At 42.6% G+C, this 131,009-nt stretch overlaps 1 protein-coding gene and 2 long non-coding RNA genes across 6 annotated transcripts in view; 1 reads left to right on the top strand and 2 right to left on the bottom strand.

The window, feature by feature from the left end:
* The first annotated feature begins 893 nt into the window (after nt 1-893).
* On the top strand, nt 894-3,821 carry LOC142010303 (uncharacterized). Its single transcript, XR_012644762.1, has 3 exons — nt 894-999; nt 2,489-2,625; nt 3,759-3,821. It is a non-coding gene; the product is annotated as an uncharacterized LOC142010303 (long non-coding RNA).
* Nucleotides 3,822-32,592: 28,771 nt separating this feature from the next.
* LOC142010304 (uncharacterized) lies at nt 32,593-75,565 on the bottom strand. 2 transcript variants are annotated; one of them, XR_012644763.1, is made up of 4 exons: nt 75,375-75,565; nt 74,569-74,684; nt 33,513-33,548; nt 32,593-33,396 (listed from the first exon to the last, which is right to left on the bottom strand). It is a non-coding gene; the product is annotated as an uncharacterized LOC142010304 (long non-coding RNA). The 2 variants fall into 2 exon arrangements; XR_012644764.1 differs by lacking the exons at nt 32,593-33,396; nt 33,513-33,548 and adding an exon at nt 57,687-58,916.
* Nucleotides 75,566-123,272: 47,707 nt separating this feature from the next.
* The window catches only part of PROX1 (prospero homeobox 1), a 55,532-nt gene continuing 47,795 nt past the window's right edge, over nt 123,273-131,009 (bottom strand). For all 3 annotated transcript variants that reach the window (XM_074989986.1, XM_074989984.1, XM_074989985.1), the window contains one exon: nt 123,273-129,274. In XM_074989986.1, the coding sequence (XP_074846087.1) occupies nt 129,089-129,274 (186 nt within the window). In that variant the 3' untranslated portion in view covers nt 123,273-129,088. The remainder of the gene's footprint in view (nt 129,275-131,009) is intronic.

Genomic DNA, 131,009 nt, shown 5'->3' on the forward strand with positions numbered 1-131,009 from the left:
TTTTTTGTTTTGTGAAGATACAGACTAACACAGCGACCTTTCTGTGACCATTCAGTTTACAGTAAGAGGCAAACTTTGAGACGCATTCCTGTTTGTCAACTCTTGGTTAGTGAATCCAGTGACACCATAACATAGTTTATCAGTGGCTTTTAGACCCCAAAGTTCCATTTAAATTTAGCCTTTTTTTCTGCTGTGTGACTGTAGGATTTTTTGGTCTGATACTAATCTAAGACAATAATTAGAGCTATACCGTAGGTTTGTTCACACTATGGTACTGCTTATTTAACAAAAAAGATTAAAACAATGTTGTGGAATCATTGTATCCTTATCTCATTAGGGCCTGGCCTTTTGTGTTGAAATAATAATGGTAAAGTAATCAGTATAACATGAAATAATATCAAGTTACTAACTTCAAAGAAAAGTAGAGCAACTGCTGACCTAATTCAATTCTTTACAGAAGGGGAGAAATTTATTTTTGTTGTTGATTATTCTCTCTTCTCCAGGTTTGGTTTCATGGCCATATTTGAGTTTAGGCCCATCATGCTGGCAAGCATCTGCATGCCAGTTGCTTAAGTGTGTCATCTCCCGTATCTATAATATTGTCCTATTCATTATTTTTAAGCTTAATGCTGGTGGAAACTGAAGTCTTTTTATCTACAAATCAGGACCACGGTGAATATCTATTCGTTCATACTGTGTGGGCACCTGACCTCTGTTAATATCTGCATTCCTCGCTCTGACTTTCTAGGAGCACGGCAATACCTTCTGAGCTCCCAGAGAGGGCGTTACATCATGTGCAGATATGACAAATGTCTTGCCTGACACTGACGTGCCTGCAGTCTTCCTGAGATGTCAGGCATTCAGCTGGGTCAGCAACTAGTGGTCAATGACACCACAGGGTACTCTTATTCTGCTGGACCATAAAGAGGAAAGAACAGCCAGAAAGGGTAATCATGTAGTGCTGACCGAAGCAGCTGCAAGCAGAGGTGAAGGTGGAAGGTGAGTGAACCAGTACTGGCCCTAGGCTGTCTGTCCAGCTTTACCTCCATAAACTCAGCTTCTCTTATCCTTCAGCTGCCATCCTCTCTTTCCTCCTAAAAAGCATCTTTACAGTTAGTCTCATCTACTGGCCAGTTACCTCTGGACAAACCCACAAACCCAGCTTTCCCCAGGTAAACCTTAACAAGCTACCTAGCTATCCCTGAAGACGTCCAGAAAGCCACCCACCTAGCCTACAGTGATCTTCCGACAAAACTTCTATTGACAGATTGGGCCAGACTGCAAAGCAGATCAAAAGAGCGATCCACTCTGTCAACAGAGAGCGGCCAGACTGTCTGGCCACTCTCTCGACAAAATGGCCAACGGTAAGCACAGCAGACAGGGCTGCCCAGTGTTGACAGAAGGCCCCCTGGAACATCCAGACTGGCTTTCTGTTGACAGAGGTGTTCTGTCTCATGGGGAAGTGGCTGAACGCCTTTGACAAGAGGGCTGTGTTCTGTTGACTTAGTGTCGACAGAACGCTTTGGCTGGGTCTACACGTGCCCCTTCCTTTTGAAAGGGGCATGTTAATGAGCAGGTTTGAAAGATGTTAATGAGGAGCTGCAATGAATATGCATCACCTCATTAGCATTATGGCGGCTGCGGCGATTCAAAAGTGCGGCTTTTCGAATCACATGCCGCCCATGGAGACAGGACCTTCTGAAAGGACCCCACCCCCAGTTTTCAAAAGCTCTTCCAATCACCAGATAGCATCTTTCGAACCCGCTCATTAACATGCCCCTTTCAAAAGGAAGGGACATGTGTGGACACAGGTTTGTGAATGTGGACGCCCTGTGGGTTTTTTCATCAAAATGCTAATTTTGTTGACAAAATGCCAGTTTTGTCAACAAAACTCTCCAGTGTAGACATAGTTCTAAATATCAGAAAATGGCTCTTATAAAAAAAGAGCTATATAACTTAATTGTCTTGAGGATTCTATAAAAATGTAATAGGGGGTCTACAGAAATGATCCTAATACTTATATAGAACTATATTCTTTATAGCCTTTTTTGTACTATTGCAGTGAATTCTTTTGCAGCAATATCACTGTAATAGTATGGTTCAAAAAACCCATAGAAAGCTTACGATTTTGTATTAAATTCTATAGGAGTGTTTCATAAGAGTTGGCAGTTTCTGAGATACTTCCTGCGTGCGGATTTTGTAACTCCTGTGGCTAGCTGAACTTTAGATTTGGACTGTAGCACAAGCGAAGATATGTGCCATCTTTTGCGAGTTAAAAAAAAGATACTTCTCTGCCCGATTAATCTACAGTTTCATGTGCAAGTGTGTGCTGCCTTAAACTTCACTGGTATGTCAGCACTCAGCTGCAGGGCCATTGTGTTTGATATCTAAATGGAATGTACAATAGGCACTGTGCCTTCTGGAGTAAAACATACACAGAAAATCACATGCCATCTGCAAAAGTAACTGACATTTTGTATTATTTCAGTGATCTGAGGCTTTTTCAATTCATCAAAGAGATAAGAAGGTATCTGCCAATAATTCTATAATAGCGTCCTTTCCTTGACCTGGTAGAAATGAACACAGATGGCATTGACAAGAAATGGAACTATTTAAATTCGGCAGGTAAGTTTATGTGTGAGCCAGGCACAAAGACTTAATCTTAGATTGGGAACATTCATTTCAAGAAAGCCATAGCAGCTCAGACATTGAAAGCTATTGGTCACGCAGTTAAAAATATAAATTGGGAAGATTCATGCCGAAGACAATGACAGCAGAGATTAGAAATGACAGCAGGGGGAAAGTCCAGCCTAACTTAGGAAAGAGGAAAAATGTCAAAACAGTTATAAACTATAGCAAGGCCAACAGGTCAACCCACATGAGAAAACCAATAGGTAACAGAAGGGCCTCTGAAACTTCTGAAGAATAGAAGATCAGTAGGACAGCATTTTTATGAGAAATAAAATGCGCCTTCCTGTCAGGGAGGAAGGGAGTTGCAGAGTGCTTGAGAAATGGAAAAAAATGCAATTAAAACCAGATATGAATAAAGATCAGGTGAGAGAGGATGTCACCTTATGTCCTTTGGAACCATATTTCTGCTGCCTCCTGAAATCATGTTTTCCTGAAACAAAGGAACAATGTTATGGAAAAGTGGGTGCCAGGTACTTTAGGAAAATGAGACACAGCGAAGCGGATAAAAGAGACAAAGACAATAGCAATCATATGCAATAAACTGAAGGCAGCTGAGGTCTGAGACAAAGGTGAAAATTCTGAGCCAGCAAGATGACTGAAGCAGGGGAAGGAAGGAGGGAAAGGTGATTCACAATAACGTTTGAAAGACATTGGCTTGAATATTCATCAATGTCACAGCAAACTTAGCTTGGCGGCCTTGGTGACTGACTTTGTTCAGTTAGCAATTTCCCATTTTTAAGATGATAAACAGGAAAGTGGCTTGAAATACAGCTTTTTAATGTAAGCTGAATGCAATAAACCTAAGCTCAGGTTTTCATGCCAACTAGATAGACATTGGCGCACAATTTGATTGTTTTTATATCAGCAGGATTGAAGTATTTGTTTCTGTTGGTACCCACTCCAAAATGAGACAGTGTAGAGGCCTGGATACAACTATACCTTTCGACACGCCGGCAGCCTGGGTACACCACACAATGGACATGTGGAGGCTGTGCTTTCCATTAATTCATTCAAATGAAAACCTAGTTCCCATGCTCTGGTCAATGACTTTATTTCTTTTACTTTAGAAATCGCTGAAAGGATTGTGAAGTGATTCATGCAACTTGATGAAGAAGCTGAAGGCACGTAAGGTAAAATATTTTAGTTGACAGTGGTGCAGAGTATTTTGTGCTGCTTTTGTGAGTGCTATGTCCATATATTGCACAATGGTGTTCTGAAGTGAAATGACATATTGTATAAATACACAAGGACCAAATTTTGTTCTTAAACCTGGATAAATATTTCCTCCTGATGTTAGAGTTTTGAAACCCAGAGCAGAATTTGGCTCCTCATTTGAAGCTGGTGCCTAGTGCTATTCATACACACCTGCTGTAAATAAGCAAGGGTCATATATTACTGGAAACAGAAAATTCAGAAGTCAGTTGTACACAGATGTCTACACTAGAAGCGTAAGTTGGACTATGTCAGGTTGACCTATGGCCACTGCAGTAATTATTGCTGTGGTGCATGTCCAAGCCACTGTCACTAGGAGGGCTTCCACCCACCTAAGAAGGGCAGTGTGGGGAGCGAAAAGCCTGGTCTCTCAGATCTGTTGGCAGCTCTCTGCCAGGAGCCAGGCTGCCCCATAGGCTCCTGGACTTATGGAAGGCTTCTCCTCTTCCATTCCTTCCCGAAGTGGGGGAAGCTGCACAGAGCTTCTCTCCTTCCTGTTCCCCTCAGGGAGCCCAGGGAAGCTACCATGGGCTTCTCACTCCTACTGAGTGGTTTTATCTGGCCTGTATTCTCAGACTCCCCTCCTGCTCCCCCTCCAACACGCTTTCCACAGGGAGTGGCAGGGAGCCTTGCCAGTTGCTGTGAAATTGACAAGACAGCCAACCGCCAATGCGAGGGTGCAGTATCAACAAAGATACAGCATCACCCTCACTCCACCGACACAGCCTTATGCATATCATGGAGGTTGTCGTATGATGTCGGTGTAGTAGGGAATTTATAGCAGTGGGAGGAAGGCTGTAGTGTAGATACTGACATAATTACATTGACAGCCTAATTATGATGTGATTGTACAGTGTAGACCAGGCCGAAACGTGGGCCCACTGCGTGCTGATGCAGAGACTGAAAATAGCTCTAGTGAGTGCCAAACAATACCAGGAAAGTGCTATTTCTGTGTGCCAGCCAATAAAGGTGTTACACATCCCCCGTTGCCACCATGTCTTTCAGCAGTTAAATATTTCTAAATGGATGCTCTCCCTTTTCCCAACCCGTGTCTGAAGTGACCAAAATCTAGATGCCTAGAAAAGGGTAATGCATACAGCCCCAGGCCTTGCAGCAGAGGAGAAAAGCAACTCTTTCCTGACCAGGGACTTGAACCCTGGACAAAATAAAGATGTTTTACACTGAGGTCCCTCTGCACAGGAGCTGTTTCTCAAACTGTTAGCAGTCCAAAGCCAGCTGCCTCAGGCCTGGTCTACACTAGGCGACTAAGTCAAGTTTAAGGGTCTAAGGTCGATTTTATAAATTATTTGTCTACACCCCAGTGCTCAACAGGTCAATTTTAAGGGGCTATAATGTGAGCTTTTGTAATGCTGACTTCCCCCTGTAGTAACATGAGAGGTTGAATTTTCAAGCTGAATTATACAGGTGGAGACTGCAGCTTTATTAAGATCAATTTTATTAGCCTTTAAACTATCCCACAAAGCCCCTCCAGGTGTCCTTTCTGGTTATCGCTCCATCTCCACTGCTCTCCAGGGCTGTGTCTACACTATCATGCATTCGTCTTCTGAAATATGCATGCAAATGAGGAAAATAAAAATGCAAATGAGGTGCAGATTTACATATCTGGTTCCTAATTTGAATGTCCTTCTTTCAGAAGAAGAAAAGCAGTGTAGACCTGGCTCTTTCGAAAATAAACCCTATCTTCAAAATAACCCTTCTCCCTTAAAAAAAAACAGGAAGAAGGGTTCTTTCGAAGAGGGGGATTGCTTTCTAAAGAGTTGCATCTACGATGATTTTCTTCTTTCGGAAGAAGCTCTTTTGAAAGAAGAATATGCAAATGAAGTGCTAGATATGTAAATCTGCACCTCATTTGCATGTTCAGTTTCCCTCATTTGCATGCCTCTTTCGAAAGAGGGATGCTAGTGTAGACATAGCCCAGGTGTGCAAGAAGTAGGAAACAGGAACCCTGGCATTTTGAATTCATTTTTTTATGGTCAGTGTGTCGATCACATCCAGCCACTTTAGGCAGCCCCAGCATGGAACCATCAGGAAAGCTGGCGGGGGGGGTCTCAGTTTGGCTGGTGGGCTAGCCCCCACCCCAACCCACCATGTGGTGCCTGAGCTGTGAGGACCAGACAGTGGCACATGAGACAGTGGGGGTAGAACATCCTGCTTAGGGTGGAGGCTTCTTACCTGCACAGGATATAGCAGAAAAGACCAAGATACTTTTTTTTCTGCACTTCACATTTATATGTGGCAGCCTCCATTCCCCACAGGGGACATGCAGTCACCACAGGGCTAGCCCCACCACAAGCATCATGTGGCTGGCAGGCTAGCCTCCACCCACTACACCGCTTGGAGGCTAGGCTGTGGGGGTCTTGCTTGTAAGAGAGGTCAAGAAACTTCTTTTCTGTATTTCAAATGTCTACAGGCCAGTCCCCCTCCCCCACTGGCACCATGCAGTCAGGGCTCCAGCCCCACCCCACCACACCATGTACCAATGGTGCAGGGTGGACCATCCCTTCCAGACAGCAGTATGTCCTGGCCTGCATGGGGTGAATGCTCCCCCCGCTGCAAAGATATCGGGGGACCATCGCCTGGAGGAAGGTTCCCCCCGCAGTAAAGGTTTTTGGGGGCTGGCGGGCTCCTGTATGGCTACATGCGAGGGGGTGAAGGCTCTCCCAGTGAGGCTGCATCTATACTCTGTAGACTGTACCATGTTAACATGTGCCTCAGCTGGCCCCTGCCGGCTGAGCTTTGGAGGGGCCGGCCCCAGGCACATCTATGTGGGTTGGCCCCTTTGTCTAGAGAGGACAGACAGCACCATTTTAACAGGTGCTTGCTGAGCTTTCAGGGGCCGGCCCCCAGCCTCATCTATGTCGGCTGACTCCCCAGTCGAGACACACTGCTACAGTACTCTCACGTCCCAAAACAGATGGCTCGGGGGAGCTGGACAGTGTCCTCTTTGCTACCTTTTTCTTCTGGGGGGAAACAGCTCCCTGATGTGCTGCTGGCACCATGAAAGGTGTTCTTTCACCAATGGAAAACTGAAGGTCCTGTTAACATGGTACAGTCAGTTGGAGCACAGATGCCCTAATATGTGGGACTGACGACACTCTCAAGGGTTGCACGTTCCTCAACTTTACTATCCTGTGCTACTTCCTCAACTTTGCCCATCTACTGTGCTCCGGGCAGGTTGGCACATAAATAGCCAGCTCTGATGGTGGCCGTCATCACAGCATCCTGATTCAGGGGCAGGCTTTGGAAAAATGGGCATTTGTTTTCAACAGCGGGGGGAGCGAGGGAAATGCACTCTGGGATGATGATATCACACACCCACAAGCACTTGCGGTGCATTTTTTCCCAAAGCACACTGACAAAAAAAACCAAAATGCAACAGGGCTGCAAGAAGTGGGGGACAGGTGCTCACAATGCAATGCTGCAACAGTTGAACTTAGGCAATGTAGTGGGGACACACTACATTGACTTTGTGAGCAGGTGTGGACACTCAACTCTGACTTTATAAAATCTAGTGCTATAAAGTTGACTTTAATAATTTTGACTTAATTTCCTTGTGTAGACATACCCTCAGTTTGCTCCTCTTGCTGCCATAGGTTCATAGGTACAGAGACAAAGGGTCTAGGCTAGCATAAAGTAGGAATAATAGGATTTTCTGCCAAAAGGGAATGCAAGATAGGAACTTCAACCGGCAAGCAAGCAAAGAATGAGTTTTTAGCCTGAGACATATCAGTGTGTTAGCAACAGACAAGCAGTCCTGGAACAAGTATAGCCTAGAATCTCCGTGTGAAGTAATTGTGTAGCTTGCGTTGCAAAAAAGGTTGGCAATGCATATGGATATACATGTGCATATCTATTGCCCCACATCAAATATGCAGCTGTGATAACCACAGAATAAATTACAGACACGTATGATAAACTGCATACAACTTTGACTTAAACCTTGCCACCTAATCCATCTCCACTGGAATTTATTCTAGTGTTCCAAGGCAAGACTGAAATCCTGCAAGCACTTATGTACATACAAAGAATTCCATTTAAGTCAAGTTTGGCTGCATTTAGTTTCGGTGCACATGAGCTCATGGTCTTCTCTCTTCCATTTATTATTAGCAGTGAACGTCTCCAGTTTGTGATTTATTTCATGCAGTATAACAACTGCTGCAGTATGAGTGGGGGTTGATTACCGGTTCGCTGTAATTATCAGTCTTGTAACATGGGTTGTTTGGGGTAGATGGTTTGCCTGGTTTTGATTTTCAGTCCAGGACAAGTAGCTTAGAATCTCATCTCATCCCCTTACCAGCATGCAACCAAATGTCAATTTTGCAGCATCATGAAATGATCTCAGGCAGATTATGGACACGTAGGAGAAAGTGCTTTAACAAACAACATTACATTACAAATTTGCATATAGAACAATAGATTATAAAATATAGCTGTTAGTGGCAAAATGCCAATTAAAGATAAACATATCAAAGCAGATCTTTGCCCACGAAAGCTTATGCTCCAAAATATCTGTTTTTCTATAAGGTGCCATGGGACTTCTTGTTGTTTTTGAAGATACAGACTAACTTGGCTACCCCTCTGATATATATATATCCATAATTATTAGTCCAGATTCTCTTTCGTGTGAATCTGTTCCTTTGACTTCAGTTTGCTCTAGATGAAGATCAGGCCTTTTATTTCTGGGCATTCACGACCATCATTGCCTTGTTCTGCAGACACCTACTGGGAGAACTCACAAATATGAAATAATGGTGGGCTGCATAACAGACTTCACGTTTTCATGAGTTGGGAATGCTTGACGTCGGTGTCTCCCCATTCCACAGCTCCTTAACTCATGAAAATAGCGGTGTTCTTACAGTAGCTTCTGTCACTTCCCTCTCATTGCTCACTCCTACCTGCTTCTGTGCACTCTCTCTCTGTCCCCCTCCATCTACTGTACAGAGAGAACAAAATGAAAAGAGGGAGAAGCAGAAGAGTGTAATTATATAATGGAAAGTAGCATTCAAAAATCTCACAAACGCTAAATCCTGCATATAATGCATCTGTCCTTTAGGGACAATAATTTCCATGTCATTGTCTGGTACTTATGTTGTTGTTCATCTAGCTAATTGCTGCTTTGAAAGGTATACTCCTGCTGTCATGCCTAGATTAGCAGCAAGTGTTTGGCCAGCTACTTTCTTGTCAGAGCTGATAATTATTTAATGAGTTCCGTTCTTCCCTAGGAAAGCAAGATTGGGATAGAATTGGACCTATTTTTATCACAGTAACATTGCTGCCCCAGTTGGCAGGTGTGACAGCAGCAGTGCTGGATTCCAGTAAAATGGGAAAAGTAGAATTTCAATAAGTAGTTTCTGAAGCATTGAGAAGCAGTGGGGGAAATTAGTACTGATTAGCAAATCTCAATGGAAACAGGCTCATTGCTATGTTAGCCACCAATCTTTTCCTATAGAGGTAACTTTTCCTATAGAGGTAACTTTACCTATAGAGGTAACATGGGAGATGTTGGCAGGTCCTCCTTAGCTAAAAGAAAAGCCAACACAGGAAAGTACTTTGTGCTGCTAAGCTGGGAGGCCTGACTTCCAATCTTCAGGCATATCTTTGTTACACTGGGATCCTTGAAGCAGCACTGTTCATTTCTGATGGTCAAGGTAAGTCAGAACAACCTCTTGGAGGAAACAAGAATGGTGTCAACAGGACTTTATGACTACGTCTACATGTGCAGCCAACATCGAAATAGTCTATTTCGATGAATAACGTCTACACGTCCTCCAGGGCCGGCAACGTCGATGTTCAACTTCGACGTTTCTCAGCCCAACATCGAAATAGGCGCAGCGAGGGAACGTCTACACGTCAAAGTAGCACACATCAAAATAGGGATGCCAGGCACAGCTGCAGACAGGGTCACAGGGCGGACTCAACAGCAAGCCGCTCCCTTAAAGGGCCCCTCCCAGACACAGTTGCACTAAACAACACAAGATACACAGAGCTGACAACTGGTTGCAGACCCTGTGCCTGCAGCATAGATCCCCAGCTGCCGCAGCAGCAGCCAGAAGCCCTGGGCTAAGGGCTGCTGCCCACGGTGACCATAGAGCCCCGCAGGGGCTGGAGAGAGAGCATCTCGCAACCCCCCAGCTGATGGCTGCCATGGAGGACCCAGCAATTTCGACGTTGCGGGACGCGGATCGTCTACACAGTCCCTACTTCGACGTTGAACGTCGAAGTAGGGCACTATTCCTATCTCCTCATGAGGTTAGCGACTTCGACGTCTCGCCGCCTAATGTCGAAGTTAACTTCGAAATAGCGCCCGACGCATGTAGACGCGACGGGCGCTATTTCGAAGTTGGTGCCGCTACTTCGAAGTAGCGTGCACGTGTAGACGCAGCTTATGTGTGCTCCCTCTATGGAAGAGTGTCAGTTCTTCTGTATCTGAACAGGTGCAACCTGGGAGGGTCCGGAGAGCCCACATCCTCAAGGGTATTTAGGTTCCTAGTATCTATGAAGGGACTGACCTGATGCAACACTCAACAGCATGACAGCGCCTCATTTTTTAGGCCCGTAAATAATCACAGAAACAACATTGTGATCTACAGAGCCAGAGCTAGGTGCCTGAGCTTTCTTGCCTGCCATTTCTCCCTTGAGCAAAATGGTACCAAACATGATAAACCTCAAACAACTGTGTAGCGATGCATTCAAGAAATTTTTTATAAGCTTTTTACAACTATTTCTCAACACAGGGATGCATTGCTTGCATAAAAAAGCCATGGATCTTAGGTAAACATATATGGATGTTAACCTTGTTGTGTTGGACTGAAAAAATTTATCAGTCATCCTTAGCATCACCTTTATTTAGAGTGCCACTACTTGACTCATTGTCACACTGATCCTTGTCCATGACACACTCGTGTGTCTCTGTACAAGAGAAGCAGCTGACCAAACAGTTGCAGGGTCTGGTCTTTGCATATGAGCATTTCATCAGCTGAAGGATTGGTTCAGGACAGCATGGTATTTCAAGCCTAACTGGTATGATCAGTCTGTCCTCTGAGACCACCCATGCTTGAGGGGAAGGATATTTTGCATGTGCTTGATAATGCTGGAGCCTTTCCATTGCTTGATAAGTTGCCCTCTTGATAGCTGTATAAATGCATCCATTGTTGGTAGCAATTTTTCTCTGTTATCTGCTTCTTGGAAAACATCCACCAACTGAATTCTGTAAGTGTTGTAACGTTGGTCTTCAAGTAGTAATTGTGGCATTTGAATGTTTCCAGTGCATTTGTGACCTCATCAGTGACTGTCTCAGGCTTCTCCAGCACCTTCAGAAGAGAGAAGAAGAAGCCTTTGGACGCTGGCTTAAATGTCTCCCAGTAAGATGATTTGGTTTTTCCAGACAACTTGCCTGTAGCATTACATTCTGAAAGGGCACAGAAATCTGGCAGCGTCCAGGTTGAATGTCCCCAGTCTGGCACTTTCTGGTCAACAATATCCATGGTCTGGCATGATTGAATTAGCTGGATGCCACCTTATTGTTTCCCCCGGTGACATAAAGTTTGTTTATAGCCACCCATCCTGGCTCTGAGTGTTCTGTGATGGTATTTTTAGCCCTAATTTACCCCTAAATGTCTTCTAAGAGCTCGGTAAGCAGTGGATGTGTTGGTAATGCTGCTAGACGATATTGACCTCATGATTTGGCACCGGTCAGGTCCTGAGGGTGCTGGACTAGAGAGGTTCAACCTGCAGAAACTTTTACTTGTCTGAGAGACAGAAACATCCTAATTTCCTTTTCAAAATCCTCCCCATCTCCCAGGGAGGTACCAGGGAATCATCACAAAATAGTTGGTTAATTCTAAAGCACTGAAGGATTTCACAAGTCTGCTAGTGCTGCAAGGTTCAGATTCCAATCACCAATCCTAACAGATTAAATAAAGAGCAGCAAAGATGCAAACTTCTGAATGTCTTGCCACATCTTCCTGAAAGTTGGCTTTGCCTCTGGTTTAACTCCATCGGATTGCTTGACCTGTTCAGTGAGACTGCGGTTCTCCACCATAGAATCGTATGGAAGAGACCTCAGGGGGTCATCGAGTTCATCCCCCTGCCCAGAGCAATCAGGTGCAATAGGTCTCTGAGAGACACTCGACACTGGAGGCGTGGAAGTGGTCTCACAAGAGACCAAATTGTTTTTAGTTAGGATGTTATATACCAGTTTCTATGTATCTTTTTCCTTTGCTAACTAACATGACTGATTATACCGCACATTGATTTATTTAATGGATTTTTCTGCAAACCCATGATTAAAATGTCCACTTTGGTTGTTGACTCTGCCTTAGAATGTGCTAAGATTTTTACTGGGACAGACCCGGTCTTTGCTATGGATGCCCGTGCCACTCTAGTGAGGCACAGCTCTAATGTTTGTTGTAACTGTCGTATTTCTCTAGCATAGAGGAATCACTAACTTGAGTTCTATGCCACATCTCCTGCCTCCCTGACCCCTGGAGTAGGGACTATGTCTGGACAGAGTGGAGCATGACTGTGACATATCTGGTGAGGTCAGCTGCAGCCAAGCATATGTTGAATCAGCTCCGAACCAAATATGTGCCTGGCTGGCTCCAGTAAGTGGGGGAGTCAAAATGGTAGTGTGAAGTCTGGTTTGGCCTCCTGTGCTGTCACCTGGTTGAGTTGCACTAACTGCTGCCAGGATAATCCGATGTCCTCTGACTTTGGGTAGTTCAGACCTGAATTTGAATCAGATATTTGAAGCCAATTTCAAATGCATACACATCCCTATGATAATAACCTACCATTGCGTGTTTTCCACATTCCTACCATGTGTACCTGCACACTGTTTTCTATGATAGGCATGTCAGTATATCTGTATCCAGTAAGTGGACAACAATTATCTGTATTCTAACTATAGTGCCTTGTAAATATTTCTGCCCATCATAATTGTTTTGCTTGAGTTAGAAATGAGAGTAAACAAAAACCCCAGATCCAAATACCCATAAACTTTGGAAATCCAGATCTACATTTGCATTTGACTTTGACTTTGGAATTGAGCCCATCTCTAGAACATTACAGAATATGGCCTAAAATTAAGATGTAGTTCATCAATGTGCACTATTGGTCTCATCGTGCAATGTACAGCTCCTCTGCATGTTCTGCAACTGTCCATGGATGTGATGGTTGGGGTTCACACAAGTTTCTCCCAAGCTGTTAGAAAGAGCCTCTAATCTACTCTTATCAATGCGAAACACTCAGGACAGTATTAGATGGCTAGCCATGTTAGTCTGTATCTGCAAAAACAACAAGAAGTCCCGTGGCACCTTACAGAAGCACAGATCTTTGCCCATGAAAGCTTATGTTCCAATTTATCTGTTAGTCTATAAAGTACTATAGGACTTCTTGTTGTTTATTCAGGACAGTACATTTCTTGGCAATTTAATTTCAGTGGAAGTTCTGCACAGAGAACAAATGCAGGATGATAATAAGTAATAGGTCATTGCTGTGTGGATAAAATAATCCACGGTGCAAACAGGGGTAATTTATTATTGCATTCAAGGTATTCCTGAACTTAACTAAGCAAATGTTGATAGTGTTTTAAAGCAGTGACACTTGACTGGGTGACACAGAAGGCAACATCTAGTGATCAACAGGGAAAAAAGAGAAATGAAAAACTCACACTATTTTGATGTTATCTCCATTGTTATTGTTTATGGTAGTAAGATCATAAATCTCAATATTCAGCATTGTCTGTGTCTGAGATCAAGGTCCTTGTTGTTGATTGATTCATGCATTTTTTTCATTGGTCTGGGTAATATGCTTTAATGGAACAGGCACTTAGGTATGGAAACTGTAGCTATTTGCCTCCCCTTCTACTGGAGGATTTAGTTTATAAATTGTTCAATTTTTCAGATCCCATAAAATATCATGGAAAATGAATTTTATTAATCACAAAACAATAAAAATTGTTTTTCTACTCAGTGAGCTCAGTCCTGAAAAGCGTTGAGCGTACTCAACTCTTAGGGCCTTCCTCATGGTGAGCACGAACTTATGGCTCGAGTTATCCAATTAAAATCAGTGCCCTCACTCAAGCAGTAAGGTACTACTCAACCTAACTGAAGACGCATCCACACTGGCAAGTTCTTTCAAAATATTTTTCAAAAGAAGGGGGCTCTTTCGAAAGATCCCGCGGAAAGTCTACACACAAAAAGCTTTCTTTCGCAATTAAACTGAAAGAATGTGGTGCTCCTTTCGAAAGCCCTCTTCCACTCTCATTTCAGAAAGAGACCTTTTTAAAGCGTCTTTCAAAAGAAAATGTGTTTAGACACTCCACAGACCCTTTTTTTTTTTGAAAGAGCAGTCCTCATGGTGCCAGATTTTTCAATTCCTGCCCCATTCTTCCAAAAGAGCAGGGGCTGTGTTGGCACTGTCTTTCAAAAGAGCAGATCACTCTTTTGATCCACTTTTTTGTGTGTGGATGCACTCTTTCAAAAGAAGTTCTTTCTGAAGAGACCTTCCAGAAGGACTTCTTTCAAAAGATTGCTGTACTGTCGACATAGCCTGAGAGTATTGTACTCTAACCTTCAGTAAAGTCAGCAGGAGCTGAAGATGTTTCTCACCAGAATTGGTCCATTATCCATATTTTTCTTTTTTGCAAGATACCTTTTACTTTGTTTATGTTCTTTAGCTGACCATACAGTGGATGTATATCAAATACTATGGGCCTGATTTATTATACTCTATGAAGTTTTTTAAATTAAGCTAATTATATGACACAATTTCAAAATGACCATGTTTTTGATAGAAAATTTACCTTCTTTTCAAAACTGAATGTTTCACTTTTCACTAAAGTGTGCCTGTGACTGGGTGAACTAGGCCTGGAGGCCTCTAAGTCCAAAAATACCTCATCCCAGAGAGGAGGAGAAGAAATATTCTCCAAGGGGCCTAGAGTAGTTGTAGGAATGCATCCAATGAAGGTGGCACCAGAGAGCAAGCAATCAGGGCTGAGCAGACTCACAAAAAATGCTGCAGGTCTAGGGTCAGCCAGCTGCTGCCTAGAACTGGAGGAGAGAGGATGGTGTTCCTGGCAGGGGTCAGGTGGGCAGGAGAGAAGGCTTTCCCCCGAGAAGGCTGCTGGGATTGAGCTCACAATAGTCTGCTGGCAGGGGATAGGGGAGCAAAGAAAGAACTTCTGTCTGGCTGCTGGAACGGATTAAGGACTGAACTCAGGGAAGACCCCAGGAAGAGTGTCTCCAGAGACAAAGCTCTGAAAGTATGGCCCTATACTAGGCCTGGGAAAACTTAACAACCATATCTCCTGGAAGGCATGTGCTCTGTTCCATGTGTAACTTGGCCAGAGGGATGAGTCACTGGAACCCCACCTGAGAAACCACGGATGGGAGTCACCACAAACTGAGAAAGTACAGGCACACATACTCTACCAAGGGCTGCAAGTGAGAAGTGGATACCACCCCATCACAATGTTTTTTTGATATTTTTATTTGTTAATAGAAAGCATTTGTCAAAAGTTTCATTTATCAAAACAACAGCACCTAGAGGCTTTACCTAAGATGATGTTAGACGCTGTTCAAACACCGAGTAAAAGACAAAGTGCTCCCCATCTAAGCAGAAAAGACTTTTTATAGCTCAGGTGCAGAGAGAGAGTAAATGACTTGCCCAATATACCACAGGAAGTTGTGGTGGAGTTGAGAGCTGAATCCATATTTCTTGAGTCCTAGTTGATTGCTTTAGCCACATTAAGAATTGGACTAATGATTGATTGAAGGCTCAGGATATGGCCTTACTGGTCAGTCAATCAGATGAAGAATTTTGGAACTGTAACTCTTCTGCTGGTAGCAGTTGGCAGCAGCCAGGGCCGGGTTCCCTATCTAGGGGTTCCTTTTCGTTCATCTCACACAGAACTGCCTCTAGCCCCCAGCCAGTAGCCTGGGAAATTCATGCACCCCTGGGCACCTTGGAGAGGCAATGCATCCCCACTCGCAAGCACAGAGTCTGAGTGTAGAAAAGAAACTTTTAATGAAAGAGGCAGAGAAGTCACATGGCATTTGCTTGGGAAAATACCACAATCAGAGTTCATAACCAACCCCCAAGTAACTGTTCCAGCTCAAATGGATCGAGCAATGTCCTTTGTCTCTTTGGCTCACCAGTCCATCAATGTAAGGGTCCCATTCACATACCTAAACTTTCTCCACACCCCACTGCAAATGCCCCAGTTACAGCTCTGTCCAGTCAGTGCAGACCCTGATACGTCACCCTAATGACTTCCCCCATTGAGCCTGAGGCAATGCCACCTTTGTGCTGGTCTTGCAGTCTGCTTGCTCCTGCCAGCCGCCTGCTGCTTCTCCTACTGGCCGTCCACTGGTCGCTCCTACCAGTTGTCCTTCGGCTGCCTGTCCACTGCATTGTGAGTTTTGCTCTGGGCAAAATCTGGTGATTCCAGCTCTCTGTGGCTTCAGCTGATAGTGATTTCAGCTCTCTGTGGCGTCAGGTCTGGGCCTAACCACAAGTGATTTCAGCTCTCAATCTCGGTATCCACTAGGGTGGATTCTCACACAAAAGAATACAGACTCCAGCATCCAGCTTTTAGTTCTATCTTTAAACAGTGGGGGAAAGGACTAGTGAAACCAGGGTTACGGCTATCTGGCCAAAGGCTCAGTTTGGCCAAAGACTCCCAGCGGTTCAACCAATAACTCCTCCCCCCAGCTGCCCCTCAATGCTCAGACGTGGGAATCCCTGTGTGATGATGGCCACCCTGTACCCCCACAACTTCAAGCATTGGTGAGACTCCTCAGTTCTTACACTGGGTGATAGCAAAACGTGTTGTTGTAAAGTCATAATTTGTTTACAATTGATGAAATCCCACTGCTTCATCTGCTACCCATCAGGCTTTGTTTGCAAGGCATTATAGATGTATACCTTTGCATTTTCATGCAAATTGTCCCTAAAGGACACATTTCTCAAATTCCTCAGCAGAATAGAGCTCCTGCTGACCTGTTCCTTACACAAACAACAAGAAGCCCTGTGGCACCTTCTAGACTAACCGATATTTTGGAGCATAAGCTTCCATGTGCAAAGACCCGCTTCGTCAGATGCAACACTTACACAACAAAGCTTGATTTTTCTGTGTCCTATGGCACAATCCAAAATCATTCCAGATTGAAGAAAAAGCTGTAATTCCCTCCTTCCATTTTTATTCTTGGATTTGCTTGTGTTACTAGTGTGTGCTTCCCCTGCAAAAACAGACAGGTATAAACAAACTGCTCTATAAATAGTTGATAAATTACAGCACTGAGTGCTGTGTGTGCAATACTGTGAAAATCAATGACATTGTGCCCGCCTGGGCCCTTGGTTGCTTTTAGCTGCTGAATAATGTTTCTTGCAGACAGAGGATTTCATCATTCAATGTTTTGCAGAAACTTCTGCCATTTCCCAGTCAAGGAGAGATGATTGCTTCAGCTAATACATAGGTTTCGGCCAGTGGTGCAGGGGAAATAGATTCTACGTGTCTCTCTAGATATTTAGTGAGTCCCAGATTATATACATGCCTTTTCATAATTCATAACTATGCCTGCCTGTCTAATAGTACATAGCTACAGGCCAGACTGCAACCTGTCTTGTGTGCAGGTGTGGGCAGGTAAGGGGCTATAAGTCACCCCTTTGCTCCTCTGCATTAATTACCCATACTGTCAATAGCTGTGCAGACAGGACAGCAGCCATCACAGAGATACTGCCTGACCTCCCATCACCCACACCTGAGGGCAGAAGGAGGAGGGCAATGTGTGGTGACTTGGTCCTGCCTTATTAAAATGCCAGTCAGCGTTCACTAGGCAATGACTATGGAGTCAGCAGGGTGAATCTCTTCTGAAGCAAAGGAAAATTTACTCAAATTCACAGTCTGCTGGTCCTGTGACATCTTCAAAATGTACATTTCAACACAGTTTTGTGCAAAGCTGTTAAGAACAGAAACATACAGGGCTGTGGCTGTGGCACTCGTACTTGGTTTCACACAGCCCTTACTGAAATGAAATGAATGCCAGTGGAGCTCAGCACCTTTGGAACTGTACAAGGGCTCCATTTCAGGAGAGCAAGTAGGTGGCGGCAGCAGCCGTGCATACCAGGATGTTGCAACTATGTTCATCCAACTATTAGGGAGCGAGGGGAATGTACACAGATTGTGTGAATTACTCCTTCGTCCCCTCTCAGCACTGGGCAGGAGTGAGAGGCATGCACGCAAGCCATGTGTTTTCCCCTCACTCCCTGACAGTCAGGAGAATGGGGAGGAGGGCAAGCAGCATCCCAGCATCCCAGCATGCATGGCTGCTGCCTCTGCTGCCCTTTCAAAATGATGCCCTTGGTAGTGTATCAAAATGTAAAACCACTCTTCTCCATCATTCTACTTCAACCCAGCCAGACTGTGTTGCTAAGTTAGCAATACAAACTACTTTTCTTTCTTGAAAACGGCTCACTGCATTATGACATCAGACGTTCCTGGGTATTGCCTCTAAAATAGGTCCCTGAGATCATTTTGCTCAGTGTGCTTTTACAGTACTATACACTAGATAATAAAATAAATCCAAGCAAACTGTTCAGGTTGCACTCTAACACAGGCTATACCTAAAGGGCAAAATCTAAGAACACGTAAGCTAGGAGATCAAAACAGAAATTCTAGTAGAAAACTTCAGTCCTTTCAGTGGTGCCCAATACTTTTTCCTGCATCCACAAGAAAAGCTATGCAGCAATGGATGGTACACGCTACAAGTTAAGATGACATACTAAATAGCTCCTTGGCAGTTATGTTTTTGGAGGGATCCCAAATCCCTTTTCCTTTTCAACCTGTTAATATTTCAGGCATCATGTTGCACTCACAGGTCAAAAGTCAAAATAACACTTTTGGATTCCTGGGGAAACTGCATTCCTCTCTCTCTCTCTCTCTCTCTCTCTCTCTTGCTATCAGGAAAACTGAGACTGTGAGAAGTGAAAACAGCCAAGAGAAGTTTCCATTGATGTGAATGTAGGCATCAAAAGAAAAGCCTGACAACACAAAGGAAATAGCAGTAAAAGATCTAAATTGTATGAATAGAGAATAATAAGGTAAAATTAAAGTGTTGTAAAATGTGCTGGGTTTGGTGCCTCTAGAGAACAATACTGCAGTTCTGCCTGCCACTTGTCAGCAAACATCTAACTAACAAGAAAAGTGAAAAAGTGGGATGTGGGGAGTGGGGGAGAATAACTGATTGTTTGGAGTTATGGCTTAATGTAACTTGGATTTAAAGGGGGAAACCACGTCTGCTATTTAAACTGAGGCAGGACACTGAGAATTAATATCCTGAGCAGGATGATGGATGGATTGCAGAGTGATCCCAGGAAATAGTGGCGGGCAGAGTTGTCGAATGAAGTAGCTTTATCTCCATACGTTAGAGGAAAAACAGCAGTGAAACAAGGCAAATCGTCACTCAGAGTTCCTCTAGACGGTGCTGGGTTTTCCATGTGGAAAGAGAGTGAGATGATCAGGCCGGCTTCCTGCTGAGCTGCAGAGGTGATTTCCTGTTTTGTCAGTATACTGCCTGTGACACGGAGCTGTGCTGCTGTGTTGGTAGAGACTATTACTCAAATGGTCACTGGCAAGGGCTATAAAATCTTCTGGAAACATAGGATGAAAGTGGTAAAAGTAGAGCATTAGGAAAAAACTTTAGGGGCTTTTTAGCTTCCTTTTAAATGGGGAGATAGCAGGTAGGATTTGCTCACCTCAACTTCATATATACATTTTAAGCTTAATCTACAGACTGTTACTGCATGCGGAGAGAACCTTCATCTTTTCCAGGCCTCTGTTCTGTAAAGCACTTAATGGATATGTTTAAGTCCACCCCATTCAACAAAGCACTTAAAAACATGCGTAAGTCCGATAAGCACACTCCTACATTTAAGCTGAATAAAGATGGACTACAGGTTCAGGACCAAAGAACTTAATTCAAAGCCACTGAAGTTAGTGGAAAGGCTTGCACTGATTCCATTAAGAGAACAGGCCCTAGCAGGAACTGCACTAATAACTACGTCAACAATGCAGCATTCAGGAACAAAGACCCTACCAAAACAAATCAGTTTGTGTTTATGTGCATGTTTGGTTTCAAGCTTTTATGGGCTTACTCCAAGAAAAAAAACATGAAGTGTTGTTTAAACTTCATATAATTTCCCTATTGATTTTCACCTTTGCTTTTCATAAATATATTCACTTAAATATCCAGTGTCCTGCTCCTGAGGTTTTACGCCTCAGTGAAACATCTTAATACTGACTGTCACCTTAATCATTTCAATGGACCCTTTTTCATTTTTAGCGTCATGCACATTAACAGATGACCCATTTGACCACATTTCTAATTCCCTTTTCTTGTTCCATACATTGTTTTAAACTATTTAATTTCTCCCAGAGCTTCCTGACTTCACTTATGAATTTTAACATCCTTCTTCTCACCCATTTTGACTCTTGTCATTGGTTCCAGCAGGGACTGAATGTGCCAGAGTTGAGCTTCCACAGCACAGTTGGACAAATTTCTGGGAAGACTAGAGCTGGTTAAAAGACATTAGTGTGACTTCCCTTTTTTAGGAGCTTGAATCTCCCATGGGCATTCCTTTGCAGCAGTAATTTTCCATGCTCGGCTTAAGCCCAGAGGTGAATTATTAGAACGAAATTGGCTCAAGTATTTTGGAGATTTTAGAGCATGACAAAAACATTTCCTCATGACTTCCAGTCATGCTGGGATCACTCCAAAGTGACTAAAACCAAAGCCTCAAATATGAGGCTCAATATGGCCCATCTCATTCAGAATTTTGTCATAAAAATTAATGGGATAGAGGAAGGCAATCAGGTTAGACCTCTCTGCTGCTATTTGCGACTTGACCCTCAAATCCATTTGGAAGATGACTTCAACGGTTTTTAAGGTTTTAGAGCAAATCCTGTGCACGGGGCTAGAGTGCAGCAGGCCCTGATGTAAACTGATAGGGAGAGATGCAAAGATCTTTCTTCAGCCCCTTCACAAATCCCAGCCACATTCACGTTCCTGCATTCTCCCTTCCTTTGCTCTCCTTCTGTATGTATCAATGCTTCAGCCATGGGGGGGTCAATGCAGCTTGTGTAGACACACTTCTGGAAACTTCTTTTAATCCAGCTCACTCAGGTAACAGGGGCAGAAGGGGCAGAAGGGGCAGAAGGTCCGGGGCAGAAGGGGCAGAAGGTCCAGGGCAGGCTGGAAGATGGCTAGATTAAATCTAGCTTGGGCATGTCTATGTGAGCTGCACAGGGTATGGCTACACTGAAGTAAAAGACATGGCTACAGCTGGCTCCGTTCATCTGACTCCAGCTCGCAGAGATCAGGCTGAGGAGCTAAAAATTGCAGTACAGGTATCTGGGCTCAGGCTGGAGCTTGGTCTCTGAGTCCCTATGATCAGGGAGAGTCTCTGAGCCTGGGCTACAGCCTGAGCCCAAAGGCTATTTTCAGTCCTGCAGCCTTAGCCCTGTGAGCCTGAGTCAATTTACCTGTGCTCTGAGTTTTTATTTCAGCATAGAGGTACCCTTAATGACCCCGAGGTGGACAGGCCGGGGACCTTTGGCCCTTTGCCATACAAAGAACACACTCTTGCATGCTTGGGAACTGTGGGAGGCATTGTGCATGGAGGCACCCACTTCATAATAATCCCTGCCCAACCCAGTCAAAAGGCTAGAGCCCTAGACAGCCAGTGTCAAAAGCACAGGCCTGTCCCCCTGAGCTAGAGACATAATATGGAAAGTAACACTGACAGGAGTAGTACAGGTTGCACTTCTTTTGTCTGGCACCCTTGGGATGTGACCAGTGCTGAATGAGAGAATTTGCCAGACCATGGGAGCTCAATATTGTCTAGCACTTTACCAACACTTCCACTGCTTATGGGAAGATATTTATGGGGTAAGTTACAGCTAAATAGCAGCACAGAAAACAGAGCCAAGACAGGTGGCTGTGAACAAACTATAGGGGACCATGGAAAACTTGGCCACGCCCATGATGAGTGGTCATCCGTCTAACTAAAATCATGCTGGAATATGGACGTTGCTGGATGACAGAGTTCTGGATTAGAGAGGTTCAAGCTGCAGCAAGCATTCTCCTGTACTGGGGGCACCCATGCCAGTGTGTTGCACATCCAGCCTACTTACATGTGAGGAAAGTGGTAGAAGGGAGGTGCAGAAAATCCTGTTAGTGTGCTTTAAAGTGGGCTTAAGAAGTGTTTCAAGAGTTGTGCTCTAGACTGTGGGTCTAATTCACTGCAACATTATGCCAGATTTCAACTCTGTTGAAGTTAATGGAGCTACACTGGAAAATGGCCCTACTGCTGGAGTGGACAGGAAAAAAATGGTTAGGGCAAAGCACACTTGATTTTTTTTTCACTTTAAAGCCTTTGTTTCCATTTTAAAATTGTCCTTGATTGTGTATTAGTCAGGTGCCATCCTACTGTAAGTACAGGAAATCAAATAATTCATAATGACAATGTTACCTATGGCCCCAAGTGAGATAAATAGATTTTTTTCCCAATGGGCTATAGGGGACAGTTAAAAAAAGTTAAACACTGGCTTTTTTGTTCCGGTTGACCTGCCTGTCTCCAGGAGGCCTCTGCTCTGATTTTGCTTTAAAGTTCAGCTGCAGGCACCAGGCCACGGGAATTTATTCTGCTTTGCTGGAGGCCTGTAGAGCTCTGTGTAGACACAGACAGTTCAAAGCTCAGTCATGAGCCTTTTGTTCTAAATTCCTAACAACAGCATAGTAACTTTCCATAGGCCTGTCAACACTTGCACTGGTTTGATATCATCAGTGATTGGGGAGGCTTTTATCCAGAAGAGAATGAAACACGTCACTAACTTTTCCTGCTTCTCTCCTGCCGTACTAGTCAGACTGGAAGGGGGATTACCTGGGAGGCAAGGGAAATATTTTCCTGGGATCTCATTCATGTTTACTAGCCATGGTATTAGTTGCAAAGCTGCATTAAGGACTTGTGTACACACAGTTTTTGTACCATTATGACAATGTCGGTTTACAAATTTATGGGACTAAATGGTACAAATATAAGTATCTCTACACTGATCTAGCTGCATCCACACTACAGGGTTTGTACCATTTGAATTATATTTATTTCCTCATCCCCATCATAAACTAAATCATAATAAATGATTTCTACACCAGTCTGATTATAGCGGTACAAAAAGTGGGTGTATCTAGGGGAGTTCTAGGAATTAGAACTAAAAGAAAATTTGCAGAGAAATCAGAATCTGATCCATGTTACTGTGAGATAAATACTTGTGTGTTTTGATTTAGTAAGAGACTCAGGATCAGGACCTGAGTTTTTGACCTTTTGTTTCCTGGTGACAACATCCCCAGTCACGTTCCTGAGATCCTGTTTGGAAAGGGATCCTCATGAATGGATTGGCCACTCCTGGACAGAAAGGGACCTCAGTGCCTCTTGTTTGCATGCACCTACAGAGGGAAGGCCTGGGGGAGGAGCGAGGAGGCCCATGGTAAGGAGATACATATTATCATGCCAGTTACAGGTCAGGTTCCACTGCTAGCCATGATGGTTTCCCTTTCAGGCATAGCTCCAGGAATATGTGCCAAAGCCATGATGACTCCACTCCAGCCCCTGTTCCAAGCGGAATGGGTGGGGCGGGATGCCAGGGACCCAGCTGTGTTGCCAGCAACACCTCCTTGAATAGCTGCATGAGATGGGGCATGGACATCGCTCTGCCTTTCTGCAGAGCGGATGGCAGCAGGAGGGAGGTGTGTGCACGCGCAAGTGCATGCTAGTGCTCTGATGTGTTTGACAGACTGCTGCTTAGAGCACTTCCCCAATGCACCTGGAGGTGTTATACTTATTTCTGGCTCCTGGGAGCCAAAGCCCTTCTGACACCATTGCGGTCGGGTGTCTATCCCTCCCACCCTGGCTTCTGCAGCCTTACTCTGGCTTTCAGACAGGCCTCTCCTTGGCTTTCTCCTTGGCCTGTGAGAGCTTCCCAGAGCAGGAAGTACTTTGCACATTTGACATTGTGTTTGCAGACGATGGCAGGACAGAGCTATGCCATCTGTGTGTTTATCTCACATGCAAGATGGGTGTTCAGTTCAAACAGAAACAAACCCCGATTTAGTGGCAGTTCATTAACACGTGGGAAAGCGATGCAGCCTCTACATAGGCTGGGGTCCAGTGGAAGTGAAACTTACAGCAGGGCTGTGTAGCATTCCGTACAAACTGCTGTTTTATTATCACCTAGTGACATCTACAGGCTATAGCATGAATTATGTCTGGAGGCTTTGGTGAGTAGGGTCTTACTGCTAGAAAAGATGAGCGTGGCATTGCTGCCATTGAAGTCATTGGGAGGTCTGAGTGCTCAGTGCCTCACAATATCAGGCCCTAAATTAAAGGGGACTTGGGCGTCTTTTGCCTGGAAGATGGAAGTGGCAGCAACACTCAGTGTGTCAATTGGAGCACCAAGGTAGCCATACCCAGCGAACACAGCTGCCAGGGTCTTTGTGTGTCATGGTCCATTTGTGCTGAGGCTGTGGAATTAAAAGCCAAGTGCCCATGTGTGTGTCTGGGAGGTTGCTATAAAAATCAGGCATATTCTCAAACTCCCCTCTCTTGCACCATTCTTAATTTCCTGTGGAAAAAAAAAATAATTTTTTGTAGGCGTACATCCAGCTCCCAGGTTGCTTATCCAGATTGGGTACAGGGGCTATACCTAGGGGTGAAGAGGAAACTGTCACAAGCAGCATGGAAGCTCTGCATTGCCCTTCAGAGATTACTTTGGCTCACAGATGGAAATGACTTTATGTGGTTCCCCAGTAGATTCAGAAAATGAGTATCCAGGATGGTTCATCAGCCCCGCCATCCCTCCCAGGTCCCACCCACTTATGGTTACCCCCATGTGCACAGGAGCACTCCATAGAGCAGGGCTCCTCACCATGAAGAGAGCTGATACCCCACATGACACCCATGTCCAATACCTCCCATAGTAAATGTCACTTTGAATATCTCACAGTGGCTTAGAAACACTTGAGGAAAGTAAGTGACTTGAGCAGAGCTATGCAGTGAGTCAGTGGCAGAGCTGGGGACTGACTCCAAGATTTTAAATGTCCTGCTCCAGCCTCAAAAAAACAGGCCAATGGAGTTTACTAGCATCAGCAAACGGTGAGGCAAGGGAGTCAGTGTTATTATTCCCATTTTACAGATGTGTCAGCTGATGCAAAAGAGGCGCTGACTCACCCAAGACCACACACCGAATTAACACCAGATCCAGGATTACAGTTCGGGATCTCTGTGTCCCAGGTTTGTGCTCAGCCTACTGGGCCAGGCCAATGGCTTTTCAAGTGATTTCTAGTTCAAACTATTTGGGAACAATATCTATGGGAAAAGGGAATGGAATTAAGTGGCACTTTAGTCTTAATCTCTGAAGCTACACTGTAGTTGTAACCTGAAATAATTTATGTAATTTGCACAATGCAAATTGTGTAAGATATTTCGAGTTACCTTATTTCAAACTCAATTTCCTCCCAACAGCACTGAAGTTTGAAATAAGGGGCTATTTCAAGGTTTCTGCTCCTCTTCTCTGTTTAGCCCCGGAGTTGCTATTTTGGGATACAGTTGTATTCCAAAATAGCCACAATAGTCTAGCAGTAGTCTAACAATAGTCTAGCCAAAGCCTGAATGTCTGATTTCTGTGCACAGCACTGAAATTGTCCCCCTTCATTTCAGCTATGTATCATACAAGCCACTCTGGCTGATTCCTCTAACGCTGGGAGCTCTCCTGTCTTTTTGCTTAAGAGCTAGGAATTATTATTGTTACCTGGCAAACAAAGACAAACTGGTATCTATTTCAAATGGAGAAGAAGATACTCTGTACCTCCCTCGGGGCAATGTAAACAACTTCTCATGGCGTAACAGCCAACAGAAGCAATACCTGAATTTACCAACTATCTTACTTTCTGTGTGATAACTCACATGCAACTCCTGGAATTGAGTATTCAGTTTGTTGGTGCGTGGGCTGACCATAGATCTGTCATATTAAAAATTTGAGTGTGCCCCCCTCCACCCACACAAAATGGAAACCTTGGGTGGGAGAGGCAAAATCCAAAGGTCTGCACCAATGACAAATATGGATGAAACATATGTGAATAAGCAGACAATGTGGATAGGTGAATATGTACATCTGGTCATTCCTGTCAAAAAATGATGCACAAGTGCGATTCACCAAGCCAAGCCAAAAGATAACACAATCATGTGACTTATGCAGAGGAAGCTTTTAGTGTTCTCAGGAGTCAGGAAGGCATCTTTTGTTTATGTACATTTGAATCATGATGATTGCCTTTCCCAGAAAGAATACACTGAGGCATAACACCAGGAAAAGGACATGAGACAATCTTTCCTCAGAGAAAGTACTGGGGAGCCAGATCTGAAACGCTTGCTTAAACAAAGAAACGTTGCAGGATCAAGTCCAAAAGACTATGCTAGAAGGATGAACATGCATGTATTCAGTTTAATTCACTCTGCCTTAAAACACCACTAAAATATATATATTCAAAGTGGCTTTAAAATAGGAAAAACAAGGTACTGTAGTTAATCCAATATGGGCCTATTTTTCAGAAGTATTGAGTCCCCCGCTCTCTGATTTCAGCTAAAGTTATGGATGTTCAGCATCCCTGAAAATCAGATCTTGAAAATGGTAGCAAAACACATGATATCCTGAGGCACAATGGGGGACATTCTGTATCAAGCGGGGGCTCCTTAACAAAAAATGTAAGGCTATTTTTTGTGTGCTATTGTCTGCATACGACAACGTAAATTAAATGTCGAAACACAACTTTAGCCAAACTGCAGTTTCCCTAGCACTATAATGGTTAAGGAATGTACTGCTAAGGTTCCCACCGAAGCTTTAACCCACCCTGTTATGACTGTGCACTTCTCTAAGGTCTTTGCAGTTAGACTTACAAATTACCCACTTCTGAAGGGGAGAAAAGTTGTAGATTCTAACCAGAGCCAGTCCTAGGAGCAGGTGAGCTGGGTGGTTGCCTGGGGCTGCCGAAATGGACTGGCCCGTGTGGGGCCAGAGCCAGTGGGAGCTTGCCTCACAGGGACGGGGGAGGGGCAGGGCCACAGCTGACTCACCTGGTGGCTTGGGTGCACCATGGGCAGTCAGGGGTGCAGCAGAGCCTGGTGGGAAGGTACAGCAGCGGGGAGGGCACACTTGCCTGTGATCCCCTTCTTCCCCCAACCTGGGGCCACCGATTGGTTAGGACCAGCCCTGATTCTAACCTCTGTGACGCCTGACGTCATGATAGGCAATCTTCTGGTCTGTATTCTGCTGTCGCCTCTCCCATGTATTCTCTAAAACTGCTTGTTCAGAAATGATTAAAGTTCAGTAAAATCCTTGTAGGTGGAATAATGGCACAGAGAGAGGAAAAGTCGACTCATTGTTTCCGTCAGAGAATAATTTGTAATGGTATTCTTGCCTTGGTTGATCACTGCTCAAGTGACAGCCCGTGTGAGTAACACATAGAAAGGTCTGCCCTGGCAGGAGCTACCTGTGCTTGCTGTTACTTGTACCATGATGAGAATCCACACAGAAATCCAATTTCTAGGCTCACGAACCATTTTGATACAGTACTAATTCCCCTAATAGTTTACTGTTATAGACCTTTCAGCATTTTCCTTGTTCTTGTCCCATACGGAGACATGTATGTTTTAGAGGAACCGTTTTCACTGATCGTTATATGCCGCTGGCTGTTACATCCCACTTTCTGTCACTTTTTCAATTGTGATGAGGAACAAAAACCCCACATAAGCGTGGGAAACCAGGAGTTAATTAAACCCCTGCCCCAATCCAGCCAGAGGCTGTACAGCTGGTGGTGGCAGCCAAGAAGCTAGGCTTGTCAACATCCCTCAAATAAACTCCTGCTGCATATCAAATCCTATTGTTACCTGGTCCCCCAGAGCCTGGGGAGGTTATAATATCAGGACTGCAGGCTGAAAAGAACTCTGTCTGTTTTCTTTTTGCTTGATCCAAAACTCACTTTTCTGTTTTGAACTATGGGTGAAGAAAGCCTTTAGGGAAGATCAACGCTCCATGTATTTTACTGGCTACTAACTCTGCAGCCTTCTGTGTGGGAGGAAGAGACTAACACCACCACAGCAGAGCGCTCTGTGTGATAGGACCTCTTCAGCAACCTCTTCCCCTCCCCAATTTTGAGTTGGCCACTCTCTGTTTGAGTGTCTGGGAGCTGAATCTTCATTCCTTTGGGAGCCCAGACTGCCTGAAGACAGGAAATGCTGGGCAGGAGAGGCCTCAGACTTATCCCTGGAGTGGACTAGGTACACAGCATGGAACAATCTGCTCCATTGTCTTGTGATGAAGTGGATTGCTTACATCCTGGGCACACCCTGAGACATCCCAGGAGAGATTCCCCTACGCCAGGAGGTGGTACAAATGCTGTAGTTCTAGCTTAAAGGGGCATTTTTAGACCTTGGCTGTGCAATAATTTTTTGTTCATTCCAGTGTTTTCTGTCTTTTTATTCTGTTTCTTTTAAATTACGTTGTTATGCTTAAATCTAAGCAAACAGACTGAAAAACTGTGGGATGAATGAACAAATCAGATGAAGAATATTTAAGATTCCCTTTTGGGTAATTATATTCCATCCATACATAATCTTGCCATCTTCAACTACACTGGCCTGAACTGCAGTGTAGCATTTTTGTGTAGTGCGTTCTGTTAAACAGCATCTGCTTTCTACCCCAGAGGTTTCTGCATTTCATTGGCGGATAAAGGGATTCCTAAATGTATAATTTAAAAATAGGTTTGGGATACAAAGAACTACAGATAATATTAATTGCCACATGTTTTTAGTTTCCGAACAAGAAAAAATATCCTGGAAATGCTGGGGCTACTTTGAAACACTCTCTTGAAGTCTTTGGGTTGCATTTTAAAGAGGGCTTTTGGTGTAGGTTTCACTTTGACTCAAAATGTTAAATCAGTGTTTTGATAAGGCCTTAAAATTAGCTTTGGTCAAACAATTTCAATTATCTTTTTCAGGAATATTTTTTAAAAAAAAATCATGTGATGGTTTTTAAACAAAACCCCACTTTTCAGTTAAAATATTTAACATATGGTAGCATTAGTTATGTCAAATAATCAAAACCAGCTTATACAGTAAGCTAAGAAATGTCAAAAAATCAATTTGCAGTTCCAAAGTTTCTATCTGACCAACATTTCTGTGCAAATTTTCATTTTACTCAAAAGGTTGTTTTTGATCAAAAATGGGGTTGTACATAAAAATTCCGATCAACTAATCAAAATAGAGAGAAGGCATGCGAATGACAGAGAAGCTGTACTCTATATAATATAAAAATAGTGGAGGGCACAAAGTTACTCTCAATATACATTTGGTAAATTTTGATTCACGAGGATAAGCTATACAGACATATGCATACTGCTGCCACGTTTGCATGGGAATGGAGAGGTGGTAATACCACTTTAATGTAGAAGCTGTGATTTATTTATTTTCATTTTATCACGATGATCTCCAATGTTTAATTTTCTTTCTGCATATGAGCAATGATAATATAATCAAGGCCAATGCTGAAACGCAAAGTCATTTCTTTCCCCCCCACACCAAATGGTTTCAGTTACTTGAAAATATAACAATAACAAAAATCCAGCCATCTATTATTCAGTCTCTCTTGCTTTCCCAGTTTTATTTTGTGCCCCTTATCAATAGTCCTCAGACCTAAGGGCTGAAACTGTATAATGGGAGCCTGGAAACATTGTCTGCATCTCAACTAGGGGTTTGGCATTTGGTAACAAAACCAGGATGTCTTTTTTTTTTCTCCAGAGCAAAACAGCTTGGGAGTATTTCAGCATGAAGTGATGTCACAGAACTTGTAGTTGAGCTGGCCGGGCCCCTTGCTACTTAATTACAAGTACTGGGGAGTCCAAAGATCTAGATGCAAGGTGAAGAAAAACTAAATGAAGAGCAAAAATAAAAGGAAAATATGCTTAATATTCTGTCAGCTACTACCTGAATGTAACTCTAAATGCTACATATGTTAATTATTACACTGTTGCTACATAATGCTGAGATAGCTTTCTTTGATATTATGTTTATGGTCTGCATGGCTGTACAAAATCCTCCTCATATTCTGCAAGCTTCTCTGATGTAAGACTCATGAGACACCTCAGTATCACAGTGAGGTGAATGATTAATGATGAAATTAGCTCAGATACCAAGAATGGCTTTTTATTTGGTTTATACTGCTGAGGTGGGGCTATGGGTGGGGAGAACTGTGTTTGGTTTTGAATCCTGAAAATGTATAATTCTTGACAGAAAAGAATCTCTGTAGAAGAGATTGTTTACACCAGGATTGGCAGATGCACATTAATAAATGTGCCCATTGAATGCACATTATACATTAACTATTCACTGAGTCATTCAGATGGGTGGACACATTTATCTAATACACAAACATGTTATGATCTAGAACAGGGGTCGGCAACCAAAATAGCAAGAAAAGCCATTTTTTTCAGTTTGGTTAAAACTCAATAATTCAAGAGCCGCAATACATGTGAATATGAGATGGTCCTTAATAAAGAACATAAACCATACTTTTAGTGTCCCCTATTTTAAGAAGAGTGCATGCAAAATGATTTGTAATGTGATACACATTTACTACAGGGCGTTCATAAACTTTTTACATATTCTATTTCGTCACACTTTACATGTGTGTTTGTACGACTGTCTTCCTGACTTTCACTCCCAAACCTTCTCTCTCTCTGGAGGATGCTAAGCGGGAGTTATTCAATGTTCCGAGACCACGTATCATTTGCTATTTAGGTAGGAGTTGTTCATTTTTGGGCTTTTAGACCTTCACCATTTATCAAAAATAATCAGGAGGTTTTGTTTTATTTTATTTTGCAAGTATAGCAAAGGGAGCCACAAAGAAGTGCTGAAAGAGCTGCAGATTGCAGACCCTAGTCTAGAACACTAGTAGCAGCATTAATGGAAGTTTGCAAAGATTTAAAATCTTCCATCTCTGTCCTTTATATTCCCCTCCAAAAATGTAAACACTGTGATTTGCTATGTAAAAATGGTTTCATCACTTAGTCACAAAAGGCAGACTGCCAGTGATGTGACTACTGGTGATAGCAGATAAATTACTAGGTCTGAGATAAAAATGGAAAATATGGTCAAAATTCACAAACTTATACTCTGCAATCTGTATAAACACACCTAAATATAAAGCTTGATTTTGAAGGTACTGTCATTGGCTTCAATGGGCACTATAGGAAGCCAAGTTTGAAACAACCATGCATGGTCTTTATGAAATCAAAGTAGTACTTTATTTAAAAATAACTCTAAAATATGACTAAAATATGCCAAATGGCAATTTCCCCACTCTTAACATTAATATTTTTTTCCTCAAAGCATGTGTATTCTGTATGGCTAAACTGGTAACTCAGTTAAAATGATTTAAATCCAGAGCAACGCCACTGAAGTGAATGAAGCTATTCCAGATTTATGCAAATGTAGCTGAGGTCACAGTGTGGTCCCTAATGGTTACTGACACAGATAACTCCCATATTGGGACTGGAATACATGCATTTCTCTGAAATACCCAACATATTCCAAAGCACACCCAGAACCCCAACCATACACGTTCATCAGAATGTATAATGAACTTCTACCGATTTCACTCTACTTTTCTAGATCTCTGTTCTTCTTTGCTGGTGTGTGTGTGAGAGAGAGAGAGAGAGAGAGAAAGAGAGAGAGAAGACTTTTTTTTCTTTTAGCTTCCCAGTATTTGATATAGAACCGAAGAACAAAGCTGCCTACACATCTGGCTAATTTATGTCCCATGCAACATTACCATAAAGCACAATATGACATGAGAGATAAGAAAGAAACAGACAACTTTCTAATGTGAGCCACCAACGCATGATCTAAATCCCTATTAGGCAATTAGCTGATTGCTCTTATGAGATGGTGACATAGTGGATAGTGGATGTGTGGGGGTTTTAGTCCAGGCACACCTGAGGAACAAATAGATTCTGCTTTGATATTTCTCATTATTCACGTAAATAAGTAAATAAACAACTGGTCTATCTCTCTCATTTATTCCTCAAATACTAGAGTGAGTTGGTAGCAAAGCATTAGAGGGGAAAAATCTATATGAGGATATTCCCAAATGGATGTGTTCAGAAAGGGATAATTAAGTAATGACAAATTTAAAAAAACAATCTGTACATCTAGTAATTGAAACAAAATGTAATAAAAAGTATTCATTAGTTTTGCATTTTAATTATGTTTGCCTACTATGAGTAGACTAATGTATTTTTAACTCATATCACAGACTACTTTTTATCTGCCTCTCTTTACCTCTTGCTACAAGAAAGCCATGCATATATTAAGGTATAATACTATATCATGTGCCAGTTTTTACACAAAAGGCTATAAGAAACCGCTTTTCCAAAAAGGTAAATCCACAGCAGAAATATATTCCTAATATGGAAGAAAATGGGACTTAAACTGTCCTCAGCAAACATCATTGGTAAAGCTTCATTAGTATGTATTTTCACATAATTCAATTAGGAAAAAACATACAAATGCTAGCAGTGCTGTTCTCTGCTCTGGGAGTGTCAGGGAAGCTTTAAACGGATCTGAAACAAAATTGCATAAATGGCATGTAAAGCCCTGTGCATACAAAGATACCTTCAGGGTTCTAATAAATTCATGAAACTTTTTAAAGTATGATTTCCTAGCAGGCAATCACTTTTAATTAACAGGATCACCTACAGCAACACATGTCCTTCAAAAACTTACATTATTTTTTCTTTTTGAATTTCAAAGTTTCTGTAGTAAAAGTTGAATAGCTGAGTAGCTTAACCTCAAAAGGATTGCAGGCTTTTATGACAGTTATAAACCACTGTGGTGCCTTCTTTATAAGAAGAAAAGATTCTTAACACAACAGAGAAAGAAGGAAATCTCTTTTTAGTCATAGCTAGAAGCAAGTATTTTCTCCAAAGGTCAGAAAACTTTTCCTCAGTTAAAGAATATTTTTAAGGACACTGCAGCTACTTGTACAAGTAATCTCTGGTAATTTGCTCTATGAATTAGACATACAATTTCTGGTATTTATTATTTCGTACATCGTAGATCTCTCTTTTTCTATATATGGCTTTTCATGCACTGCGTTAGTGAATACGGGGGTAAATGGGTGGAAGTGGCTTCCTTAATTAGCTTTGCTTGGCAGAAAGTAATGGGATACTCTTCTCTGTGTTCAGAAAATGCATTTGCTTATTTAGTGAACTGGTCACACAGCTGTGCTTCATTGAAGTGTCTCCTTTTGGTTGCTTGGAAAGGGCCTATTTCCATTAGCCAAGACTGGGCAAGTCTCCTGACCTGCTGAGATAAAGTGAAAAAAATATTCAAATGTCTAGAACATCCAAAATGTGGGAGAAATGTGAAGACAAATGGTTAGAGCTAAAGACATAACTCTCAAGCGAGCAAAACCTACTTACCTCTTTACTCAATTCAGGTGATTCTTTCGTTAATGTCTGTGAATGAGGAAGATGAGCAAAATTTGGTCAATAGATTGAAATGGACCGACACAGAAAGATATGAAGCAATTACCTCATTCCATTCCTCATTCTGGTCTAGTATATTTTGTGATCTACTGTGAATTGGCCGCATTTCCCATGGTAAATATATTTTTGTTTGTTTTTGTTACTTTCTCTCATTCCAACAAAACAAACCAGCAGCCATATAGCACCTTAAAGAATAACAAAAAAAAATGTATTAGGTAATGAGCTGTTGTGGGGCAGGCCCACTTCTTCATATCTGGAGACGAAGTGGGTCTGCTTCATGAAAGGTCATCACCTAATGAATTATTTTGTTAGTCTTTAAAGTGTTACACAACTGCTTTGTTTTGTTAGAACACAGACGAACACAACAACCTCTCTGTGACTATTCCCCACATTCTGCCTCCCTCAGATTGCTTGGAAGGAACCAGAGGCTGAGGCTGAATACCCTGTGGTTGAACTGTCAATTTTTGATTATCCAATGGGCTTGTTGAGGGCACAATGTTGAGAACGCAAATTTGAAGAGAACAAGCAATAGAGTAAAAGAAACAGATTTTCTTGGGTTCGTTTTGTGGCTTTGAAAAGAACAAATTTAGTCAAGATGTGGAATTGGAGAGAGAAAGATGGGCCACCTCTCTCCCTCCCTTTCTGCTCTGTCAAGTCCAACTTCATTTCTGGTTAGCAGAGTGCTGAGTTCACAAAGTACCAAATAAATGGATGCTTTCAAAATAAACCTGTGAGTACAAAGTCATAGGGCATATACATATTGGTCCTGTTGTAAATATCACCATCTCTCCCTGTCCAGGTTTTATACTGTACTCATCACTTTGGTGGTGGAGCACCTCAGAAGTTTACAAAAGCGTAAACTCTACAAACTCTGCCTCTTGTCTCTGTAGTGAACTAACTGGCTGTGTCTATTCCTGCCCTGTGCAATCGTCACCATGCTCTCACTCCTAAGCTTTGTGCCTTGGAATATGCTCACCCCACCTGGAACAGGTTCCTTCTCCTCACCCCTTCAGCACCTTCTCTCGCTTTTTAAATAATGTATTTATTCAACCAGCCCTTCTTGTTAGAAACCATGCCTGTGTTCTCTCTCTCCCCAGCGCTTCTCTTCTGTCATATGTTGATTTTCTGAGCTTTGGTGCAGAAAACGTAAAATCTCCAGAGTGGCTGATCTCTGAGAACTCCATGTGACTTGAGTTTCAAGTGCTTGGCCTTATGTTTGCATGGGGCAATACGGGGGACCTATCGCAATGCACAAAGAGAAAGGCAGTAGGGTCTAGCGAATTGTTCAGTGGAACAGGATCCAGGAGGCATGGCCACTCTTCCCAGCTCTGCCAATGACCTGCTATGTCACTTTGGTCAAGTCACCTTCCCATTTTCTCTCTCTTCTCTATTTAGACTGCAGGCTCTTTGGAGCCGAGGACATGGTTACTATGTGTTTGCATAGTGCCTAGCACTGAAGGAACCTTGATCTTGGCTGGCATTTCTTGGCTCTACTGTTAGGCAAATAATAAATTAATAGATGCATTTATTGTTCATAATAATATAGCAGTTTACCTAATTTTTTCCAGTTTTACCACTTAAGAGCTCAAGCAGAGCTTTTAGCGAACAGAATCTACTGTATACATCCAATTATTCTGGAATGACAGATGTTTATATCACTTCAATTGCCTGAATTTTGCCATAGTTTGATTGGAAGTGGTAGCCTTGTCTGTGTCTAATATGGACATATATGTCTCTTAAAGGTGTTGACATGATTGCTATATATTTTACCGTAGCCAGCAGCTGGATTATATAGGACAACTACTGGACAATTAAAAGAACATTGAGAAGGACACAGCTACATCACAATGATCAAGATATGCCAGAATAAATTAGCATCATGCAAAGTTAGTCAATGTTTAATTCATAGAATGCGCCTATATTTAGACCCTTTATTATTTGTAATATAATCCATCTATTTATTGAAGGTTAACACCAAGTATTACTCCTGGGTATATGGGAGACATGTCACAGGTCAGTGAAGCCTTTCTGATCTCCAGCTACTAAGTGGACTGAATTTGCTAAAAGGAAAAAAATGGTCTAAACAAGTTGGACAAAGATAATTGTTGTTAAGACACTTATTCCCTGCACCTTGTCTAAGTAAAGAGTACTGGAGACAAAATAAATGCAATTAGTGGTTAATAAAAGAATAGTATTCTCTTCCTTCATAAATACAGCACTGTTGTTTTCACAAGTACACCAGGGATGGCAACTGTTGAAGAAAAGGGAGCAGCTGTTGACTTCTGAGGTGCTCTAGGAAATAGAAGAAGAAGGTCTGACAAGGTGCTCTAGAGAGAAACCCTTTGATAGTGATGAAGAAGGAGGAGTGTGGAAAAGACAAAGCATCAAAATGGCAGTGTTTGAGTTGGGACATTAGTAAAAGGTGAGTGTCCATTTTTTTCCTTCTGGCAAATTCAGTCTGCTTAAGAGCTGGAGACCAGATGGGCTTCACTGAGGCCAGGCGTAGGGAACAGTTCAGGAAAAGGCTGGAGCCCCAGGAGGGAGGAAAGGAGTGAGAGCTAAAAAACCACAAGTGAAACAAAACAAAAAAATTGGGCCCTTTAATGGAACTCTGTTAACCTGAGCCTTGTTCTACTGGAACTGTTTCATCCACTTCTCCCCTGCCCTGGCTCTGGGGACCAGAAACGTCCTGCATAGCCTCACATGCCTTTCACACAGTGCTCCTCTCTCCTATCAGCCCTTTGCTGTGTGGGCTGCAGTGGTGCATGTGGAGAAGTGATCTTTGAGCCCTGGCCATTGGATTCTGTTCCTCTCATCCTCCATGAAGAAGATCCATGTGCTAAGCCTGTTTTCTCTGGTTGTTTGCTCATCCCCTGAAGCTGTAAGTGTCCACCAGAGGAAAATTTTGTTTTTTTATGTGACCCTCAGCCAATTATTTCTCTCAATGGGGGAGGAGCCCCATGGCCTATAGCTTAATACGGTGTGTTGGGGACCCTGCATTGTCCCACATCACTCTAGCGGTGGGAATGGAGAGACACATCTTCCTTATTAAATAAATTTCTGTATTTAATTTTATTTGGGAAGAAATGTAATGAAATGGAAGATAGAATGTAACGCGACAGATACGTGGGCCAGATCCTTGAAGTCACTGCAGTAATGTTGTCTGACACCAGCTGAGAAGCTGGTTTATGATAATCCATAATGTGAACCAAATGTAGCCTGTGTGCAAATGGGTACAAGTCCATTGACTTGTAGCAGAGTGACACTTGTTTGTACCAGGGTTGAGTTTAATCCTCCCTTATCTACTTCCCAGATAAGATCAATGGGCCAAACTCGCAGCTGGTATAGATCAGATTTGCTCCATTTACTATACTATGCCACCGTACATCTGGCCCTAAATTGCGTTTCCTGTTCTGCCACACTCACACTGTTCATATAGATATGACTGACATTTGTTTATTGACTACTAGGCCTGCTTTCAGCATTACCAACAAATGATGAGGAATTTAATTGGCTTTGTGAGGTTTTACCAGCCAGAGACATCCCATGTCTTGTGCTTGAAAATGCAAGAGGTTGGGTCAAGAGGGTGAAAATATGTCGTTCTTTACTGTCATTCCAAGAGGCTCAAGGTGCTGAATAACTTGGTGAGCTCTTCGATGATAAGAAAGGAGAGATATGAGGATTGCCCTGGAAGCTATTGCTCTCAAATCCCATTTGGTTCTTTCTGTTTTCTCTTTGAGTCAAGCAGACAATGTAGACATCCTGCTTACTGCGTAAACAATCCGTGACTGGAGTATAATGAAGCCTATCAGTGAAAAGGCATCATTTACCTCACTTAGGGCTGCTCTAGGTTTGCATCAGTGTTTCTATGCTAAAAGACCAACTCTGGGGCCTTAATTTCTTAGGCTTTGCAGGTGGTATCGGGCTGGCATTATACGAGTTGGTTGTCTGGCTGTCAATGTTTAACCCTAAAGAATGAGCACATAGATTATACTTCTGCTGAACATTCCAGGGTGTTCTTGACAGACAGCGGTTAAGCACCAGTTAGAGCCTCAGGAGACTTAGAGTCTTGTCCCAGATCTGCTGCCATGTGACCATTTAGTCTCTTGCTACCTGCTTCCACTCTTGTTCTCTCTTATTTTTGCTGTTAGCTCTTCAGCCAAGTCTCTTACTATCACCATGGTGGAGAGGGGGACGTGTCTAATCTCAGCTGCAGCCTGCTGTATTGCTATCCCAGCTAGCTCCTAATGTTCCATTGACTGCAAATGATTGTTAATGCACGACACAGCTTCTCCATGCCTCAGTTTACACATCTTTAGAACAGACACTACAGAGTGTTTACCTTGTATGGGGACTAATTAATTAGATCCTTAGTGCACTGTGTGAGCCAGGCTTTGAGGAACTGCAGGGGAAGAGGATACAAGGAGTTTTCCCCACCATGCTCCCCTTTACAAATCCCAGTCAGAATACCAGTGGAGAGTAAGATGACAATTCGCTCTAGTGCCCTCCTTAGCTGCTGCTAGCTGAAAGGAGAAGAGCTGGAGGCAGGTGCATACCTTGAAAGGGTGGCAGAGTTGCCACTCCTGGATGAGTTTCCTAAGAGCACATGACGTGAATTCATTCAAGCGATCTCAGCCAGAATTCCAGCAGAGGACTCTGGGTGCAGACGATATCATTTGAAATATTTTTGAATAACTGTTGAAATACGTTTGAAATATTCTAGAACAGTGCTTTTCTTTTTGTAAAACAAAAGAGGGTCTGCTATGGCTCCTTGCCTCCCCCATTTTTCTCTGGGTTCCCACGGCTGGGGCTGCTCAAGGGGTGGTGGAGGCTGTAGCTTCCAGCCCCTGCTACTGTGGGGCAAGCGGGAGCTCAGCTCCTAGCCCCACTCTGCCTCAGGGCACGGGGGCTCTGGCTTCAGGGCTGGCGGGGGCAGGGCGGTGGGGGCGCCTCTGGCTCCCAGCCTCATGCTGCTGTGATTGGCAGAGGCTCTGGCTCCTGACCCCACGCTGCTGTGGAATCGGTGGCGGCTCCAGCACCCCTGCGGCTGGGAGTCAGCTGGGGCGCTGGAGCTGGCAGCCCCAGAACCTGGTGAGGAGGTGCCAGTACACAGTACTGGCATGTACCACCGCAAAAAAAGTGCTGCCTTAGACATTTATCAAACTTAGTTGTTTTCTGGGTGCAGTGCAGTTTCTTGAGAGTTAAAATCCAGAATGTTCGCTAATAAATATTAATTAGTATTAATTATTTATTAAGTGTATAACACTAGCTCCCAGAGGCCCCAGTCAAGACCCCACGAGAATGTCTGCATACTATTGAAAAAGTCTCCACAGGAAGACATTATTTATCGTCGGTCTCTAACTACATTATGTGGCCTATGGCTGTTTGAGAGTTTGTGAGAATGTAATTGCTGAAGAGCTGGCATACAGTCCATCTTGTCCAGTAAGGTGTCTTCAACAGTGGCCCAAACCCGAGTTTCTCTGGGAGTGCAAAGAAAAGGATGATTGTGGAGTGACCTAACCTTGTTGTCTGCTTCTGGCAATCAGAAGTTCAGGATCTTAGCATCATAGAACTGGAAGGAACTTTGAGATGTCAGTAAGTCCAGTCCCCTGCCCTCACTGTAGGAACAAACACCGTCTAGACCAGGCGTGTCCAACCTGCGGCCCGCAGGCCGCATGCGGCCCTAGACAGCTAGTAATGTGGCCCCACAAGATCATAAACTTTTAACATTTTTATGTGATTTATATACATTAACTATATTGTATATTTTATATGCGGCCCAAGACAATTCCTCTTCACTCAATGCGGCCCAGGCAAGCCAAAAGGTTGGACACCCATGGTCTAGACCATCCTTGACAGCTGTTTGTCTAATCTGCTCTTAAATATATCCAGCGATGGAGATTCCACAACCTCCCCTGGCATTTTTTTTTAGTGGTTTACCTCCTGGACAGTTAGGAAGTTTTCCCTAATGTTCAACCTAAAGCTCCTTTGCTTCAGGTTAAGCCCATTTCTTCTTGTCCTATCCTCAGAGGTTAAGGAAAATAATTTTTCTCCCTCCTCCTTGTAACAACGTTGTAGGTAGTTGAAAACTTTTATGTCCCTTCTCCACTTCTCTATTCCACGCTGAAAAAACCCAATTCTTTTAATCTATCCTAATAGGTCATATTTTCTAGACCAGTGGCTCCCAAACTTTTTGGCATCATGCTCCCTTTTTGATTTTTGAGAAGCCCTCACGCCCCACCCATCTCTTCTTTGGCATCATCCAACCCCACTTTTAACAAAAAATTCAATTTGTAATTTATAATTTAAAATAAACACAATAACTGGGTATAAAAATTTTACTTAAAATTAAAAATAAGCACAAATAGTTTTTCTTGGCCTCAGATTTAATAAAAATGTAATTTAACATCAGAAGTAATGGAAACTAAATTCATTTAATGTGAAGGATGCTACTGCATTTTCTCCACAAGTTGGGAAATCCTACGGTTGAAAGATGAATGTGCACAATGCAAATCGTTTTTGACATCCAGTTGATTTCTCTGTTTTGTTTTTAATGTGACTATACTTGTAAAGCTTTTTTCACAGAAGTATGTTGACAAGAACAGAAGAATAATATTTAGCACTTCTTCTCCATCTTTTGGATATATTGGGAAACATTTTATCCAAAATTCCTCCAAGCTTGAGTTTTTGAAATTATCTTTCACACTTGAATCGAATTTTATTTCGAGTGCTTGTTCTTGCCATACTTCTAGCAATGAAGTGACATCAGTGTTGAATGGACTGTGTACTAATTTATGAATGGGGTTGCCAGAAAAGTTGTCTGGAAAATAGCAAATGAATTTGTCAGCAAGGCAATCCAGATGAAACACAATTTTGTTCTTCACATTCTCTTTACAAGTTTCTTGGAAACCTTCATTTTCAGTGAGTGATGAAAATGTTGGAAAAGTTGAATAGTTAGGCATCTGAGTTTGTGTTCAATGTTTCCAAAGCTGGATATTTTTCCATAAATGCATTGATGGCATCATGGTGCACTATAATGTTTGCAGCATTGTTTCTGTGCAGCTTCAAACTGAGATTGTTCAAAGATTCAAAAATGTCCATGAGATAGTCCAGTGAAAAATTGAAACATTTGGCCTGTAAATGCATGATAGAACTCTTCTTTTTTCTGCTGTTTCAGGAATATTTTCACTTCATCTTTCAGTTCCAATAATCTTGAAAGCATATTACCTTTGGAAAACCATTGTACCTCCCTGTGCAACAAAAGAGTTTTATGATCTGCTCCCAAATCGGTGCAAAGAACAGCAAGAGGTCTTGTATTTAAAGCACTGTTCTTCACAAAATTGAGCACTTTGATGGCCAAATTCAGCATCGGTCATCTGGAAGGATTTTAGTAGCCAACGCTTGTCTGTGTATGATGCAGTGAATTCTGGTTACACTGGATTTTTATCTTTCACCATTGTCACAAATCCAGAGTGAAAGCCAGGCATTGCTGGAGCACTGTCTGTGCATACACCAACCAGTTTTCGCCATGAAAGTCTATTTTCTTCAAAAGAGTCGGAAATCATTTTCATAACATCAGACATCTTTGATGTGGTCATCAATTCCTTTGAAAAGAACAGTTCTTCTTTCACAGTTCCATTGTTAATGAATCGAATGTAGACAAGCAACTGACAGAATTGTGCTACATCAGTGGTATCACCGCACTGAATTGCAAAAAATGAAGCCAACACTGCCTCCACAGCTTGAAGTTTAAGATCTTTTCCCAGGTCATTGATACGACATTTCATGGAATTGTAGGAACGTGAAATTTCTGACGGTTTTTCCCTGCTTTCAACACCACGCAGTGTCAGCTGCTTTCAACAAGCAAGGTTTCACAAGAGTTTCTCCAATTATGTGTGTTTTCTTGGGCTTTAGCGATGAGCAATGACTGTTCATAAGATGCTTCTATCGCTTTCGCCGACAGTTGATGAAAAGCTCCAGTAGTCTCCAACTTTTCAGTTTTCCTTCTGAGGCAGTCATTTTCCATTTTGTGTGTATGTAATCCATTATTTCATCCTATGTGGAGTACTTCGCATTTGTCCTTATTAAATAAATTTCATCTTATTTACCACAGACCTTTCCTCCAGTGTGTCTAGATCTTTTTGGATTACAATTTATCCTCCAAAGTACTTGCAACCAATGCTCCCTCTAATCTTTTCCATCCAGGTGAGAATAAAATTGTTATGTGCATTGAGGCATGTGTAATTGTGCCCCACCAGTAGAAACAAAAAGCCTAGAAGTGGTTACTCTGCTAATAAGCTGGCTGGCACTGACTCTCTCCGAAGTGGTCACACAAGCTCACAGCTTACAGGGAACACTGCTTGCAACCCCACCCAGCTTGGTATTGTCTGCAAACCTTACAAGTGTGCTTGCTCTGCCATTATCTAAGTCAGTAAGGAAGATATTGAACAGAATCGGACCCAGAACTGGTCCCTGTGGAATCCCACTCTTTAGTCCTTCAAACATTACTGTGCCAGAAAGATGGCAAATTCAGAGAAAGCTGAAAAGTTCAGAGAGACCCTCCAGGAAAATCTGCGCAGCGGTCCTGGGGGTGCCGATGCGACATCCAAATGGCAACATCTGAGGGATACAGTTTACAACACGGCCTTGTCGGTGTTTGGAAGAAGAGCTAGAAACACGAACGACTGGTTTGAAGCTAACTCCGATGAGATGATTCCGGTCATTGAAAAGAAGCGCGCTGCACTCCTGGTGTACAAATGCTCACCGAGCCAGAGTACCCAGGAAGCACTTAGAGCGGCCAGAAGAACAGTACAGCAGACAGCTAGGCACTGTGCCAACAAGCACTGGCTCCAGATATGCAGCAACATCCAGACCTGTGCCGACTTTGGTAATCTCAGAGGAATGTACGAAGGTATGAGGAAGGCATTAGGACCCACCCAGAACAAGATGGCACCTCTGAAATCCAAATCTGGTGACGTCATTGCTGACAAAACCAAACAGATGGAGCGCTGGGTTGAGCACTACTCCGAGCTGTACTCATTTGAGAATGTTGTGGTTGACGCAGCCCTCGATGCCGTCGAGCTCCTACCAGTAATGGACGAACTGGATCAAGAACCGACTGTGGATGAACTGAAGAGAGCCATCGACAGCATTGCAGCAGGAAAGGCTCCTGGTCAGGATGGTATACCACCAGAGGTAATCAAATGTGCCGCGGACACACTCCTGGAACCCCTACATGAGCTACTGTGCCTGTGCTGGAAAGAGGGTGAGGTTCCACAGGATAAGCGTGACGCTAACATTGTAACGTTGTGTAAGAACAAAGGAGACAGAAGCGACTGCAACAACTACCATGGAATCTCCCTCCTAAGCGTCACTGGTAAACTGTTCGCTCGCATCATTCTTGGCAGACTCCAGAAGATTGCTGAGAGGGTGTACCCCGAATCGCAGTGCGGATTCTGCGCAGAGAGGTCTACTGTTGACATGGTCTTCTCTCTAAGGCAGCTGCAGGAGAAGTGCAGGGAGCAGAGAAAGCCACTCTACATAGCCTTCATCGACCTGACCAAGGCCTTTGACTTGGTCAGCAGGGATGGTCTGTTCAAACTGCTCCACAAGATAGGCTGTCCTCTACAGTTACTCAAGATGATCCAATCGTTCCACAAAGACATGAGAGGAACCATCCAATATGACGGTGCATTATCAGATGCTTTCAGAATCAGGAGTGGCGTCAAACAAGGATGCGTGCTTGCTCCGACGTTGTTCGGGATCTTCTTCGCACTCCTCCTGAAGCATGCCTTTGGATCTTCAACAGAGGGCATCTTGCTGCACACAAGATCTGATGGGAAACTGTTTAACCTTGCAAGGCTGAAAGCTAAGTCTAAGGTGCGGGAAGTCCTCATCAGAGACATGCTGTTCGCAGACGATGCTGCTGTAGTGTCTCACACAGAAGACCAGCTTCAAAAACTGCTGGATCAGTTCTCCAAAGCGTGCAAGGACTTTGGGCTTACCATCAGCCTAAAGAAGACAAACGTACTCGGTCAGGATGTTGCTGAATCCCCATCAATCAGCATTGACAACTATACGTTAGAGGTCGTCCACAAGTTAATTTACCTCGGGTCCACCATCACTGACACCCTGTCATTGGACACTGAGCTAAATAGGAGGATCGGAAAAGCGGCCACAACTCTGTCCAGACTCAGCAAGAGAGTGTGGAATAACAACAAGCTGTACACTCACACCAAAATGCAAGTCTACAGAGCCTGCATCCTCAGCACCCTCCTTTATGGCAGCGAGACTTGGACCCTGTATGCCTGCCAGGAAAAGAGGCTGAACATCTTCCATTAGCGCTGCCTCAGGCGCATCCTTGGAATATCATGGAAGGACAGAGTGACCAACACCGCTGTCCTCGAGCAAGCTGGAATCCCAACCATGCACACCCTCCTCAGGCAGCGTCAGCTCCGCTGGCTTGGCCACATCCACAGGATGAATGATGGAAGGATTCCAAAAGACATCCTGTATGGTGAGCTAGCCTCTGGCAAAAGACTTCCCAGACGCCCCCAGTTGCGCTACAAAGATGTCTGCAAGAGAGACCTCAGAGAGGTAGACATTGAGCTGGACAACTGGGAAGAACTAGCAGATGACCGCAGCAGATGGAGGCAGGGGTTACACAAGGGCCTTCAGAAGGGCGAGATGAAGATCAGACAGCTAGCAGAGGAGAAGCGAGCGCACAAAAAGCACAATAAGGACTTGCCAGACACCCACCACAACTGCAAGAGATGCAGCAAGGACTGTCACTCTCGTGTGGGTCTTCATAGTCACAATAGACACTGTAAATGAAGTCCTCAATTGAAACTTTAAAGGGCGCGATCCATAGTCTATGCAGACTGAAGGATGCCTACTACTACTACTACTACTACTACTAGTCCTTCAAACATTACTGTGAACTATTGATAACTACTCACTGGAAATGGTTATCCAACCACTTATGCACCCACCTTAAAGTAGCCCCCTCTATTTTTCATTTCTCTTGTTTGTTAATTGAAAAGTCATGTAAGACTGCATTTTGGACAATAGCTATCAATGGACCTATCCTCCATGAACTTACCTAGTTCTTTTATTAGTCCAGTTATACTTTTGGCCATGCCAACATCCCATGCCAGAGTCCCACAAGTTGTGGATTGTGTGAAAAAGCACTTCCTCTCATTGTATTAAACCTGCTGCCTATTACTTTCATTGGGTGGGAAAGGGCAAATAACACTTCTCTATTCAATTTTGCCTTATCAGTCATACGCTAAGATGAGCAGCCTTAATGTTTTTGGTTTCTCCTGTTATGGAAGTTTCTCCTGTTACCCCAATCATCTTGTTGCCCTTCTCTGAAGTTTTTTTACTTCCACTAGTCCTGTTTTAACAACCAGAACTGGACACACTATTCAAGTGTGGGAACACTATGGATAAATATAGTGACATGATGATTTTTTCTACTCCTTTCCTAAAAGTTCCGGACATAACATTAGAGAATTATCCATTGTGACTCTAAGGTTTCTTTTTTGAGTATCGGTAGCTGATTTAGAGCTGTTCATTGTGGATGCCTATTTGAAATGCTTTTTTTCAATGTGCACTACTTTGCACTTTTTAAATGCTGAATTTCATCTATGGTGTGGTCCAGTCACCGACTGTTATGAGATTTCCTCTGTAACTCCTTGTATCCTGCTTTGCCCTTAACTATCTAAGGTAATTTTGTACGACCTGCAAACTTTTTCAGTTCACTGTTCACTTCTTTTTCCAGATCATTACTGACTATGTTGAGCAGCACAGTCCCAGCATGAATCCTTTGAGGCTCAGTCTGTTTACCTCCCTATATTGTGAAAACCGACCAATTATTTCTATCCGTTGCGCCCTATCTTTCCGCCAGTTACTGATCCATGAGAAGACTCTCCCTCTTATCCCATGGCTGATTACTGAGAGGTTCAGCTATATTCATCTCTGGGACCAGTCCTGTGTGCCATTTAGGACTAAATCAATAATTGCCTCCCCTACCCTTCCAGGTTCCAAGACTAGCTGATCCAAGATGCAGTCATTAATGTCTATGAATTTTATCTCTACATCCCGTCCTAAGGTGACATATATCCATTCAGTCTGAGAATAGGTGAAATAACCCAGAATTATTGTTTATTAGTTTTGCAGCATCTCTCACCTTCCCTAACATTTGACAATTGTCACTATTCTGTTCAGGTGTTGGTATGTTGTTACTCTGCTGAATTTTTATTGTTTGACCATGGAATTTCTATAAATAAGGATTCTGTAGTATAGTTTGATTCATTTTCTTATCTCATGTAACTATTTTTTTAACATATGATGCAACTCCTCAACCAGCATTGCCTAGTATGTCTCACAGAATAGCTATAGACCCATCTGTCTATAGTCCATCTGGGTCTATAGCTATTCTATGAGAATCTAGCTTGGTGGATATTGAGATGCTGTAGCTAGGCCCTGAGCTGAAATCACTGAGAGCTGGTGACCGGTGGCCAGCCAGTAGGAGCAGCAGCAGATGGCCAGCAGATGTGACTGGTGGCTGGCTGGTCACAGGAGCAGCGGACAGAAAGGAGGTTCAACTGGCAGCCGGCCAGTGGGGTAACTGGCAGGGAGCAAGCGGAATGCCGGACCAGCATAAAAGTGGCATTGCCTCAGGTCCAATGAGGGAATGCATCAGGGTGATGTGTCAGGGCCTGCACAGACTGGGTTGAGTTGTAAATGGGGCATTTGAAGTGGGGGTATGAGGAAAGTTTGGATGTGTGGATTTGCTATTTACAGTATTGGACTGGTGAGCCTGAGAGGCCACGGACACTGCTCAATCCATTTGTGCTGGGACAGTTACTTGAAGGTTGGTTATGACCTTTGGGTGTGGTATTTTCCCAAGCTTGTGCCAATTGACTTTTCTGCCTCTTTCATTGAAAGTTTCTTTTCTACACTCAGACTCTGTGACTGGGGAAGCATTGCCTCTCTGAGGCACCCAGGGTGTGTGAATTTCCCAGCCTACTGGGAGGGGGCTTGAGCTGGTTCTGTGTGAGATGGATGAAAAGGAACCCCTAGATGTTGAACCCGGCCCTGGTTGCTGCCGACTCCTTCAGCAGAATGGTTACACTTATAATATCAATATCCTCATTTAATGCCAATCACTCCAGTTTACCCATCCTAGTATTTAGACTTCCACCATTTGTATGCTAGCACTAGTACATGCTGTCAATATTTAGCTCCTTGCCTTCATGTGTTATGTTTAAATGAGACTCTTTTACATTTGCTTGTTCTTTCTGTACTTTTCCAAATTCTTTCCTATCCTCTGTACTAAGGGGTATAGTTCCCCTTGTAGTAAATTCATCCCTAAAGCATGTCTCTGCCCAAACTGTGTTCCTCTTTACCTGTTGGCATTCCCCCAGCCTTTAATTTAAAGAAAAATCATCTAGGGTATGTGTACACAGCAAAGTTATTTTGAAATAATGGCCGCTATTTTGAAATAATTTGGTGAGTGACTACACTATGCAACTGCTATTTCGAAATAATTTCAAAATTGGTAAACCTCATTGTATGGGAAATAGTGACTATTTCAAAATAGATATTGTGAAAAAGTGGTTGTGAAAACGGGGAATGGGGGCAATTTTGAAATAAGCCATAGTGCATTCAATGGCTGTATTTCAAAATAGGCTCCGTTGTGTCTGAACACTCTATTTCAAAATAGCGCTTAGCTATTTTGAAATGCATTTTTGTGTGTAGCAGTGTTATTTTGAAATAATCTATTTTGTAAAATCTCTTCTGGAATAGCTTATTTTGAAATAACACTGCTGCGTAGACATAGCCCTATATTCTTTTTAATTTTATGAGCCAGCAGTATGCTTTCATTTTGGTCAATATGGGAGCCTGTCTTTCCTGTGTTGACTACTCCATCTTCAAAGGTTTGCCCAGTTCCTAACTATCCTGTTCCTATATCGCAGTGTCATTCATGCATTGGGATCTTGCAGTTCTGCCTGTCTTCCTGGTCCTGTGCATGAAACAGGAAGTATTTCAGAGAATGCTGCCATGGAGCTCCTGGATTTCAATTTCTCACCTACCACCTACACTTGGCCTCCAAGATCTCTCTCCTCCCATTTCCTATAGTACAGGAGTCATTGTGTCAGGAGTAGTTCATGACAGGGAGTCCCAGCCTCAGGATAGATTGTCTAGACGTAGAGCAGAGGCCCTGAACTGGTTGTATGGTCCATAATCAGATTGCACCAACACAGTAAGAAGTACAAACTCCTACAGCAACTTACCAGTCTTAGCACAGAGTCACAAACAATCCCCTTGGATATTCCAGTCTATCTTGCCACCAAAGCACACTGGGCTTAGTGACAGATGATTGCTATGCACTGAAGATCACAAAATTTTCAGGTTGCTCCCAGTTCCAAGAGACCAGTCACTTATCCTAGGTCATATTTTGTTTTAGAGTTCACATCAGAGACAATTCTTGTTATCAAGTGTTTAGCAAATTATCTAAGGATTTATTGACTGAAAAATGAGACAGTAGTTATAAAATTAAAGCAGGCAGACATATATGTGTGCACACACATGATTTAGTGTCTCTGGTTTCAAAAGATGACAGATGTTTCAGGGAAAACTAATTTGACCCTGAGGACTCAGCTTCTGTTTTTATACCTCTGGTCCTGGGAGAGTCCAAACAGCAAAAGATGAAAAATGTTTTTGTCCACTATTTTGATTTTCTTCTTTCAGAATTCAAGTGTATGGGGGCAACTAACAAAGTCTTTGTATTGTGAAGCTCCACAATGACCTGTTTAGTTTTGATAGGCCTTTTGGATCCCTCCTGACTGGGTTCAATTTTGCAGAGCCAACAGTTTTTCCAGTTACAAAACAAAAATTGATTTGTCACCTTTAGCAAGTGACATATATACTGTAGGTGTATGCAGCAACTTACAAACACTTCATAAAGTCTAAAAACATTGTTGTATGTCCCGTACCCACCTTGACCATACTGACACACAGATAAAACTGTGCTTTCCAGCAATGAATTTGTCAGAGGTGAACTGAAGCCTAAAGCCTTGGCAAGACCTGGCATCTAGTCTACCACCAACACGACTGGTACCTACACGTAATATAACCACCAGCTCCTCCCCAGAAGTGCACTTAAGTCTAGGGTGACCCAAATGTCCAAATTTTATAAGGACAATCCCAATATTTGGGGCTTTGTCTTATATAGGCATCTGTTACTCCCTCCTCCACCCACATACCTCATCCCTGGTTCTAATTTTTCACTTTTTGTCTGATCACCCTGCTTAAGACTGTCCAGATGTTTCATGAGATCTGCTATATTTGCAACAGGTAGGCAGTTCACCAGGCAGTTTGCTGAGACATAACAAACCCAAATATCTATAATTCTGATAATTTAATTGCCCCACTGCTAATTCATATCTGTTCCTAATAACTGGAGTCCTTTTTCCAGTGAGCAGATGTCATGCCATTGTCTAGAAAGTGAGTCCCAGCTGTGGGATTGTTTCTATCCACTCCAGCTTGATGTGCTCCTGCCCTGAAAGTCCCATTGTCAACAGCAGAGGAGTTGTTGGACTGGCGATGAGACCCCCTTCCTCTGTCTCAGAAAGGTTCCTTTATCATAGAATAATTACAGAGTAACATAACTGGAACAAACCTCAGGAGGTCATGGAGTCCAGTCCTCTGCACTCCTGGCAGGACAATGCACCTTCTAGATCATTGCTGACAGGTTTGTCTAACCTGCTCTTAAAAATGATTCCACAACTTTCCTAGGCAATTTATTCCAGTGCTTAATCACTCTGATAGTTAGGAAGTTTTTCCTAATGTCCAACGTAAATCTTCTTTGCTGTAGTTTAAGCTCATTGCTTCATGTCCTGTCATCAAAGGTTAAGGAGAATAATTTTCTCCCTCCTCCTTGTAACAACCTCTTTGGTACTTGAACGTTATTCTCATGTCCCCTCTGAGTCTTTTCTTATCCAGGCTAAACAAATCCAATTCTTTCATGTTTGCTAGTCCTTTAACACTTTGTCTCTCTTTGCTCCTCCAGTTCCAATCCCTGGTGATCTGTCGCTGGGGGGCATGAGTGGCTGATCCCCCCAGTCCCCACACGGATAAATGGCATGAGGCAGATAGTCATGTATGCTGCATGGAGTGCAACAAACTAGATAGTCAAGGGGGATGTTGGCTGCATGTTTTCTCACTGTGCTGTGGTACTAACATCTAGACAGACTTAAGGTTCCATTCTTAACTCACAATTTCCTTGTCCTTTCTGGTTCATATCTATATTATTTTAATGTTTTATTTACTTGATAAAATACTAAGAAGAAATAAAGGGAGTGAAAAAAATCCAAATAGAAGGACTGAGGTTCAGTGGAAATTATAGGGGACAGCTGCCTTTCCTCTAAGAAATGCCTTGTATCAGAGGAAAATACCCAGGAACATGTTATTCGTTACATTTATTCATTATTTTATATGGCAAAGAGCCCAAATAGTTAATTTCAGGTAAGAGTTTAAAAAAGACAGCAGTGTCCATGCAAGTATCATCCATACTGAATTGGCGCAGCAGTAAAGGCAGAGCTTAAATTAAAGCAGAGAACATATAAGAAGAAATAAAAGGATCTGCCTAGAGATCAAATGAAGCATTTGTATAAACCTTATTCAAAATGGATACAAATGCATCAGTTCCTCGGAATTATAGGTGAATCAAAGGAAAATTACATCCAAGAAGATAAAGCAGCCAACCAGCAGCCTAACCATGTGAGAGGCAGAGATGCAACTTTGAAGCTTCCCATATGGGCTGCCAAAGAGCCAGATGTTGCAGGTGAAACAATGTCCTTTCTGGCTTAGCATCTGGTTCCTGTTGTTCTGATCCATAGGAAAAGAGGAGATGTGGAAGGATGTGGCGAAAATCATTTTATACATTCATTGAAGAAAACTGTCTGATTTTAAAAAAAATTGTTGAAAAGCATATTTTCCTTTTAGTGGTGGAAGTTCTGGAGCAGAAGCTCTCAAAAAGAGCACATAGGGTATCCATTGCTGTCTTTCCAGCAACAAGGTCCGTCAGGGCTCTCATTTCTGCTATATCCAGTTTTTGTTAGCATCTGCCATATTGGAACCTGTTTGTGGCTGGAAGCTTGTGCTGCTCCTGGCTTGGCTCGTAATAGGTGTTTCAAAGGTAGGGCAGCCCAAAAATCAGTCTTTATACATGAGGTTTATGAAGTGTTATCTAATGGACAGAGCTAGGATTTGGAAGTCTTCTGTGTTCCATTCTGGACTCTGTCTGAGGCATTGTGCAGCCTGGGACACATCTTAACGTGCCTCAGTTTGCCCATCTTTTAAAAGGTGTAATAATATTTACTTTTACCAAAGTTGTCATGAAGGCTAATTACTACATATAATAGGCTTTGAAGCCCTTGTATGACGGGTGCTGTAGCAGAACAAACTATTACTATCTATTAGCAGATGTAGCTGGGGTTGGTTGTCTCTTTAACTGAAGTAATTTTTTGAAAATAAATCAGCAATGTACATTTTTTAGTAGTATTCAAAAATGGGAAAAGATGAGACTAGAGTGAGGGCGTAGGGGTGAGGAGGAGAAGGGTTGGGTGGTTTTGAACAGAGTTGGTGGGAGCTCAAGGCTGGGGAAGGGGTGCAGCATTCAAAGCAGGTAGGAGGTGTAGAAGTTAGGACAGGAGGCCCCAGAACAGGAAGCTGGAAGGTGGTGTGGGGACTGGGGTTTACTGAGGACACCTGTGGCGGCAAAAGTGGCTGTGGTCTGGTGGCAGATCCTCCCAGGGGCCAGGGCAGGCTCCCCCATCCAGCAACTCCTGCTGGGAGGGAGGGATCTGGAAGTGAGTGTTTGTTGGGTGGAAACTGGGGGTCTGGGGCAACCTCTAGCCTGCTGCTATCCCCCAGCCCTGCAGGTTCTTCAGGGGGTCATTTTTTGAGGTAGTAGCTTCCCCATCCAGAAGCCTGATAATCACCTTTCCAGAGTATAGTTGTGTTAGGTTGCTGGGATTCTTCTGTTAGTCTGTCACGAGGGATTGCAGGTATATTCTTTGTCCTTGGTGTTGTACACTAACCATCCTGGACAACTGTATGTTTTCCTTATTTTTTTTTTCAAATCTAAAACTATTTTTTCTACTTCAGAAGTGATAACAAATATAACCACTCCAGATACCCTCTAATGACCAGTAACATGGGCCTCATGAACCTTCCTAAGGGCTGTGTCACATAAAATGTGATATGACATGGTAACATAACAGACATTGACATGCTGTCCAAGTGCTTCCAGCAAGAAGATGAGTATCTCAGTACTGCTGGCACATCATTAGGGAAATTACATGTGAGTTATCATATATTGCAGTTTTCAGAGGGCACCTGGATGGAGATGAAGGGGACTGCTAGAGAATTTGATTTGCTAAGCGGGATTGCAATGCAACTGGGCCGCTAACTAGAAACTGGCAATCAATCAGTCAATCAAATTAAGAAAGTTAGGGATGAAGTGGAGGTGGAAACCCATGACAAAGTTTGCATACATTCATTTATATAATGGGCCTCCCTTTGTCATCTTAATATTGCAAGAAAATTGAGACTTCCTCAACCAGAAGCCCATGCTGATGCTGACTATTGTTTTTTGTTATTTCTAAGATTGATTATTGCAATTCATTCCTATTGGTTCTTTTGGCCCGTGCTGTTAAAAAATTGAGCTGATACAGAAAGCTGTTGGCAGAGTCCTTACACAGTGTATATTATTTCACTACATCATTCTGGTCTTGAAATCTCTTCATTATCAATGAAATTTTGTATAGATTTCTTTCTGGCACTTCCTACAAGGTTAATAGCAAAGCAGGGCCCAGATTTTTCAGACTTCACCTCTTGTGTCTTGTGATGTTTTTTTCCCCTGCAGATGTATGTTGAAATGCTTGAGGCTAGATATTTTAGTGTTTGTACTCCAGGCCTATGCAATCACTTTTCTGTACAGGCTGCTGATACACCTGGATTATCTGGTATTGGCGGAATGGCATGGGACCACTTTCACCTGCTTGACCTGATGGTAGTCAGGTGGCACACTCTGCAAAATGGGGTTCTCCAGGAAGATATCAGTCAAAGCCACATCAGGTACTAGATGGAGACAAACTCTTCTAAAACCAGGACTGCTCAGCTTAAAACCAGACAAATGGCCTGCCTATACGGGGGCCAGATACTTAAGGGATGGACGAGAGCCAAGAACCAAGACAGCCTGGGGTAAATAAAGAGGCCCTGTCTTGCCCTGGGTCTGGGAAACATAAATATGAGGAAGAAACCAACAGCTGAGCAAATAGTAGAGAGTAAACAGTATGCAAGTATCTGTGTTCAGCTTCCAGGAGACTCTCTTGACCTCAGGTGAAGGTCTTATGAACTCTAGCTGTAATTCCTCCTCTGCTGAAGTCTTATTAAAATGATGGTGGTTTTGTTTTAACACTAATGGGCGTGATTGTCCATTGCTTCTTGTGGCTGAGCTCACTGCACACAACAGTGTCTCCTTGTGTCTTTCCAATCTTGCTGTGTGCCACCTTCTCATCCCCAGGGTAGTCCACATGCATGTGCAGAAGAGGTGGCTGCTGGTGGAGCCCAAACTTATGGTGACATGAGCATGCAAATGCTGAGTAAGGGTGGTTACCTTGTTACCACCAGTGTTGATTCCTCTGGGCTGCAGGCTGCCTGAGCTGGGCTCCCCGCTTGGTGGAGCCTGGAGTGGCTTTGACTCCCAGAAAGCCACAGAGCTGAACATCAGCCTTTGCAGCAGCAAGGCATTTAAATTCCTCTCTGCTGGACTCTCCCAGGTAAAGTGCCATGGGGACAGTGCGGGAGGGTGGGGGTTGGGGGTTGGGTTGGGCGTGGCAGCAAGTCATATGTGCGTGGTCCCATGAATGCTGGAGATGGCCCTGCCTATCCTTCTCTATTTCAGGGACTCCTTGTACTATTCTTCCAATTTTGTTATGCGAGGGTCTCTGTGTGTCTCCCTCTTACCCCACAGAAGGAGTTCTCTGTGACCCACCCCCTGCATTCTTCTTCGGCTATAACAGTGTCATAAGAACACGAGAATGGCCATATTAGGTCAGACCAAGGGTCCATCTAGCTCAGTATCCCCTCTTCCAAAGGTGGCCAAAGCCAGGCCCTACAGAGGAAATGAACAGAACAGAGCAATGTATCGAGCGATCCATTTCCGGTCATCCAGTCTCATCTTCTCGCAATTGCAGTCAGAGGTTTAGAGACATGAAGAACATGGGGCTACATCCTTGACCACCTTGGCTAATACGAATTGATGTATATCCTCTGTGAACATATTTGCTTTTTTGAAAGCAGTTACTCTTTTGGCCTTCACGTTCCCAGCATCCAGTTCTAAAGACTGTGCGTTGTGTGAAGAAGCCCATACTTCCTATGTTTGATTTAAATGTCTTTCCTGTTAATTTCATTGGATGTTCTTGTGTCATGTGAAGGGATAACTAATACTTCCTTGTTCACTTTCTTGACCCTGTTGATGATTTTATAGCTCCTGTCAAATCCTCCCCCTTGCCCCCCACCACCTTTATTCACTCTTTTTGAAGCTAAACTGTCCTAGAATTTTTAAGCTTTCCTTGTGTGGAAGTTGATCCACAACGCTAATCATTTTTTTGCTCTTATCCGCACTTTTGCCAGTTATAATTTATCTTTATTTGGCATAGGGTGACCAGAACTGCACATTTGTATTTAGGGTCTGGGTATACCATGGAGTTATATAGTGGTATTGTGTATTTTCTGTCCATTTCCTAATGCGTCTTGACATTCTCTCTGCTTTTCCCATGCCATGGAATATTCAGAAGATGGTTTTGCAGAGCTTCCTGTTATGATCCAAGCTGTCTGTAAGTGGTAACAGCTAATTTAAACCCCACCATTTTGCATGACTAGTTGGGATTAAGTTTTCCAATGTCAATTACTTTGCATTGATGAATATTGAATTCCATCTGCCGTTTTGAAACCCAGGCACGAGGTTTGGTGAGACCCCTTTATACATCTTCTCAGTCAGCTTTGGAGTTAGCTAATTTGATTAATTTTGTATCATTTGCAAACTTTGGCACTTCACTCTTTGTTACTTTTTCTACTTCATTTATGAATATATTATGCAGCACAGATCCTAGTACAGATCCTTGGAGGAAACCACTGTTACCCTCTCTCCCCTGTGAAAATGGGCCATACATACTGCCTTTGTTTCCTCTCTTTTTATCAGTTACTGATTCTTACCTTTGTTTCCTTTTAACTAATTCATCATCAACAACCCTGGGCTCAGCAGCTGTTGGTGCCTGATGCCTCTTGCACTATTTCCTTCTATCTTTCCCTGTCCAGTGCAGAATGGCTTAGTTTCTGTAGACTAGTTCTGCACCAATCTACAATATTTTAACTAGTTACTGATACAAAAAGGACATTCTTTCTTATCCCATGGGTAATTAATTTCCTTAAGAGTCTTTGATGAGGGAATTATCTATCCTCCAGTCACTCAGTACAGAGGCTGATTTGAATGATAGATTACATGCCACAGTTAATTGTTCTGCCATTTCATATTTGAGTTCCTTCAGAACTCTTGGGTGATTACCATCTGGTCATGGTGATTTATTACAGATTAGTTTATCAATTCATTCTAAAACCTCCAGTATTAACACCTCAATCTCAAACAGTTCCTCAGATTTGTCACCTAAAAAAAATCTCACAGGTGGGAATCTCCTTCACCTCTCTGCCCTGAAGACCGATGACAAGAATTCTTATAGGTTTTCTGCAATGTCCTTGTCTTCCTTGAGAGCTCCCTTGGCAACTTGATTGTCTAGGAGCCCTACAGATTGTTTGTTTGTGAGGTTTCCTGCTTCTGATGCACTGTCTTTTTATTTACTTATTTTTGCTGTCAGTTTTTGTGTCTTTTACTAGTTGTTCATCAGATTCATTTTTGGCCTGCTTAATTATACTTTTACTCTTCACTTGCCAGAGTTAACGTTCCCCATTGCACCCTCCCCATTCCTCCATCTGCCCATTTAGCCTTTCTGTATGGGAAATAACTCAGCATTTTATGCTGTATAGGGAGGACTGGTTGAGCTGACATGGCAGGTGGTATACTAGAACGTGTTAATGGCTGCTTTTGATAGTTCTTTGATTTACAGACAATTACACAGATGGTTAAAGCTGCTGAGTCTGCTAACCAGCTGTCTGAGGCTTGGATAGCTTAAGATCCAAGTTGGTGGTTGGAGTATGAGAAAAAACCTACACCACAGAGTGACAGAGCTATTCCAGTCAACCCCCCAGTGTGGACACTCCTATGCTGATAGGAAAGTGCTTTCATCAGCATAGCTAATATTCAAGGAGCTTGTATTCCTACATGGACATAAACGCCTTCTGTCTGTGTAGGCTGCATCTACAGCAGGGGATGATACCAGCATAGCTAAATCAGTATCGTTGCCATGGAATGAGAACACAGAAAGGCACTGAGGCCCAACTTGACAAAAGGGACTTAGCTATTGTGATGCAAGGCCTAACTTTTAGGCACCTAGAAAACCTGAGGAATGACACTGTGATATATAAACCCCCTTTTAGACCCCTAGGTTTCCTATATAATATACAGGGAGTGAGATGTACCTGAGAATCCAGAGAGCCATTGTGCTATTGAATCAAGCCAAGGGGTGGTAGTGATGACAGAGGGGTGTCCTAACTCTTAACCCTCTCATTGAAATGGGAACATAAGCCTGGGCTGCAGGGTGACCCCTATCTCTGGCCCTAAGGATAGCTTGGTCCAGAATTCCTACACTTAGCACACCAGAACATGGAGCTATCTATCTCTCAGCCCATCGCATTCCCTCCTTGGTTATGATAATCCAAGGGCTTTCTTGTTCCAGACTTGCCACTACATCAGAGTAGAACACACAGTATTCATGCAGGGCTCTACCTCTTCCTTTAAGAGGTTCTAGGCCTGTTCGCCACCTAAAACGTCGGTTGACCCAACTGTCACTCAGGAATATGAAAAACACATGCCCTGAAGAGAAGTAGTTAAGCTCATCTAAACCCTAGTAAGTCCATAAAAGAATTCTTCCGCAAGTTTGCTATCGCATATTGAAAACCCCTTCGGTCACTGTAGCAAGTGACTACAAAGCCAGAACACCTGGCGACAACCCCTGTTGTGAACTACAGGAGGTGAAGGCATCCTTGCTTCCTGGTTCTCTCTCTTTTCTCGAGTGATGCTCCCAGCTCACCCCAGGTCCTCTAGAATTCCTTTATCAGGCCTTACTAGCTTTCCCAACAGCTTCCAACATGGCACTTGAGCAGGCTTAATGACATCCAGATGGTACATCTCTAAACCATGCATAGGGAGCATTTGTACACACTCATGCCTCATGACAGCCATTTCCTCGCCCTCGTGTCCTGCCCTGACTCTAAGTGGCAGGACCCAGAGAGGACAAGGACTTAGGTGAGCTAGTCTGTACTCCACTCCAGTTCCACAATCTGCTGGACATATTAGTTGGCAGCTCTTCCAGGGAGTGGGCACACGTGCGTACTTAGCATGGCTTATGACCTCCCCGACACCTGTCTCTTCTACAGCGAGAGAAATGTGCTCCAGAGTCTCCATGTAGAGTGTTAGGTTGCAGCCCTTCTTCTGACTCTTCTAAGACCTATTACTGAGGTTCTAGCTGCCCTTTCCTCTGAACCTCCAAATTCTTGCACACCCCATCTGTGGCCCCACAAAGTCACGAGAGCTCCTTGTCAGATTTCTCCTGCCACTGGCCATCTGCGATACCAGGAGGAGGAAACAGAATGGAACGGGTGCTCTACGGCTGCATGACCTATTTTTTGTTCCTCCTCCAATCATGCATCTGGGCAGAGACCCTTTGGGTGGTTCCCACTGACTCCTCAAACACTTTTGAGAAGCAGTGGCTGCTGTCAGGGGGCTCTCCATTCAGTGTGCCACTCTGGAGTCCTAACAAAACAAATAAGTAGTCATGTAGCACCTTAAACACTAACAAAATAATTTATTAGAGGACGAGCTTTCGTGGGGCAGACTCACTTCTTCAGATCTGGGTTTTCATTTGTTGTCTGCAGTACTTGCTGCTTGGGTCCGATGCCTGCTCCCCCATGCTTCAGGAGAGGAGCCTAGGCCTGTTTATCTTGGTACCTGCAAATAACGCTACACTGCATGTGCTATGCCCTGCCCCATCACATGGCTAAGAACCTAGCTGCAGAGAGGAGCCTAGCTCTGCTTTGTGACCCACCATTCAGGAAAACAGGTGGTCAGGTGCCTTTGTCACATGCAAGGTTCAAAATCAAATGACTGGATAGGATGGAGAAGAGAAAGATTTCTCTTGTGATAACAAATAGGGCACTCAGCCAGGATATGGGAGGTCATCAGTTCACGTCCCTTTCTCCTTGGGTATGTCTACACTACAGTGATCTCTCAACAGAAGTTACTGTCAGAAAGAGATGTTCCGACAAAACTTCTGTTGACAGATTGCGTCTACACACAAAAGCGGATCAAACTTTTGGTCTGCTCTGTTGACAAAAAGCTCCCCTGGAACATCTACATGGCTTTTTTGTTGACAATTTCTGTTGACAAAATGCATTTTGTGTGTAGACGTTCTGCAAATTTTGTTGACGCAACCTCATTTTTTTCCAACAAAATTCTCTAGTGTAGATGTAACCGATATCCTGAGGAGAGGAGGGGATTTGAACACCACTCTGCTATCTCCTTGGGGAGCACTCAAACTACTAGGCTGAAATGAGATCTTCTGCTGAAGCTTTTGCACTTGAATTAAATAATTATTTAGGTCAATGAAAGAGTTGGACTGACTGCATAGCCTAGTGGTTAAAACCACCACCCAAACAGCAGCAGAACACTGTTTAATGGCCTTCTCCCTTTCAGGAGGAACAGGGAATTGACCCAGGCAGCTCTGATGTACTGTGTGAGTACTTAGCATCCTCCCACTTCTACTTTGGGTAAACTCAGCTGAGGGGCCTGATTCTTTGTGCTGTCTCTGAGCATGCCTACTGCATCACAACACCCTGCCCCTGCCACATGTCATCGAGGTAAACAAATGCCCATCTTTCCTGGTTTGTGCATCGGTCTGAGGCTTAGATGGGAGATATGTGCCCAGCTTCATTGCACATGTATGGTGTCATACACTTGGGGCCAAGTGTGTTTAGGCAACTGCAGAGTTAGGTGACACTCAAACTGGAGTTTTGTGGATCATAGTAGAGCCTAAACGAAGTGGACTTGATTGCTTCAGTATCCTCATGGATAGCTCCAGGCCAAACAGACTACTGGAATAACAACAACAATAAAATGTAATTTTGTTAGTTTTTAATGCATCTTTCCTGTTTCCATAGCAGTTGCTTATTATCATTGAAAGATATAATTTAAAGCTGCCTTTGATTGTTTTTATGTTTAGCTCCAAAATAAATCATTTGTACATGAATGATAACGTCAATGTTTTTTATTGTTAAAAATATCCAGTCTTGGTGCTTTACTTCATGGAATGGCACATTTCCACACACACACTTTTTTCTGCTTTTTTTTAACCTTTATGGTAGATTGAAATGACTGGTGTGCAATGTTGCCTAGTGGTTACACTAACAGATTATGTGTCAGGCCTTCTGGGTTCTAATTTTGTGTCTGCAATGGATTGCGGTGCAATCTTAGGCATGCCATTTCACATCTTGGTGTTTTCGTTTGTTCACTGATAAAACGGTCATTGCTTACTCCCTCCCCGTAAAGAAGGGTCTTGTGAGTGTTAGTGAGAAGATTTACATGTACTTTGACAGCTTTACATGGAAGTGTCTGGAGAAGTGCAAAATCTAAACTACAACATAATAGGTGACCGGCATAAATAGGAAATGTTTGTGCAATAAATATAATAAACATTATTATTTAACAGTAATTTATCCTGCCTTACTGTGGAATTTATTGAACAGCAAGCAATATTTGCCATATAATTACATTAACACTTATACATGTTACCTCTGCCTATAGAATAATGTTCAATAGCATGTCTTGCAATGAAAAATATAATGCCTTTACCTAAAATTGTGACTTCAGATTAAAGTGCCATATGTAGTTATTTGGTTTCAAAAGTTATTCAGAATAAAACACATCTATTAGAGTAAGTGCAAGTGATGCCTGATAAAGAGAGCACATCTGGTCCATAGCTCTGATACAAACCCTGCAGTATTAATTATATTGATGGTTAAAGCTGAGGAGTGAGTTGAACATTATTTATAGTGATCTTTGCTAAGTAAATCGTTTAAAAAATGGCTTTCTGAATGTGACGTTTCCCTTTTAAGAAGCCCCACAAAATTAAAGAGGCTTTACAATAGAACATGAAACATATTGCAGAGGGAGAGACAGAAGCTTGCTTGATTAATGCACACGATTATCAGCAATGCAAATCACTTTCACTTATTAAGTCTTGTTTAATATCCTAATGAAGGCTTCCTGAGCAGATTTGATCATTCCAGAGAAAGTGACTCTGAACTAATGCCCTTTCAACATGTTGAAAATGAGCAGTGCTATAAAGAAAACCTCATTTACTATAATTCCAACCAAATGTGGTATCCTTTGCTCAGTTTCTACCCCACAGCAGGAGACAATTAACCTTTTCAATGCCAGAAGTGATTCCCAATACATTTCAGCTGTGAGGGCTAGCAGGTCAGGCATGAATGACATTTACCTTCAGCTTTTGCTCAAAACCCCTGCAATTATGCAAACACGTTAAGAAAGCTCTGAGCAACACTGCGGATTTGCACTAGCATTATAGACCTGTGGAAAAGTAATGTTTTTGCTTACAGAAGTGGTAAGTCTCAGAGGAACAGAGCATCATATATTGCGACTATCTGGGGATTCCTCTCTTTCACTGAGTGCATTTATAAAACTTAAAATAAATTAAAGCAGATGCTTTTTGAATACGTCCAATTTGCCTGACAAATGTTTGATTTCCTTTACTGAGCATCCGGAACCCTGTCACCTCTAAATTTGGAAGTGAAGGTATGTAAGGGAAAATGCCATGTTTTTCCTTTCCCTTCCCTAGAACTGTACACATGACATGCATATTAATTAGTTACTCCCAAACTCTTCCTAACACTAGAGCAATCACACCGAGGCACAGAGCAAATGAACACGACAGATTAATATACCAGATCCTACTTTGTATTGAAAAGTCCATTACTGTTGGCGCATGGGAAACTAGTACATTCTCAGCCTATGCTGCAAGCTTTACCTTAGCCAGACAGGCAGAGTTGCAATTCAGTCCTTCACAGTTTTAGCAACTTATAAACTCCCTCTTTAATTCAAGAGAAGACAAACAGTGTCAAGATATAAAGAACGAGCTTTGGCTTGGAAATGCGCCCCCCCCCCCATGTTTTCACCTTGTGCTTATCTTGAGATTTTCTAGGGAAAAAAAAAGACTCATAGATCTGTCTTTGAAAGAGCCATCCCTGGGGAACACAGCACCAGAGGGGGAAAAATTAAAAAGCAGAAAACCCTTGAGAATTTTCTAAACATTTTTGTCATTAGACTATTATTAGGACAAGGAATATGGATTGGATTCTAGGTTTGTAGTCCACTTCAGAAAACACATTGCTCATCCAAACCACTCACTGGGGACTGGCTTTTAATGTAGATTTGTAATATATCAGATTGGTGGTAAACATTTCTTCATCACTTTGAATTTCCATATCAAATGAGACTAGAGGATAGGGTATGTGGGTGTTATGTATGTTTTGCACATGGTGTGGGCAAGTAACCACAAACTGCATGCTGAATTTTAAAGGGACATGCAGATTTCTGCTGCTAATAAGGTAACAAGACAAGCAAAATAAATAAATAAATAAAATGAAAAAGGTAAGGCAAGTTTAAGATCTCGAATTGCTAGAAAGAAAAGTTAATATATTCTAAAGCATTCGACACTCTAGGGAGGTTAAACTAAACTGCAAGGGTATTTTCCTGTGGAAAGGAACTATAAAGATAAAACAAATTAATCATTTGAGTCAGTCAAGGAAACCTCGTATGTGGATCCCACTGGTACATGAGCAGTGTATATCTGAATTTTTTCTTTGGTTTTCAGGCAAAAAAGTGTTTGTGTGTTTAGAGGGCATGGAGAAAAGGATGGATACCAGTAGATCTTGTATTAGAGATGGAGGTGAATGGAGCAGCTTCCCCCGGGTCAGCAGTATGTGCAGGACAACAGACTTGCTGGGCCCCAGGCAAGGTTGGAAGGGGGTTTCCCCCAGAAGGGGCAGGACCTACAGCGGAAGGGGTGGAGCACAGGCTCAGAGTGCTTGTGGCAATTTAAAGGGCACAGCATTTCAGTCACTGCTGCTGCTGCAGTAGCAGTGGTGGTGGCTGGGAGGCCCAGACCCTTTTGAATTGTCCTCGGGTAGTTACCCCAGTTGTCACTCCCCTGCTCTGTTGGCATCTTTCCCCTTGTCTCTGTGCGTGTTTGTGTGATGTCTAATATAATTTGCTCATATGGGCTACGTCTACACGTGAAGCCTACATCGAAGTAGCTTATTTCGATGTAGCAACATCGAAATAGGCTATTTCGATGAATAACGTCTACACGTCCTCCAGGGCTGGCAACGTTGATGTTCAACATCGACGTTGCGCAGCACCACATCGAAATAGGCACAGCGAGGGAACGTCTACACGCCAAAGTAGCACACATCGAAATAAGGGTGCCAGGCACAGCTGCAGACAGGGTCACAGGGCGGACTCAACAGCCAGCCGCTCCCTTAAAGGGCCCCTCCCAGACACACTTGCACTAAACAACACAAGATCCACAGAGCCGACAACTGGTTGCAGACCCTGTGCCTGCAGCATGGATCCCCAGCTGCAGCAGCAGCAGCCAGAAGCCCTGGGCTAAGGGCTGCTGCCCATGGTGACCATAGAGCCCCGCAGGGGCTGGAGAGAGAGCGTCTCTCAACCCCTCAGCTGATGGCCGCCATGGCGGACCCCGCTATTTCGAAGTTGCGGGACGCGCAATGACTACACAGTCCCTACTTCGATGTTGAACGTCGAAGTAGGGCGCTATCCCCATCTCCTGATGAGGATAGCGACTTTGACGTCTCGCCACCTAACGTCGAAGTTAACTTCGAAATAGCGCCTGATGCGTGTAGCCGTGACAGGCGCTATTTCGAAGTTAGTGCCGCTACTTTGAAGTAGCGTGCATGTGTAGACACGGCTATGAAGAGCTTTAAGCTTCAGAACTCAGTAGGGCTTTATTGCTGACCCTTAAACTTCAGAAAGTCCCAATCCCATTTCTGACTGCAGAACAAAGGGCAGGAGTCACTTTAGTGCTTCCTGCCACCTACCCATGAGAGCTGCTTAAAATGGAATCCTGTTTAAAAAGAAAATTTTAAAGTGGTGTTTGTTTTAAGGTGGTTGCAAGAGATCCATATTTTACCTTTTTTTTAACTCTCACCTCAATATTTCTATTTAAAAAGAAAATGAAGTCACAGTTGTTGGATTTTGGGGTTTTTTTTGAAAAGCTGAAAACAAACAGAATATTAAGAACAAGAGGGAGAGAGTAGGAGGAAAATGAACAGTCATGGAAAGCTAAGGCTAAATAAGTTTTGGGGTCATATTGGGTCCATTAGTCTGATTCAGCTCCTGGGTGATAGCAGAGCTGTGGCATGCATTGCCTTTTCTCATTTGCGGTTGGCCTCGAGGCTATGATTGTTCCTCTCTGTTATTGACATTTCCATGCCTTTGTAATCTCTGTATCAGTACATTGTACTTTGTTTGGGCCTACCCATGGAAAGCTCCTATAAGCTCCCTTTGGGACAGATAATACCAAAGTATATTTATGTGCTTCTACATAGAGGTTCAAGGTGCTGGTCAATCTAGAAAGCACTAAACCAGTGCTGCTTAACCTGGGGTGCATGCACCCCTTGGGGGGGTGCGTGATGCCCTTTCTTGGGGGAGCAAGACACGCCTCATTTTTTTTAGAAAGTAAATCATTGAAATCACAAATTAAGCACAGGCACATAAGTACGACTACTTTGTTTCATCAAACCTATGTATCAATTCAGTTAGCTGCTGTTAGCACACCAGTTGCAGTTTATTTCCACAGCAAAACTCTGCAACATCTCTGGGTCATACTTGCATATTTTTGTATGCCTACTGTACTAGTATTTGTGGTGAGTAATAACATAAAACTACTTTACATGCATATTTAAAATGCATGTAAAAGTGCATAGCCCCCTATTTTTGATTTTTCATAAGGGGTGTGAGAACCAAAGGGGTCCAGGCTGCAGTAAAGGTGAAGAACCACAGCTCTAAATGAACCAGAACTACAGAGCTGGTTTGTCTAAGGGCAGTGCTTTTTTTGTGCCGGTACTTGCCGGTATTGAGTACTGGCACCATGGCAGCGCCAGTCATGGGATTGGCTTGGGGTGAGGGGTGGGGAGCAGGAAGCTTGCTGAGTACCAGCTCCTCTCTTGTTCATAGGGTGACCATATTTCTCTATGGCTGTGTCTACACTAGCCCCAAACTTCGAAATGGCCGTGCAAATGGCCATTTCGAAGTTTACTAGTGAAGTGCTGAAATACATATTCAGCGCCTCATTAGCATGCGGGCGGCTGCGGCACTTTGAGATTGACATGGCTCGCCGCTGCGTGCCTCGTCCCGATGGGGCTCCTTTTTGAAAGGACCCCGCCTACTTCGAAGTCCCCTTATTCCTACGAGCAGATGGGAATAAGGGGACTTCGAAGTGGGCGGGGTCCTTTCGAAAAGGAGCCCCGTTGGGACGAGCCACGCAGCAGCGAGCCGCGTCAATTTCGAAGTGACGTGGCCTCCCGCATGCTAATGAGGCGCTGAATATGTATTTCAGCACTTCATTAGTAAACTTCGAAATGGCCATTTGCACGGCCATTTCGAAGTTTGGGGCTAGTGTAGACATGGCCTATGTGAAATATGCAGATGCCTGGTAAAATTGCTGGGAATTGAGCAAGTTCAATGGCAATCCATTAGAACTGTGCAGTACAAATATTCACTATAACTTTATATTGACTGAGCATCCATTTAAACCATATCTGCCTTATAATAAAATTGGTAAAAATTAAACAAATATCTACAATTAAGTGATTATTGCTCTGTGGAATTGCCTGCCTTGTCCTCATCTTGCTGTCCCCCAGAGTGTGGGCTGGTAGTGTGGGGGGCTGACAGTGAGAGAGAGAGAGGTACAGGAGTCAGAGCAGAGGACTAGAGAAATGTGGGAGTATGTGAGTGAGCCGTTGGAAATTGGGGCTGGGTGTGCGAGCAGGAGTCAGGGACAGGGGACAGGAGGCTGGGAGCGGGGAAGAATGCTGGGGCAGGGTTCTGGAACAATGCAAACCATTGGATACTTTTGCAGCAGTATAAAAAGCTAATGGAACCTAGTAGGCCAATTTTAACCCCCCTCCCTCTCATTTAAATTTCACTTGAGTCAGTGGATTTACAACAGATAAATTATGGTGCCTGTTTGTTTCCTAGTTGCTGCCTGTGGGCCACCCCTTCCTCCTGCCCTTGCCAGTCTTGGCCTGGCTATCTCCCCTATTCCCCAGGGCAGGGCCAGATTAAGATAAGGGCTGCAGCCTAACAGTTCAAATACCCCTCCCCAAACAAATGTTAAAACTTGATGGAAATCACTTACTTGGAAATCCAGGTCCAAACAGTTTCAATTAAAGAGCCGGCCCACCTTCTCCAGCCTCTCCAGGCAGCTCTTTAAACAGACAGCCCTGGCTGCTTAAAGAGCTGTCTCCTTAAAATTCAGGTCCCTTCTTTGCAACATATGGGACAATCAGCCTGCTTTTTTTAAAAAAAAAAATGTTGGAATGCTCTCCAGGAAGCCAAAAAATGGGACAGTCCCGGTTGAAATGGGATGGATGGTCACCCTATCTCTTTCCCTCTGCTTGAGCTTCCTCCTTGTGGCAATGGGGAAGAACCTGATTTGTCTGAGTTGCAGACTTCTCAACAAGCTTGTTCTGTTTTAATTGATCCCAGGACTCTGTAGAAGAATATGGCCTTGTGCACATTTGGACAATGCATGGTGTTAACATGATCTAATTGGCATGTTTCAATTAACACATTAGATGCAATGTTGCCCTTCTTGTGGACAACAACAGTCATTTAAAATGTGCTAGCTGATCATGACTAATGTTAGGGGGTTAATTTATGAATCAGCTACGCATAACGAAGGAAAGCACTCAAAGGTCTTCTCTTCCTAGTCTGCTCCACTGACCTCTTCATTCCTACTGTCTCTCTGCCATCTCACATAAGTTCTCTTTTTGCTATGTCATCCTCTCTGGATGATTTCCCCCAATTTCTTGTCCCCATGCCCAGTCTTGTCATTCAGCCACCCAAGGAGGCTCTGGTTTGCAGCTTCCTTTAATTAGTCCTAGTAGGCAGATTGGGAGTTCCCTCAGAGCTTATCGTAACAAAGAACCGGTTTACAGAAATGCCACTAAGGGTAAGTCTACATTGCAATGTATGTCTAAGGCTACGTCTACACGTGAAGCCTACTTCGAAGTAGCCTATTTCGATGTGGAGACATCGAAATAGGCTATTTCGATGAATAACGTCTACACATCCTCCAGGGCTGGCAACGTCGATGTTCAACATCGACGTTGCACAGCACCACATCGAAATAGGCGCAGCGAGGGAACGTCTACACGCCATAGTAGCACACATCGAAATAAGGGTGCCAGGCACAGCTGCAGACAGGGTCACAGGGCGGACTCAACAGCAAGCCGCTCCCTTAAAGGGCCCCTCCCAGACACACTTGCACTAAACAGCACAAGATACACAGAGCCGACAACGAGTTGCAGACCCTGTGCATGCAGCATGAATCCCCCACTGCAGCAGCAGCAGCCAGAAGCCCTGGGCTAAGGGCTGCTGCTCACGGTGACCATAGAGCCCTGCATGGGCTGGAGAGACAGCGTCTCTCAACCCCCCAGCTGATGGCCGCCATGGAGGACCCCACAATTCCGATGTTGCGGGACGCGCGACAACTACACGGTCCCTACTTCGACGTTGAACGTCGAAGTAGGGCGCTATTCCCATCCCCTCATGGCATTAGCGGCTTCAACGTCTCGCCGCCTAATGTCGATGTTAACATCGAAATAGCGCCCAACACGTGTAGCCGTGACGGGCGCTATTTCAAAGTTCGTGCTGCTACTTCGAAGTAGCGTGCACGTGTAGACACAGCTTAAGGTTATTAGAACTTGAGTCAGCAGGCCCAAGGTTAGAGAACCCAGAGCTTGACCATCTAAACTGGTTAAGGATCTTCTAATTTGGGCCCAAACCCAGAGCTCCTGCATCCATATTGTTGTATACATACCCCAGTCCAATTGACCACATCTGAGACTTCCCAGCATACTCCTGAAATGTGGCTCCTCTAGCTCTTTGTCCATGGTGCAGCAGTGTGTGAAAACTTAACAGTCCAGAAGACAGACAAAGTCAGCTCCTTGGACTGCGGGATACTTTTAGCAGACTCCCAGATCATGTCTGCACTGCGAAACAATAGAGCTTGAACGCATGGTCCCAGCTTGACTCATGCCCAGACTGCCACTCCTGTGTTAGGTGGCTCAGCCCTGGGTTAGTGCAGTTTGTGTGTAGATGGGTGAGGTATTGGGCTTAAGCTCTGCTTAAACTTGTAAGCAGGGTTTGCAGGAATGCTTCTATTACAGTTTGCTAGGATGGGAGAGAAACCCTATAGCTGCAGAGCAGGTGTACTAGGCAGTAGACGCTTTCACTGTATCACACAGACACTTTCACTATAACACACAGCTCAGGTGCTTAAATCTTGACTTAAAGGGGAGTGCCTCCAAAGGGCGAGAGAGGTTACTTTCCATGCCCCTTCAATCCATTTCTCAGCAGAGGTGTTGCCAATGGCTTTAGTGAGATGGACACCTTAGAATCATAGAATCATAGCATCTTAGCACTGAAAGGGACCTCAGGAGCTCATCAGCCTCCTGCCAAAGCAGGATCAACCCCAACTAAATCATCCCAGCTGGGACTTTGTCAAGCTGCAACTTAGAAATCTTGCCAGTGGAAAATGAATTGAGGCCATCAGGTTGCTTTATAGAGACCAAGAAAGAATAGTAACTTTTGATCACTACTGAACTGGTCTGGTCAAATCAGTGATCTATTGTTTAACTCCTCTGAATCGTCAACTCTGGTTTAAAAACAATAAATTTTAAGATGTACCTCCCAAGGCTCTAGGACAAGTGTATGGCAGAGTTTATTCTACCATTTCTAAGAAAGTACAAATTCACTTCTGTTTCTTAATTCACATCTCTGTATATTTCCCTTGTTTACTTACACTTTTTAACTCTTAATTATGTGAGCTGTAAAAGGGGTATTAATCTTCAGTTTGAATAGACCAGTGTGTGTCAATCACAAAAAGCTTATGGGAGACTCTGATTTCTAGATGCTGGATACTCACAACTGGCCTTGCAGTTAGAGGGGACTGGAAGTCTGATGCCTCTCTCTAAATCAAGCTCCCAGGACTTGTGATTTTTTTAAAAACCGGAGTCTTAACTTTGCCTTTCAGGTCCATAGCAGTTTGCATCCCAGCATTTGGTTGTACTGAAGCAGTGTGTTTAATACTAAAAACACATCATTTTTCAAGTTGTAAAGTAATTAGTGATAAAATAAAACTACCTCTTGCAAAATGTGTTTAATTACATAACACAAAATATTAAATGATGTATTTCCGCATCCCGTCCCTCATAGAGCACTTAATCCACAAAGGATAAAGTTCTCTCTGGGGAGTAGATGACTCAGGAATTGGTAACAGAATCTGCAACCTTCACCTCTCAGCCACTATTTCATGGATGTTAAGTGGCTTAAATGAAATGCATTGGTGGTCCAAGTCTAGTTCCAAGCAAGCAAGTGTTCATGTCAAATAAACCAGCATCATGACACAGGAGCTTTTGATAAAAGGCCACAGTCTGAAGGGACATGGAAGCAGAATCACTCTTTCTCCCCTCTGACATTTTAAGTCATAACTGAGGCAAATTGTTGTGGTGTTGTGGAGAAGCCATTAATGATGCTGTACTAAACAGAAGACATGAATACCTAGGGCGGCTAATCCTTTGGTTTTCATGAGTGCTAAACAGATTTTATGAAATAATTCATGCATGTGTCATATCTAGCTATGACACTGGGCTGCATTCTATTTTTGGTCTTCCATTGTACATGGTTGAGCCACTATTATGGGTTTTTTAGCTCAGAGCAGATTATTCAGAGAGACGAACATGCTGGCTACTTCTACACTACAGCGATCCTTCGAAAGGAGTTCTTCCAAAAGTTCTCTTCCAAAAAAACTACACACACACACACACACAGATTGAAAAAACCCATCCACTCTTTCGATAGAGAACATCCACACAGCCCCCCCTGCTCTTTCAAAAGAACAGTCTGGGGATCAAAAAATCCGGTGCCGTGAGGACTGCTCTTTTGAAGAAAAGGGGCCTCTGGGGTGTCTACGCATGTTTTTTTCCAAAAGAATCTTTTGGAAAAACAATCAAGCAGTCCTACAGCACTTTAAAGACGAACAATTTATTAGGTGATGAGCTTTTGTGGGACAGACCCACTTCTTCAGGCCACCTACTAAATTATTTTGTTCGTCTTTAAAGTGCTATTTGATGGATTTTTTTGTTTTGATGGAATACAGACAAACACAGCTACCTCTCTCTCACTTTTGGAAAGAGGCGCTGTTCCTTAGGTGGGAGAGGAAGAGAGCCACCGGAAAAAGTTCGGTGTTCTTTTGATTTCAGATCAAAAGAGCATAGTTTGCGTGTAGATGCTCCATGGGCATTTTTCAAAAGAGCCCCGGCTTTTTTGAAACAACTCACTTGTGTAGACATAACCACTATGTTCTTTTATGGTGACTGGTTCACACTTTTAGTCTTTGTGTGGAAAACATTTCTCTTCCTGGAGAACTCAATTTTTCAAGTAATTGATGATATTTAAAAAGTGTTAACTCCCTTTCCAATCAACAGGTATTGGAGCAATCTTCTCGTCCAGTAAACAGAAACAGAGAGTGTATGTCTGATTCCATGTCAATGGGAGTTTTGTCCTTGCCTTCCGTGGGGGCCAGGATTTCACCGAGGCTGTTCATAGGCACCACCTAGAATAGGAAGCTAGGTTGTTTTTAGTAATATCAAACCAAATGTTACAGTGGCTGAAATAAATCAGGGTGGAAACACCGTAGTGGATAATGACAGGTATACATGAGAATAGATTGAGCCTCCAGAGAGTAAAAGAAGATAACTTTTAGATCAGCTGTGCATTTCACCACCCAGCTGTGAGGTGTGTAGATAAAGATAATGGGTGCGGGTACAAGTTTTGTTTCACTGTTGACGTGGTACCTAGATGAACTTTGACATGACACCAACTGTAATTGTTTGATAAGTGTAAGAAGTGAAAAGCCAGCAATAACACTAGATGGTATCAAATCTCTAAAATAATACATGACTGAAGAGGGTAGGAATAAAAAAAACTTGCAATATAAAAATAAAAACAGAAAAAAGTCACACTTCATTCATGGAGGTAAAGAAACATCAGAGAAAACAGCTCTTTCATTTTCTTCCTTGTATTTAACAAGAAAATTGCATAAATACAAACCAAAAAAATCTTTAAGTGTGGCAAAGCAAGTGATATGCCGCCAACATTTGAATGTAGGAATCCCTCAGAAATGTTCAGTCTCTGTTTCCAATGCATTAGATGCTCCCTGGGTAAAAAATATTCTCTCCCCACCCCTGCCATAAAACCTCCCGTTCCAGAGCCTCCATCCCCAGAACTTTCATTGCTGTTCCTCATGTTACAACTGCTCTCTGACTGATCAGAGGGCTTTATTTGATGGGCCTGTCTGTTCAGTGGCTTTTATAAGTTTAAAAGGCATCTGAAAATATGTTTCTAAAAATTATCTAAACTAATATCCTCATCTTTTAACCTGTATCTTCAAGGTTACATTCAGAACCCTTGTTAGCAGGGACAAATCCCGAACACCTTGTTTGGGCAAGACTCATCCTGAAATGTTTTTTGACAATTTGCACTCTTAGGAGTTTTGTTCAAGTAAGGCCTGGTGGATTGAGCTCCTAAAGGCCATGCTAGCCAGGATAGCAAATGTCACTCACTTTGATCAAAATTTATATGAACTTTCTCTGTTTATCCAGTTTTTAGCTGATTCTCTTTGTGCTGGAAAAAATTTGAGAACAGATTTCATGAGAATAAGCTTTATGGGAACAGCTAGGGCCAAAGATGAAAAAAAGAGGAAGAATTACAAGATTGCTCTGTCTTTGGTGAGCCTGGTGTAGACCTAGAGATGGGAAACTAACAGGTCTATACCAGGCTCACCACAGACAGAGCCACGGGCCTCAGCAAGTGTAAGTCAACCCTAGCAACCCCCACTTAGGAACCCTGATCCCAAAGTTTGGGACCCCGATCCTCAGTCTGAGAACTGCTGGGCTAGCTCACTTCTTCCTAATGTCATAGACTCAGGAGGAACAGAGGAACCTGGAGAGAGTTAGATTTAGTCCAAGACTTTCCAGGATAACTATTCATTTTGAGAGCTCCAATTTATGATGTCTTAAAAGGGCTTGATTTTCAGAAGAGAGGTGCTCAGCATTTTCTGAAAATTGACCCCTTTAAGATGTCACCTGTTGGGAACACAAAGTCACTTGTCACACTGGAAAATCTTGGCCTCCATACCAGGCATTAGGATGAACAACAGCTTCTGGCGAACAGCAGAGTGACAAAAACATTGGGGAGATTGGGTCAGGAAGTAGTGAGCACAGGAAGTTGAGTATTAAAGCAGCTTAACAGGTGTGCACTAAAAAAACAAGACGCTGCAAGGCGCAAGGCTTACAAATAACAGTAGTGTTACCCTTTCTGACATGAGCAATTAGCCAAATGTTCAGGGTCTGGGAAGTTTTTCCAGCTAGGAGGATAAATTGGTGATAGGCATTTTTTGATGCCGTTTTATCAGTTTACAAAGAAGGTATGAAGTCCTGTGTCTCTAATTGCAGCAGGAATTCAGTTGCAGGAAACAGTTCCTTTTGCTCACAGGAATATCCTCTTCTTTTCTACCCTAACCTCTAAAGTCTCTCCCCAAGTTTTCTCCCAGAACCCTACGCTACTTTCAGTGTCTTGTTCAGGCAATTTGTGTGGCTTGTTTGTGTTGCCCGGAGGGTCTCTCTCTCTCTCTCTCTCTCTCTCTCTCTGTTTCTGTGTATTCTATCTCGCTCTACCTCTTAAACAATAACTCAGTCCAAAGGTTCTGTATGGGTTCACAACCTCTTTTGTTTCAGGGGCGGAGAGTTGTGATTAATTTATCCTCACAGCTATGTTAACTGAGGGGGGCATTCACACCCAATCTCAATGAAATTTTAATTCAGACCATAAACAAGTTTCATCAAGCTCATTAACAGTACCAAAGGTTTCAGTGTTCACTGATTCTTTGAGCTTAATGTTACCATCCCAGTTTCAGGATCTGTCTGAAAGGCTATCATGGACTCCGAGAATAATGGCACTAGGAAAGATCCTGTATCGAATACCATCTTGTTGCTTTGACCAGTCACCTTTTAAATATTTATGTTTTATTTTTATCTCTGCATTAGTGAGACATTATTTGTGCACAGGCTGTTAAAAACAGTTCTAAGGGAAACACACTTCCAGCTGGTTTCCTCCTGTTTTCCATCTGCTGCATGGATGTGTCTTTGGAGGCATTTAACTGTTTCTTGTCATGGTAATTGGTATTTTTGAGTGGTGGAGGTGGGAGGGGTGCGGGAAAGAAACCCTGAGGCATCTGTTTGTACTCAGTTGATGTAAAAACACTTATCCTGCTTATTTCCTAATAAATATTGCACTCTTTTACAGAAGACGGGGTGGGATGGGGTAGGGTAATATACTTCATGTGACAAAGTTTTTAAGAGTTAACTTCCCCAGTTGGTATCTTTGTATTCCTCTATTTATGCATCACTACTCTTTTCCTATTTAATCTTAAATATGTAAATCCTCAATTTATCTGGAATTACTTAGTGAAAGGCTGATGTGTGAGTGTGGCAGATTATAATATTCCATCACCACCCCTGATCCTCTTTACCTCTTATTCTTTTCATACCAGATCAAAAAAAAAAAAAAAAGCTGTATGCGTGCCACAAGAATATATTATTTTAAGAGACTGGGACTTAGAAATTGATTTCCTTGATGAGAAAAGGAAAAGTCTCCTTGTGACCTGAAGGGTCACTTCATAATCCTGTCACTCTACATCAAAAAGCTCTTTTTTTTCTCCCTTTTAGTAGAAGATGAGAATATTTCTGAAAAGGAATTAATTTTTCAGATACAGTGAAAACGATGACTTAGAGAGACTTAGCAGATGAGAGGGCTGTCCTATTCAGAATACATCTCCTGTGATTAGAACAAGCTCCGAATATATTTTAGGGTCAGGCAGTTTTAGATGGAGATTGGGATTTGTATTTTGGGATGAAACCGATCTTATATTTTTATCAGAGTACTTAAGGTTTAAGCTGTAGTCTTGCCTTTTTGCAAAGGGATTTTGCAGGTTTTTATAATGGGGATTGGTGCAAGCAGCCAATAGTTTCTATGCATGGATTTTAGTTAATAGGATATTTGAACTGAAATGACTTTCATCACCAATAATTAGGTTCAATTTGCAATAGTTTTTATGAAAGATTTTCTTAATAAAGAACAACAGATTTAATTTTGTAAGTATTTCATAATCTATTTCATGTACAGAGTACTTAAATTTACTTTAAGGAACAGTCATAAAGTCAGATGCTTCAACAGCACAACATGATCATCAGTTTATGATATTCTCTGTGCATGCATGTGCAAAATATGAAAGTCCTAGCCAGAGTCTGTGTACAATAATGTTATCATTATATTATGGTAGTCATTGAGAGGCTCAAAAATAGGTAGCTTTGGTCAAAGCCTCAACAATTATAAAATAATGATATCAATGTTTGGATTCTGTGTCCGCTAAAGTATATTTTATAATGTGCAGCCTTAGTAACATGCATGTGTTTTGTATGTTTTGAATGTAGTGTATATGTAGACAGATAACAAGTCCTGGTTCCACACTTAGACCCACTGCAAGGGACCTCTGCATCTGTGATCAGATCAGGACTCTAGTAATATTGTTTGGCCTGGAGAAAGCACAGAAAGTTATTGCCCCATGATGAAAACAGTTCCCAAGACTGAGTAGGTGAGCTAAAGGCGAGGACATAGAAGAACTAGGGACTGTTCCCTAAGGATGCCTGCCTTTGCAGGGTCCATTGGTTTTTCATTTAACTACGACATTTTGTTTCTTGTTGTTGTCCCTGCTATTTGGTAGTGGCCATGTTGGGAAATTGATGGCAATATGCCCTGCATGAGGAGCCTGTGTAGGACTGTGGAATGAGCCATAACCAGAACTTCAATTCTGAATCTAGTTCCTAGATGTGATGGCAGTTTCAAATTATAAACACGGGACTCAAATCTTCTCGTATGAGTTAGACTTAGAATCAAATGGGGGGGGTCTGTTTTTATGTTTCACTTGAAATGTGAAATGCTGCTGGTTATCTGGTATGAATAGTTGATTTTTGTAAGGTTTCCTGAACTCAAAATGGTAGAAATTTTGAGTTTTTTTGGTACTGTGGAAACACAAGGAGTTCTACAACTTGAGTGGAAACCCTTAGTCTAACCTTAATGCAACTCAACACCATCTCCTGTTTCACCTTTAATAAATAAGAAGAGTATATGCAGGAGAGTAATTTTCTGTATTTTACAAATATAATCTTAGATTAAATTCTCTGCTCATTAGTACAATCTAAAAGGTATGTATGTGTTGGCAGGGTGAGGGGGAGGGCGTTGAGTTAATCCGAAGCAAAGCTGGATATAAAGGTTTCACATCAGTCACGTGAGCCCCAATACCTGATGTTCTGGAAGCTCTAGATACAGATAGAGAAGAATTGAGAGGCCAGTTTCCTCACGTTCAGCCATTTCATCTGAGATCTTTCAAAAGCCAGCCCTGCATCTGTTTATCAGTCCTTAAAAACAGAAACAAAATGATCTTCCTCTGTAATTCTGAGTGGTACAAAATGTTTACTCTTCCGCTTTGGGTTACGTTCAATAAGTTCCAGGTTGCCTCAATTCATCGGAACCAACTCCCTCCCCTGAGTCACAAAACAAGTAAAGACAGTTCAAAATTCTTTTCAATTCAGGGTCTGAAAGGGCACCCCCTCCCATGGCATTCCAGTACTTTCCCATTAAGTATTAAATAACATGACACATCTGTCGCATATGGTTCTTCATTTCTAAAATTCTCCACCTTGCCCTTCTTTTGATCTCTGTCCAAACCTGCTCACCAGCCACAGTTACAGTGTCACTATTTCATCTGTGTTGCGCACCCTACTACACTTGGAGCTCTTCCTGTCCCACCCTACACCTCAGCTTTGAGGCTGAGTCACTTCAAGTCCAAACATTTCCTTACAAATCTCTGTTTTGTTTTTCTTCAGCTTAAGACTGGCTGTCTTCCTAATGCCTTGTATGATGCTGTATGCAAAGGAGCTCTCAAAAAAATGAACCACATTGCATTATAAATATGACCTAAAAATTCCAGAAGCCTTTTTTTAATGGTTATTATAATGGGATATTAACTCTATCACAGCCCTGTATTTATCAACTAATATATCATTCCATACAGCAGTGCTCTAAAGATCGTTGAAATATAAACTTACTGTATTTGATCCCAGTGGAAGCAGGATGTGGTTGTTCTCTGAACTAGCTTTCAGAGAGGAGTCTTCAGAACTCTTGTAACTATATTTGATCAAAGACGCTAAGCCCCAAAGTGTCGTATATAAATATTGAAACATATTGTGAAAGAAAACATCTATCAGAACTGAAAAGTCAAATGGGTGTTGGTACAGGATTTGCCTATTGTTTCTGCAAAGGGGAAAACTCACCTCAGAGAATGATTTCAACATAATCAGTTCCTTTTAAGTGAAAAATACAGAGTCAGTTCCATTCTTTCCAAATGAAATCTAACCTTAAGCCAAGAACTGAGCTGTCCAGGTTGACAACATTCAGGAAACTGTGCTCTTCTGGAGAGATGACTGTAGTGGTAAAGATAAACCGGCAGGAAGATTTCTTTGGAATGATACAAATTTAATGAATCATAGCTATATAAAAATCCCCAGCTGGTCTTAAATTTCTGGGAGATTTGAGTGATAAAAGATATTTCCCCTGTCCTCTTAGATGTATATTAGAGATGAGAGGGCTTGGATAAACCCTCCTGGGAATCAAGCTTTCCTTTTCTTTAATTTGTGTTCAAGAAGGTAAAGAGCTGGCTATGCTCTTGAGCCTTAAAAGGGTACAATTAGTTATTTGCTATTATTGGACTTTTAGAACGGTAGACTTCCACTCTTTTGTATTTTGAAAAAGTGATTGTCAAAGCAACATATTTGACCACCCACCCCTGTTCTCATTTGCCCCCCTCATTCTTGCAAGCTACAGCCTGTCCTCTCTATTAACACATTGATTTATTTAAATTAAAAATAATGATCTTTCTCCCCTCTCTTCTTCCAGCTGCAGAGCCTCTCCCTGATCCTTATTAACAAATTGATTGTGGTATTGGTGTCAGTGTGGCTCATTTACTAGTCCTTTTGACTGAGGTCCAGATAATTGGTGGAACTGGGGTTGGGGGGTGGGGGAGGTGAGGTGGGAGGGGTGGGGAAGGGGTTTCAGCTTTCACACATAGATTTTGGACCATGCACAAAGCTGTCACTGCTGCTGTGGTCTGGCCTGTTGCTAGAAATGCCAATGAGACATTGAGGCCCCCTTTGGTAGCAAAGGTCCAGCTAGAAGTTAAAGCCCCCATGGGAGCTCTTTGAAAAGCCTATGAGGGAGAACTGCAAAGTACTAGCTGACAACATCAGCTCTCATATCTGATCCTGCAGCTCTCATTCAGGCAAGTGGTCCCAATGTACTCAATCAAGAAGACTACTTGTGTGAATGAGGCTTTCGGGATCTGTATGGAATCAGTATGGAAGCTTTCGCTGAGCACGTAATGGCTGCTGCGCACCTATTCCATTCGCTGCATTGCCATTTGAGCTTTGGGATGCCAGGAATACCAAAGATACCACATAAACCCCAGTGTTCTTGTATTTATTTAAAACAAAACCACCGGGGGCTTTCCCGCTTCCCTCTTCAAGCTGCAGGAAACAGCAGCCTTGTTTAGTGTAATGTGTCTCATGCACACTCTTTGAAGGCTGGTATATCCAGTCCTTCTTCCAGCTTTACTGCGTCTGATACACGGCACAGGATCCAATGCAAGCCCTGCTGATTAAATAACTAGCTGCTGTAACAGTAACATGGCTGGCAGGGTTTGCAGCAGTGCGTGGTGAGCTAAAGCAGAAACATCTTGTTCACCCTAATTTGTATCTCTGCTATATAGTATTCCATAGCTATATTTATAGCAGGTGCTGTTAAAAGCAGGACATTTACCATTCATGGAACTTAGATTTCTTGGGATACTTATGGCATTTTCCAGTATCTCTGGCAGAAATAATGCAAACACTATGCTGAAGATAAATAGCACAATGTGGTAATGGAGTCACATTTTAACAGTGTCCACTGCGCATAAAGTACAGGTTGAACCTCTCTAGTCAGTCACCCTTGGACATTGACCAGTGCCGAATGACAGAATTTGCCAAACCCTGGGAGGTCAATGTTGTTCAGCAGCATTACCAACACTTCCACTGCTTGCTGAAGTCTGAGAAAACATTTAAGGGTAAATTAGAGCTAAATAACAGCACAGATCACTGGGACCCAGGACGGGTGGCTGTAAACAAACTTTATTAGCCACACCCATGATAAATGGACATCCGGATAATTAAAATCATGCCGGATTATAGATATTCCCATGCCAGGCAGTGCCAGACTAGAGAGGTTCAACCTACATAAACACTTCTCTGTTTTCATTAATTATTTTTCAGTCAAGGGATCCTGCCACTTACGTTCATGTACAGCACATAGTTATCTAACCATATTTGATAACTATCTATCACGTTCTATTCACATTTGATATTTTTGGCACTACTTATGCACAACAGCTCAGCCATAAAGTGGTCTCAGTATGATAGACAACTTTATTAAGAATAAAGTATGTGAATGTCCTAAACTTTCTGTGCTGGAAAGGTCCCTATGTTTTGAGATCTGCCTAAGCATATGGGTCATTTATTCCTCTGGAATCTACTTCTAGTTAGAAAATGCAAGTTAATGACTCAAGGGCAATGCCCTTTGTCCACTCAACTCTATGGGTTTCTGCTCTTGCAATTAGTTTTCTTTATTATTATTTAAAATTTGTATTGCAGTAGCTCTTACTGATCATAATCAAGATCAGTGCCCAATCCACTTACGGTAAACTCTTTCATATCTGGCATTCTATCACGAAGAACTCTCAGATAACTGGCATTTTAGCCATAAATAATAGTTAGTTATGTTTTCCATAAGTACAGTATAGTAAAAGTAAATACAAATAAATACAAATACAGTATAGGTGTACAGTGTACACTTCTACTGTTGTTGGTAAATAAAGTACTCTGCATACATTTGTGTTTGTTTCTTAATATCTAATCCTGTTTTTCTTTATAGTGTTATGCATTGCCAGGTATACCTCTCTATTATGCAGAATATTTGCATATCTGGCAACCTCCTGGTCCTGGGGCTGATAGATTTGAGTTTACCACAGGAAGATCTAGTCTCTGGCTGAAAGACTTACAACCGTACTAGCTAAGACAGATGAATTATGTGAGAAGAAAAAGTTTTATTGTTGACTTTTTACAGATGGGGAATTGAAGATAGAAAGCTAGAAATTCACAGGTCACACAACAAATATTTGTGTTAAATCTCCCTGTTCACTTGGGAGACACTCACTTTCCATCATCATTCCTGGCTCCTGAGAAACTGGCTTCTTTTCTTGTTTTTCAATCAGCTGCTTAACCATCCAAAATGGAGCTAGAAGCTCCGCACTGAGGCAGGGACTTCCTATTCTCTCTTCCCCCTACTAATATGTGACTGTTCCATGACAAAGAGCAGCCAGTAGGGAGAGTAGCTAGGCTATGCTCAGAAAAAGAGATGGGGTGGCAGGAGATCCACCAGATTAGCCTTGGAAAAATACTGTCCAGTTGATTCGCAGAGCACCCACAGCCACTCATAGTGGGCTGCATTTGTTTCTATTGGTGGTGCACAGCTGCACATGCCTTGGTGCACATAACAAAATTTATTCTGCCCATGGATGGAAAAATATTCGTGGCAACCACCATTTTAATTCCCATCTGGAGAGACTTCCACTGCAACCAGCAAGGACCAGAACTGCTAGTAAATATTTTGCTACCAATGTTAGGGAGATCCTTGAAAAAGGGCCCTTCTGTATAGCCATGCTAATTACAGCCCTCACTATTTTTTGGTGCATTACCACTTTTTTTTTTTTACAAACTAATACTGGGCAAGGTATTTACAGTAACGCCTGACAAATTTAGCCTTTCTTTTTTTTTTCTTTGCTTATGGGTCATCTGCAAAACACCTTTGATTGTTATGAACTGGTCCATAATCAGAATTGATCAGAAATGGATTATTGAAATATATTTTCATCCAGTTGGAATTCATTTGCAAATTTGACACATTTAACCTAGGCCTTAATAGAGATCTTAACCATGCAGCACAAGGGCAATTACCCCACCTTTGATATTTGCAGGAATTGGACACATCCAACTTAATTTGCTTCATCATCTGACGGGTAACCCCCTTGTTTTTTCTTCCTTCCTTCCCTGTGTCCCTTTCCTCTCTTCCCCCAATATATAAACCCTGGATTCTATTTTTTTCCTACTCCAGTCACCTGAAGAAGTGGGTATTACCCATGACCTAGTACATCTCTTATTTTCTAAGGTGCTACAGGAGCACTTATTTGTGAAGCTACAGACTAACATGGCTAATCCTCTGAACTGTAAACTACTTGTTAGGATTATTTGTTAAATCTGTTCACTCTTTGAAATTTGCTATTCTTTGTGTGATTGTGCTCCTATATCACATTATATTTTTTCTGCTTTCTGATTGGATGGCTTCCACCCCCTCAGAAACATTTCAGTATAACCCTGGGGACATTTTTGGTACAAATACACATGCAGCTTCCTTTTCAGGGGACATTCTTGCAAGTAAAATGGGTCACAAGTAGAGCTGAAGCAAATCCATAGTTTTCCTTCAAATTAATGCTTGAAAAACCCTTTTTGTAGAACCCAGCTGGGTTTACTCTGTTCTATAGTCATTATATCCCCACATACTACTAACTTCCATTTTTCTTCCTGTGTCATTTCATACACTTCTTAGTGCTTTTTTGGAATACATTGAAATAAGCTAAGCTGTAAACTTTTTAAAAACTGGAGTTTTTGATCTTCTGTAGCAATTGCCATCTGCTTAGCTCCAATGTCTAAAAATATTCAGTCATTGCTCTTGCTCACATGATAGCTGAGAACATGCGAGAGCTGATAAGTCATAAAAGCACACTCTGTGTGGGGAGTGGGGCTTGGCTACCAGGAGAATATGCTGTCTGAAGGGAAAAATAGAGGAAAAGACATCTCCATTTTATGAAAAAGCAACATATGTCTCAGAGTACTAAAAATCTGGGGAAAAATAGACTATATTTAGGATGTTACTACTTTCTATTTCTGAGATAACATGAGCTAAAATTGCACCTCTACGGTACCGTAGTAGACTATCTGATTTATGATTTAAAAAGGAGAAGAGTCCCCTAATCCAGACCCTTAAAATGGAAACCAATTTTATATATGAATGAATAATAAATTAAAGATGTTAGAGTTGGAAAAGGCTTATTAGATCGCCTAACCTATCTCATTGACCATGCCACAAGGCTACTACCTCGAAAGTACATTTTGAGAAATTGCTTCATTCAGCTAAAGACTTCTGGGTGTCCAGGGCTATGTCTACAGTACAGTGATCTTTCAAAAGAAGTTCTTCTGGAAGATCGCTTCTAAAAAAAAAAACAACTGGTTTCAAAAGAGCGTGCCCACACACAAAAAAGTGGATCAAAAAATTGATCCGCTCTTTTGACAGAGCACATTCACACAGTCCCTGCTTTTTTGAAAGAATGGGCCAAGGATTGAAAACTCTGGCACCATGGGGACTGCTCTTTCGAAAAAAGGGCCCCTGGGGCCTCCACACGCTTTTTTTTTCCCCTGAAAGAATCTTTTGGAAAAAGGTGCTCTTCCTTATCTGGGACAGGAAGAGGGCTTCCAGAATAAGTGCTATGTTCTGTCTGTTTCAGACTGAAAGAGTGTATTTTGTGCGTAGATGCTCCATGGGTTCTTTTAGAAAAAGCCCCCCTTTTTTTTTAAAGAACTTGGTAGTGTAGACACGGCCCAGAAGAATAAAGTTTAAGTTCAGTGTAGTTGACGAAGAAATACTCAGAATATAGGATTCTTTTTGTATGATATAGCTGAGATTTTCAAAGCCATCCAGCGAATTTAGTCATACAACAGTCAGTCGATTCAAATGGAGAAATTGTTACTAAATTCCCTGGTCAGGTTGATGTTTTCAAAGCTCTGTTGCAGTTTTATATAGAGCCCATCACTGTATTATCTAAATATTTCTCCGAATATATGTCCATGTGGAGGTCCCTAGTGAAGTTAATCAGATCATTTTGTATTGGTTTGTGAATTGCTGGTTTGAATCTGAGTATGACCATTTCTCATGGACTTTTTGTGAGTCTCAGAGATGAGGCTTTATGGTATTGTTATTACTGATGTATAATCAGGATAAGACAGTGCACACCACTGCATGATTACTTACTGATTTAGTCAAGTAACCCTTGATGGGGCTGGTAAGCAAAGATGAAATCTGCTGCTCATCATAGTTTTAAAGCAAACAAATAAAAATAGGCTCAGGCTAGAAAGTTACGATCTGAACCAAAACTTCTTTACTGGTGGTCCTGCAAAAGAAGAAATGTGATTATGCACTTTCTTTACTTCTTGATGACATATAAAGATGTCCTGATAGGTTGTGTGTGTTGCTAGGGGGTGGATTTCTTCTCTTCTTATATTTTTTTCTTTTTTTAAACTTAGAAATATCTGGAATTTCAAGTCTTCTTAGGAATTGCCATAGCAAATCAGAATAGAGGTCCACGTACTCCCATATTCTTTGACATTGGGAGGGAGCTGTAAGAAACCCCACAGTGCAGTGATGGGCAACATAGGTTAATGAGTGAGCTGGATAAGCTGCCCTCCTTCATCTCAGTGGGCCACAAGATTGTTGTAACCAAGATAGTCTCCTGGGATAGGTTAGTTTTACTCAATGCATTGGCATACCTCGAATGTGCAGAGCGTGTCCACTGAACTGTAACAATGCTTTGACTGGATTCAGAAGGTGTATACAGTTCTTACAGTTAATGTGATGTGCTATCAGCTTGCACCTCACTTCACATGCCCTCCATTTACATGCATGTCACTTAGGAACACTGGTAGAAAAAATACTATGTGAGTGGAAACCCGTGGAATCTGGCATACCTGAGTGTGGGCAACAGTTAACAAAATCCTTTGTGGGCCCACACATAGAGCCCTGATGAGTCACATGTGTCTTGCAGGCTTCAGGTTGCTTACTGCTGCCATAGTGGCCCGTTTTGAGTAACTTGTCCATAGGGGAAGTTAATCTCCCTCATTCTTTGTCAGTCAGCAGTTGTCACATTTGCTGAGGCAGGAGAGATTGTGTGTTTTTTTCTTTCTGTCTAACATAATACTGAAAGTTCTCAGCCACACAAATGCCTTGTCAGTTTTCAAATACTACTGAATCGTTGGCCTCTGATGTCTGGTGACAGTGAACTTCACAAGTTAATTTCTCCCATATGGTTGTGAGGCACTGAAGTGAAGCAGATGTTAACAAAAAGAAGTTAAAAAAGTGAAACAATTTGTTTGAAAATTGGTTGTACATGTACGTTTTAGGCTCCCGTGAGTGCGGATATTATTTCATTATCATGGGCTACGTCTACACGTGCATGCTACATCGAAATAGCTTATTTCGATGTAGCGACATCGAAATAGTCTATTTCGATAAATAATGTCTACACGTCCTCCAGGGCTGGCAACGTCGACGTTCAACTTCGACGTTGGGCAGCACCACATCGAAATAGGCGCTGCCAGGGAACGTCTACACGCCAAAGTAGCACACATTGAAATAAGGGTGCCAGGCACAGCTGCAGACAGGGTCACAGGGCGGACTCAACAGCAAGTCGCTCCCTTAAAGGGCCCCTCCCAGACACAGTTGCACTAAACAACACAAGATCCACAGAGCCGACAACTGGTTGCAGACCCTGTGCATGCAGCATGGATCCCCAGCTGCGTCAGCAGCAGCCAGAAGCCCTGGGCTAAGGGCTGCTGCCCACGGTGACCATAGAGCCCCACAGGGGCTGGAGAGAGAGCATCTCTCAACCCCTCAGCTGATGGCCGCCATGGCGGACCCTGCTATTTCGATGGTGCGGGACGCGGATCGTCTACACGTGCCCTACTTCGACGTTCAACTTCGAAGTAGGGCGCTATTCCCATCCCCTCATGGGGTTAGCGACTTCGACGTCTCGCCACCTAACGTCGATTTCAACTTCGAAATAGCGCCCAACACGTGTAGCCGTGACGGGCGCTATTTCGAAGTTGGCGCCGCTACTTCGAAGTAGCGTGCACATGTAGACACGGCCATAGAGTCCTACAGAGTACAGACAACCTGAATTGCTGTTATGCAAAACAAGCAAAATAAAAAAAAAAATTTTTTTTCCCTGTGTCAAAAATCCTGCAGTCTTGTTTATACAGCACAAAAAAATTAAATTAAAGGGCAGAAACCCAGTGCTCTTTTAAGATTATTTTAAGATCACCGTGTACACTTCCATGGCCTTGTTTGGCACCATTATATGTAGGCTTTATAGTAGCGCTCTGATTTGTTCGTGTTTGGATCTGAAGTTCTGAACTGTGGCACAAGCGAAGAAAATAAAGTGATGTAGGCTGAGCATTGCTCACTAAGAAACACCCTGAAGTGAAAATACTTGCAACTGTGAGTTCTTTGTCGGTGAGGCATGCTCAAAAGTAGCCTGGTAACTCACCTGCTTTCTGGCTGGACACACGGAAAAAAGGACTCTTAGAAGTTCAGTAGCTGAACTAATTAACTGAAAAGGATTGCCAGGGGCTGGACCTTTTATTATCGCATCAGCATTCAGTAGTACTTCCATGGGATGAAGGAGAAGAAAAAAATAACCAGAAACATGAGAAAGAGATCAGATAAAAGGGGAGCAGTTAGAAGGGAGGAAAAAAATGCTTCTTAACTCTACTTCACACTTTGTAATAGAGTCACCCTGCTCCCGACCAACCCTGTGCAGAGCAATTGGCATGTAAAGAGTTCTGCAGAAATGGATCATCATCAGTATGCACAGAGGGGTCTAGTTTTGCATTGACTTGCTAGCTGGACTTCAGTCTGCTTTGGTAGCAAGGGAAGGGAGAAGAAGGTTTCTCAACCTCCTTATCCACAGAGGCTGTGCTGTGCAGTGATGCTTCTCAGAACTTCCTTCAGTATGTTGAGTGCGTAGGTAGTTTGGACTAATAGGGAGTTTCCTGTATATATTAAGGAAATAAGGCATTCACCACTGAATACACTAAAACAGGCTCTGCCACTAGCACTGAAGATGTCTCATGGGACATCCTGAACAGTTGGAAACATGGACTTCTTACTGCCTGAGGTAATGACAGCTGAAATCTCTGCTTCAATAATGTGCAATATTAAAGGTCTTCCTTGACACCACTGGATCTTTTAATTATGACAATAATCTTCCACTAATATACTGAAGATGCTGCATGTCTGAACAGAGCCACCTAGCTCTTCCCTGATGAGAGAGGTCCAAAAGCTACCAGTGTGTACCATTGCACTGAGAAAGTGTGTACTGACATGCCTTGCAGCTGTTGTGAGTGTGACAGTGTGGCTGTGACTATTGCCTTTAATCGCTTTTCACACCATGAACATGTGCGCTTTCTATTTTGTGCAATTTTCTTAGCCTATGTGTTAAAGTGATGAGGTAGTGGAGGAAAAGATGCCAGCTTGCACACACAGTTGATTTTAAGAGAACACCCTTCCAGGAAGCCATGAAAAGACTGGTGGAAATCAGGCTCTGTAAAGTAATCTAAAAAATAGATTATCTACTCAAATGTGGTTTTCTAAAGATAGGGGAACCACAGAATTCTGTCCTCAGCATGGGATACTAAGACTAGTTTTCTTTATTTGGCTTCCAGCCACAGACTGATTTGTCCCTCTGAAAGACTGGTATATAATATCCTGGGATATAACACTCTAATGGGCCACTCTTTAAAAGAGCTGCAAAAGCAAATTTCTTTCCAAATGCAAGAAATGCCATATGTGGGGTTGTCATTCCAAATCTTGCAGAAGGAGCTCACTTCTTACCTGTACTGTTGTAAAAGGGGCAATAATAATGGATGATACAGCAAAAAATCTCAGCCAACTAAACTAAGCACATAACGGCCAATTAAGACAGGGAATAGCGCCTATTTCAAAATAAGCCATAGAGAGTCCAATGGCTCTATTTCAAAATAATTCCTATGTGTGCAGATGCTGTATTTCCAGATACCTAAGTGCTATTGCAAAATGCAGTTTCTGTGTAGCAGTGTTATTTCAAAATAGGCTCTTCCAGAGTAGCTTATTTCAAAATGAGGCTGATGTGTAGACATACCCACAGGGTGTGCCTACACTACATTCCCCTTTCGGACAAAAATGCAAATGAAGTGCTGATTTACAAATCTCACTCCTCATTTGAATAATCTCATGCAATCGTATTTCTGGAACACATTTCCAAAAACAAAAACAGCTGTGTACCCGGGGTTCCTTCAGAAAAAAAAATTTTTTTGAAAGAATCCTTTTTCCTGCAACAAAATAGGAAGAAGGGTTCTTTCAAAAAAGGTTTCAAAGGAACCTCATCTACAAGTCTGTTTTTGTTATTGGAAAAGCATCTACCAGGAGTGCCATCACATGAGGTTATGCAAATGAAGTGAGAGATTTATAAATCAGTACTTCATTTGCATTTTCTATCTCCCTTATTTGCATTCCTCCTCTGAAAGGGGAATGTAGTGTGGACGTACCTAAACTGATCAGTTTAGAGACAAATATAGTTGCACACTGACTATCCAGTCACAGGAAACATCTCTTTGCAAAAAGGAAACAGCTATGCAGTGTTTGGGATCTGTACAACAGTGTATTTGGAAAGACCAGCAGTCCCAGAACCCTTCTAAAGTAATACTTCAGGACTCAGTCATATTTATCTTTACAAGTGATGGGCATTAACAAAAATTGGTTTGCCACACTTCCTCAAACTTGGCAGAATTTCAGTTCTCTATCTCAGTTAAGCAGTTTAGGCCTGTAACACTAACTCCAAGAAACTAGAGATGCTGACTTCTGTCATGTGATGGGAATATTAAACCTTATTTGTCACTATTTTCTTTTTACAAGTTCCCTCCTCCATGCTTTGTTTGTGCACAAAAGAGAAGAAGTTAAAACAATGATTTCTGTTCCCTTTGGGTTTCTGTTCTCTGTGCTCCCATTCCTTGACCCATTTTTCTGTCTTTCTTACTTCCTTGGGAAACCCATTAGCTGGATAGTGAATCCCTCCCATCATCCCTCTTCTCCCATAAACATGTATGCATACACATCAATGAAAGCTATAAGAGGAATACCGCAGCAATGCTTTAACCCCAGTATGCAATAATGAATCCATGACTCCCAGGCGTGCATACTATAGTCCCAGGCAGCAAGATGCGAATTCAGTCCCCTGAAAGTAAAAAACACTAGTTAACAAGCCGTTAAAAGTTTTGGCGACTGCTTTTTGGTTTTGTGGAGATGTTCTGCTGACTGCTTGCATGGATGCTTTAAGAATTCTCACTGTGGCAAACTACCTGAGGACCAGATGCTGAGAGATACCCAGTATATTGTCTGCCATGAGAGTGATAAGTTTAGCATCTCTCAAGGCCCAGTTGTGTTATAGTAGTCTGGATGCCAGGAAACAAATAGCTGAGGAGAGCAAGGTTACTTTTTGAGATTAGGAAAAAAAGGCTCTACTTGAATTACCAGAGCTTCCCATCTCCTCTCCCCATGACACTCATCAACTCTTTAAATCCTTACATGTCTTGCATGAGGTTAGAAGCCTTGGAAATACCTAACCTATCAATAGTGGTAATGTGGCATTAAATACTTCAGACTTCTGAAAAGTCTCAGATTAGGAAATATTAAATGTTTCTGAAACCACATCATGCCCGTCTGTCACACAACATGGAAATATAGCCATTTCATAGTTAGTTTAATTGTCATAGTACTAGACTGGCAATGACTCATTGATGCTATGTGTTTCCCTGTTTTTGAAAGTTAGGAGAGGCAGGGATGGGGTCTTGCTTTCAGTATGTATCCTAGTGTGCTCACAAGTATCTTATGCAGTCTTTACAACAGCCACTAGGTGTCAGTGAGTCATCTCATTTTCATTATACACCAATAGATAGGCAAAAGCAAAATATGGCAACAAAATGTGTGTATTTTCTTTTTTATTCTTAACGTGTAATTAGAAAAGTTGGATACTACTGAAAAATATTTAGATTGGATTTACATTTAAGGTGGCAATTCTTCAGTGACTGGAAGTTTTTGTACTTTACAGAAAACCAAACAAACCCAAATCTGTTCATGTTGGATTTAAGAATGGTGATTGATGTATTTAAAATATTATTTTGAAATGTAATTTAATTCCAGTAGGGTCAGATCCATAGGCTGATACCCTAATCCCAAGTGAAGCTTGTTGTTGATTTAAGAAGCTTTTCTGTTGGACTGTGGTCTTGGACATAAAAAAAAATAGAAAATGGGTAGATGTTTCTCTCAAGAGTAAAAAACATATCTTGTTAGAGGTTTTAAGAAGATTTGGAGAATATGGATTGATCTGCTAATGTCAGAGAAGAAATGCTGGTTGCAAGTATCAAAATCTCCTAGCATAGTTTACCAGGGAGGTTGAGATATTAGTGAGCTATGTTTTCCTGAGCTCACAGATGCTTCCTGTGTTTGTGAAATCTTTTTATTTGCAAGAAAGCAATCTCAAAATTGTTTTGAAGCTTGGTCATGAGATTGGACACCAAACTGCTCTGCCCCTATGAAGAATCAAATTGGGAAAAAGTTTAGATGAATAAGAGAGTTGCTTCATCCTTACCGCTTCATTAGCTGAGCCTTAGTTATAAGTAATTCTACCTGATAATTACATGCAAAGGCCTGGGTACCAAAAACTCAACTGGAACTTCTTGTCACTTACTAAATGTCAGTGTGTGACAGGATTTCACATAGAATGGTCACAATGGGTTCTAACCACAAGCCCAGGTAAACAATGGGTGAAGGAATATAATTGTTGTCTCAATAAGGGATGAAGATTATGTAGTTCTCCTTTAAAAAAAAACAAGAGAGAGAGAGAGAGAGAAAGGGAATCCAAAACCAAAGCCCAAATTATTTGAAGGGATTATTTAGAAAGAAAAAAATGTTTTTTATTGTTTATTTTTATGGGTATGAAGAGTAAGATGCAGAGCTGACTGAAGATGTTTTTGTGTTATGCTTCTGCCTTGGAGAACCAGAAAAAGAGGAGGCAAAAAATGTGATTTTTTTTTAAATATCTCTTCTCCATGCAAATGTTAATTGATAATGTAATGACTCAGTAATATTTTACATGTACATCATGCTTTTCTTCCTTAAAAATCCCGTGCATTTTGCCACTAACTTTACATGAGTAAGAAGCAATTCACCAAATGCAGAAGTACAGCCGTGTCTGGAGTGAAAAGGTGGCAGCTCTTTAACCACACACAGCAACAGTTAAGGATAGCCAGCCCAAGAGTTTTTGTTGCCCTATGTGAACTATGACTTTAGGGTCCCTTCACCCCACAATCAATACAGAGAAAGATGAGACATCTGGAATGAAAATGTGCATTTATTTACTTGGCATTCAAAATGAACAATGTGATATATATATTTCTCTTTTTCTATTTTTCATTAACGCTAACTCAAGTATACTACAAAGGGTAAACTGCCCAGTAGCTAACACTTTAAAGTTTTAACTGTTGTGAGTTGTAGATCATAGTAACATAAATCTGTTAAAGTTTAATTTATTTTATCATTTCAGCATTCACTTACAACTATTTAAAAATTAAACAGAAGGTCAGAATTTCTATTATTATTATTATTATTGGAATGGAAAGTAATGGATATATTAAGGTGTATTTGTTAACCTCAGCAGCCAGATATTCAAAAATCAGAGCTTTACTATTATTTTAACAGTCTACAATAAATGCACAATGTTAGTCTTAAAAGTAATTGTGGTTCTCCTTATACAATCTTGTTAAAGCCTCTTACCAAATTTTTCAAGCCCAAAACTACAAATTCATCATGGGCACAGCATTTTCAGGATCATGTCTCACAACATGGCAGAATAACTCTTGCAGGTCAGTGACTGGCCTTCTGTAAGCGGTGAGCAGCACTGACTGAACTGTATGACAGGCCAACACTAGGCTACTGCGAATGGCTGAACTGCCAGGCGCTGTCCTCAGGCAGCAAACCCAGGCAGCGCTCTTTCGAACCTTTGCCATGACACATTTTAACTTTAGTTACATGCACAGCCATGCTTCACAATGTGAAATAAATAATACAACTCAGCTTCTGACATGGCAGTGCTGCATTGTTTTACAAGTACAACATTTGATACTTTAGATTATAAAAGATAACATATATATATATATATATATATATATATAAAAATAGAGAAAAAAGTCACTTCCATCTGAGTGATCCTTAAAGCTTGGCGTCATAGGTGACCTGCCTAGTTTGCCTGTGTGGTTGGTCTGGCCCTGGCAATGGCATTTAATGGCATTTAATAGTTTATGACTGGACATTAAACTGCAGGGGGAACTTAGTTAAATGTTAAGTAATTTGCAGCTTAACAAGAACATGAGAGGTAAGGCTCTCCCACTAGGCTAAAGTGTCAAGCAGTCAAGCACTCGCCCATTTGTGCCTCCTCCAGAAGATCACACTTGCAACATCAAGGTGCCCATTAGGACACACTGCTGAAGCACTAACACCACTTCCTTACTGAATTGCTAACATCACCTCCCACAGAGCCTGAGACCTGTTGTCCAAACACTGACTGGGCCCATCCCTTCTTTAGCTAGTGAAAGTTGTAGAAATCAGAGACCCAGTGGTACCTCTGCAGGTCGTGTTTAATATCAAATGCTGGCATTAAGTTATGATATCTTAATATTCTAATGACTCCGCAAATGCGTGACTATTTTTACATGGCCTGTTTAAGAGGCAAGGACACCTCAGGAAATATTTAACTGGTGCTTGCCTTGAGATCTGTAGTGCTATTTATTGGAGGTGAAGTTGGACAGATTATTAAATTATTAAAGCTTGATCTGAAGCTCATCACCTGATAAATTATTTTGTTAGTCATTAAAGGGCTACATGACTGCTGGTTTATAAAGTCACAGGGTTAGTGTTCTCACTGTTTATCTCAGTTTCATGGTGTTCTGTAGTCTTGAGACTCAATGGTTCAACTAGACCCGTCCTGTCTTGCGCTATGCACAGGATTTTCTTAGTAAATGAACAGTGCAGATTGAACATTAGCATGGATACAAGCCCAAGTTCTTCACTCATATACACATCTCTTGCTGTATTCACTTGCAGTGGCATTTGTGTATCTGAGGGCAGAATGGAAAGTCATGGTATGGTTTACCTCAGAAACGACTAGCTTCTAGTGCAAATGTCATAGACTCTCAGCTCTACACTCGAGGGCAGACAAAGAGGTACCTGTAAACTGTCATGCGCTCTCTGACTAGGATAACCAAATGTTCAGATTTTATAGGGACAGTCCCAATATTTGGGGCTCTGTCTTATACAGGGACTTATGACTTGGCCCAACCCCATCTCCTGGTTTCTTACACTTGCTATCTAGTCACCCTATCTCAGCCTGTTCTAGCTGACGTAACATTATCAGGGCCATTGAGAAGGCTGCTCAACTTGTCTGTGGTGACAATACAGAGATCAGAAGGAAGGGATTAAGCAGTGCACATATGTGCTATATGCAGTGTAGTGGAGCCAGAACAAATGGGCAAAAGACTTCCTGAGAATGAAGACCATCAGGGAAGAAGGGTTCCATATATTCTGCCAGTGAGATCTATTCACAGGGATGCAATTGCAAGGAATCAAGACAAATGGGGATTTAGCATCCAGAAAACGAGACGAGACATACTCTGGTAATGATAAAGGGCATAGTGGCAGCGCAGAGCACAGAGATACAATGCCCATCAGAAGAGGAGTGTGAGTGCCAGCAAGCTCAAACCAAGCACATGCAGTGGGCTGAAAGAGAGCTCCCTGCCGTAGTGTTGAACTGCAGCCCCAGAGAGGAAGTAGGACTGAACGCTCCTTCCTTTCACTTCCGCTGCCTGTGAGTTGAGTTGGCAGTCTCCAGATTCTGCTACTACTTGTTTGTTCTGGTCTGTCCTAGCAGTGTGGAAGCATTGTGTTGGGAGACAATGGCAGCTTTCTCTGCTGTGCTGAACTGGGAAGGCCACTGAGTTGTGTCAGACATGCCTCGTAGGTATGAGTTGAGTTTCAGAAAGGCCCCTATGGATTGGTGTTTTGTTACATCTGTGTGTAAGAGAGGAGACCAGGGCTGTGTGAGTCTCTGCTCTGGTGTTGTGCTAGGATGTGTCTTTCTCATTCAGTAACAATATAGAGAATTTTTGTGAACCATATGTTTTTACTGGAGATGAATCTGTGCTGAAATTCCAGTCTGGATCCAGACTTTGGGTGCTTAAAGTTCAGGAGTATTTGGATCCAAAGTTTTGGTTCAGCTGATGATAAGGATAGGGGCTATCTGCAAAATTTATTAACGTTTTGCAACATCTGGAGAGTCCCACTGAGATCCCATTGCACTAGCCTTGTACAAATTCAGAACAAGAGCCAGCCCCTGACCGCACCAGAGTTTACAGTGTAAAGAGCCAAGGCAGACAAAGGATGAGAGAAAAGTATCATTTTACCAATGGAGACCTGAACCACTGAGAGGTTAAGTGGCCCCAGAGAAAGCCAGGTATCAAGCCCAGATCTTCTGAGCCCTAACCACAAAATGATGTTCTCTGATATAGATCATGATTTGGGTTCAGTTTCTGGTATTTTTGTTTGGGCTCAATTCTCGTTTTAATTCTTACTAACCTGTCAGCATAATCCTTTTTCTGCTTCCTGTTTCTTCCTTTCTTTCCTCCAGAGCTGCTACTTTGCAATAACCAAAAGGAAGTCAAAGAAATGTGCTCAGCTGGCTAATTTTTTTGTGTTTATCATCCTCAGAACTCAGCTTTGAACATGATGATCCCATTCATATTTCACATGGGCTTATCTATTTATTCATTTTTTCTAGATCTAATTTTTTCCAGTTAAGAACTGTGTAAATAGCCCTAATGAGCCTTGAGGGCTCTCATTTGCTTGGAGAGATTAAAACAATCTGGGAAGTCTCCAAACACGTGGGCTGTTAGGTACAAAGTCTTTCTCACCTAGAGCTGATCCAATTATTTGATGTGAATAATTTGTCTGATGAACTGGACCCCTTTTTTTTACTGTTTGGAGATTATCCACAAACAGCTCATGATTTATTTTTTATCAATTGATTTGAAGAGGTATTTGTGCAAACAAAGTGTAGCCTGTGAGTTGTTCGCAACTGGCCACTGGTGTATCTGCTATTATTATCCTTACCGTGTGGTTACTTGCATAGGTCACATGGCATGGTCTCTTTCACCTGACTGAACAACCCCTTTACTGTTTGTATGTAACCCCTATATGTTCCTATTTGTATGACAGATCTATCCTGTGACTTGTATGAATAGCTGTGAGAGCCTTTCTGGTCTGAATACTCCCACAGATATTTACAGATAGTAGCATTCACAGTGCCTTTACTCTCAATATGTCTTTCACATAAAGACTGGCTTAATGGCATAGTCACAAGTCAGGAAGAGGCACTATGAGTATTAGCACAAAAAGGGTCTGAGTCACAAAAATATTTGATGTTTCTTTTTTAGGGGTATTTGTCCAGTCATAACGTGCCTAGAAAGTCTCGGAATTCCTTTTCTTTCTTGTTTTTGAGCGGAATTCATATTTCTTTCTTGGCGGCTTGTTCTCTGAGTAGTTAACACTGGGCTGACTTTTTTTTTCCAAATGTCATAATCATTGGCTTATTCTGTACACACCTACCATGGACACTCTCATGGTATACAAGGTAGGATTATTTCCTATAAACTCATATAGGAAAACCATCACTGAGCTTTGTGTTCTGGGTGAGATTTTACTCTCTTACATTCAGAGTGGTTATACCTGTCTTCCAGGTTGTTGCCCCTGGGGAGTTGCAGAGCTGAGCAAGGAATGCTTCCTGGTCTAGGAATTTAATATTGTATAATAATATATTTAATACATTGCCTCTGAATCAGGCCCTTGAATCTGGATGTCACTCCCAGAAGAGATCAGAATGACTGTGAACCTCTGTGCTTCCAGAATGAAATGCGACAATCACTTCTTTGACTTAGACTTTTTACACTAAAATCAGTTAACTTTTTTTTTTAAAAACAGCCCCCTTCTGCTACCAATGAAAACCCAGATCAAACAAAGAAAACCTATAAAAAATGTCCAGTCCCTGTTGACTGGAGGCAAGATTGGGTCTATAAGTTTTGGAGGGGCTCAGAGTGTGGGTACCGAAGCAATTATTTCTGTATGGCAGCAGCTGACTCTACTTGGTATAACCCTGAAGTGTAACAAATACTGACCTTGCCTGTAAAAGCAATACATTGTTTTAAAACATTAGTTTCCTATTCCTGACAGATAAGATGAAAAGTTAACAATGCATTAAGGCTGTAAAATGTTGGCCAGAGTTTAGATTTCACCTCTGTTTAACTTTTTGTCAACAGATTGGCATTTTCCTCCTCACTCAGAGCAGTTGGGTTTTGCTTTCAGCACAGAGTAATAGCTCTTCGATGCTCTCTCACGCAGAGATTTGAGTAAAATATTAAAGCATTGATAACACTCCTATTATCAGAAAGACATGGCCTATGGGCTCAAAGGGAATCTAAAACAGCTCTTCTCAGAGCTATAAAAAAATAGTTCTACATTATCTGGCATGAAGTTCCTAGATATATTACTTAACCAGCTCATTGCATGTCAGCCTTTAAGTCTTTCTGAAATGGCTTCCTTTCAAGAAAAGTGTACCCCAGTGTAAGATATCTTCGATTACACACTGGGTACAAATTACTGTTCATGCATGTTAAACAGCCGAACCAATACTCCCTGAGAGAGGCCTTGCTGGTTCAACAAGGTGACAGAATCATGCCATGGGGATGTAAGGCGTTAACGATGTTAGCTGGGGGCGATGTTTCATTTACAGTACTTTGCTGTGTTCTGCGCTGGAGTTAAATGCAGTTGAGACAAAGTTAAGGCCAATGCTGAATATCAGTCTATCCACTGAGCTAAGGAGCTCCATTTATTTTTAATTGAATTAAATTGCTCACAAAATGAAAGTAGCATACTTTCATTAATATTTAATTATGTACAGTGTTAAACAATGATCACAAAGAAAACTTTGCTGCTGTCTTTTCCATCCCTGCATTTTTTTTTAATTACTTTGTTACGTAAGATACTACACTCCTATTAGGTTTCCGGTGCCTTGAATTTTAAAGGCCATCCACACGGTCTGCAGCTGAATAGATATCGTAGGGCAAAACAAATGGTTTGGTGCCTCCCTTGGTGTAAGTGAACATGGGCAGTGGGTATTATAGGCCAGGGCAGATTAAGCCTCCCCTAAGCCAGGTTGCGGCCTTGCTCATACTCTGCCTCAAGGCCCTGCCCTCCCCGAGGCTGGTGGCCCAAGCCAGATGACAGCCCAGAGCTAGGGGCAGCCAGTGCAGCTGGGAATGGACGGCTGGCGGCTTGGGTCTGGTATGGTGGGTGGGCTCAGGCTCCTCCGTTGTGGAGGGGAGGGGACTCAGGACTTCAATGGACAGAGGCTAAGGCCTTGGGCAGATGGGGCAGGGCCAGGGGCTAATCTCCACAAAGCGGAGTACGTCTGTTACCCATGGGCGTGAAGTTCCAGGTATGGAATGTGGTGAGGAAATGCCCGCCAGATAGAATCCGCACTCCATCTCTCTAGCACCGAGATGGAGCAGTGAGAAGGGTGAATGCTCTTTGCCCAGAACAGGGAAAGTCTTTGGTCTTTGGATCTGCTGCTCAAGAGCAAAAGAGGCTGAGTGCTAACATGAAAGCAGTGGGACACCACAACCCCTGCACTATCTAGGTCAAAAAAGAGGGAGGGAAAGTCACAAATGTTAAAAAAAAAATAATCCTGGTGTTTTTCAAAATGTCAGGAAGTTCAGCTGGCTGTGTAGTTGATTGGAGGAAAGAAAAGGAGGAGGGGATAGTGTCTTTTTAAAACTTTGAACTGCAAAATGTCATCAGTTCTGAAATTTGTAGATTGTAACTCAGGCTGGTCCCAGTGCAATTAGCAGAGCCCGGCACCAAATGTGGTGCTAACATTGGCCAGAAGGCTATAACCTTGTGCTTCTTATATTTCATGTACTTTTCCTAATTGAGGTATGTTCTTTGGGAGGGTGGATGCTATAGGACTGACGCCTAGAGATATATGCAGACCCTTCCATGTATGGTGTCCAGTGCAGCAAGGCAGCAATGTGAAGAGGAGACGAGTTATCATTGTGTTAGGAATTGGCAGGAAACCCTAGAGGTGGTGGAGACCTGTTTTGCCAAACTGAGACATGTTTGCATCAGTCTGCTCTCCCAGACAGCAACCTAACAGCAGCAAAATGTTCAATATGGACGTTATAGGTTCACAAAGTCTGTTTTAGTTTTCACTTTGGGCTAAATTTAATTGAGAGAGAAGAGGAGTTTGAGTTTCAGAGCACTGACGGCTGGCCATGGCTGAGGCATTTGAGGCCTGATCCTCAGCTGGTGTACGTTGGTATAGTATCTCTGATTTCAGAGGAGAAACCAGCTGAGGTGTTTTGGCACACTGAGTTGAAGCCTGGGCTTCTGAAAAATACACTTATTTTCCTTTGCTCTTTTCAGTCAAGAGAAAGCTCTATTATATCTCACTGTACTCCCCTGAGACTCCTGTAGTATTGGTGCACTTATAAAAAAAGGGTGATGGTGAATAAAGACAAGTGCCTGTGTGAAGAGTATATGGTGTTTTCTATTTGAATCCTGTCCATATTCTAAATGCTGCTGCAGGAATATCTCAGCTTCACATCACCAGGTTGTCAATGTCCCCTCGATTCAGAAATCACTTACAAAGAAGAAAATGCCAGATCTGGGAAATTTAAACTGTGAATTCAGACAGTGTCTGTGAATTCCGACAGACTCTAGTGAGTCTGGATTCCAACTTATACTCTAGCCACACTTTTAGGTAACTGAGGTGTTCATAACTTTCATCTTTAGCTCTATATATCCCAATCCCACCCCACCCAGGGCTTTTAATAGAAGAGGGCGATGGTGTATCACAGGGGCCCAAGCTGCCACATGAAGGACTCATCAGAAGGAAAAGAATGTCAATAAGAAGTCCAGCATCACTATTGCAAGCAATTGTGTGACTTCCAGTATGGTTATAGTTGCTTGGCCTTTGGACAAATCCCTCAACATAACACCACCCGAGGTGGCCTGTAATTGCCAAGAAATGCTCTACCTGTCATATCTTATTGCTTAAATATTTATGCTTATGACATTTGATTCCTACACTCTATATGTCATCAGCATGTTTCTCTGACACCAGATATGTCATCACCCACCAGGAACAGCTGACACTGAGGATTAGAGCACTTGCAAATTAAAAATCCCTAAACAAAGAAGTGACCTATTAGCAATTGTCTACCATACTATAAATCACATATATGATTATTTGAATTACGGGATTTATACATTAAGATGACCTGACCTTTTAATTCAATGAGTGCTGTGCCTTTTTTTAGTGTGGCTAGATGGAACTAATGTAGATAATAATTATCTTGTTTCCTCTTTCTATTTCCATGGCACTGGTAGGGAGCAGTATACCTATGGTTCCAGGGCAGAAGTTGTTTCTAGAAGTGTGCAGTAATGGTCCTTATACAATGAAACCCTCCCAGCTGGTCATTCCTGTCTATATGGAGTACTTTGTAGTGTTCCTAATGCTGTCAGTACCTTTTTGAAGGACCTTTACTTTTAAAATCAACCTCTATTAGAAAAATGATTTTCACTTGCATAAGTCATTTTTCAGAGGCTAAAACAGGAACACAGATTTTTATGAATGAACTAGTGTGTGTGTGTGTGTCTGTGTCTGTGTGTGTGCACGCGCCCTTGTGCATGCGTGCCATTGCCCTCTGCTGAATAGAAACAGAATTGCTCAGTGGCATGTCATAAACTCTATGCTGCTTACCCTTCCTGGAGACTGTCCTTTGCATCAAGTGGCTGGGACCCGCACCTGTGAAGCAGGAGAATGAGTTCTAATCTGACTGCTACATGTGGAGCACTGTAAAATCGACAGATGAATTCCTGGATGATCACAGATTTGGTATATCTATCTTGGGTTTTACCTGATCGCTGATATACATGTGAACAGTCTTTTGCTATGTATGCATTAGGTAGGGTGTAGATGCAGAATTCCCTCCTCATACAGTTATACTTCCTCTTGTTCTTAATCTGGCAGAGAAAAAATGAATGAATCAATCAATCAATCAAAATATATTACTAATAGAAAATACAAACTAGTAGGTCTAATTTTTTTAACCATTTTGGCAATCAATAATTTTAACCTTATGTATAGCATTCCTAGAGCACATTGCTGCTCTCAGATCTGCAGGGTGGCTCTCAGGTTCAGACACTTTGCTCCTGCTCTGGATGCCTAGCACCATGGATGTCCGCGAGTCATCCAGAACATTCGGTTTGGGAGCTGCCGCATGGATCTCAGAGAAGAGTGCTGCTGGTAGTCTCAGAGCAGTGTGTGTCAGTGTTTTCCCTCATGGATTCTGTACATTCCCTGCAAAGTAATCCAAATAATACAAAATACCATGTGACCTCTTTTGGAATTGGCTCAGTGGGTGGCGTTGAACAGCTATGTATGTTTGGCACACTGTGTGTGAATCTGCACTTACTAGTTAGCTTACCCACAATGGCAGTGCTCAGCCATAGAGGTGGTCAGTTGTCCACATCCATTGGCACTGGTAAGAACAGCCTTCTTCTGTGACCAACTCAGTGCCTGAGTCAGTCGCTCCCCTTGCTCTCTTCTGATTGTAAAGTTTCTCTTTAATAGAGGGGTTGTCTGCGGAAGGGGAAGGGAGGTTGTTTTTGGCTGGAATTTCACAAGGCACAGGTGGTACAACCAGCTGCAAGATCTTTAGTTCTTGTTGGCTGTACACCAGCTTTTGGTCTTTTCACAGTTCTTTCACTGGTGGTAAAGGAGGAGGAGTGGCAGGAAGGGACAGTGGGCCCTTGATGAGGTTGTTCAGCGTTAGCAGCTGTCTCAGGTTGGCATTACGCTTTGGAACAGTTCCTCAGGAGGTGTTCGTGCTGAACCATTCTCTACTGACACTGGCCACAGCAGCAAAATTGGTAATGCAGCTAAACCTTTGAGATAGGATTTTTAAAAAGAATTCACACAAAGTCATCCCCAGCGCTCGGTTTCCCAGAGCAGTCTGTCTTGAGTGCTTCCATTGTTTGCACTGTAGGCTCTTTGGGGCAGGATCTATCTTTATTTTTTATTCATTTTACATCATCGAATGCAATGTTGGCACTCAGGAAACTGAGGCAGAATCAGTCCTCATTGCTTACACTGATTAATGACCCAGTGGAGCTCTTCATGGGGCTAAATGCTCACCAGTATCTAGGAGGTGTTTGAAATCTGTCTGTGAACACAGGGATCTCTGGAAGAGTTTGTATGTGTTATTTACACATTGCTGTTTGAAATGTGTTAGTATTCTCTTCACTTTTTGGCCAGGGATGGTTCCTTATCGGACAGTGTCACTGCTGTTCTGCAATCCCTTGACTAGTTACCATTGTGATGTGGCAGCTAAAGCCATATGAAGGCTGGCCATGATTCAAACAACTAACAAAGAACAGAGAAGGGGTAATATTTTCAAAAGTGCCCAAGTGATTTTGGTGTCTAACTTTTATTCTCAAAAGAGATTTAGGCATGTAGTTACATCTTATTGAAGGAGTCGCTTTTGAAAATGAGTCTAAGGCTCCCAAGTCACTTAGGCATGTTTGAAAATGTTGTCCTGCCTAGATTTTAGTTTCTGATGCTTAGAAGACTTAATTTTTTCTGTCCTGTGTGTTTTGTGAAGAATTTATTCAAATGCTTCAGAAATCAAGCTCCTTTGACTCATTTTCCTCCATTAGAAAATCAGCAAGCAAACCACCAGAATCTCTAAGAATTAATGTAAGAAGGCCTGATTCTTACCATAAGGAAAATTGATCTCCTTCCACATATAATATACAGAATGTGTGAATAAAGATGGAATGTAACGTTTGTGAGGTCCAGAAGCTCATGACAGCCACACAGAGAACTAAACACATGTATTATGACAAAATCACAAACTGCTGGCTTGGCAGATTCTCTGAGAACAGGCGGAGAAGGTGATAGCTGCTTGAAAGTCAGAGACAAGATCAATATTGAATAAATCAAAACAAATATGTGATAGGCTCTGAGAATTCTATGAAAAATGAAATACTAGGAAATTTGAGGCAAGTGACTCTCAAATTTACTGAGGTAGTGCGACAGTCACTGTGATAATTAGAAGAGGGGGGCAGAATATGGAATTAGAGGAGAGGAAGTAACTGCTGCTGCTGCTACTTAGCTCTTACGGGGAGAGTGTTTAATCCAAGGTGTTCAAAATGCTTTACAAAGGAGGGCAACTACCATTACCTCTGTTTTACCAAAGGGGAAATTGAGATACAGACATGTGAAGTGGCTTTTACTTAACCTTCCCAATACACTAGTGGCAGAGCTGAGGATAGGTCTCTTGATTGTCATCCTCTGCTTGTCACTCAGTGTCTTACCTATTGTAGCATCTAACCTCTGCCACATATACTGAGAGATGAGGTGTCCGCCACGCCAGCAGTGCACATATTTTTGGGGCACCATTTAGGGACATTGATGCTGAGGTGAGTGTGAAGGGGGGGGAAAGCCCATGACATGCATTCATCTTTGCATTTGCACACGGCAGTCTGTGCAAGCGGCTTCCCAGTTTTCAGACACTAAACTGAGTTTAGACCATACACGTGCGTGCGCCCGGCCTGAGCTCTGTTTCTGTTTGGTGTTCAGCATGGCCCTTAGCAGTCTCCCCTGGGTGTTTTTGACTCACATGTAAGGCTGTCTCTCGAGCATTGCAGTCCCATCCACCTTGTGCCTGTTTCCTTTCCATTGGGAATATCTGATTGTGAGACTGAACTTTTAGAAAATATTATTTATAATACAATAGAAAAGCCACTACTGTCCAAATTTTCTTCACCACTGTTATCTGTGCCCTTTGTTTATGTGTTTGACACACAGCAAGTTGAGTGCCCTGAGCTGAATTATGCTTCTTTCATACAAGAAATATCAGCGGGCCTAGCAGAAAGCATGGATTTTCCTTTATTCTTAACTGTGCATATAACACGTTAGAAGAATGAACATCTGCCAACCTAAGCAGACTGAATGTCTTTCACATTGATGTAGAAATTCAAACAGGATCATTGTCTGGCTAACAGAAGTGCTTTAATTTACATGGCCATGGGAGAAAAGGCAAGGGGTGACCAGTTCTCAACAAAAACAAAGTACAGACTTCCTTATATACCCCATACAATTGTTCTGTTATGGGTTACACAGATATGGAAACCTGAATTTTCTGGCTTAAACCAGTCTTGCAGTTACACTGTCATGCTGAGCTAAGCGCATCTTTTTCAGGCTGCTTTTTGATAAGCTTTCCTCCAAGGCCGCCTTATTTTTCTCACTCGGCCTTCACCCACCCCCCTTTCCCTGCCCTGGCATGTCTACTTGCCTTGCAGTATTTTTCCATTCCTCATCATTTCCCCCTTGTAAGCGCTTGTGCTTACACCTCTATATTCATCAGACCCTTAATATTTTCTTGACGCTCACACTCATAGGCTACTTCTCTACCTATCATCATTTGTAGTGCTGTTCTAGACAGCTCAGAGACGCTTCGAGTGGTTTTAGTTAGGCGAAGACGTAAGTAGCGCAATACTAGCAGGACAAATGCATATAACAATAATAAGACAATCAGAGCATACAAGATTCCATACAATATCTTTTTCACAAACAGCCATAAATCAGGCAGCCACGAGGTTAACCAGGCCCAGATATGACCAAAACCCCAATGAGTGTTTTTTGAGGCCACCTGATGGAGAACTGTTAGTTGACATAATTTTGTGAATATCGGTTTCAATGGGCTTATCCTGGGAGACATAAACACAACAACTGGAGTTAATTAGCTCACATACCCCACCTTGTGAGGCTAGCAAGTAATCAAGGGCTATACGATTTTGTATATTGACTTGGGAGAGTTGTGAAATTTCTTCCTTTAGTGCCTGAAGTGCATCCATGGTTGCATTTCCCATGGCTTCAATCGTGGCTGAGATATTAACAATGGCTCTTTTCTAATTCACTTATTCCTAGCCACAGTAGAAAGGTGTGTGCAAATTGGTAGAAATCTGTGTTTCGGGTGACTAGGGGATTGACCGATCTTTTGTCACGATGATGGTTTAGGTTCCTGGCATCCTCACAGCTTACTTGCTGCAGGATTTGAACGCCAGGTACGATATATCCCAGAGTACAGGTGCCCACCTACTGGGGAGGTAAGGTCTTATAAGCCTGGCTTCCACACAACCAATATAGTCCAGGGGCAGTTTGATTGGTGTGGATCATCCAGCCACCAACCGGGAAGCTGGTATTGGTGGCACTGACCACCTTAGTATTGTTGCAAGGTGTATAATGGCCAAGGTTAGTGGCATTGGGAGGCGTGCCATTAGGGGCTGATATCCCAGAGGATATTGTCCATATCCCTTGGGGCCCCACAGTCTTATCTGGACTGTACTGGACTCCAGCCAGTACCCTGGGCTTGGTATTGTTCCACTCATCAGAAGATTTGGGAATGCCAGTCATGGGGAATCCCTGTTCCAGGTGTGTGGGACCGTGTGCACATATCCAGCAAGTGCTTAAATGTCCCCCCTAGGTGCCACTGCCTGAGAAAAGTTTACAAACAGATTCCATTCCCATCCTCCTTGCACGGAGGTCAGGAAACTCATAACCACGAGTAATATTAGCAGCATAGTGGTTTGTCTTTAAAACATTGGCTTCCAGCACACTACCACTAACAAAATAATGACTACAAGAATGTAAAACAGTGTTACTCCCTGGGGAGTTTCTAAATCTGCATAACTGTCTGCGACTTCCCAAGGGTTAGTGTCATTCATATTAAGCTACTAAAAGCACTATAACACACATACCCAAGGTCCGTGGTTTTAGGTGAAATTTGGCTAGCCGTGTAGGCTATTTTTTGAGATTTCGTTGTCTGATCTTCACTCACAAGGAACCCTCTGGTTTTCAAGACTTCGTTGTCTAATCTTCGCTCTCTTGGAACCCTCTGGATTTTCAAGGCAGTATCGCTGGTGAGAAAGGCTTTTCACTCCGTCGGGGTGGGTACGTTTTTGCAGTGGGAGGTATGAACCCAGGCAGCAACTTCGGCAACCTGCATGGCAGTTGGGGTGGTTAGCAGGACCTGGAAAGGCCCCTTCCACCGAGGCTGCAGGCAATCCTTCCTCTGGTGGAACTTAATTAGGACTCAATCTCCTGGTTGGACCGGATTGACAACCAAGCCACCATCTAGAGATTGGTCCTGTGCTGTGGTTCTAACCTGCAATGAGATGACCTTAAGGGCCTTGGTGAGCCCTTGGAAGTAGGTTAATAGAGAATCATGGAGATGAGTCAGGCGTTGAGGTGGAGGGGCATCAAGTCCCCTCATGGGCTGACCCATAACAGTCTCAAAAGGGGATAGACTGAAGACCTCTGGACAGAATTTTGGATTTGGAAAAGTACCAAGGGGAGGGCCTCTGGCCATTTTAAATCAGTTTGCTCACAGGTTGTCACCAGGCGAAGCTTAATATCAAAGTTTTTTTATTCCACTTTACTTTGAGGAAGGTTTGGGGTGTGGAGCTGGTATTGGATGGAAAGGACTTTACAAACGTGTTGGACCACCTGGTCAACGAAATGGGGGCCACAGTCTGAGTCCAGGGAAAGGGGCAGACTGAAGTGGGGCAGTCACTCAAAAAGAAGTTTCTTGGCCATAGTGAGGGCATCAGCCTATCAGCCAGGATGTGCCTCAGGCCAGCCGCTGGAAAGGCAGACACTAACTAATACATACTTCCAGTGCCCTGACCTGGTCAACTCAATAAAATCCATTTGGAGGTGAGAAAAGGCCCAAAGATCTGTGGAACGCATGTGGCTGGTGGGGGCGGTTGGCCAGGATTGTGTCGCTGCCACTGTGGGCACTGGTGACAAAAATGAGCAGCCACTGCAGAAAAACCAGGGGCATACCAATGGTGGTCAACTTCAGCTATCATCCCCCCTTCGGCCGAGTGGGCTACTGAGTGGGCCAGTTGGGCTAAGAGGGATAGTAGGGCCCTGGGGGCTACAAGATGACCAGATGGGTGTCTCCATAAGGAGTCGGAGTGGCCAGTGCAGCCCGTGGAAATCCAGGTGTTCTTTTCAGCTTCTGGGGCGGCATCCTGGAGGAAGGGAAGGTCAGGGGAGATAGAGGAGGAAAGGAGAGTGGCCTGTAAGACCAGGGCCGAGAGTTCTGACAGAGCAGCGATTTTGGCCACGGCATCCACTGTATCATTTCCCAGAGACGTAGGGTCAGCAGCAGCAGTGTGTGCTTTGTGCCAAAGGACAGTAAGGGTGGAGGGGAGGAGAACAGCATCTAGGAGAGCAGTAATGAGGCAATGGTGAGAGATGGGAGTCCCAGCAGAAGTAAGAAAACCTTGTTGTTTCCAGATCTGTCCAAAAGAATGGCAGACGCCAAAGGCATAGCGAGAGTCTGTATAGATATTAGTGGCCTGTTCAGCAGCAAGATGACAGGCATGGATAAGGGCAATGAGTTTAGCAGCGTGAGCGCTAGTAACAGAAAGAGGTGCAGATTCACTAAGGGTGTGATCAGAACAGACAGCATAACCAGCTCAAAGAATACCATGATTATCTCGAAAACAAGAGCCGTTGACGTAGAGAATGAGGTCAGGGTTAATCAGAGGGGTATCAGAAAGATTAGGGCGGAAAAGAAAAACAAAATCCACGAGCTGAGCACAGTCATGGGGTTGTCCATCTGAAGTTGAAGGAAGAAGAGAGGCAGGATTGAGGGGATCGCAGTGGACAAGGGTCACGTGGTCCGCAGCCAAAAGAACCGCCTCATAAGCCGTGTCTACACGTGCACGCTACTTCAAAGTAGCGGCACTAACTTCGAAATAGCGCCCGTCATGGCTACACGCGCCGGGCGCTATTTCGAAGTTAACTTCGACGTTAGGCGGCGAGACGTCGAAGTCGCTAACCCCATGAGGGGATAGGAATAGCGCCCTACTTCGACGTTCAACGTCGAAGTAGGGACCGTGTAGTCGTTGCGCGTCCCGCAACTTCGAAATAGTGGGGTCCGCCATGGCGGCCATCAGCTGAGGGGTTGAGAGATGCTCTCCCTCCAGCCCCTGGGGGGCTCTATGGTCACCGTGGGCAGCAGCCCTTAGCCCAGGGCTTCTGGCTGCTGCTGCGGCAGCTGGGGATCCATGCTGCAGGCACAGGGTCTGCAACCAGTTGTCGGCTCTGTGGATCTTGTGTTGTTTAGTGCAACTGTGTCTGGGAGGGGCCCTTTAAGAGAGCGGCTTGCTGTTGAGTCCGCCCTGTGACCCTGTCTGCAGCTGTGCCTGGCACCCTTATTTCGATGTGTACTACTTTGGCGTGTAGACGTTCCCTCGCAGCGCCTATTTCGATGTGGTGCCGCGCAACGTCAAAGTTGAACATCGACGTTGCCAGCCCTGGAGGACGTGTAGACGTTACTCATCGAAATAGCCTATTTCGATGTTGGCTTCACGTGTAGACGTAGCCATAGTGGGTTAAACGGCCAGGGGATAGGTGTTGAGTTCTGCCACGTTGGAGGAGGACAAGAACAGCATGTGGGACAGCAACAGTAAGGGGGTGCCCGAGGACAAGGTTATTGGTTTTAGAAACCAGAAGAGTGGCAGCGGCAACAGCACGGCGACAAGGAGGGAACCCAGAGGCGACCAGGTCGAGGGAGGCACTGTAGTAAGCAATGGGATGGTGTGGGGAAGGCCTGAAAGGCTGGGTCAGGACACCTGAAGCCGTATCTTGGTGTTCATGGCAGAAAAGAGTGAAAGGCTTAGAATAGTCAGGCAGACGGAGAGCGGGAGAAGAGGACAGGGCTTGCTTGAGCTGACAGAAGGCAGATTCATGGACATCTTCCCAGGGCAGTGGGTCAGGGGAAGAGTCACGGGTCAGAAGGGTGAGAGGTTTGGAAAGTTCAGAGTAATTAGGAATCCACTGTCGGCAGTAGTTGGCAGCACCTAGGAATCCGCGGAGCTGGCGTTTGGTCTGTGGGCAAGGCAGAGAGAGGACAGCAGAGAGACGATCAGGAGACAGGTGCTGGGTACTGTGAGATATAGTGTATCCCAGATAAGTAACAGAAGTCTGATGGAATTGCAGCTTAGAGCGGGAGGTTTTATGACTGCGCACTGCAAGTTGTTCTAAAAGAGCAACAGAGTCAGCTTGAGCATGAGGGAGGGTATCAGGGCAAAGGAACAGGTCGTCTACATACTGAACCAACACAGAATCATGAGGCAGCTGAACCATATAGAGGTCAGACTTGAGAAGCCGGCTATATAGGGTGGGTGAGTCAAGAAAACCTTGAGGCAGGTGGGTGAAAGTGTATTGCCGACCCTGGTAGGTAAAAGCAAACCAGTATTGAAAGTCAGGGTGAACTGGTATACAGAAAAAGGCATTACAGAGATCCACCATGGAAAAATAAAAGACAGAAGCAGGTATCTGAGAAAGTACAGTAGCGGGATTGGGCACCACAGCTGTCAAAGAAACCACAAAATTGTTAATAGCATGTAAATCTTGGGCACATCGATTAACAGGAAACCCCTCAGGTGTATACTTTTCCTTCTTACGGACTGGAAGGATCAGAGTATTACAACAAGAGTGAGTTGGTACAAGGACACCTTGTTTTAGGAGACCTTGTATTACAGGACCAATGGCTTTAGAGGCAGCAGCTGACAACAGGTATTGCGGAATTGATGGGGGAGACACTCCTGATTTAATCTTGATAGAAACCAGGATGGCACCCTTCAGTAGTCCCACATCAGTTGTGGAATGGGACCAAAAGGACTCAGGAAGGTGAGCCAATAGTTCCAGTTGCAACGAGGAAGAATTGGACTCAGGTTCCTGTTCCATTAGCGTCATGATCAAGGCAGGAATTTGGGTCTGGGGTAATGTTAGGAAAACCCCATCTGGAGAACAATGAACTGTTGCCCGCAATTTACAAAGGAGGTCTCACCGCAACGGATTCACAGAAGCACAGGGACTCAATAGAAAGGCATGTAGTTCAGTTGTGGTGGGGGCAAGGTAAACGAGAGCAGCTGCGTAACAGGGTGGTCAATGGGTTGATCTCCAATACGCACAGCGGTAATTACTTTGTCGGAAACAGGAACCTTAGATATAAAATCAGAACTAAGCATAGACAAAGAAGCACCGGTGTCAACAAGAAAGGAAACGGTCTGTTTTTCTATAGTACCAGGTATTGTAGCATCAGAGAAGGTACGCCCACATCTTGAGTATTGCGTGCAGATGTGGTCTCCTCACCTGAAAAAAGATATATTGGCGTTCGAAAAGGTTCAGAAAAGGGCAACTAAAATGATTAAGGGTTTGGAACGGGTCCCATATGAGGAGAGGCTAGAGAGACTGGAACTTTTCAGTCTAGAAAAGAGGAGACTGAGGGGGCGATATGATAGAGGTATATAAAATCATGAATGGTGTGGAGAAAGTGAATACAGAAAAGTTATTTACTTGTTCCCATAATATAAGAACTAGAGGACACCAAATGAAATGAATGGGTAGCAGGTTCAAAACTAATAAAAGAAAGTTTTTCTTCACACAGCCCACAGTCAACCTAAGGAACTCCTTATCAGAGGAGGCTATGAAGGCCAGGACTCTAACAGAGTTTAAAAAAGAGCTTGATAAATATTTGGAGGTTAGGTCCATAGATGGCTATTAGCAAGGGGTAAGGTATGGTGACTAGCCTTTTGTCAAAGGCGGGGGCAGATGGATGGCAAGAGACAAATCACTTGATCGTTGTCTTCGGTTCACCTCCTCTGGGGCACCTGGCATTGGCTACTGTCAGCAGACAGGATACTGGGCTAGGTGGACCTTTGGTCTGACCCAGTATGGCCATTCTTATGTAAAGTAAAGGAGCTAGAGTCTCTGGGTATTCTTGGCTGTCCTAATACTGATTTTCATTCTCATGGGACTAGAGAGGGACCAGTCCAGGCGATTGAGCTCAGCGGGCACCTGGCTGAAATGTAGGAGCATTAGCTAAGAGTGGGGGCCCCAGGGTCTATTTGGGCACTCATTTTTCCAATGGCCTTTCTGCTTGCAGTAGCAGCAGATGTCATTAGGAACTTCAGAGGGACCAGGTGGTCGAGTGAAGCGAAATGGTCCCGTAGGGCACCATGGTCTGGCTCCGCCCTGAAGATCTCTAATTTGCAAAGCCATCCGTTTTTCTTGAGCCTTCAATTTTTACTGTTGGGCTTTAGTACAAAAGTGAGTGGCAGCTGCCAAAATTTCGGTGTGGGGGCGTTAGTTTCCCAACCGATCATGGTGCTTTGGATCATGGTGCTTGGATATTTTAGGTAACAGTCCTAAAACGAAGGTCTGAGTAATCACCGCAGGGAGGCTAGCTTCTGGGTCCTGGCTGCCAGAATGTGCCTTAAAGGCTTGGATCGGGGAGAATAATAATTGGCAGGGTGCTCTTCTGGCTTTTGCCTACAAGTGGAGATTTTGGACCAGTCTGTCTTTCGTGGGGAGACCTGAGGGACGGCATCGAGGACCGGTTTATAGAGGTGCGGCAGATTATCTTTACTGGGGTCTGGAAGAGGCCAGTTGGCCATTTAAGGAGGGTGTCTTTCTGGTCTCCAGGAGGAAGACCACTAAGGAGCATCTCAATGTCACCGTGAGTCGGCTTATAAACTTCAAAGAGGGTTTGGAGTTTTTATGCAAACCTGGTAGGGTCTTCATGGAGTTTGGGGCAGGTGATTGACAAGGAGATAATTTCTGAAGGTGAAAAAGGGACCACCATGGACTCCCCCTCACCCCGGTGCAGGGTATTCTCAGAGGGGACACTGCAGCTTGGCAGCTTTCTCGCTCTGGCAAGTTTTTCTCACAGGGATCTTTTGCTTTTGGCAGTCTAGCTTGGTGGTGGCATTTTTTGATTCTGGAGGGTTATTCTGCTGATCTAGAGTGGCAGAATGTATGCTCCGTCCCTCCTGAGAGTTCAAAGGGGCATCAATTTCAAATCGATCCCCTGCAGGGGAATCATAGGTGAGAGTAATAAGAGGGGACTCAGGGTCAGGAAGCAGTGGCGGTGCCTGGTCTGATGCCCTAGTAGGTGCGGCATCAGTAGCACCTGAGGCTGAGGGACCAGCAGGCGGTGGTGGAAATGGGACCCACTGAGCTAATAAATCATCTCAGGGTGGATTGTTTACTGGCAGAGTCAGGGCTGGGTAAAGTTTAGCTGGATATGGTGGACAAAGGGCAGACGGGGTTGGTCCCTGGCACTGGAGATCTTTAACTCGATTTTGAAGAGGATCAATTTGCTTCTTAAACTTTTCTTCATTCTCCTTATAGGAGGCCACGAGGCAGCACCTATGGTGCTTTTCAGACTTGTCTTCCCATAGGTACCTGGCTTTCATTTGAACTGGGTGTTTACTTTCCAAATTTTCTCAGAGATGTTTAAGAATATTGTGATCCCACCACCCGTCTAAGGGCCACTGTAGTTTGGGATCATTATCAGTATACCAGTTCAATTTAGTTAAATTCTGAGATGATCTGGGCCCATATTTCAGATACATAAACAGGGTGGGACCCCGTGGCAGGACCCCCCCACCCATTGTCACGCCTAGGACTTACTAGCTGCGTCTACACGTGCACGCTACTTCGAAGTAGTGGCACCAACTTCGAAATAGCGTCCGTCGCGTCTACACGCGTCGGGCGCTATTTCAAAGTTAACTTCGACGTTAGGCGGCGAGACGTCGAAGTCGCTAACCTCATGAGGAGATAGGAATAGCGCCCTACTTCGACGTTCAACGTCGAAGTAGGGACCGTGTAGACGATCCGCGTCCTGCAACGTCGAAATTGCCGGGTCCTCCATGGCGGCCATCAGCTGGGGGGTTGAGAGATGCTCTCTCTCCAGCCCCTGCGGGGCTCTATGGTCACCATGGGCAGCAGCCCTTAGCCCAGGGCTTCTGGCTGCTTCTGCGGCAGCTGGGGATCTATGCTGCAGGCACAGGGTCTGCAACCAGTTGTCAGCTCTGTGGATCTTGTGTTGTTTAGTGCAACTGTGTCTGGGAGGGGCCCTTTAAGGGAGCGGCTTGCTGTTGAGTCCGCCCTGTGACCCTGTCTGCAGCTGTGCCTGGCATCCCTATTTCGATGTGTGCTACTTTGACGTGTAGACGTTCCCTCGCTGCGCCTATTTCGATGTTGGGCTGAGCAACGTCGAAGTTGAACATCGACGTTGCTGGCCCTGGAGGACGTGTAGACGTTATGCATCGAAATAGACTATTTCGATGTTGGCTGCACGTGTAGACGTAGCCACTGACACCAAAACAGACAGGTACTCACCCTGGCCAGGGATTTACTGCTGGAGCCAAACAGGCAGATGGTAGATCAGGGTCCGGAGCATCGAAGCCACAGAGCCAAAGAACTGAGTCGAGGATTGCCTTCCCAGAGCGACAAAGTTGAAGAGCCAAGACGAGGGTCCTACTTGGGGCGGTCTGTGTAGGGACACATTCTGGACGAGCCCCCAAAATGATGTAGAAATTCAAACAGGATCATTGTTTGGCTAACAGATGTGCTTTAATTTACATGGCCATGGGAGAAAAGGCAAGGGGTGACCAGTTCTCACCAAAAACAAAGTACAGACTTCCTTATATACCCCATACAAAGATATGGAAACCTGAATTTTCTGGCTTAAACCAGTCTTGCAGTTACATTGGTTATGCAGTTACATTGTCATGCTGAGCTAAGCGCATCTTTCTCAGGCTGCTTTTTGGTAAGCTTTCCTCCAAGGCCACCTTATTTTTTTCTTTTGGCCTTTACTCACCCCCCCATTTCCTTGCCCTGGCATGTCTACTCACCTTGCAGTATTTTTCCATTCCTCATCAACACTTCCCAAATAACCTTACCGAATCCTTTCTGCAATCCTTTTAAATAAAATCTTTCCTGGGTTTATTTGCAAGGCTAGCCTTGCTACGTTAATAGTACAAACCTTACAGATGAAGACCAGAAGATGGTGAAGGGATGCACGGGAGAAAAATATAATTATGTTTCTGAAGCATACTCAGGTAGTATTTCATGGAAGGTGTAATGGAAGTACAATCCAGGAGTGGACGAATTAAACTCAAATAGAAGGAACAATAAGGTCTGGCTTCAGAAAATCTTTACTTACCATTATTTAAAAACAGCAACTGATATCTGCATATATCGGGTTAATGGGAGGAAATAATGTGTTTTGGATTGTATCTACTACGTGTATTTTCATTTCTGGTAGACCCAGGTTCTCATTGGTATGACAAAATCTTCACCTCTAGCAAGGAAGTTCTGATCCTAAAGTTTGAATTTTGTAGTTAGATGCCTCAGGAAACTGGAAATTTGAGCCTCCGCTCAGCTAGGCTCATTTCTAGCATTAAGCATGTGAGTTGTCTCATTGACTTCAAGACAGGCATAGGCTTAAATACCTTTTTGAACAGGGGTTTTGACCAGAGCCAGCACCCTGCACCCCAATCTCCTTCCCAACCCAGAGCCTGCACCCAGCACCCAAACTTCCTCGCAGAGTCTCAGGCGGGTGGTGGAGGAGATGGACTTGGACCCATTCTGGGTCTCATAGCTTGCAGCCTATAGCCTGTTCTAAGCAATCAGAACAATTTCTCGTACATGGATTTCTTTAGATGGTGTGGGGGATCACAGCCTACAGCATATTATAGTATGTGGCCAGTTGGGTCAGTGCCTTTATGTTTCCCCGGGACTGAGGCTTGTCAAGGATCAGGCTGCAGCAGCAGGCTAATGCAGCACCTGGGGCTAATCAAGCACCTGCAGCCAATTAAGGCTTGCGGAACCTTTTTAAAGGCTTCCCCTTAGGTAACGAGTCGGGGAGAGGAAAGGGAATGGATCAGGAAGGAGGGAAGAACTGCATAGAAGAGCCTGCAAGAAGGAAGGGCAGCAGCCAGTAGAAGATACTGAGGAAAGTGTCTGGGGAAGTGGCCCAGAAAGGAGGCTGGTGCTCTTTGGGCTGAGGGAGACAGCCCTTCCAGCAGCAGCTACCTAGGGTTCCTGGGCCAGAGCCTGGATTGAGTGGGAGGGGACTGGGTTTCCTCCAGGCTGCCCCACACCCTCTGGGGCAGCTTGGAAGGGGCAGGAGGAGACCCAACATCCATGAGAGACCTCTCCCCATTTATGACTGGGCCAATGACTAGAGGGGTTCAATAGGCTGTGCCCTGCCCCTGGGAAAACTGGGAGGAAGAGCAGAAAGAGAAACCATGCGCCTCTGAGGCATCTCTTTAACTGCCACAAAGTGCAGGACCCACAGAGAATACCTCAGGACTTTGTCACAACGGCAGCAGTGTTACGTTGCCACATTTTTGTCTGTCTCCCTTTTAGATTTAGTAACAGTTGTCCCAAAAAAGCAGCTTCACATTTCTTATTCAAAAACACCTTTGAAGTGTGAAAATCTGGAAGGGGAAAGTTGATGGATGCAATCACTTCTCTTTGCTCCTGGTATATTTTCTATACTTAATGTAACCATACGCAGGCCTACACTTTTCTCCGAATATCATTAGTGATGCCACGCAGTGCCTGAAAGCACAGGGCAAATATTGCCACCTCCAACCCCGCCCCATGCCCCTGTCCAACCTGTGCATCACTTAAATGTACTATGGGGCTTAAGTGAGCCTTTAGATTTAAATGGGCCTTGTGCTTCCTGCCTGGTTGCTCCTTCTGTTCTGGACAAACGTGAGGGATTGTCCCAGGGTGAGAGACACAATCAACAGGGTCAGAACTTACTTTCTCATTTTTTGGGCTTATAAGGGAATTTTTGTATATACCAAAGGAACAAAGCAAACACACAGCTAGTGGAGGAAATGTTTCCTGATTCACCAAGAACCCCTCCTCTGCCTGCTCTGCTCACTGAGCTGCTCATAACTGTTCTGATCCAGGAGGCAACTATCACTAAATTTTCCCCTGTCCACAGAAATGGGCCCTTTAAGGATCTCTGGAAGTGCCATAATCCCTAGTGATTTCAATGAGAGGTGAGAGGGCTTATTATTTTCCAGGATCAGGGTCAAAATTCCTGAGGGGGCAGGAGGAGGCCGTAGTTGTCAGCATTCATGATTTCTGCCACCCGTGATATAGAATATTGATGGTAATGGTCATGAGCTATACAGACCACAAATGCATAAAATGGTCTACATCAGGGAGGAACAAACTAGACTATTGAGTGGGTCATGAGTGGAATTGGAATGGGCTACCCAGGGAAGTAGTGGAGTCTCCATTGCTGGAGGTGTTTAAATCTCGGCTTGCCAAAGCCCTGGCTGGGCTGATCTGATGGGTTTGGTCCTGCTGGACTTGATGGCTTTTTTAGGCCTCTTCCAGCTCTATTGTTCTATGATTCAATGATTCTCAGTGAGCTGCAAAATTGTTGCATCCAAGATGGTCTCCCAGGGTAGAGTAGCTTTGCTAATTGAGCTGGCGTCCCTAGAATTTGCAGGGTGTGCCACTTGAACCAAAGGAGCACGTCAGTTGGATGCAGAGGGAGCAGAGAGCTCGCACAATGTTCTACGAAATCACCAGTCACCTCCCTGGACAGCTTTACATGTGTGTCACTTTTGTAATCCTGGTAGGAAAAAATTATGCAGACCAAAACCAGCAGAATCTGGCAACCCTGTGCAGGCCACTGATGGAAAGTGGTGGTGGGGGAAAGGGAGCAGTTGCTTCCAGGCCCAGCACGTCAAAGGGGCCCAACGCTCCAGCTGCCACAGTTGCCAAAGTAGCAGCAGCGGTGGCCAGAGCTCTGGACCCCCTTGAAATACTGCGAGGTGCTGTGCCGCCACATCACAGGAGGCTCTGAGGAAGTGTGGTGGGGGGCAGGAAGCCTAGGGCTGACTGCCCTAAATCTTGCCCTTCCACCCTTGGGGCTGCCCATTCTGGGGTGGGGGAACCGGGCCACCCTCCTACCTTGCCCCGGCCTGCGGTGGCTATCAGAGCCACTGACCCTGCGCATGGGCAACAGTAAACAAAGTGTCTTGAAGGCCACACACAGATCCCCCATGGGCAGCATGTGGCCCTCTGGCTGCAGGGTGCCCACCGCTGATCAATATCCATAAAGCCTCACTTGAGGTCCGACATAAGCCCTCCCAGTGTGAGTGCATGAGTAGAGGTGGGAAAAGAAGATTCCTTGCCCCTCTTGGATCCTTGAGCTGTTCACAGTCCTATATGGGAATAATGCCCCTGCTTCCTCCTAGTACTCTGATAAGAAATAGGCACCCTGTGGGCTGTGTTATGAGGGTTGGGGACATGACTGCCATCTTGTGCACTAACTAGCCTGCAGAGTTTGTCATACGCTAGATGAACAACAGCATGGCGTTACCCAGAAATCCCCAAAATTTGTTTCACCAGAATCGGCTATTAATGGACCTTTGCACTTGAAAGCCCATATGGCAAAACGGAGCCCTCAGGTATGCCTGCTGAAGTCAGTGGGCCTATTCATGTGAGTAAGGATTACAAAAATGGGTAAGGCGCAGAGGCTCAGGCTGTTTTTGTGTGTGTTGACATGTAAAAATATCTCTGCCCTAATTCACCTTCAAGAGCGCCATTTTAAAATGAACAGTTCTCATCAGATTGTGGTCATACCCACAGCAAAACCCAAACCAATGGCGATCACAAAGACCCCCCCTCCTGCCAGATCCTGATCCCCTCACCAAACCTTTGTCTCTTGCCACGAACGAAAAACCTGCAGCTTCACTCGATTTCATTTTTGGTAATAGCAACAACAGAAATTTGCATCTGGGCTGACAATGTGCAGAGTGTGTGTCAGGCCTGTGGGATTTGAAATTGGCAAGTTATACCAACCCTCTGGAAAACCTGGATTTACAAGAGAAATGCTGACAAACCCTTAACTACACCCACACTTGCTCTATATTATATTGCACATCAGACAACAAAATGGAATGTCTTTCCTAATGGTTGAAAATACGTTTGGTTCTGCCATGTGCTAAAAAACTCATTTGATCTTATCCATTGAAGAATGTTATGTGAGATATTACAAGGACACAGAAAAATATTCAGTCTTGTGGGATTGTATGAACTCACATAGAACAAAAGGGACGACAAAAGACTAAGAGATATTTGTCCAAGGCAGTACATAGTCTCAACCTTAGTGTGTGTGTGTGTGTGTGTGTGTGTGTGTGATGTCCTTTATAAAACAATCAGACACCTTTCAGTTTTTAAACAAATGATAATGTTAACGTTTATTTTACCATCAAGGTTGTATTTTCGTTGCACAATAAATGGACCCTAGGAAGAAGACGAATAATGGATCAGGAACCCATAATAGCTCTTGTGTGTTAAACAGCCAAGTAAAGGGCGAACATAGTTGTGCCGTGGAATCAATCATTGAACCCATCAGTGAGAATGACCCTGGTGCCCCCACCTTCTTCTCTGTGCCTAAGAATTTGCCATATTCAATCTTTAGGCTCTGAACCCAAATGACCTCTGAAAGTGAATTTATGATCGTTTCATCACGCTCTCGATTAGCCCTCTTTGTAACAAACAGGAATGAGAAATCTCTGGCAGGAATTGCACCGATACATTTCCAACGAATGGTTAAAATGTCAGGGTAATAACGTACAAGTGCGTACTGCCCTCAGACACAAAAATCAAGTGCAGCTTTACAAGGGCTGTCGCCATTCCACTTTAGTTAAAGACTTGAAAGCTTCCTTCTTCCCCTTGCCGGGCTGCAGTTTGGAATCTGCAGCATCTCATCAAGGGCTCCATTTGCCAGTACTGTACTGTACTTCATTAGGCAGCTCTATTTAATGGCTTCAACAAAAGCTATCATTTTAGCCCAACTGCCTTGACTAAATTAAAATTTCCAATCTCTGTTTTAGTGTTCCGCAACTGATGTAGACATAAGCAAAACTGGTCAACATCTGCCAGTGGGTTGGCCAAAAGTTCAGTAAAGATGTACTTCACATTTCTGAAGCATGTGCAAAGTAACATCGTCCTTATCCTCCTGGGAGCTCTCATGATTTTACTTCACCATTTGTTCAGACGCACTTTAGCAGCATATAAGCCATACAGTTGATTCTCCCCTTGGTTGCCGTTTTATCTGTAGTGTCATTTTGAGTAATTGGGGTATGGTAGCTGATCAACTTTCAGGTTTCTCATTGGCAGAAAGGGACTGTATTGGCACCAAGAAAGAATGTGATGGGTCCTCTCGGTGCCTGAGCAAGTGTCCCTCTTTTGCACTTGGCTACCCAAGGCCATTAGAAAATAAGCTTAATAAAGCAACTAAGTGTACACATCTTAACTATTCCCAGTCAAGGGGATGCAGATATAGAAGAAATATTTTAAACCTCTATAAAAGATGGTAAATGTCCATATTTAGTCAGTGATCTGTGAAAGTTTTTGAATTAGTTTTTAAAGCTTTGTTAAGACCAGAACGCACAGATGTTGAAAACAAGTTCAGATGTAGCGACAGATGGTATTTGATTATGAAGCAGACTGTTCATATAATACAAAGATGCTGCTTCTGCCATACACAAGTAACTGCAGAGAGTGCAGTAGAAATTTTGGAAGGCAGAGCAGTTCAAGAGGTTCTTTGTGCCGCAGTAACTTTCACATTTTTCCAGCAGTGCTAGAACAGGGATCATTTTCTTCCGTTTTACAGTCAACACTCTCCTCCCCCAACCCCTGTTATACAGCAACCTTGCACTGTTCACTCTTTTAGCTTTCTCTTCAGAAATTAATTTAAGAGTAAAAGTGAGTCAGTTATATTGACTGAAGTGAGGAGTTTGTTGGGGTTCATAAGGACAAATAAAATAAAGAACATCAGAAAATATACGTCCCTGTTTAAAAAAAGCACCATGACTCCTCACTTTAGTTCCATACCAAATCCAGGGAAATTAAAATACCTGACTTCAGCTGCCATTCCTGACTAAACAGACAGCCACAGAGCATTTGGGTATTTTGTGCAGGGCGATTTACTGTTGCTGCCACCATTTTCTTATCATTGTCCAAAATACTGTATCCTGTCTCCTGCTCCTCAACACAAGATTAGAGAAATGCTGCAACCGTGGACATGTTCTTGATCTGGCTGCCATGCTCTCTAACACAAATTCTGGGACTCACATCCCATCTTCCTGTTGCCACTTTTCGAGACTTCACAGTGGCAACGACCGACGTGAGGGAAGCCTGTGTTTATGTCATTCTGCTACAGTATGCTGTGAAATCAATCCCTGTGCTTATAATATCGAGGCTGCCTCTTTGTTTTTCAATATGGAATAGTGTTCAGTCAGTACCAATATGGGCTCATGTTCTCTATGCTCTCAGATTGCTGGGGCAGAAGGCGCCCTATCTGTCCCCCACAAAACGGGAGCTCAAGCTGCAAAGCAAAGTTTGAGGGTGTCTAGGGCTTCGTGCTATTACAGAGGGAGGATCCATCCTTGACTATGGATGGATCTGGATTTGGACTTTCATTATTATGCCTTGTGAGAGAGTCAGGCCAGAGAGCTACAGGAGAGTATTCAAAGGGACCTATGTTAGCCCCAGATTAAATACATTCCAATTCACAAAGTAAACTCACGGAGGCTAATCTAGAACTACCAGCAACTTGCCAGAGTTAATCAGGGCAATCAAGCCAATTAAAACACCTACAGCCAATTAGGAGGTTTCCAGAAGCAAGTGAGACAGATGATCAGAACACCTGGGGCCAATTAAGAATCCACTGAAATTGGTTAAAAAGGGCTTCTCTGCTGGTAGTTCCATGTGTACAAGGAGCTGAGGAGAGGTGTGGTGGTGGAACTGGGAAGAGCAAGTTTTACAAGTTAGTACCTGCAAGAAGAACCTGTGGGTAAGGAAGGTGCTGGGGAGGGCCATGGGAAAAGGTCCTCTCACCAGCCTCTCCCCATTACAGCATAGGAATAGGACTGGTTTTGATAAAGGGGTTAGTCCTGCCTGTACCACTTGGAGGGGCCATAGAAACTATAGAATTTTGTTTCCACAGTTTTCCTCATGCTGACCAGTGATGAGAGTAGCCCACCCAACAGCAAGCTGGTACCCTAGAAAAAGGGCCTAAACTGAGAGCTGCTGTGGGCTTCTAAGGCGAGCAAGCTGCTTCAAAGTGCAGGACCCAGCAAGACTGAGGAGGAGCCTGTTGTACATCGTGCACTGCAGTATGGCGTGGCAGTGAGAGGCCAGGGCGCTGCTCTTGAGAACTTCTGAGCTCTTCAAAGCCCTGTGTGAAAAGCAGTGGGTAGCTGGGCTGCTCCTGGAGAAGCCTAGAAAGAGAACTGTAGGTCCAGCCCTTTAAAGAGGTGTAATTTATGGCTGCTTGTGTATTTTGTGCTGGGATGAAGGCAGAACCAAGTGTAGCTTTTACCCAGCTCATCTTCCTCCCGCCAGCTGGAGTTGGTGGTAGCCATTCTGCAGAGCCTGCTCTTCCACCACACACCTGGGCAGGGGGCGAAGCCTAGGCAGATCTTTAGTGTCCTGCACGGAGGTAGTGTGTTCAGGCCAGCGGCAACTAGTCTTTAACAACATTGTGGTTCTTTTGTGGTGGTTCAGATCATTGGAGGTTTCTGTTTAGCCAGAATGCTGGGCAGTGGCTTGCCCCTTCCCCACTGTCCAGAAGACACTGGAAAAACAGGCATAAAGGGCCCAAGAAAATCACCAGCCACTGATCGTAGCATGTAGATGTAAATTCTCTCTATCTCCCTAATTCTGGGAAAGCACAGCACTGGGTAAACAATACTTAAAAATATTGACACTGGTAGAGCAGAGAATGCAAAGGATGCCAGAAAGCAGCACTTATATTATGAAATAAAACTGGAATGGCAACAGCATGCAGGTTGCACAATTGAAAGTGGGGGCTTTTCAAGGGCTGGCCATGAAGCCCTAGTTCAGACTGTTAACAAGTAACAGTAAATGTTAATAAGTAACACAGAAGATTTGCAGTGCAGTGAACATGAGATGGCGGGGTTTTGGGGGGGAGGGGAGGTAGCTCTAAGGTGCTTAAGTCTATTACTGGCTCTGCAACTGACTTACTGTGTGTCCATGGGCAAGTCATGTCACCTCCCGGTGTCTAGGTTTTATCATCTGCAACATGGAGATAATGACACAATTGTCTTTATAAAGGACTTTCTGATCAATGGCTGGGTAGTGGTGTGCATTATTCTGCCCCTCCCCCCCAACACAGCACATAATGTATTTTAAAGCTCTGGTGCCTCTTCAGAATGAGATTTAGCCTAAATAGGAATATAATGGAAAGGGTATTTTACTTTTTACTGTACACTCCCCTAGTGACAAACTGCTGAGATTTATCAGTAGTGGACTTGAACTATTCTCCTGATCCGAACAGCCCCTTGGTGGTTGGGGGCTGTTAGTAACCTATACCTGGCTCTCGATTTTCCAACTAAACCTTTCCCTTACAATAAGCTGACCCAAAGCCCTGCATGGGAGTACTCAAGATCTAGCTCTGAGTTTTTGTGAAATGGGTTTCTTCTAGTAAATACACTAATCACAGGAGCCATACCTCTAATGTGGATAAATCTAAATTCTAAATGGTGTCTTCTTAATCCAACTCCAGGGTACAATCAGAACCCAATTATGGAGGGTTTTCAGAATCCAGAGTTTTAACGAATCACTGAAGTAGGGCTAGTAACCACGATGAGAAATGATCTAAAGCACCCGCCCCCCAAAAAAAATTCAGGGAATTTGGACTCACGATTTTGCTTACGGGGGTTTCATCTCTTCCACTGAAAGCTTGTACCAAATTATTGAGTTAATCAGCAATTTCCCTTGGTTTTACATAGGCTGGCATGAATTATCCTTGAGTGCTGCATCCTAGGGTTGTTTTGTACTAAAAGGTGTTAAACACTTGTAATAAATATTTTTCTTTATTTCTCCTAGGACCCAGTTCTATCTTTGGTTGGTGAAGCATAAAAAAGAGCTGTCATGCCCAGTTTTAATAGGCAATAGGATTTCAAGCCCCAAGAGTTGTTTCACAGTCTGGCAATGGCCATAATGAAACTGGCCACTGTTGCCACAAGACTTTCTCCAACATGCATTCTCCCCTGCTACTTCCCACAGCTGCCCGACTGGCATGTCTCTTGCAAACAGAGCCTGTGGAACTGATAGTGTTTCTTTAACTACTACTGTGCTTTTTTGCTGCCAAGCTGTACACCCAAGTTTAACTTAAAAGAATAAAATTAAACTGTGCATGCAATTCACTTCCTTTGAGCCTGAATAGCAGCTCATTGTGATGTGTTTTGTTATTAAGCAAATAGATTAAGACCCCCCCCCACCCTTTAAAAATCCACTCTCATGCTGGAAGGGGGATGGAGAATTCCCTTCTTGCGCAGAAGTCAGTGTTCGCCTCTGTTCTGCTAGTCTGGAAAGAACCAGGCTAACCTAAATCAAGCAGAACTGATACAAAATTCTGCACCTCTCCGTTCGCCTCATCCAGGTACATTAAAAATCTCTCAAAATGAATAATAAATGAAGGAATTTCCTCCCCTATCAGCCTATGAAGAACTCTCAACTTCCCCTCTCTTGAAATCTTGAGGAAACAGGTCTTTCAATAAGTCCTGAAAGGGAAGTGGTCAAGTCTTTTGCCATGTGCTTGTATAGCAAGGGTGATGCTCCCAGCCCAGGTGGACAGGCTCTCCAAACCACTGTCTACATAGATATTTGTAGAGCACTAATGAGAAGTCATGTCTCAGGTTTGCCATCTAGGAGGGGGTTAGTTAGAGAGGGGCGGGCTCACTTCCAGAGCTCAGACCGCAAGGTAAGCTACCATTTCAAAGCACTGGCAATGCAGCTAGTTTTAGAGTGTCACCCTGGGATGGGAGGCCTGCTCCAAAAGTCCGTGGAGCCATAACCTTTCAGATGATGGGGGAACACAAACACATCCTTCCCTTCAGCTTGTTTACAATGACTTTAAGATTTATGGTAGCACAAAGTGTATTTTCCGCAGCTACTAAAGAGTATGGTTAAGCAAGTATCTTCTTTTCTTTTTTTTGCCCACGCTGTTTTCTTATATATGGTTCCTCCTTTTGAACTTAAAAAAAAAAAAAAGTAGTCTGCATTGAATCAGATGGGGAGAAACGCTGCAACCCATCCTGAGGGATGACTTATTTATTTGCCTAGATTTCCAAACAATGGTAATAGAGCTGCAACTCAGCAGTCAATTCACTGTTCCTCTTGACAGAGAGGGACGACTTGGAATGATCATCTCCATGGAAATTGTATTGGCACAGCCTCGGCTGGGCATAAATGGGGTAGAGACCGAGAGAAAGTGAGCAATTAACCCCTGCTTGCACAAGCCACAGCACATCACTTTACATTCCTTCCTGTAGAAATTAGTGCTGTTAGCCCGATTAGTGTTAATATCATGGACAAAAAGAGACTGCTTTACCTATGTTACTTACAGGGAATTCAGTCCTGCATTGTTGTCTCATGGGCGGGGGGGGCAGGGAAACACATTCACCTAACTGGAAAATTCCACATAGCAGCACTCAGAAGGTTCCAACTAGAGAGGGGTCAAGGCGTGGCACTGAATGTCTCCAAATGGCTGGTGCATTTGGAGACAGGGGAGTTTGGCTTGGCTGCTTACAAAGATGCAGGCTACTCTGAACAGCCCCGATAGTCTGGGGGTCCCAATTCAGAGTTTGGACAGATTTGCACTTCCAAATGTAGGGTAAAATGAAAAACAATGTTTTGTCTTTCAAAGCTTTATTGGGGGTGGGGGAAATGTCATGAAAGAACTGCAAAGGGCTCACTGTCCAGGCTGCAGACAGGCTGGTTGGAGGTAGCCATTCAGCATATGCATATGCCAGTGCTCCTTGGGAAGATCCTGAGATAGTGTCGTTCTTTTTGCACATGGGGGCTAGCTCTTTCAAATGCTAGCTGCAACACAAGGCATGCTGCTCTCTTTGAGCAAGCAAACTCTCACTTTTCTCTCTTCTTCTGATCAAGCTGTCCCACATCATTTTAGTTTCATCCAGAAGCCTCTAGCTAGACTTGCTCCATGGTTGCCTGCTCTTACTCATTATCTACCTCTGTCATCATTGAGCCACTTTTGGGTTTCCAAGCAGTCTCCTCCAGGACTCTACGGCTGTTCTGAACCCACACTGCTGGGAGTGTAGGTTTGAGGGTGGAGGATCTCTGAAGGGGGCAAGCTCAGAGTCTCAGCACTGCCCTCCCATTAATCTTGTGGCCAGGGTCCAGTGTCAAGAGCCCCCAGAAAATTAGCAAATTCCCATGTGTTACCCAGTTTCTTGAGTAATAGCCCTGAGCAACCAGATTCCTGACCAGAAAGTGGAATGGGATTGTGGGTTTGTACTGCAACACAGTGGGAAATGAAAAAAGAACGACCAGTGCATTTGTTTGTGATACAAGCTGGATGAGAACCCCTCAGACCAAAATCACTGTTGGCCTTATGGATGCAATTACATTCAATGGCCATTACTCTGGGTATGGATTTTAGTCACCGTATGATTACACTGTACTATACAGCTGTCAAAGACCCAGTGTTTTAACTACTGGTGGAGAGATGAAGTCGTCATTAGATAGTCTTTAGCTGGCATTCTAGCTATCTATTGCCCTGAGGTCATTACTTTGGGCTCTAGATACTTTATCACTCAAATATATGAGAAGAAATGATGTTAGATGAAAACATATTTACAATTTATTTCTCCTTTAAATAAAATCTTCAGCGACTGCATGCTGGAAAGAAAATACCTTATAAAAGCCCACATACATCAGTTCAAGGCTAATCAGCTGTTTGGCTCATTTCAGACAGGGAAAGAAAAGAACACAGAAGTATTCTAGCATAAGCTGATGATACACACCTCCTTTGAATGTTAAATTGTTTTCTCATCTTAAAAACAAAACAACTAATCAAAAACAACATCAAAAATAATCAAGGTGTAGAGTAGGATAATTGAAGTAATTAGCAGTATAGCATGTAAGTAACTGCATAAGGCCTGCATAACATGTGAAGGACTATTTTGTCTGGAAAGGAGGACATCTAATAGAAGTATTTAAAATAACATAGAAGTAGTCACAAATATGGGTGCTGCTCCTTTTATGATGGTATAAAAACACGGGGGAAAGTTGATTAAATAAAAAGAGCAAAAATAAAACCATTAACCACATCAAAGGAAAGTCTTTTTTATGGAACACAAAACTGACTTGTGGAACTTACTGACATAGGACACTGATGAGGCAAACACTCTGGAAAAATGATTAAATGTTACTGTGAATAAAAATAGTGTGTAAGATTATTTGAGCTAAAACTAGTTTAAAAGGTTGTCAATTCTAATACTTCAGGACATGACCTGCACATCAGGCAGAGTTAGGGAAAAAAAACAACTGTGTGTGTTATCATATTGAAAAATTACACGATATGAAGGTTTTATACATCTTGTCCAATAGGATGCTGGGCTAAATGGATCATCGGTTTGAGCCAAAATGGCAATTGCTATGTTTATGGTTTTAATTATAATGGAAAATTTAAAGATAACTCAGTGCATAAATATTTGCAGGATGGAGACTTCATAGGGTTTATTTGTGTTTGAGTTCACAACTACCACTTACATGCTTAAAGTTAAGCATGTGCATAAGTGTTTATAGAATCTGAGCAAAAGGCGCCAACATAACAGCAGCAAGTTGCAGGACTATAATATAGCTGATTAATGCAGGCATCCCAAATGCCACAGGAAATATACATTCATTTTGTAAGATAGCTGGCAGACTTCATTAGCAAATCATGTCAGACAGGAGTGGAAAAAAGTAACCTTAAATAGCATTGCAATCTCCCCAATTCCAGGGATTCAAAGTTTGTTCCATAAAGAAATGTTGTTTTTGTTTTTTTTTTAGAAAAAAATACAAACAATGGCGATGAGCTTGTAATTTATATTTTATTTTGCACAAGCTTGCATATATACTGCACATACATTCAGTTTAGAGAAGATGGAAGGCACACAAGGCAATTGAACTACTGTATCCTTTAAGTGGTACAAAGCAAAAAGGTAAAAGTCTGGAGAGTATACAAAAGCTTAAAACACACAAAATAAAATCCCTCCCCCAATTATTTCCTGTTTCTTTTCTTTTTTAATTTAGTAGCTGCCAAGCTAGAATTGTAACTTTTTTTTCAATCAATTGTCTACTGTACTTTTTTCCATATGGACAGGGGAGTCTTATTGTTTTCATCATATCATCAATTAATATTACAGTACATCCTGGGTAATACAAAATTGTACACCTTTATCAAATAAATTAGGATAAATTAAACCAATAAATTATGCAAAGTCTTCAGAACAATAGACAACAACAAAAACCCACAGCTGAAATTGCCTCTAGCTAAAAAATAAAATAAAAAAAATCAAAAATTGACTTATCAGTTCAGTTATTGTACTATCTTCAAATTAAAGGGTCTTTGTTACAAAAAAGAGCTTAATAATGCTATTTACAACATATTGCTAAATAATATAAAGGCAGTGTTTTGTCACTTTTGTAACTATATACATATGAGTAATGACTGGGAGAATATCAGTTTAAATCTTAACCTTTGACTCTTCTGGGCAGCAGTAAAACCCAAATTAAGATGCATTTTCTGGCCTCCGATTTCACATTTCATGGAAATAACATATTTTTGTTATAATATTAATTGTTTTTCCCTACTTAAGCAGTACTTTGATGCATTTTAAATTTGCAGCAAGGATGGGTATTAGGCAAAATAGGAACTTATTGTGTCTTCAAGATTTGCTTTTACATATCCCAGTACAATTGTGCAGTTTTGAATGTGGCTGTTTAAGGGAGTGAGGTGATGTGGCTCAGATGAAGACACTAAACAGAGTCACAGTGCCACCACCTTTCATACACTAAAAGAGATATTCCTAAAAAGATGCAAAGGTTAAATACCAGTTTTCATCCCAGCTCTAAATATGAGCATTTTTTAGCTTTAGTTTATAGATGGTTTACAACCAACAGTTTTACAGAAAACAAAATTGCATTTCTTTCAACAGAACATTTAAGTGCAATACGTAACTGCTTACTCATATAAACCAGTTACATTCTTAAGGGGAGCTTTTTGAAAACAATGCTTATTGGAATTTTCAAACACAGAGTTGGTACCAGAAGGAAACATTTTCACTACTAACACCAATGATTACTACATAATACACATGGCAAATATAGTTTTTGCTTTCACTTCTCATGTACAGTGCTCATTTTGGGGGTTTTGTAAACCACTTTTCTTTTTTTCTATATATATATATGTATATATATATATTATATATATAATCTTTCAATGCTGCTGGTGAAAATCCTATCTTTAAAGCCACAAAATCTTCACCCTTATTTCTTAGTTAATATTAATCTATGGACAAAAAAAATTTGTTATTGAATGACTTTGGGTACATAGAAAAAACTGTGTAATTGTATCACCTATGCCCTTGACATCAGATGAAAGAGGCTTATTTAAGGCTATGTCTACACTAGAGGATTTTGTTGGCAAAACAGCCTTTTTGTCGACAAAACTTGCAGAGCATCCAGATTCCCAAGGGCATTCTGTCAACAGTAAATCAACAGAATGCAGCACTTTTGTTGATAGACATACCCCACTCGTCATAAGGAAGAACGCCTCTGTCGACATAGATCTGTTGAGGAAAAAGCTGGTCTGGACACTCCAGGGGGCCTTGTGTAGACAAAAAGGCTTCCAACATACTAGGCAAGCCTGTCTGCTGTGCTTTCAGTTGGCTGTTTTGCTGATAGAGCAGCCAGGCAGTCCAGCTGCTCACTGTCAACAGAGCAGATCGCTCTTTCGATCCCTCCTGCGGTCTCACCACGATCTGTTCACAGAAGTTTTGTTGGAAGACATCTTCTGACAAAAACTTCTGCCAACAAATCCCTCTAGCCTAGACATAGTGTAAGAGTAGAGAGTTGGATTTTCAAGAATGCTTTCAATTATCTGTATAGTCACTGTAGAGTTTCATATAAATTTCAACAGATGTTTTCAGAATGTAGCTATTAAAATCTTATGTCTTTATGCAAGAACAACCATAAGATTGAATATTTACATTGCTTTATAAAAGTTCCCCTCAGTTTTCGATGTTCACCCACATACCTGGTACAGTAACAAAGGTTTTGCAAACTTAAAACACTTTTAATTAAATAATACTCAGAGGCACAAAGCAAACCTCAGGAATACATGGGTGAACACTCTCTTAAATAATTACTACATTCTAACATCTTCCACATGATTACCATTTAGTGTGAAACGTTCCTGTTAAACAACCAGAGATACAGTAAGAATTAAATGTTTTGTAATTTCAAATAGAACATTCTTTTCACAAAACATAACGAATGTCTAAAATAGGTTCTTAATCTAGATAGGAAAAAGGTAAGCTTTTCACTTCATACGCATATTTTGTGTGTGTATATACATACAAACATATATATAATGGTTATATGTGTGTATGTATGTGTATAGGTATACACATAGATATTGCGTATGAAATATTGCTTCTATACTACTTTTCAATATGCTAGGAAAACACAAGATTTGCACCACAGTTACAAAAAATTGGCTTCTACAAGAATTTTCAAAACTTGAATGCTGCTCAAACAATTGAGGAAAAAATAATTTGCATTATCAAACTGTTCTAAAAATTCTCTTCTTCAAAAACGTATTCTCCTGCTTTGTTTTGTTTTGTTTTTTTTTTTAATTTTTTAAAAAGACACAAAATATGCATAGCTATCAACATTATGTCAAACAGCTGGAAAAAAAAATCTAGTGTTTATTGCAGCTGTAGTAATTGAAAAATAATATTTAAAAGATGTTAGCCACAGAAGGCACAAGAACAATTGTACTTGTGGGGTCAAAAATGGTATTTTGAAGGATTTTTTTTTAAATCCTTCCGCTGGTGCATTTAAGGTCTAGGCACAGACTACAACCTCAAGTTTATATGCAGAAATAAATTGGAATTATCAGTAAAAGAATAGCAACATGGGATTTCTTCATAGCCTCCTGCCTTTTAGCCATTTTTTAAAAAGTAAACAGTATTGAGATTGTTCAAAAGATTCTGATTTCTACTTACAATTTAGTAAGAATTATGCCATATATTTACCTTTATATTTTTCAATACATTGGGAGGCACAAAGGCATTATGGCTATAATGCAATAAAATCACCATAACTGCAACGATCCAATTTTTTTTCCAGGTCAAAAAGTTGAATTTTTTGCCTTTTGAAGGAAATTTCTACTAAATTCCTATGCCTCATTTACTAATGAAATTATGCTATTTATAAATAAATAAATAAATGCAACAATATCTAGTGTTGAGTACACAGTTTCTCTTATTTAGATTATTAGAATCACATTGCAGCCAAATAATAAAATATTAATAATAAAATAATAATAATAATAATATAATATAATATAATATAATAAAAGTAATGGTTATATCACAGGTCAAAAAGCTATCTAGTTGTGTGTCCATGTGGTTTGTGTAAAGTATGGCTTTACTGAGTCCAAGGAGGCAATACAGAGTTATATTTTGTATTTGACCGGGTGCCAGTGACAAAATCATTGTGTTAGAAAGCGAGTATTTGATGCCACTTCCTCCCATAATAATAAAAAAGAAGGAAAAAGTGCATAAACGTAATTTTTCTCCTTTCTTTTTTGGAATTGATTGGATTCACATCTTTACGAAATGTAAGAGTTACCTGATCATGCACAAATTAAAAGAACGGTGCATACTGTCTATGGTATGGATACCTACAGTATTAGGTATTTTCAGGGAGTTTAAGATCAAGAAGATTTGTTTTACTTTCAATGCATAGTGAAAACGTTGGCACTTCATCCCATGCTATTGTCTGAGTTGACTATACTCCACAGATACTGCCAGTACTTGAAAATAATGACAGGGCATCACAGGTTTGTGCTGTTTAATTTGAAGTCAGCAGGTTTTTAAGGCTTTGTGCTGACAATAATTGCTTTCATACATTTCTGTCTATCAGCAGTATTTGTAAATGAAGTGAAATTGCCATGATCAGGTCAGCTGTTTAGTAACATGGGTACACTTTCACTCTCCAAAATCAAAATTAAATTTTAAATTAAAAGTTAAGGAAATAAAGCTTTGATGTCCCTGGATGGTCTAAATATTAATGGCTAATTTATAACTTTCTGTAGTTTTTTTATCTATGGGGAAATACAATTCAAAATAACAATAAATTCTTACTGCATCTGTGCAAAAGGTGACAAAGAGAATAACATACTGTACATAGTGACAAAGCATCTTTAAAAAAAAACAACCCCCATTTTACTGGATACCATACATTTTTGAAAATTGGAAAACAAAAAGGAGAACCATTGAAGAAAGCACAAAAACTAGCAGCTAGCTTTCTTGCATTATGTTCACATATTGTGACATCATTCAGATGAATCCAAAATTTTTATATTGTTTACACTGTACTAATATTTTGGTCAGCCTTATCTTCTGATTTAGATAACAAGTGTGACAGCCTGATCAGTCAAACTTGTTTCTAATGACACACTTCACAGTAATGCAAAAATTAAATCTGGCTATCTTAACTCTGCTTAGCCAACAGTACACCACTGAAATTTTTTTCATGGTTTACTGGATTTTTATAAAAATGTTGGAACTAGGTAACCAGTCATTATATTTTACAGCTACAAACAAGTCCTTTTTGCCTCAATGCTTTTGGGCTATGACACTTTCTTTTGCAACATAAAGGTAATTCCAAAAATTACTTTTTATGGGAAAACCACTAGCTATCAATATGGGCAGCAATCTTTTTTATGCCTGGAAAAAAAAATGAGCAAAGAATAAATTTCAAGAGTCAAGTGCCAATTAAAATATGACCAAGACACAGCAATATTGCACGGTGAAAGGTTTTGTTTTTACTTGATGGAGAGTGAAATGCTTCCGTTTTACTAAGCTGACCATATTATAAAATTAGTGTGGTTTATACAATATTGTGCATGAATTACTGGCTTTCCCCGGCAAGTACAGCATCTGTTTTGTGCAAAACTGCTTTGCCACTATAAAAAAAAAAACAAAAAAACCTTGTATGTTAATTACTGGGGCAGCGCACATGTTGTTCCTGTAAGGGAAAGCTTGAGCAATAGTTTGCCTTTTTGGATATCACCTTTTGGAGTGGGAACCTAAAATAGATGTTTGTAGTTTTTAAAATGTGAAACAAAATCTACCTTATTTGTTACAAAGCAAAGTAAAATAAAACAAAATAAAGCTCTAAGCTGATGAAGTAACTTCACAGACCTTCAGCAGTATAAACCTAATATGAACTTCACTGTTTGTAATATTGTGCTGTGACATGAGTCTCACTCAGACAAAATGCCACTTTGCAGCAAGCAATGAATCTGACAAAGCATTTTTAAACATAATGCCCTAACTTGCTAAGACAGGCTTTTTTTACACACTTCAAAATTCTTCTTCCTGAAAATTAACCCCATTTATTCTCCACATGTTAAGGGTCTTGGGCAAAAGTAAACTGAAGGGTGAAGTAAAACAGCTATCCCCCCCTTGTAACTGACCAAACCCCCCCCCCATAATCTGATTTCATATACATATATGTATATGATATACCTATATATGAAATTAAAATAAAGACACACATACAACTTGGGTATCAGAAGGGGACTGCTACTTTTCATACATTCGTAAATAGTTTATGAAATCTCTACTCATGAAGAAGCTCTTGTAGGCAGTTTGGGGATTTGAAAATCTCAGGGACCTCACTGTCCAGCTTACAGATGACCTTGTATATGGCCTTCTTCCAGGAAGGATCAACATCTTTGCCTGCGATAATGGCATTGAAAAACTCTCGTAATGTGATCTGAGCCACTTCCAGGAATCTCTCTGGAACCTGCTGATACAAGGAGACAATGGCATTAATAAAGTTTTCAGTTTCAAGTCTCTGGTTCTTCAAAGGAAACTGAGCTAAGTTCTTTCTTTCAAAAAGGGGCTTACATAGCACCCGCATTTTCTAAATATGGAAGACTTCTATTCTCTTATGCAAAGCTGTTTATATATAGTCCCATAGTAATAACTTTTATAACATGTGTTAGATATCTTTGCAATGTCTGACTACAGAATGTAGGTAACTAAATGTTAATGTCTGGATTTAGATAGTAAGGGACTTACAAGATATAATTAACCGAGGAAGGGAGCTGGGGAAACAACAGCAATTGTCTTAAGAGAGAGAAATCTCATTGTGAAATTTTACCCATTTACTTATGGGTACAGTTTCTGCATGATAGAGAATTAATATGAAAATTATACGTGCATTGCAAGGTGCATGGAGCTCTGAATTTCTGCCTTTAACTTTGGTCAGAACCAGTTCTGAAAGCTCTCAGAAAAGTAGGATATTCACGCATGGCTGTTCACAGTTAAAACAAAACAAAACAAAACAAAACACCCATGCCATCAGCTAATGGCTTGATTCTGTAGCTGCTCTGCACATGAAACTCTCAGAAGGCAACCTCCTTGGGAGCCATTTTGATCTCTCCTTTTCTTTTCAGAAGCCTTCCAATAAACCCCCAAACTCTTTAATGGGCGCGTCAGCCATGAGGTGGCAACAGAACCAGGCTCTATCTAATCCAGATCTAATTCCATGGTTAAATCAAAGAGCCAGATAGCAGGCATACGCTATGTCCAGATCCCCCAGGACCACAGATTTACAGAAAAACAGCCATTGGCTGCAGTTAAGTTACTATAAGTAATTTGTCTGAAATTATCCTCACCTTCTTCTTGTTTTTTCTCTTTTTCTTTCTTTCCATTTTTTTAAGAGTAGGAGAAAACATAGCTGAGCTGCAATTTGTACAGCAAATTACTGTGGAACTACAGCTCCATAGTGATAAGCCCAACAGGTACTGCTTGTCAGGGTACTGCTTTGAGTACCCCCATTGAGATGACAGGAGGAATTAATACACAAAAGTAGAAAGAGTTCTTAGAGCCATGATCCTGCTGTGGGATGCATGTGAGCAGACAGTAGCAATCACATGCTAGTCCAGTTCAGCAGGGCGCCCTGCAAGCGCAGAGGGCTCCACCTTTGTTCATCACATTGCAAGACTGGGGACTAAGCCAATATTCAAGCCTAAGCCCTATTTTCCATTGTAACTTAAGAAACAACCCCAAAAACAGTTGGCCTGAAAATCCTCATGCCTCATCTTATGTTATAAAGCACGAGGGCCTATCACACTCAGATGACACCCTTGCATTCTAAAAGGCACATTTCATCATCAGCCAGCCATCACTGACATCAGTAGGAGCTATGTGCATGTATCTGAGGGCAGGATTTGGCCCCAAACACCTATCTTTCCTCAGCCCCCCTCTTCATGCTGCAAAAACTTCTTATTCAAGGGAGCTCCATGGAGAAGGTGTGTTTTAGGGTATTCTATGATAGCAATAATTTCCAGGGATTAAAATACCTATTTTCCCCTCTTAAAGTCTGTTCAGAAAAATGAATCTGTTGTCAGATAACATCCTTCTGTGTTTCAGTGCTTAATGAGATATTTACAAGGGACCCCCTGCCTGTCTCTTTCTGGTGTTGCTGTGTGAAGTGTTGCTCTTACTGTTTGCGCAATTCCAGCCGATAGTAC

This window comes from Carettochelys insculpta, chromosome 3 (assembly GCF_033958435.1).
Source record: "Carettochelys insculpta isolate YL-2023 chromosome 3, ASM3395843v1, whole genome shotgun sequence".
Taxonomy (NCBI): domain Eukaryota; kingdom Metazoa; phylum Chordata; order Testudines; family Carettochelyidae; genus Carettochelys; species Carettochelys insculpta.